General features: G+C 37.4%; 1 protein-coding gene across 1 annotated transcript; it reads right to left on the bottom strand.

Moving 5' to 3' along the window:
• Positions 1-55,926: 55,926 nt before the first annotated feature.
• LOC128692277 (kin of IRRE-like protein 1) lies at positions 55,927-113,200 on the bottom strand. Its single transcript, XM_070096228.1, has 8 exons — positions 113,157-113,200; positions 112,853-112,989; positions 109,388-109,542; positions 107,599-107,676; positions 79,194-79,326; positions 78,714-78,716; positions 72,798-72,948; positions 55,927-56,086 (listed from the first exon to the last, which is right to left on the bottom strand). The coding sequence occupies exons 1-8, from the start codon at positions 113,198-113,200 to the stop codon at positions 55,927-55,929; spliced, it is 861 nt and encodes a 286-aa protein (XP_069952329.1).
• Positions 113,201-144,179: the final 30,979 nt, after the last annotated feature.

Consider the following 144,179-nt stretch of genomic DNA (forward strand, 5'->3'; position numbering starts at 1 on the left):
GTGTGTGTGTGTGTGTGTGTGTGTGTGTGTGTGTGTGTGTGTGTGTGTGTGTGTGTGTGTGTGTGTGTGTGTGTGTATGTGTACGTGTGTTTGCGTCTTTGCGTGCGTGCATCTGATAACAACAGTAATAACAGTACAACTTTCCACCAGCGGCTAACCTGTCAGTCTGCTATTTTATTTGCATGCTTACTGACTGTTTGCCTGTTACCTTACTCACCTGACTACCAGCTAGCATGCAACCTTACCCACCTGATAACATGTCTTCTTGTTTACCCGCAACTGCGCTGAAAACTCTTGCATATGTGCTTGAATCTTCAACTATACAGTAACACAAGAACACTGGTATGTCTACTGGCGCGTGTGAAGCAAGTCCTTCCTTATGAAACAAAAACGTAATCATCCTGAACATTTCAATTTCGTCAAGAGTAATTAGAGAGCATATAAATCAAATAGTTTCTTAGTTTTATTGCAAACTTTTAGCTCAATAGGAAAAAGTTTGGCTCACAACCGAAAGGCCCCTAATTCAATCCCCCGACAAATCGAGGCGTACACACAAGTCTCCTTTCACCAGCCGTCCATGTTCACCTACAAGAAAATTGGTATCTAGAAGTTAGTTGGCTGCAGTGAGTTGCATCCTAGGGAAAGCTAAGGGAAGGATCTCCATGACAGTAATCGTTTTTATGGTGTAATTACCACAAGAGTCTTTTCCTTCTTCTGTCTTGGTTTGACAATAGTGCCATCCTGTGTTTCAGAACCATCCATTTTGAATACTACTTGTGATTCATTCATCAAATTATGCTTATCAAGGTGGTTTTATTTTTATCTATAATTATTTATTCTAGATAAGTAAGAGACTTCTGGAACATTTAGTTATGTATCTGTATGTGTGTGTGTGTGTGTGTGTGTGTGTGTGTGTGTGTGTGTGTGTGTGTGTACTCACCTATTTGCACTCACCTATTTGTGGTTGCAGGGGTCGAGTCTTAGCTCCTGGCCCCGCCTCTTCACCGGTTGCTACTGTGTGTGTGTGTGTGTGTGTGTGTGTGTGTGTGTGTGTGTGTGTGTGTGTGTGTGTGTGCGTGTGTGTGTGTGTGTGTGTGTGTGTGTCTGTCTGTTTGTCTGTGTGTGAGTGTGTGCGCGATCGTTTGAATCAGGACAATTCCCAAGAGCAGAGTACTTTAGAGAAAGTCCTGCAGGAGACATCAGCTCCATAATGATTCTGGTACATATCCCACAACACACAAACTACCTATTATTACGAATACAAAAACCTCCTCCAATACTAATGATGTATTCCAAGCTTCTATATATGTTAAAGTCAAAATTGTTTCAGGTACTTTTATATTAGTACATAAGAACAACTTTCAGAATGCAAATTGCCACCGTCACTTGTATGTCACATTATAGGTCAATAAATTTCACTATTGTATTACCACACTGGAATATCATGTCCAAGGTGTCAAAAATTTCTCCTAAATTTTTATATTTTGTTTTATTTCATGCATCCTATTCTTTTTCTTTAATATTTCCCTTCTCCTTATATTCTCTTTTCATATCTATGTGTTTTACTATATTAATAATATTTCCTGTTTTTGAAACGGAAAAACACTCTCGTGATTAACGCTTCCACGTCAGAAATGAGCATTAGGTTTCTCTGTATTATTATTATTATTATTATTATTATTATTATTATTATTATTATTATTATTATTATTATTATTATTATTATTATGTACCCATGAATGGGTACTTATAAGAGATTTCCCAATATTTTTTTTTTCTCTTTCACTTCCTCCAAGGATCCGAGAGCGAGTGTTTCAATCGGCATCAAAGTTTCAACACTTATTTGTCGAAACGACGACCAAATTCTTTGAATAATTCGCTTATTTATGTGTTCTATGGTCAAATTTGTTGAACCCATTCCTAGTTTCGTGGAATAGCTAGGATAGCTTCCAACTATCCTCAGTGGCATAGCTTGGACGACGGCCTATAGTGAAATTCAAATGTGTAGGTGCAGATTTCATCCTTTTTATGTGCAAAATAGTATAAAATTTTGTCAGCGGTGTGGGGACGTTGCCAGGGGTGTGGCGATGTTGTGAGGAGTGTGGGGAAGTTGTGAGGAGTGTGGGGAGGTTGTGAGGGGTTTAGAGATGTTATGAGGCGTGTGGGTAGGTTGTGAGGGGAATGGGGATGTTGTGAGGAGTGTGGGTAGGTTGTGAGGGGTGTGGAAATGTTGTGAGAAGTGTGGAGAAGTTGTGAGAGGTTTAGAAATGTTATAAGGGGTGTGGGGAGGTTGTGAGGGGTATGGGGATGTTGTGAGGAGTGTGGGGAGGTTGTGAGGGGACTGGGAATTTTGTGAGGAGTGTGGGGATTTTATGAGGGCACTTAATTGTTTAAAAGCTGGTCAGTCTTATAAAAAATTTTGGATTAATTTTCACCTGTGTACGTCTCATTTTGCTTTATTGATAAGAAATTGGACCATTTGAAATACTGCTCTCCATGCGAAAATTTCTGATCGTCACATCCAATTAGATTCGACTATTCAACGCTTATAAGTTGATAATGCAACATCTAAGCGGTTTCAAGCCTAATGTGCTGGGTGTTTATTAAAACTGGTTTCTTGAGATGACAAAGGTTTACCTCTTCAGTTTAGCTTCAAATCTCGTGTTTCTTAACGGGTTTGAATCAGATTTGTACTGTGTGTGTGTGTCTTAATGTACCATTTTTACTGAAGGAATCTGAATATTAGTCACCATATAATTACCCGTGAATTACGTGGTCTAACTTGCTTTTAAATTTTCAGCACAAATATTTAACTACATTACTATCATCTGCTGCACTCTGCATCATTCCAGTCATGTGTTTTGAGTAGCAGGGGACCTGGGTTATGCCATACTAGGATATCTTTATCGAATCGCACAGCGATCGATATTCATCTGGTTGTTAATAATAATAATAATAATATTAATAATAATAATAATAATAATAATAATAATAATAATAATAATAATAATAATAATAATATAATAATAATAATAATACTAATAATAATAATAATAATAATAATAATAATAATAATAATAATAATTATATTATTATTATTATTATTATTATTATTATTATTATTATTATTATTATTATTATTATTATTATTATACTTCTCACGACGCTGGGTTCTAGAAATGAGAGAATATAATATAGTATAATAGTACCTTACTTGAGGGGACTGACGAAATTGGTTTCTGTTGACTTGATAAAGCTAAATTAATTTTCTTTAGTATTACTTGTCTTCATGTATGTGTACGACATTATTTTCTTCTTAAATCTTGATCTTAATTCGCGTGGATAATTTAGCTGAACGAGCGGTGGAGGTTTGGTTTCCTGTTACTTAACGAGTCTTTCGCGTTGATGAACGATCGTTTTCCTCTATTAAATGAGTTAACATGTATTATGTGTATGTGTATTCAGCAATATTAATACTGCCTCTTGCCATACCACCTAAGTCCTGTAGCCCCCAGTTAATACACAAAAATCCAGAAACAGATCCAAGGAAAATATAAAAAAGAAAGGCAAACAGCATCAATCTTAAAACTGCATCAGAACACAAAGACACACATTTAAGCTTAAGAATCGTTATTAACAGTCTCTCCCGGGATGAAACCTAGTTGCTGATTGTCTCTCTCTTAATAGCAACTGTCAACAAGGCTTCCATCCACCCTTGCTTGTAATAAAACAGATGTATTTAGCGATTTCTAGTTACTGTTATAATATTTGTTGTGAAAATACTCGTAGGCATTAATTAACTCTGTACACAATCTCCTTGGAGCATCAGTGTTAATGTGTTTTGATCTTATAAAATATGTACAAACGCTCGGTTGGTAACGCGATCTCTTCTCACACTGAGTGCCCGTGGTTCAGTCTCCGGCATGGGTGGAAATATTGGCCATGTTTAACTACACCTGCTGTCCCTGTTCACCTAGCAGTAAGTAGGTACCTAACTGTCAGTCGACTGGTGTGGGTCGCATCCTGCAGGACAAGATTGTAGGACTCTAATGGGAGTACGATAGTCAGTCCTTCATAACGCTCTTACTTTCTTGGGTTAATCTGGGTTAATCTCCGGATTAAAAAAAACGATCAGATCTTATTTTATCTTAAATAACAAAAAAGGCACAATACCGTGACTGGAACGATACACAAATAGCCCGCACATGGTCCAAGTCGGACCGAAACGTCGTCGTAAGCTTCTCTCTTTTATGTGCGAGTTATTTGTGCTTATCTTATCTTGATTGTATGATCCATACTTTAACCTCTGATATACTTAATGTTAAAATAATGACTGTCTATTCACATAAATATACCACTCATTCGTGGTACCATTATAATACCATTCAGTAGTGGTACAGTTGTAATACCGCTCAGTGGTGGTACAGTTGTAATACCACTCAGTCGTGATAATATGATAATGCCACTCAGTGTGGGTACCATTGTAATACCACTCAGTGGTGGTACAATTGTAATACCACTCAGTGGTGGTACCATTGTAATACCACTCAGTGGTGGTACGATAGTAATACCACTCAGTGGTGGTAAAATTGCAATACCACTCAGTGGTGGTACCATTGTAATACCACTCAGTGGTGGTACCATTATAATACCACTCAGTGGTGGTCCCATTGAAATACCACTCTGATGTTACCACTGTAAAACCACTCAGTGGTGGTAACATTATATCACTCAGTGGTAGTACCATTGTAATACCACTCAGTGGTAGTACTATGATACTACCAGTCAGTGGTGGTACTTTGACAATACCAGTCAGTGGTGGTACCATAAAAATACCACTCAGTGGGGGTACCCTGGTGGTACCATGAGAATGCCACTCAGTTGTGGTACCATGATAATACCATTCAGTGGTGGTACCATGATAATACCAGTCAGTGGTGGTACTACTGTAATACCACAAGACAGGTATCCCCGAAGTGGAACCTTCAAGTGGATACATATATTTTTGTTCCTTATTTTTTCATTTTATCCTCTAAATCAAACTTTTAGTTTATATTTCTCTCATAACTAAGAGAGCGCCTTTTCCGATCGAATTCAAGTGTACGATAACTATGACCAAATTCTTGGAATGGGCACGTTCCGCGTGACCAAAGTTATTGACCCCACTCCCAGCATCCCGGAATCGCTCCGATAACTTCTAAAACTCTCAGCAGCGTAGCTTCAAACAATAAATAAAAAAAGGTTCCTCCTAATTCATCGACGGCGAAGAGAAAAATTCAAGTGTGTAGGCGCATTTTTGGCCATTTTATGTGTAAAATAGTGTACAATTTTTATTCCCGTTGAATTACTGAATGGGGTTCAATGTATTTCAAGTTACCTCTTCTGAATAAATAGCAAAAAGGCACAATACCGTGACTGGAACGATACACAAATAACCCGCACATAAAGAGAGGAGCTTACGACGACGTTTCGGTCCAGCTTGGACCATTTACAAAGTCACACTAACGAGAAGTAGAGCATGAAGGGTATATATAGGCAGGACGAGGTAGTGGTAGTAGTACTACTACTAGTAGTAGTAGAAGTAGTAGTAGTAGTAGTAGTGGTAGTAGTAGTGGTGGAGATGGAAGGAAGTGGTAATGGGGAAGTAAGGAGGAAGAGCCAGTGAAATACAAAGAAAGGGGAGCACTGCATGGGAGCTAGGTGCCCACAGAGGGAGAGCAAGAACACAGAGGTGGGGGAAGGAGAAATACTGAAATAAATAAAGAAGGAACAGAAACACAAGACAGAAGAAAGAAAGACAACCCAGAAGAGAAAAAAAGAAAGAATGTAATAAAGTTGGTAGAATTACCGACAATATGTAAAGTAAAAGGACACAAGTGCAACTAATGTGACATTTATTGTGGCAACGTTTCGCTCTCCAGGAGCTTTATCAAGCCATTACAAACAATACATGGACACAGAGGGTATATAAAGGCTCAGAGTGAGGTGAATACTAGTGAGGTACCATTTCGATGTTCACTAGTGGTAGTAGTAGTAGTAGTAGTAGTGGTAGTGACAAAAGTTATACAATATGGTAGAGCAATTAATTCGTACATGAGTAAAAGGATATAAAAGCTATTACTTGGGTAACATAAAAATAGGTTGGACAAATATAAACTGGAATGAGGCAGCTTGTTTCAGTGTTCACTCTCTGTGCTTTGTGTAGTATAACAGGAGAGACTATATGATGGCAGGGTTTACTGTTTTCAGGAGGATTCTTGCTAAGACTTCGGAGATGGTGAAGCTGCCGTTGTTTTGTTTAATTGTATTCGAAACAGCGATCAGTGCTGATTCAAGGCACTTGCGTGTGCGGAAATTAGTTTCTTTTATCACTAATTGGGCGTCTCTGAATTTCATAAGATGATTGGTGGAATTTCTGTGTTGTACACAGGAGAAAACATATAAGGGACTAAAATTAAGTAATGGTAAGCAAAGTTAAATGGGCAGATGGTAGGAATTATAATATAAACTTATAATATAAAAATACAATTTGAAATGGTACTTGCAATTGCACTAGAGTCTGCTATAGGTTGTTGACAAGATCAAGATTATACCTAGATTTAAATTGACAAAATAAAATTCACAATTAAAGTATCAAAAGAATAATAGTAAAAAAATAACAATGGTAATGTCTTGATTATAATATGATAGTAAGAGGGTAGACAGGTACACAGGTACAAGGGATAATATAAAGGTTGGGGTTGAATATAAAAACTTGAAAATTTGGCTACAAAATGTTATGAGAAGTATAAAATAATGTTTAATGTACAAAATTAAAATTGACTGGTAGTAAATATGGTGTTTAATAAAATTTTAGTAAGTAATAATGATTACAAAAAAGTGAAAAAGTAATGTTTATTTCATTCAATATTGCACTGGTAGTTATACTTGAGGTTATATGGCAGTACAAGGTATTTAAGAGTAATCTAGGATAGTAAATGTGGTATTAAAACAGGTAAAGGTAATTAGACAAGTAATGGTTATTAAATGTCAAAATTGTTAAGAGTAAATTGAAATTTTAGTAAAAATGATATTTATTAATTTTAGTAAGTAATATCAATTGATAGTATTTAAAAAAAAATATGAGGTAGTAATATGGACAGAGAAAGTATCAATTCAGCTAATGTTTAAGCGAACAATAGTAAATAACAAAATCACATAAGGTGACCTATGCTAACTAGTAAAATCACAAAATGAGGTAGTTGATTATTTAATTACTAAGAGATTGTACAATGAAATTTGAACAATAATGGAGCAAAACGTACACTACACTACGTAGGCTTTTTAGTTGGACATTGTTTAGTTATTCTCTGTAAGATTGGTATCCCTGAGAAATCGTGATAGATCATTCTCGTTCGTGATTGTGTACAGTTGACCTACATTTGTTTTCCTAACTAGAATTTTTCCATCCCGTGTGAAGCATTGGTGTATTGTGTCATTATTCTCTCGCTTAAGTTTTCTGACTCTATACAGGAGGTTTTGACGTTTTTTGGTAAGACACTCGTTTATATATACCTCTTTCTTTACTTTAATAGATGCAATAATTAAGTCTTTTTTTCTGTCATGTGAGTGGAATCTAAGCATAACACTTTTTCTACCATGGGATCCTAGTAACCTGGCTTCTTTTATTTCTGACTCTGGTACAATAACACTTGTTTGGTCCTTTATGATCTGCAGAGTAATTTCTTTACTGTTTGTTTGGTTCATATCACTGAGAGACTACTTGGTAGGCTGAATCCGGGGAAGAGAGGGGAGGATGGGCTGGTGGCAGCCATGTTTATTTTTTTTACTATTATTCTTTTGATACTTTAATTGTGAATTTTATTTTGTCAATTTAAATCTAGGTATAATCTTGATCTTGTCAACAACCTATAGCAGACTCTAGTGCAATTGCAAGTACCATTTCAAATTGTATTTTTATATTATAAGTTTATATTATAATTCCTACCATCTGCCCATTTAACTTTGCTTACCATTACTTAATTTTAGTCCCTTATATGTTTTCTCCTGTGTACAACACCGAAATTCCACCAATCATCTTATGAAATTCAGAGACGCCCAATTAGTGATAAAAGAAACTAATTTCCGCACACGCAAGTGCCTTGAATCAGCACTGATCGCTGTTTCGAATACAATTAAACAAAACAACGGCAGCTTCACCATCTCCGAAGTCTTAGCAAGAATCCTCCTGAAAACAGTAAACCCTGCCATCACATAGTCTCTCCTGTTATACTACACAAAGCACAGAGAGTGAACACTGAAACAAGCTGCCTCATTCCAGTTTATATTTGTCCAACCTATTTTTATGTTACCCAAGTAATAGCTTTTATATCCTTTTACTCATGTACGAATTAATTGCTCTACCATATTGTATAACTTTTGTCACTACCACTACTACTACTACTACTACTACTACCACTAGTGAACATCGAAATGGTACCTCACTAGTATTCACCTCACTCTGAGCCTTTATATACCCTCTGTGTCCATGTATTGTTTGTAATGGCTTGATAAAGCTCCTGGAGAGCGAAACGTTGCCACAATAAATGTCACATTAGTTGCACTTGTGTCCTTTTACTTTACAAAAAAGAAAGAAGAAAGGGGAGAGGGAGAAGAAGAAAAATGAGGAATCAGGTTAAATCACGGGTGTTCTGAAGTTTGGAGCATTTTACAATGTAGTGGGAGAGGAAGGCATCTACAGAGACGAAGCCAGGACTAAGATTCATACAAGGAAAGTTGTGTATTAGGGAGAATTCAACCAGACGGCGACTATTAAAGTTGGAAGTATGGAAGACAGTTTTAGCAGAAGACCAGTCAATAGGATGGCTGTGATCTCTGACGTGACAGAAAAGAGCATTGTTAGTGCCGGCAAGCCTAGCACTATTTTTGTGCTCCCTACGTCCCTACTTCCAACTTACTTTAATTGTTAAAAATCTTGAAATCCCTTGAAGGCGATCAATTACTGGAGAACGATTATTCTGATTGACTTCAAACATTCACCGACAGTGGAAGTTTGAAGCTGTTCGGAAGCCGTTTAAAGGAATTCATTTTGAGCTGGATAAATTTAAATTTTCCAATCTTATGAAATAAATCGTTCCCAATATAACAGGCAGAGAATTCCGCTTCAGAGCGGCTTCACACTCTAAACGCTGGAATGCCTTAATAGGAAATATTTTTGTATTGGTTTTGTGCTCTGTGGCTGCTGATTTGCCATGTCGAACATTACAAGCGATGGACTTTTCTATTCTCAGGATATTGGTCCCACTGAAATATCAAGTTAATGCCTTTTCACTTTAGTTTCAAAGCAGGTGTTGCTTAATGGAAGGTCTGAATTAAATGTGGGGTCTGTATGATCCAATTTGCCACTTACACTAAGGGAATTATAATATAAATTTCCATGTGGTGACTTGTGCATGCCTCCTCTGATTCGCTTCAAATATTCAGTGGTGATATTTCCTGCGTTGAAAACTTATGTCCCACTCTGCGCTTATCCAGCCGAGTGCACTGAGGTACAGGGGTCTGGAGTTATGCAATACGCATAACTCCAGAGTTATGCAATACGTTATGCAAACATTATGCAATACACATAATGAGTACCTCCGATGTTATTGTTGTGCTGTTTCCTAGAAAATTCAAAGGTTAAATGATATGCATAAAAAATGGCAGTTTTTTTTATTTTTACAAAGTATGTATTGAAGAAAGAGAAAGTTGTGATAACACACACACACACACACACTATGAAAGACAATGAGAAGTAATCATCTTAAGGTTATATAAAAATATTTATTTTCAGTTATTCTCTATCAAAAGTATTTCCTGTCTTAATTGACATTCACTGTATTTACTGTTTAAATATATTCTGATGAGTATGTCTCTCTTGATGTATACACACTGAAATTAACAGTGCTGGTACACGTGGAGGGATAATCTCAGCTAATATGCACGTATATTTAACTTAATCCCTATACGCTCATGTTTAGGACTAAAATATTTTCGATTTATGGTGAACAAATGAGGCGCAGCCTTAATGACCCTCGTGTGTCGACATGCTTTAAGCCCAATTAACCATCCTAACCAACTATATGATTTAATGCGAACTGTGTGCATTATAGGTCCCACAATGCACGTGGTGTGCACTATATTTCCTATAATGTTAATATGCACTGTATGGCCCATAATATATTATTATTATTATTATTATTATTATTATTATTGCAAACATTTTTTTTTTCAAAAAGCAGCCGCCAGACCCGTATGGGTCATACAGCACACAAGGTATTTCAGTTGTAAAGGAAAGTATTCAAGATGTAAAACTGGCATAATAGTTGGTGCCAAACTTTTATTTATATTTAAAAAAAGTTTTGGAAGTATTATTCTACATCAATGGTAACGCTTTGTTTAAAGAATCCATTTAAAGTAGGTGACAGTACTGTGAACTTCATACAGGAATTCTGCACGCTGACAGATGACAGTCTCTTAATATATGGTTAACTGCTAGTCGTGTGGTAATCCTCAGAGAGAGGTGCAGTGCGTCTTCCCTTAAAGTATTGACGTGTGTGTTGTGTGTGGCTAATTCGTAAACGTGTGAGCAAGATTTCGCACTCCCGGCAGTAATAACAGGAATATAGTCGAGATCCCAGTTGCAGATCAATGGAAAACAATTTGTCCTGTGGCTCAGATTAACTCCTATGTCAGTGATTTCAAAATCTCTATAACAATACTAAAAAGAAATCCATAAAAGATTCGACGGTGGGAGGGAGGCAAGAATAGTGGACCGATTTGCTGAGTATGCTGGTTTCTACGCAGAGCGTCAGTGTGTCTAGGAATCCATCAAAATACGGGATCATTGTGCTTGCTAAAAATCTGACATAACTACAGCTGTATACGGAGTATGACGGGAAGCGGGAGTTGTATTACTGGATTGCTTGTAATGCCCTGTGAGAAACTGAAACAACAACGTATAAAGAAGTGGACAGTGTTGCAATGAGTATGATATCAACGAGTTTGACTGAATTTATAAATGTCCTTCGATTACTCTGACAAAACAGCCGCCCACTGAGAATTTGGAACCGTCATTTTGAACTGACGCATCATGAGAATGCGATTCATGGTATTTAAGGATGAGTGATTGTAAATCTGCAGCATTTATCTAGTCTTCTTGACATATACGTAGGCTTTTTGTACCATATATGTAGGCCTTTTATGGCACATATGTATGCATTTTTTATCATATACGTAGATCTTTTGGCATAGAAGGAGGGGCAAACGCGATTGCTAGGTCTTCCCAAGAAAGAAGAACAGTGATTTGGGGGAACATAAATTATAGTGAATTCAGAGACTAAAGGGTTGCAACAAATTGAGCCGACCATTACTTAAATCGCCCATTACTTGAATGTGTGATTATTCTGATGTTGAAGGTCGTGGAAGTGAACAAAATACTGAAGGCAATGGGTACTGGGTGGATTTTGCAAAGAAGAGATGTTTCCTTTTGTTGAGACTGAGGAATGTACTTGGTCTGTGTAGTTAAGTCTGGACAGATTTGAATATGAAAAGGTATTCACTTTCAGCTCTCCAAGGTAAATGGGACAAGTAGATTGATCCAATGAAGACAGACTGCTTTTAAAGAGATGATGTGGGACTGTCATGAGAGAACCAACGCCTAAAAATTTAGCCATAGGGCATACTGAAATAGGGTAATAATATAAGTGTAAAATAAAATGAGGAATAATAGGGCATCTTTTGAAAGTTATCGTGTTCGTTTTAGTAACAGAAAGCTTGAAATCATGTAATGCTACTCTGTCAGGCATGTGCTTTGTAGTCCGTGATTAAAAATAAGAGGATAAACAATGGCGGCAGTCAAATGAAGATGGTCCTTTGAAGGGCTAGTTGGCTCAAGGAATGCAGGAATCCATAACTCTAGGACCAGTTAGTATCTGGAGAGGAAAGAGGAAAAGCATTTATTTCTTCAGTAATTGTAGCTGTATTTAAAATCTTCGATACTTGGTTAGATCATGGCGTTTGTAAGGGAATGATAGTATTGCTACTAGGTCTCAAAGTGACAAATGTTTATGAATATACGTATGAGGCTGAGATAGAAGTACTGTGAGGCAGTAAACGCGACAGATGGTGAGGAGGTTTGAGCGTCAGCTATGAGAAATTAATAACTGTTGAATACATGAGTGACAGAATGGGAAGGCAGCACTGGGTGTGTAGTACCTTTTATGTAGTTCTCCTCTGTAAGAGGAGATAGATAATGGCCTCATTATCCGACAGATCCTCATTCTCATTTTAATATCGGATTTTGCCTTCCTGATGAGAAACTGGGCACTGGCGAGAATACGAGAGGTGTGATTCTTTGCTGCACTTCCAATCATGTGAAGTCTTTTTGTACAATAATTCGAGGGAAAACAAAAAGTTCTAGGGATGAATTGAGGGAAGAGGGTCAGTGGACAGACACTAGCGTCCTGTCAGTGCTGTAGAAGTAATGTCTTGGCGATATGGGTCATGAAACCGTGGTCACTGATGTGTTTGGAAGATTTCCATTTGCTGGAGTTTCCAGGTTATGATTTTTTTTAGTGTGCAGAGCGTCTGAAGGTTCAGTATGTGAGCATCAATTGCCACTTGGTATTTGGCTTCGAGCCATTCTAGCAAGAATGAATTGTCGTTGCGTTTTGGGTGAAGCCAGTTTCATAATTGCGGTCATTAGGGGTTCATAGATACCAGAGGGCAGGTTTAACACCGTAACTGGTTCGCTCGGTTCGGACAGCAAGTGACTGCCTGAAAATGATTCCGGGTTCTGAGGAGCATTCTTGGCGGTGTTGGAGTCTAAAGAGGGTTTCGTATTCAATTGGGATCCAAGAGAGTGAGAATGTTTCTCAGTTACCATAAGATTAAAAAATGGGGAACAGCTACAAGAATAACCGAAAACAAATCCCATGTCCACCCTCAACCACAGTCATCTCCCTTGCAGCAAGTAATACTCTTGTTGCTATACATCATCAGGATAGCACCTTCAAAACTGAATGAACAACGCTTAGCAAAACAGTCTGATGAAACAAGAGAACAAACTGTGCAATCTTTCCGACATAGAGCATACACCTTCGGTTGCCATTCTCGGATCCAGAGGCAATTTCCAGAAACGTACGTCTGTCGTTTGAGGTCCTGCTAGATGGAAACTCAGTGTCTCACTGGAGGGTCACCTGACACGTCTTAAGATAATCCAATTTCCACTGATTGGAATGCCCTAATCACCACAGCCCTACCAGCGGAACCTACGTTAGAATAGGGCAGACAGTGATTCCATTTCTGTTTGCCTTGGATCTGAATTTCATAAAAAGGGAATATTTCCCCCGAAACCTAAAGGAGGGGGAGGGGGGGGGGAATATTTAGATTGATCTGAGGAAGGAAAGGAAAGGACCAGTTCCAGAGATTACGAGCCTCTTCACGACGACAATGAATTCCCTCACTCCATGGCTCCATATTATGAGTAGCATGCAATGTGTACCCCATAATACAAAAATTGTGTATTGCATGTCCCAAGTTACAAAAAGTATACAATGAACACCCCCACAAAAAGAACAGGATACATTACATGGCCCATAATACAAAAAACATAAAAGTCATCATACACACACATGTAGTACACACTGTACGTGCGATGAAAAAAAAAGTTGAAAAATAAAAAAAAACACTGATAATAGCATGAAGAAAAAGTCTTTCTATTTCCATATTTGACACAATATCAAACCTTTCAGCTTGGGAGCCTTGATGCTGGTAAAGGGGTTTTAACTTAGAGAACTGAAAGTAACCTTGAAATCTGCAAGGCCTTGATACTAGTGACGACAACTAAATTCGTAGAGAAGAGCCAGTACCGTTGTCAGAGATATTTTAAGTACCAAAATAAAGGAATATCACAATGACTTTTAGAATGGAATCATGTGATGCACAGTTCAGATTCCCGGCTAAATGGTTTTATTTTTGACGCCATTTTAAAAACATTTATTCACTTTCTGCAGAATTGGAGTATATCAGTTTTTGGGCTAAACTCACTACCGCTTGATTCTAAAAAACATGCCATTTATTAAATGTTCCTTAAAATGTCATCTAACTTATGGCTAAGTAGCTTTAATTACCTTTGTAGATACAGATACTGAAATATTTAAATTAATTTTTAAACGTAACACAAATTTTGGCTTTTTAAGTTCAGATAAGGAACAAAAAGGCACAATACCGTGACTGGAACAATACACAAATAACCCTATGTGCTGGTTATTTGTGTAAAGTTCACATAATTATCTATAATTTTAACTTCACAAAATTATTGACTGAAGTGTACCTATTTACACACGGTCAGATATTATCTGTTAAAAACAATAATAAAATATTTTAAAAATATCACTGCTGCATTTATTTTGTCACCGTTAATATGTACTGAAATTCAGCTCAGTTATGTCCATATCAGATTGTGCATTGTGACTCTACATCCGACAGTATCATTCCAAATTAAAATAAATACATAGTTGTTTTTCAACATTTTTCACGCATAAAACACAGCAATACTGTTGATATTAAAAAAAAAAATTGAGAATGAAAAAATAAATTAAAAATAAACAGTTTTAGTCGTCTAGGATCTTTCTACTGCCCCTGTGATGTTATATTATTATTTTCATTTAATTATAGCTGATAATGTTATCGTTCTATCAAAAAAAAAAAACTTTTGTTAAACATTTAATTATTTTTGGTAAAAAATACCTTGACTCACACGTAACTAGTTTTATTCTGTAATGGCCTCTTGTTTTTCTTATTGCTATTAGCATTGATTAATAGCTCTAGTGAACCAGTGTTCTTTTTCTCTCCATGGAGTTCACAGCCAAAATTTTAAACAAGATTTGAAGAAAAATTGAAATGAAGATCAAGCGCCAGGAGACAGGATGTAAAATCAGTAAAATATGCTGCACACATTCACCATTACATGAGCATCCGAAAATGAATGTAGCTGGGAATGTGAAGTGTCCATCACATGAATCCATACACATGAAGGACTAAACTAACGAAAAGTCTCTTTCACATTTAGTTCCTCTATTTGGAACCAATATCTTAAGAACTGAGGTCTAGCTCACGGACTTTGTACGAGAGGTTGGTAATTCTCCGTGAATAATGAGAAAATCTTACTTAAAAATCTGATTTCCCAGGCACTGTGTGACCCATACTGGTACACAGCATTCCTCAGGTGCTGTGTTAACTTCAAACGGGTTTAGCATATCCTACAGATTCTGTATGACCAGGACGGGTTTATCATTCCCCAGGCGTTATTTGACCCAAATGGGTTTAGCACATTCTCCAAATGCTATATGGCCCAAACAGGTTTAGCACATCACAGAGGTTCTGCACGACATTTACGGGTTCCGCACATCTTCTTAACAATAATAATCACAATAAAATGGTAACCATCTAAACACAGTAGTTGTACTGGATGTTCTGACAAAATCTTTATGAAAAAAGTGTAATAGCCATCAGGTCTGGAAAAACTAGAAATATATATAATAATTTAGTTAGTTAAAGATTAGCCGGTATTCTCCCGGCCCGGGCCTTGTCCAAGTGGTGGCCCGGCCTTGGCTCCCTCTTAGGGAGTGTCTGAGACCTAAGTCTCCCATGGGAGGAGGCACAAGTACCTCCTCATCTTTGGGACCAACTGTCCCCAGGCCTAGCCACAAGCTAGGCCTCTCTGGTCTGCCATCCCCGCCCCAAGGGGGCTAATGGGAATGACAGTCTTATGAGCTAAAGGCTCGGGCTCAGGCACCTACCCTACCCTAGAAGGGCTGGGCATGGTGTCGATCTATAATAATTATTATTATTATTATTATTATTATTATTATTATTATTATTATTATTATTCAAGATAATAATGATAATAATAAATTATTATTATTATTATTATTATTATTATTATTATTACTACTACTACTGCTACTACTAGTAGTAGTAGTATAATTATTAATTATTATTATTATCATTTTTATTATTATTATTAGTATTAGTGTTATTATTGAAAGTTCGAATTAATAACGCTATAGGGTCACACAGCGCATTCGGGAAAGGCAGGCAATCCGGTATGATTCAAGAGAAAAGCAGTCAGGAACAATTAGGTAGATTATGAGCCCCTCACAAGCGACAACCAACTTCCAGGAACGCGAGTATAATTACGGTTGTATGAATGGCTATTTAGCTCTTATCTCCGTATGATTCATAATTCCATAGCACTTTACTCAGTAAAATACTATTTATATCTTATGTATAGATTTGTTTGGAGCATCATAATATATATATATATATATATATATATATATATATATATATATATATATATATATATATATATATATATATATATATATATATATATATATCGTGCCGAATATGTAAGACTGGTCAATTAGCAAGAACTTCCTGAAATTTTCTCTTATACCTTTAAAGATATATATTTTTCATTAATGTTAATGTAAAAATTTTTAATTTTGCACCAAAAGAATCTTTGAAAACTTACCTAACCTTATTATAACAAGCGCAATTTTTTTAGCCTAACCCAACTAAATATATTTTAAATACTTTTACAATAATTTAGTACTAAACAAACACAATCAAATATATTTTTTTCGTTAGGTTCAGCATGATTTTGGCGAAATTATTGCATACACAAATTTTCACTTGTCCTATATGGCAAGATAAGCGTTGCTATTTAAGCCAAGACGGCAAGTTCTGCCTATTCGGCACGACATATATATATATATATATATATATATATATATATATATATATATATATATATATATATATATATATATATATACATATAGATATATATCGTGACGAATATGTAAAATCTGCGATCTTGCCATAGAAGACAAGCGATAATTTGTGTATGCAATAATTTGTAAAAATCATTCTGAACCCAAGGAAAAAAATATATTTCACTCTGTTTGTTTAGTGTTAAATTATTGTAAACGTAACTAAAATATATTTAATGGGATTAAGCTAAAATAAATTGCGCTTGTTATAATGAGGTTAAGTAAGATTCTTTTGGTGCCAAATTATAATTTTTTACGTTAGCATTAATGAAAAAAAATATCTTTAAACGTATAAGAATTTTTTTTTAGAAAGGACTTAATTTTATATGAGGTCTTGCTAATTGACCAGTTTTACCTATTAGGCACGACATATATATATATATATATATATATATATATATATATATATATATATATATATATATATATATATATATATATATATATATATATATTTATTTATTTATTTACAATTTGAGCATACATACAGAGGTACAAAAAAATACAGATAAGAGCAGCATGCCAAAGCCACTTATACTATGCATAGCATTTCGGGCTGGCTTAAAATTAACTAAGCAATGATGAAATCAGTGATAATACATTATTGTAAACAGATAACTATAAAGCACAAATGAGTATTACAAAGACAGGTCATATGGTTGCATATATCGTGCTGCATAGGGAAATTGATCAATTAGCAAGAACTTTCTCTTATACGTTTAAAGATATATATATTTTTTCATTTATGTTAATGTTAAAATTAATAATTTTGTACCAGAAGAACCTTAGAAAACTTACCTAACCTAATTATAACAAACGCAATTTAATTTAGCCTAATCCAACTAAATATATTTCAGATTAGTTTACATTAATTTAATAATAAACAATGACAATGAAATATATTTTTTCGTTAGGTTAAGAATGATTTTTGTGAAATTAATGCAAATACAAATTTTCGCTTGCCTTATTTGGCAAAAGCAGTCTTGTTATTTAAGCCAAAATCGCAAGTTTCACCTATTCGGCACGATATATATATATATATATATATATATATATATATATATATATATATATATATATATATATATATATATATATATATATATATATATATATATATATATATATTTTCAACAAGTTGGCCGTCTCTCACCGAGGCAGGGTGACCCAAAAAAGAAAGAAAATCCCCAAAAAGAAAATGCTTTCATCATCATTCAACACTTTCACCACACTCACACATAATCACTGTTTTTGCAGAGGTGTTCAGAATACAACAGTTTAGAAGCATACACATATAAAGATACACAACATATCCCTCCAAACTGCCAATATCCCAAACCCCTCCTTTAAAGTGCAGGCATTGTACTTCCCATTTCCAGGACTCAAGTCCGACTATATGAAAATAACCGGTTTCCCTGAATCCCTTCACTAAATATTACCCTGCTCACACTCCAACAGATCGTCAGGTCCCAAGTACCATTCGTCTCCATTCACTCCTATCTAACACGCTCACGCACGCTTGCTGGAAGTCCAAGCCCCTTGCCCACAAAACCTCCTTTACCCCCTCTCTCCAACCCTTTCGAGGACGACCCCTACCTCGCCTTCCTTCCCCTATAGATTTATATGCTTTCCATGTCATTGTACTTTGAACCATTCTCTCTAAATGACCAAACCACCTCAACAACCCCTCTTCTGCCCTCGTACTAATACTTTTATTAACTCCACACCTTTTCCTAATTTCCACACTCCGAATTTTCTGCATAATATTTACACCACACATTGCCCTTAGACAGGACATCTCCACTGCCTCCAACCTTAAACCACAGGACCACTCAACCCTACAAGGATAGCGCAGCCAGCACACAGCTAGCTGTTGGGCCGCCATCTGAGGGCATACGGAGGTGTGTTGTTATTGGTCAATACCACTCGTTCGTGGTTACAATAATATACAAATACTGCTCGTGAGGCTAGTACACCAAACAAGGATGAGAATGAAATTAGCTAAGCTCCCACACCTCCGTATGCCCTCCGATGGCGGCCCAACAGCTAGCTTTGTGCTGGCTGCGCCATTCTTGTAGAGTTGGGTGGTCCTGTGGTTTAAAGCGTCATATGGTTCTCGCTTACCTTGAGGCAGGCCAGTACAACATGGGTTCGAATCCTTGGCTAGCGCAGTGTTGTTATATATATATATATATATATATATATATATATATATATATATATATATATATATATATATAGATATATATATATATATGGCTAAAGTATCGGTATGGTGGGTATCCGTTCTTTTTATGGCATCAGTATCGGTTAATAACAGCCGATAACTGCTTAAACTTTTTAAAATATTAATGTAACATATCTGCTTAAAAATATCATTAACATTTAATCTCATGATTGTGAGGGATTCTCGTACACTAACACACACACACAGACACACGCACACACGGACACACACGCACACACACTCCTGGTCTAGGAGCTGTGAATCGACTCCTGCAACCTCAAATAGGTGAGCACGCACACACATATATATACACACACACATAGGATAATAGAGACACACAGACATACACACAAGTGCCTTTAACAACCAGTAACTAACATAACAGGCCAAATAATGAGTAAAAACATTATCATCTCAAAGTTAAGTTAAGTTATTTAGTATTTAACCTTCCTGTGGTATTTAATATCCATTGTGCAAGAAGTACTCATTAATATATTAAACACAGTCATCATAATTTTAAGCATAAAAAAATTAGGAAAAGTATCGGAACCGGCCGTATCCCACCGAGGCAGGGTGACCCACCGAGGCGGGGTGACCCACCGAGGCAGGGTGACCCACCGAGGCGGGGTGACCCACCGAGGCGGGGTGACCCACCGAGGCGGGGTGACCCACCGAGGCGGGGTGACCCACCGAGGCGGGGTGACCCACCGAGGCGGGGTGACCCACCGAGGCGGGGTGACCCACCGAGGCGGGGTGACCCACCGAGGCAGGGTGACGCACTGAGGCAGGGTGACCCACCGAGGAAGGGTAAACCACCGAGGCGGGGTGACCCACCGAGGCGGGGTGACCCACCGAGGCAGGGTGACCCACCGAGGCAGGGTAAACCACCGAGGCAGGGTGACCCACCGAGGCAGGGTGACCCACCGAGGCAGGGTGACCCACCGAGGCAGGGTGACCCACCGAGGCAGGGTGACCCACCGAGGCAGGGTGACCCACCGAGGCAGGATGACCCACCGAGGCAGGGTGACTCACCGAGGCAGGGTGACCCACCGAGGCAGGGTGACCCACCGAGGCAGGGTGACCCACCGAGGCAGGGTGACCCACCGAGGCAGGGTGACCCACTGAGGCAGGGTGACTCACCGAGGCAGGGTGACCCACCGAGGCAGGGTGACCCACCGAGGCAGGGTGACCCACCGAGGCAGGGTGACCCACTGAGGCAGGGTGACCCACCGAGGCAGGGTGACCCACCGAGGCAGGATGACCCACCAAGGCAGGGTGACTCACCGAGGCAGGGTGACCCACCGAGGCAGGGTGACCCACCGAGGCAGGGTGACCCACCGAGGCAGGGTGACCCACTGAGGCAGGGTGACTCACCGAGGCAGGGTGACCCACCGAGGCAGGGTGACCCACTGAGGCAGGGTGGCTCACCGAGGCAGGGTGACCCACCGAGGCAGGGTGAGCCACTGAGGCAGGGTGACTCACCGAGGCAGGGTGACCCACCGAGGCAGGGTGACCCACTGAGGCAGGGTGACTCACCGAGGCAGGGTGACCCACTGAGGCAGGGTGACCCACTGAGGCAGGGTGACTCACCGAGGCAGGGTGACCCACCGAGGCAGGGTGACCCACTGAGGCAGGGTGACTCACCGAGGCAGGGTGACCCACCGAGGCAGGGTGACCCACTGAGGCAGGGTGACTCACCGAGGCAGGGTAAACCTACAAAGAAAAAACAAAGTTTTTTTTTTTTTTAAATTTAGTAATTCATACAGGACAAGGGGTTACTAGCCCTTTGCTTCCGGCATTTTAGTCGCCTCTTACGACGCGCATGGCTTCTGGAGGAAGAATTCTTTTCTACGTCTCCATGGAGGTAAGAAGAAATAAATAAGAACAATGACTATTAAGAAAACAGTACAAAACTCAGGTATGTGTGTAAATATATAGATGCGTGTACATACCTGTGTAGTGTGACCTAAGTGTAAGCAGAAGTAACAAGATATACTTGTAATCCCTCAACATGTAAAACAATTACAGGTTTCCGTTTTACACTCACTTGGCAGGACGGTAGTACCTCCCTGGGCGGTTGCTGTCTACCAACCTACTACCTAGGATATATATATATATATATATATATATATATATATATATATATATATATATATATATATATATATATATATATATATATATATATATATTTATTTATATATATATATATATATATGTATATATATATATCGTGTCGAATAGGTAAAATTGGTCAGTTATCAATAATTCATTAAAAATTAAGTCCTTTCTAAATTTTTCTCTTATACGTTTAAAGATATTTTTTTTCATTTATGTTAGTGTAAAAATTAATAATTTTGTACCAACACAACCTTAAGAAACTTACCTAACCTTATTATAACAAGCTCAATTTAATTTAGCCTAATCCAACTAAATATATTTTAGATACGTTTTTAATAGTTTAATAATAAACAAAGACATTGAAATATATGTTTTCGTTTGGTTCAGAATGATTTTTGCGAAATTATTGCATACACAAATTTTTGCTTGCCTTATTCGGCAAGAAGAGTGTTGCTATTTAAGCCAAAATCACAAGTTTTAACTGTTCGGCACGGCATATTTATACACACACACACCCTCTGTTAGTGTTTTACAGAGGCAAGACAGTGATGGAATGAGTGATGGTGCAAGTGTTTCATCTTTTCGGGTCGCCTTCCCTGGATGGGACACGGCCGGTGTGCTAAAATAAATATGCATGAGTGTAGATATTTCACAAAAATTCATATGGAAGATTTATTTCCAAGGAATTGGAGCTACCATAACTTTGCATAGAAACTGATTACCTGCCTTTCCTCCAAGGACTGTAGCAATTTCAAATATCTTTTAAAATAATCATAATGACGATGATAACAACATTGCTAATAATAATAATAATAATAATAATAATAATAATAATAATAATAATAATAATAATAATAATAATAATATTAATAATAATAATAATAAACATAGTTTCGTGAGTGTGCGTGACACGATATTTTTCAAATAAAAATCGTTGAAGTGTTAATGATGGGACATTTTGGTTAATATTTATATAAGCGAAATGTGACAAAGAAAATAAAAAAATATTAACTAGGGTGATAGTAATAACCAGAGAAGGAAATGCAGGAATAGTAAGGGCGAAAGTATAGCCAGGGACGGAGTAGAAATCACGGAGGGAAAAAGAGCCGGGTTGAGAGAAGGAAGAAAGGAGTGAGGAAGAACTAGGTAGGGAGGAGGAAGAAAGGAGGGAGGAAGAAAGGAGGGAGGAAGAACTAGGTAGGGAGGAGGAAGAACTAGGTAGGGAGGAGGAAGAAAGGAGGGAGGAAGAACTAGATAGGGAGAAGGAAGAAAGGAGGGAGGAAGAACTAGGTAGGGAGAGGGAAGAGGAACCAGGGAAGAGGGAACCAGCTGTGAAGAGGAACCAGGGAGGAAATAGAAACCAGGGAGAAAGTAGGAACCAATGAGAGAAGACTATCCACGGGAAAAGAAAGGGACCAGAGAGGGAGGATGAACTAGGGAAAGAATAGAAACCAGGGAGGAAGGGCGATAAGGACACGTCAATTTGGTGAGTGGAACAGTGATAAGACACATGCTGGCTGAGGTGACGACTAGACGTGTATGTAAACCAGACAGGATAGTGGTGGTGGTGGTGGTGGTGATTGTTGTTGCAGTTGTGGTAATTATGATAGTGGTGGTTGCAGTTGTGGTAATTGTTATGACAGTGGTGGTTGCAGGTGAGGTAATTTTTGTGATGATGGTGGTTGCAGTTGTGGTAATTGTTGTGGTGGTGGGTGCAGTTTTGATATTTGTGATAGTGGTGGTTGCAGTTGTGGAAATTATCGTGATGGTGGTGGGTGCAGTTGCGGTAATTGTTGTGATGATGGTGGTTGCAGCTGTTGTAAATATGATAGTGGTGGTTGTAGTTGTGGTAACTGTTGTGATAGTGGTGGCTGCATTTATGGTAAATGTTGTAATGGTGTTGGTTGCAGTTGTGGTAATTGTTGAGATGATGGTGGTTGCGGTTGTGGTAATTGTTGTGATGGCGGTGACTGCAGCTGTGGTAATTGTGATTGTTGTGGTTGCAGGTGTGGTGACTATTGTGATGGTGGTGGCTGCAGTTGTGGTAATTGTGATGGTGGTAGTTACAGGTGTAGTAACTGTTATGACAGCGGTAGCAGTCGTGGTAATTGTTGTGATGGTGGTTACAGTTGAGGAAATTGTTGTAACGGGGGTGGTTGCAGTCATAGGAATTTTAATTGTGGTGATGAAAGTGGTGACTGCAATTGTTGTAATGGCGGTGGCTACAATTACATGAATGGTAATTGTGGTAGCAGAAATGGTAGCAGAAGTCGTTGTAATTGTGGTAGAGGAAGCTGTGGCTTAGTTGTGATAATTGTTGTGATGGTGGTGACATATTCATTGGTATTTGTAGTAGTTTGAGGTGCAATTGTGATAACAATTGTTGAGATTGTGGTGGTTGGAATTGTGGTACTTGTTGTGATGGTTGTGACTGCAATTGTGGGAGTGATGATGGGTGCAGTTGTAAGAATGGTAATTGTGGTAACGAAAGTGGTAGATGCGACAGTAATTATGGTAGTTGTAGTAGTGGTTACAGTAGTGGTTGGGGTAATAGTGGTGATGTTTGTAATAGTTATAGAAGTATTGGACACAGTGTTTTTGTGGCAATTTTTGTGGCTATTGCAATTGTGGTATTTCCTGTTATGGTAATTGAAGTGGTTGTGGGAGCTACAGTTGTAGTAATTTTGGTAATGGTGGGGGAAATTGTGGTAGTGGTGGTAGCTGTATCTTACATGTTATAATTTTTGGGGTGGTAACTGGGGTAGTGGTGGTAATTGAAGTAATAGTGATCGTTATTGTAATTTTGTAAACAGCTGATGTCGTGATGATGGTACATGGGTGGTTATGGTAAATGTTGAAGTGGTGGTAGAAATTGTTGTGGTAGCAATTTTGGTTATATTATTGGCAGAAATAACTGTCGTGATGATTATATTTTTTAGATATTTGGTGCTAATTACTTTGGAGATAATTTTCGAGAAATTTTCATTGAGATTTTGGTGATAATAGTTGTTGTGACGGTAGTGATGACAGTGATGGTGGTGGCGGCAGCAGTGATGGTGGTGGAGGTGGTAATGATAATTGTGGTAATGACTGTGGTAGAGTTTGATATGTTGTTAATGGTGATCGTTGAGAAGAGTTACTGAGATGTTGATGGTGATGAAGGTGTGGTGATGCTAGATTTGCCAGTTGTGGTGAGAGGTGTAGTTCAATTCCAGTGGTATTGATTGTAGCTCCCGGGATGAAAATCATATTAATTATAGTGGCAATTATGACGATGGTAGTTATTGTCGTGGTTGTTGTGGTGGTAGGACCTCCAGGTATTCCTCGGTGGTGGACGGTGCTGTAGGAAACTAACAGTATCAGTGCTTCACTCTAACCTCCACAACTACCACACTCTCCTGATGGCGGTGTTGTTGATGAGAGTGGTTGTCGCAACGGTTGTTGTGGTAGTGGTGGGGTGTGTGGTCGTAATGGTGGTGGTGGTCGCGTCGGTACAACCCTTTACCATCTTCCCATCCACTACTATTACACTCTCCTGTGACAATAGAAACCGAGGTCATTGTTAATTTTTTATTTAAAGAAAATCATAATTTGTTGCGGTAAACACAAATACACTATGAATAGGATATCACTAATTATTAAAGTTGTATATACAAATAAAAATACAAAAAAAATTATATTTGTATTTTATTTGTATCTGGAAAGAAACTTGTGTACTTATATCTAATTTAAATTCTATTTTTTTTTTTTGCAATTCCTGTATTTATTTCAAGTATAGTTCAAATACAGTACCATAATAGGTTTGCCTATCTAAAATCTGATCATCTCTAAATTGATCTAGTTTTAATCCAAGTTGGCAACACTGCCTTGAAAAGAGAACTATTATTGAACCTGTCATTAACCTGACTACCTTTTGTTGATATGTAGTCAACTGCTCTCAATTAGATTTTATCCTTCCATTAAGACAGAATGTCTAGGCCTTTATGTTTTGAGCTCAGACAGCCTGAAGGTGACCTTAATCAATGTACAGTATACTTCTGACACTGTCACAAGAGTGGTGTTACTTCAGTAGAAAGTACAATCAATTTATGGACCCAAAGTTTGTTTACGTTACCCACGGAACTCTTAATAGGGTATGTATGTTCTGATCCACACTGAAGCTATATTCCAGAATTGTTTGCTGTAATAAATTTTATGATATGAAATTACTTCATGATATTTTAATAAGATAATTTAATATTGGGATTGACTATAGAAAATATAGAAACTTAATACTAAAAAAATATTCCTCAAGCTAAGAACTGAGTTCACTGCTTGAAATGTTCACTAGTTTTTAAAATTATAGGTATATTGCCAAGCTTACCAAAAGTAACAATGCTATCCTCAGTACCAGCATCCTTACACGTATTACGAAATACAGTAATTGCTGGTTTTATACAGTAGTGGAAGCAGCGTAACCCATATCGTAAGGTAATCAGACTCTAGCTTCTCGTTCCAAATTGCTCTTACACTTTTTCTAAATACTTATTCTTTCCACTACTTACTTGGAAATGTAGAAAATATAGTAATAATATATATAGAGCAGTTTAATGCAAGTAATATTAATATGCAGCGCAGTTTAATGGAAGTTAAGGGGCAAGACAGCAGAACTGGCTTCCTGACTCACGAAATCGTGATTACACGATTGCAAACAAACTACGGTACGGGTGGGGCTCCAACCTATGGCAAGTAAGTCGTAAGTGTGTAAGCCACTGGGCCAGCTGGAGTTTTACGACTCACTTGCCATGGGTTCTAACCCTACCCGTACAGTAGTTTGAATTCTATTTGTCGATATTTACTATGATACGAAACAAATTTGCAAATAACTCTGCTATACCTGTCACAATCACAGTTGCAAACACATTACGTCATTGGGGGTCATAGAAAGCAGCTCGTCAGTCAGTGCTACCCAGCCGTCACAAGCATTAACTCCTGCAGCAGAATCCCAGGTTTACAAGTACCTGCCTCGCTCCTGCTTAGCACAATCAAATGATTCACTATAATTCTGGCCATCAGTTTACAATACTATACATAACAGTGTTTGCTTGTTAGCATGACTCACGAAAACGTAATGACACGATTGCAAAACAAACCATAGCACGGGCGGAGATAGAACCCGCGATCAAAGAGTCTCAAAACTCCAGACCGTTTTTTTAAACGTATGCACTTAATTGCTTCATATTATAAATTTCTTTTAAGTTTAGTCATATAAATGGAAAAAAATGAGCATATTTTATATATGATAAGTCCTGATGCTTCCTATCCTGGCAAAAAAATACAGTGATATACTAAACGTAAATTACATTCAATATTATTTATGCTCCACCATAGTGGCACAGCAACAACGGGTCACCTAACGATAAGAGGCTGTGTCAGGGCTCTATAGTGACGAATATTGCAACAACTTTATGGGCTGAAATTGTTTTAATAATATTAGAGATTTATAAGTCTTCCAACAATTCTAGTAAACCAGAGCTGACTATTGCTGTCTAGCAGTTTTTTATGTAAGTTAGCATGAATATTTACATATTTTGAGGAAGTGAAAAATTATAAACAACTAGTAACAAAGCTATATAGTGTTAGAAACATTTTTTTGAACTGCCTTAAGTAAACTTCATCATTTTCTTCTCATTATAGTTTTCATAGACGAAAAATATAAAAAAAAAAAACATTATAAATTTGCATTTGAATTGTTTTATATTTTAAGGTTGTCATTTAATTTGCATTGGAAGCATTTGACGCTTTGTGTTTGTATTTTATTTGCATTTGTACCTTTACTATTTGTATTTCATTTCTAGTTCAAAGTTTCACCAAAATATTTTTAATTTAATTGGATTTTTTTCTGGATTGCTCTATTTTTTTTTTTTTTTTTTTTTTTTTTGTAGTTGTACCTGCTAACTCTGTATCAGAGTCCACAGTACTTTACCACGGAGCTAAACCCGCGATAAGTATGGGCGCTTAGCCGAAGCTAAGCGATGTTTCCCATACCCCACTGCATGTGGCAGGATTCGATGAAATAACTTTCAAAACGAGCTTGGTGCCCGGGGGTATGGGGAAACATCGCTTAGCTTCGTGGTAAAGTACAGTGGACTCTGTTACAGAGTTAGCAGGTTCGAGTCCTGCTGTGGACGTAGAGACAATGTTTGTAAATAATTTAGCCTATTTGCGAATTGTTAAGTGTATATATATATATATATATATATATATATATATATATATATATATATATATATATATATATATATATATATATATATATATATATATATATATATATATATGCAAAACAACCACTCTGAAAGAATAGAGAAATTCCAAGCACTTTAGTGACTACTCACATTATCAAGGAACTATGAAAGTAAAGCATCCAAGGAAGCTATATAAGGGGTCTGGCCAACACCTCACTATCAGATCCCACAACGGTTAAACACCTGACGCGCGCCGACCCAACTGGATGTTGGGTCGGCGCGTCAGGTGTTTAACCGTTGTGGGATCTGATAGTGAGGTGTTGGCCAGACCCCTTATATAGCTTCCTTGGATGCTTTACTTTCATAGTTCCTTGATAATGTGAGTAGTCACGAAAGTGCTTGGAATTTCTCTATAATTCAGAGTGGTTGGTTTGCATATTCTGAAATCACCTGTTTACTGTGATCTTATTGCCTATATATATATATATATATATGTCGTGCCGAATAGTCAGAACTTGCGATCTTGGCTTAAAAAGCAACGCTCATCTTGCCATATAGGACAAGTGAAAATTTGTGTATGCAATAATTTCGCCAAAATCATTCTGAACCTAAAGAAAAAAATATATTTCACTGGGTTTGATTAGTATTAAATTATTGTAAAAGTATTTAAAATATATTTAGCTGGGTTAGGCTAAAATAAATTGCTCTTGTTATAATAAGGTTAGGTAAGTTTTCTAAGATTCTTTTGGTGCAAAATTAAAAATTTTTACATTAACATTAATGAAAAAAATATATCTTTAAAAGTATAAGATAAAATATCAGAAAGGACTTAATTTTAAATGAGTTCTTGCTAATTGACCAGTTTTACATATTCGGCACGATATATATATATATATATATATATATATATATATATATATATATATATATATATATATATATATATATATATATATATATATATATATATATATGCAAGGAATTCGCGAGAGCAGGCGAAAGCCTTCTCCCTGTAAGCTGGCTGCCTTGGATCAAACGTGTAGCGCAAGCTATACGCCAAGGTATTGTCCAGTGTGGGTAGATTGGTAAAGCACTGCGTACCTTGTCCTAAGGTTCGTAGGTTCGAGTCTCCTTCAGCCAGAGTACTTCCGGCAGTTTCACAGACACATAAATAAAGATCAGACCAAATGTAAAGTATATGACCAGCTTCATACTCACTAATTGAACACTATGTGCTTAATTGTCCGCTTATTGAGGAATATAGAGATAGTATAATAACGTAAGTGACATATTAAGATATTTTATTAATAAAAATAAGATACCAGATGAAAGTAAAATGTAGATATAAATTCAGATGTATTCCTGTTAACCCTTTTTGTCCCTAGTTCCTAGGCCTTTTGTGTATCCATATATTCTTGCGGTACCGTCCACAGGATAAATATGGAGTGCACAATAAAATAGCCTCTTCGGTGGCAAAATCTTAAATCTGTGAATTACCATGATTTTAACATACTCCATCATTACCTTAACTCACCTTCCATCCTGCTCCTTTACCATAATAAAGGATTGCCTTAGGCCTGGGTATTCTCCTCTTCTGTATTCAAATTTGACCCTTTTTTCAGGTTCTGAGTTTTTGTCCACGTTCACTTCCAAAAAAGTAATTCAGACATCAGTTATGTGTTGTCACTAACTCTCAGAGGCATTTCAAATTCAATGCCTCCTTTATTAGAGTCATTTAGGGTGAATACAATGACCGACCAAGCTGATTCATCACTGCCTCTATTTGGTTGTCTCCTCGACGTGTTAGACAGTGAATTTTTCCGCGTACAACAACATAGGATTATGTTTCCGGTCCTTTGTGTGGCTGCGTGTTTTCCTAGCCTTTTTACTCGTGGTTGGTCTCCCAAGATAAGAAGTTTTGCATCGGCAGTGCTGACTCTTCAAGCTTCCTCCACTATAATGTCCATCACCCCACAGTTATCATATTTCTGTCCTGATGGCTCCCTGGTTATTGGTGGGTCGTACATCTCTGCTGTTATCACCTTGAGTTTCATTGTTCAGACCATCCCTATGTGATCGTTTGACCTCTCTCCGTATATTTCAATCATCTTCACAAAACTGAACTGCTTCCTGATACCACTACATCCACACCTCTGTTTTATATGGGCATTCTCATGACTGTGTGTGTATGTACGTGTGTGTGTGTGTGTGTGTGTGTGTGTGTGTGTGTGTGTGTGTGTGTGGGTGGGTTTGTTCCATCACTTTATTGTTTATATAAATTTTGTAAAACTTTAAAAAACAAATAAACCTTAGCTGCAGGATTAATGATTAATTCGGCAAATGCACTGCATCGCGTAGGCGTGCGAGGGAGCGCGCGCGCGCGAGAGAGAGAGAGAGAGAGAGAGAGAGTGGGGAAGCTGCATGAGAGAGAGAGTGGAAGCTGCATGAGAGAGAGTAGAAGCTGCATGAGAGTGGAAGCTGCATGAGAGAGTGGAAGCTGCATGAGAGTGGAAGCTGCATGAGAGTGGAAGCTGCATGAGAGTGGAAGCTGCATGAGAGAGAGTAGAAGCTGCATGAGAGTAGAAGCTGCATGAAAGAGAGTGGAAGCTGCATGAGAGAGAGAGTGGAAGCTGCATGAGAGAGAGAGAGGAAGCTGCATGAGAGAGAGTGGAAGCTGCATGAGAGTGGAAGCTGCATGAGAGAGAGTAGAAGCTGCATGAGAGTGGAAGCTGCATGAGAGAGAGTGGAAGCTGCATGAGAGAGAGAGAGGAAGCTGCATGAGAGAGAGAGAGGAAGCTGCATGAGAGAGAGTGGAAGCTGCATGAGAGAGAGTGGATGCTGCATGAGAGAGAGAGTGGAAGCTGCATGAGAGAGAGTGGAAGCTGCATGAGAGAGAGTAGAAGTTGCGTGAGAGTGGAAGCTGCATGAGAGAGAGTGGAAGCTGAATGAGAGAGAGAGAGGAAGCTGCATGAGAGAGAGTGGAAGCTGCATGAGAGAGAGAGTGGAAGCTGCATGAGAGAGAGTGGAAGCTTCATGAGAGTGAAAGCTGCATAAGAGAGAGAGTGGAAGCTGCATGAGAGAGAGAGAGAGAGAGGAAACTGCATGAGAGAGAGAGAGAGAGAGGAAGCTGCATGAGAGAGTGGAAGCTGCATGAGAGAGAGAGAGGAAGCTGCATGAGAGAGAGTGGAAGCTGCATGAGAGAGAGTAGAAGCTGCGTAAGAGAGAGTGGAAGCTGCTTGAGAGTGGAAGCTGCATGAGAGAGAGAGGAAGCTGCATGAGAGAGAGAGTGGAAGCTGCATGAGAGAGAGTGGAAGCTGCATAAGAGAGAGTGGAAGCTGCATGAGAGAGAGAGAGAGAGAGGAAGCTTCATGAGAGAGAGTGGAAGCTGCATGAGAGTAGAAGCTGCATGAGCGAGAGAGAGGAAGCTGCAGGAGAGAGAGAGAGGAAGCTGCATGAGAGAGAGAGAGAGAGAGAGGAAGCTGCATGAGAGAGAGAGAGGAAGCTGCATGAGAGAGAGAGAGGAAGCTGCATGAGAGAGAGAGAGGAAGCTGCATGAGAGAGAGAGAGGAAGCTGCATGAGAGAGAGAGAGGAAGCTGCATGAGAGAGAGAGAGGAAGCTGTATGAGAGAGAGAGAGGAAGCTGCATGAGAGAGAGAGAGGAAGCTGCATGAGAGAGAGAGAGGAAGCTGCATGAGAGAGAGAGAGGAAGCTGCATGAGAGAGAGAGAGGAAGCTGCATGAGAGAGAGAGAGGAAGCTGCATGAGAGAGAGAGAGGAAGCTGCATGAGAGAGAGAGAGGAAGCTGCATGAGAGAGAGAGGAAGCTGCATGAGAGAGAGAGAGGAAGCCGCATGAGAGAGAGAGAGAGGAAGCTGCATGAGAGAGAGAGAGGAAGCTGCATGAGAGAGAGAGAGGAAGCTGCATGAGAGAGAGAGAGGAAGCTGCATGAGAGAGAGAGAGGAAGCTGCATGAGAGAGAGAGAGGAAGCTGCATGAGAGAGAGAGAGGAAGCTGCATGAGAGAGAGAGAGGAAGCTGCATGAGAGAGAGAGAGAGGAAGCTGCATGAGAGAGAGAGAGGAAGCTGCATGAGAGAGAGAGAGGAAGCTGCATGAGAGAGAGAGAGGAAGCTGCATGAGAGAGAGAGAGGAAGCTGCATGAGAGAGAGAGAGGAAGCTGCATGAGAGAGAGAGAGGAAGCTGCATGAGAGAGAGAGAGGAAGCTGCATGAGAGAGAGAGAGGAAGCTGCATGAGAGAGAGAGAGGAAGCTGCATGAGAGAGAGAGAGGAAGCTGCATGAGAGAGAGAGAGGAAGCTGCATGAGAGAGAGAGAGAAAGCTGCATGAGAGAGAGAGAGGAAGCTGCATGAGAGAGAGAGAGGAAGCTGATGAGAGAGAGAGAAGCTGCATGAGAGAGAGAGAGGAAGCTGCATGAGAGAGAGAGAGGAAGCTGCATGAGAGAGAGAGAGGAAGCTGCATGAGAGAGAGAGAGGAAGCTGCATGAGAGAGAGAGAGGAAGCTGCATGAGAGAGAGAGAGGAAGCTGCATGAGAGAGAGAGAGGAAGCTGCATGAGAGAGAGAGAGGAAGCTGCATGAGAGAGAGAGAGGAAGCTGCATGAGAGAGAGAGAGGAAGCTGCATGAGAGAGAGAGAGGAAGCTGCATGAGAGAGAGAGAGGAAGCTGCATGAGAGTGGAAGAAGTTTCACGAACAATGCTTTGATGCTTATCACATTTTTTTTTTTCAGTTTCCTAAGTCAGATACATTGCTTTTAAGGGAAGTCAAAAGCAGATCACTCGTACATTATACATGTAGTACTGATACAGGCAGTGCATTAGTTAGTAAGAGTGAAAGGTGTGAGTGTGGCTTTTATTTATCTAAAGAAGCTCCAAACAACATATGCATATATGTATAAAATAGGATCATACCTTTTTTTACAACGTAATATTCCTGTACCTTAATCGAATGAACTTTTGCCTAAAAGGAAAGAAATGACCTTTCATTTCAATATCTTTTTAGAAAACGTCACAACTAAATGAAAAAAAAAGAGTAACGAAGACAAATAACTTGAATGCATATTGCATGCAATATTAACAATAAATAAAAAAGCTTACAGCATCATTACCATGTTTGTACATATATTACTCCCTATTGCTTAGAATAAACCAAAGTTGCAGTTTGTTTTTGTTTCTGCAGGCAATATTCAGTTCCTGCATAACTTTGATTACACGTTCAGCACACGGACGGTTCCTGTTTCCAGTGATTTTTTAATGAGTTCAGGGTTTTTTTGTAAGGTTTCAATATTTCTGACAAATTCCCTCCACTGAAGGTTGCATACTATACAACCTTGTGCGCAGGGAAACAGGATGCTTGACTTAAGAAATCGGATTTTTTAAGATTAAGATTAAGGTTATTTTGACATGATACATGGTTGGACGGATGAATATAATAGTTGGGTGTGCATGCCAAAAGCCCCATTGTATGCAGAGCATATCGGGCAAACTTAAAGATTAACTTAAGATTAAGAAGGCAATAATGGTTCATATGGTCATTAGATGAGTTACAGTAAGTACAAGAGAATTGAATATTGTATTAGGTAATGCTTCATGGCTTTATAAATATTACTTTATAAATATTACAGTATTACAATGGAACAAGTTAAAACAATTTACAATATGATGTATTACAGCTTAGTACTATTAAAAACAATGAAATCTGGTATTACAATGGAACAATTTGTAAACAATTTACATTATGATGTATTACAATTTAGTACTATTTAAAATAATGAAATTTAGACATCCTGATGTAGAAGAAGTAGTAAGTGGTTGAGTATTCATCAGCACAATGTGAGTAGTCTTTGAATAACTGGTAGTGATTAGGTACGGTTTGTCTGGTTAATTTTGTGTGATGAGGTGATTTCTTAGTAGGGCCTTAAACTGATTTGCAGATAGAGGTCCTTTAGTGCGTTCTGCAATGAATTCCAGATCTTTGGGCCTTTTAAGTGCATAGCATTTTTACATAGGGAGAGATGGATACGAGCGATATCGAAGAGTGATTTGTGTCGCGTATTATGGTTGTGTGTTCTGTCAGACTTATCAAGGAGGAGTTTGAGAGGAGGGTTTATATTTGAGTATAGTGTTCTGTATATGTAGTAGGCACAATAATAAGTGTGGATGTTTTGCATATTAAGCAAGTTAAGTCTCTTGAAAAGAAGTGGAGTGTGTTGTCTAATGCAGGAGTTAGTAATCAGTCGCACTGCAGCTTTTTGTTGGGTTCTTAAAGGCTTAAAGTAGTAGCAGTACTAGAAATGATAGCAGTAGTACTAGCAGTAATAGTAGTAATAAAATTAGTAGTTACAGTACAAGTAGCAGTATAAATAAAAGTAGTAGTGACAGCTGTAGTTGTAGAAGAAATAGCGGTGGTAGTAGTAATACTAACTGGGGTTGTGGTGGTGGTAGAAATTGCAGAAGTAGTAGTAGTAGTAATGGAAGTGGTAGTAGCAGTGGCGGTAGTAGTAGTGGAAGTGGTAGTAGCAGTGGATATAGTAGTAGCAGTGTTGGTAGCAGTAGTGGTAGTAGCAGTAGTAGTATTGGTGGTAGCACTGTTGAAAGTATTATTGATAGAAGTAATGGTAGTAGAGGTAGTGGTAGTAGTAGTAGTAGTTGAAGTAGTATTAGTCGAAGTAGCAATAATAGTAGTAGTAGTAGTAGAAGTAGTATTAATAGCAGTAATAGTAGTAATAGTGGTGGTGGTAGTTGTAGAAATAGTAGTAGTAGTAGTAGTAGCAATACAAGCAGTATTAGTAGTACATGCAGTAATAGTAGTAGAAATAGCAGTAGTATAAGTAGCAGCAGAAACAGTAGTAGATGAAATAGTAGTAGAAGTAGAATTAGTAATAGTAGAAGAAGCGGTAGTAGCAGTGGTGGTAGTATTAGTAGAATTTGTTGAAATAGAAGTAATTCAGTTGTGGTAGTAGCAATGGTAGTAGTAGTAGTAGTAGTAGTAGTAGTAGTAGTAGTAGTAGTAGTAGTGGAAGTAGTAGTAGTAGTAGTAGTAGTAGTAGTAGTAGTAGTGGTAGTAGTAGTAGTAGTAGTAGTAGTAGTAGTAGTGGTAGTAGTAGTAGTAGTAGTAGTAGTAGTAGTGGTAGTAGTAGTAGTAGTAGTAGTAGTGGTAGTAGTAGTAGTAGTAGTAGTAGTAGTAGTAGTAGTGGTAGTAGTAGTAGTAGTAGTAGTGGTAGTAGTAGTAGTAGTAATAGTAGTAGTAGTAGTAGTAGTAGTAGTAGTAGTAGTAGTAGTGGTAATAGAAGTAATACTGATAGAGGTATTGGGAGTAGTAGATGAAGTAGTAGCGGTAGTAGAAGCAGTGGTAGTAGTAGTAGTAGTAGTAGTGGTAGTGGAAGTAGTAGTAGTTGTAGCAATATTAATAGTAGTAGTAGTAGTAGTAAAAATAGCGGTGGTGGTGGTGGTGGTGGTGGTGGTTGAAGTTATAGAAATAGAAGTAGTAGTAGAAATGGAAGTTGTTCAGTAGTATTGGTAGAAGTAGTGTTAGTAGTATTAATAGTCGTAGGCATAGTGTCAGCAGTAGTAGTAGTAGTAGTAGTCTTAGTATTAGTAGTACTATTAGTACTACTACTAATGCTTCTACCACTAGGTAGCAATATTAGTAGTAGCACTAGTAGCTGTAGTAGTAATTGACAGTATCAGTAGTAGTGGTTGTAGTAGTATTATTGGGGGCAATAGTAAATAGTATTATTGATAGTTGTAATAGTCTTAGTGGTAGTAGTATCACTAGTATTAGTGGTGGTGGTATTAGCAGTAGTATTGTAGTAGTAGTAGTAGTAGTAGTAGTAATAGTAGTAGTAGGAGCACTAGTAATAGTAGTAGTGCTAGTAGTAAATGGAGTAGTAGGAGTAGTGGTTGTAGTGGAAGTGGTAATAGTAATAGTTGTAGTAGTAGCAGTGGTAGCAGTAGTTGTGGTGTTAGTAGCAGTAATAGTACTAGTACTGGCAGTGGCAGTGGTAGTAGTAGTAGTAGCAGTAGTAGCAGTGATAGTACTAGTACTGGTAGTGGTAGTGGTAGTAGTAGTAGTACTAGTATTAGTGGTAGTAATAGTAGTAGTAGTAGTGGTGGTAGTAGTATCACTAGTATTAGTGGTGGTGGTATTAGCAGTAGTGGTAGTAGTAGTAGGAATAGTAGTAATAGTGGTAATAGCATTAGTAGGGGTAATAAAAGAAATAGTAAGATTGGTAGAAGTAGTATTACTAGAAGTAGCAGTAGTAGTAGTAGCAGCACTATTAGTAGTAGTAGTAGTAGTAGTAGTAGTAGTAGTAGTAGTAGCAGAAGTAATAGTAGCAGTAGTAGTAGTAGCAGTTGTAGTAGTAGCCGAGGTAGTAGTAGTAGTAGCAGTAGTAGTATAATATTTTTCTTTTTCCTTAATTTTTCTTTTCCTAACTTCTGGTTCTGATTTAGCTCATAACTTGGGAGAGCCATGTCCCATCGACTCTAAGTCCGTGATATTGTTGGCACGGAATTTTAAGGATTCAGTTGATGTTGCAAATTCACTGGGTGTTTGCTGAAGTTTCCCATTAATCGCCTGTATCTCCTAACTTCATTGAATACAAATTCCTCCTACATAGTTGAACTATATTATTGCCAAGCTTGAACTTACATCAGCATTGTCAGTTTCAGCTAAGACAGCTGAACCCGATGATATACGTGTTCTCATACTTCAGTATTTACCCTCTTTTGCATTAGACACGTTATTATCGTTCATCAATCACGTTTCATCTACTGGACAGGTACCAGTACAGTAGAAATCTGATGCCATCCTTCCAGGTATGTCCGGCAATGATTTCCTGTCATTATTGATCCATATTCTTTACTTGCTTTATTTGTAAATTAAAGAATGTATAGTTAACAGGAGACTAGAATGATACTTGAATACACACAGATGCATATTCCCACACTATTTTAAACACAGTACATGCAGTTCCACTGTAGATTCTCTAATCCAACTCGATAGTTTTTTCGACTTATGACGGTAACACAGATAACTCATCTTTTCGCAGATCCATTCTTGTAGCGTACGATGCCCACTCACTTTTTGACTTTTATGAGAGATTGACTCTTTACTGTTGAGATGAGTGACAGTTATTCTTCAGATTTTGTTCAAGTAAATAGCTTTGCACATGTTTCTTGGCGAAGCTTAGTTTTTATTAGCTATTTATGGTCTAGCTTCGGTATTATCTCACTGAATTTGGTCCTCTTTATTTGTGTATAACTTTGTAATTGCATTTGCTGTAACATATATTCAGAAAGTTTTCACAGTATATATCACAAATGCAATTCTGACAAGATTTTATGAAGAAAGTTATGAACAGCAGGCAACTGACACACTGACCAGGAGAGGTTGTCACCACCATCCATAACACATCCACCAGGTCAGATTGTCACCACCATCCATAACACACTCACCAGGACAGTGGATCACCACCAAACCTAGCCTAATACTCACCAGTATACGGCGTCACCGCCACTCATGACATAGTAAGAGCACCAGCAGGCACCACCACAGCGCCCACACATCAGCTAGAAGTGTAACGCAGCCTGCAGTATGCACAGCTGCAGATTCTTCACCTGAGTGGAACGAAATGTAGAAACATTAAAATATTTCTATATATAAGATCGTCAAGATATGTACAGTATATATTACGAAAAGTAAAGTCACCTATGTTTGTGTATCAAACTGTTATTTAAACTACTCAGTGAGAAATCAAATCCCAGATGGTATCTCAAATAAGAAAAAAAAAGTTGCGTGACTATTTCGAATTCATTTGGGATTCTCTTCAGTCAGAGATCGAAATATTTATAGCCAGTTTTCCTTGTTTTCAAAGAGGCCTGAATAAAAATTTTGTCCTTTTAAAAATATTTAAAATTTAAATATCATTAATGTGAAAATAATATTTGCCCCTTAATAATTACACACTTCATTTCTTGCAAAACCCTCTAACCAAGGCGCCTAAAAACTTACTAATATTTAAGCTACCTGATACACACCATCATTAAGTTGGTGCTAATTTTGTTGACATAAGAAACTTAATGATAGTTTTAACGAGAAACCCTCGGCATGGAAGAGGTATTCATAGACAGTATTAAATACCAAGACATACTCATTTGTGGTATTCCATACCAAGGGGTATTCAAAGATGGTATTTCTTACCAAGAGGTATTAACTGATGGTATTTCAATAACAAGAGTTATTCAGTGATGGTACTTCAATACCAAGAAATATTAAAAAATGGGTTTTTAACACCAACAAATATGTAAAAATTACACAAATGCAACACTGAGATATATTTTATGGAAAAATTTCTGGTCACTGAGAGCTTTGCTAATCAGAAGTGGACTGACAAAACTACCAGTCAGCGCAAGGGTTTCGAAGTACCCAAGTGCAGCTCTTGCGTCTTAAATATCAAACTGAAGATAGTGATGAGCCTCCGAAGAAGTAGATCAGCAGAAGATTCCAGTGACTATCTAGAAAGCAGTACCTAAGTTACGTCAGTAAAATTAGGAATCATTGAAAGGGTATCTTTACGTTTTGCCGGATGTTTTTTTTTCATTTTCCGCCAACGTTTCAGTTTTGTTTCCATAATAATACGAGGCTTCATCAGATTGGCTTCAAATTTTCATTGCTGATGTACTGTAACATGGATTCACAACGTCCACTAGGGTTCACCACGTCCACTTGGATTCACCACGTCCACTAGGATTCACCACGTCCACTAGGAATCACCACGTCCGCTTGGATTCACCACGTCCACTAGGATTCACCACGTCCACTAGGATTTACCGCGTCCCTAGGATTCACCACGTCCACTAGTATTCACCACGAACTCCAGAACTCGACCAAGTGCATTAGGACTCATCATGTACACCGGTACGTACCATACACAACATTAACCTAGTATAACTATCCTTACGTACACCAGGACTCAAAACGTACACCAAGACACCACTTGCACCAAGCTCACCATGTGCACAAAATCTAACTATATTCAACATGATACTGCTTGCAGTGATAACGTGCACCAGGTTCACCATTCAGTACGTGCACTACGACTCACCTTGTGTACTTGGACTCAGTACGTACACCAGTACTTGTAGATGAATGGTTCAGAGAACCGACAAGTTGATAAATTAGACACATATGCAACACTTGGGTATCTTTATTGAGGAAACGTTTCGCCACACAGGAGGAGTTTGAGGTAATCGGTCCCTCAGCCTTGAGTCGATGTGGTCAGTCCATCAGTCTTGAAAATAATACAGCATATGTGCGACGAAGTAGCTGCTATGCCGTAGGCAGGAGAGGTGCAGCTGTCGTAGGTGGTGTCACATTTATCCAATGTGGAAGTAGGTCGTGCCCAAGGGTTAGGCAAGTGAAGAATTCCCTGTATTAAGATCCCAAGATGTTGCTGTGTCAGACAGGAATGTAGATGAATGGTTCAGAGAACCAACAAGTTGATAAATTAGACACATGTACAACACTTGGGTAAGTTTATTGAGGAAACGTTTCGCCACACAGTGGCTTCATCAGTCCATACAAAGGAGAACGTTGAAGAACAGGAGGTCATGCCTAACCCTTAGGCACCACCTACTTCCACATTGGATAAATGTGACACCACCTACGACCGCTGCACCTCTCCTGTCTACGGTATATAAGCTACTTCTTCAAACAAATGCTGTATTAATTTCAAGATTGATGGATTGACCACATCGATTCAAGGCTGAGGGACTGATTACCTCAAACTCCTCCTGTACTTCAGCGCTCTCCTTTGCATGGACTGATGAAGCCACTGTGTGGCGAAACGTTTCCTCAATAAAGATACCCAAGTGTTGCACATGTGTCACACCATTACTTACCACATGCACAAAAACTTCTCACGCTCACCAGAACTAATCGTTCCTTAAGTGTGTATGACTCAGAACTGCCTATGTCCATCAAGATTCAGCATGTGCTTTACTGCTTAAAACATACACCAGGACTTACACTTCACCAGGAGCATCATAACTCGGAGATTTAAGACACATGTGCAACAGCTGGGTATCTTTATTGATGAAACGTTTCGCCTACACGGTAGGTTTCTTCAGTCAAATACAGAGAGAGCAGTGGTAGTGAAATAAAGACGATGTAATCAGTAGATCAAAGTATTTGAGGTAGTGCCTCAGCCTGGAGAAGAGCTCAGTTCCATGGTCTGGAATAGTGTGAAACTTCACATCGTTCCAGACGTTTCATCAACAAAAATACCCAACTGCTGCACATGTGTCTTAATCTCAAACTTGTATGAATTTTATATCATTTTCAACATAGCATCATAACTCACCACATACAAAAGGACTCAACAAACACCAGGACTCCCACCGTGCACAACGATTCACCACGTGCTCAAACTTTCTACAGGACTCACCACGTGCACAACGACTTACCAAGTACACTATGACGATTGACGTCAAAAGGATTCCTCACTTCTTCACAAGGTTACCACATGCATCAAGACTCACCTGGATTACACAAGAAGTGCAGTGGGACTCGCTACGTTCATTAAAACTGATCAATTAGACTGTGGCGTGCGTCAAATATGTTACACGCTATTAGACGTTCGTCACTCAACCGCTGGTATGTTCTCTTGACCAGCGAACTGGTAATTCAGAGAATAGCGGTTGTGGGGGCCCTGGTACTGTATTCATTGTTCAGTTCAACAAATAGGTGAAAGCACGTTTCTCCAGCCTGGCTGGTTGAGCAGACTCTGGTCGAATCAACTGGTTGTTTTGAGTTGCTCTTGGTTGGCTCATCTTTATACTGATAAAGTAATACTTTTAACACTGTAAATATTGTAAATGAATGGTCGAGTACATATGTAAGGAAATCTACCCTTACTGTTTTTGCCTTGACACTGTGTTGACTTGTTGATCGCTATATTGTTGACTTTCTTTATGATCAGGTACTACAGGCCTTGAATTACTGCCTACTAACCAAGACTCAGCACGGGCGTCAGGATTCACACGTGCAGCATGACTTTCCACGTAGAGTAGGACTCATAATATGCACCAGGACTCACATTGTGCACCTGGACTCACCACGAAAACCACGCACACGTGTACCAGAATGCATCTTTCAATTACCACGTGCACCTGGACTCAATACCTGAAGTAACACTGACCACGAGTTACGGGATTCAGATTTCTCAATAGACAATGTGACTCACCATGCGCACTGCAATTAACTATTCTCCATTAATATTTTGGAAATTTATTTATTTTAAAATAATTAAACTATGCCTTTTAATAATTTGTAATATTATCTTCAATTGAATGTATGGAAGAGTGGGTAATTGCCACATTGATTCTGAAAAAGGCGCCTCAGTGTTGATATTAAAGCCTAGATATGTCTGGGTCGCAGCACTATCCCTTCAACCTTAAATCATGCTAAAAGATGACCTTAATACAGTTCAGTAACATCAAATCATTAAAGGAATTGACAAGTTGTCGAAGAAAAAATAATATACCATTTTCTGTACTATAAATTGGCACATACACAGCACAAAACGAATACGAACCTACCATTGTGAATCACCAGCGTTGAAACATTATAGCTAATCAGAAGAGGGATTGTCTGGGTATCTCAGAGAGTATAGAATCTCAAAATACATCGGCCCTTTAATTTTTAAATCATTAAGTAGATGCATTTTCAAGTTTCAGGCGACGAAGGATTGAAGCCGATCAGATGAAACATACAAAAAAAAATATTCCATAAATATCAGTATCTGGACATTTCCAATTTATTTTAATAATTGGCAAAGTGGCACCAACACAACACAAAATCCAAAACCTTTTCTGTAAGATACATCACAGTTGAAAGTATGAAGAGACGACCAAAAGTAACATTGTCAGAAACTGTACATGTAATGCTACATTTTATTGTGGCAACGTTTCGCTCTCCAGGAGCCTTGTCAAGCGGTTACAAACAGTACAGGGAAACACAGGGTATATGTTGATATTAGAGTGAGATGTAAATGCCTAATAAAATAACTGCATACGGCTAACTATCCCATGTTGTTAGTAATAGTAGTAGTGGTGGTGGTAGTAGAAATAGTAGTAGTACTAGTGGTAGTAGTAGTAGTAGTAGTAGTAGTAGTAGTAGTAGTAGTAGAACGTGGAGGTTCAATCCCCTCGTGTGGTACCCTCTTCTCCCCTGCCTCCCCAGACTTCTCCCCAAGTCCCGTTCCAGCCTCCTCCTGTTCCACCACAGAACTCTTCTGTGCCCGCCGACACAGAAGAGTCATGGACGGTTTTAATGTTCTGAGAATTCTTACTATCACTTCAAAGATGACAAAGCTTCCTTTATTCTGTTTAATTGTGTAAGAAATAACGATTAAGGATGATTCAAGGAATTTACGTCTGTGGAAATTGGGTTCTTTATTTACGAGGCGGATGCCGTTAAATTTTATCAGGTGGTTGGTGGAATTCCGGTATTGTATGCACGTGCTGTTCACGTTATTGTTCCTGCATGTGTACAACACTAGAATTCCGACAACCACTTCGTAAAATTTAACGACGCTTTTCTTGTAATTAACAAACTCAGTCTCCACAAACACAAGTGCCTTTAATCCTTCTTAATCGCCATTTCAAACACAATTAAGCAGAATAAAGGCAGGTTCGTCATCTCTGAAGTGTTAGCAAGAATTTTCCTCAAAACAATAAAACCCGCTATCACATAGCCACTACTACTGCTGGTACTATCTCTGTTACTACTGCTACTGCTACTACTAGTAGTAGTACCACTACTATTACTACTACTACTACTACTACTACTACTACTACTACTGCTTCCTACATCATCGGCCAGTTAGCCTACTGCAGTGCTAATAATATGCTGCTATATCTCATTCTAATATCTATATATACACCTCCTAATATCTATATATAAGTCCCTGGAGAGCGAAACTCTGCTTTAGTAATGTAGCATTAGATGCACATGTGTCCTTTTACTTAATATACTATTGGTAATTCTACCAGCATTATTACATTATTTGAAACCGTATTGACACTATTTTCTTAATTTAATTGCAAAATTTAAGCTTATAATACTCAAAATCAATGTGACTCTTTGAGTAAATAAAGCAAGTCAACGGTAAAAATGTGAATGAGATCAGATGATGCATAAGCAAACAATTACACAATCCAACAATTGTGAATTCATAAATTACGTTAGAAAATATCCAGAATTTTGTCTCCGAAGCCTAAAATCAAAGGTGTCATTCTTTTCGTATGATGCATCATCTATTAATTATGGAAGCCTTTTAGATAAGGCATATTCACTTACTTCATGGAAAAAATACCAAACTAGAGAAAAAAAATACAAATGGAACCGATCAGAAGAGGTTTTCACAAATTATCGCAAAGAAGTCTTAATTGGGAATGGGCTTTAGAAACTGATGAGAGGGAACATGCCAATAGTTCCATGAACAGTCAGTCTCCTTAGTTATAGATCAATTGTTAGTAATTTACAGCTGATCAGGGAAAGTCGTAGTGGTCCAGTTACCTACCTTCGTGGAACCCCACTGGTCACGCTCGCCGATTCTCGCATCCACTCAGGGAGAATAATTCCATGTTTCCTTTATTTAAGTATTCATACAGCTTCTGTAGTACGTTCTTACCTGTTATTCCTGCATGCTTCTCTATATACAGTTCACCCACCCCTTTTCTGTCCAGTTTTCGTTACCCCGTCATAGATCTCTAGCAGATTTGTGAAACAGGATTTACCTTCCCTAAATCCATTCTGGCTGTTTATGAATCTACTCTTTACCAGACGCTCAAATACAGTTCTTTGAGGGTCTTCTCCACAAACCTATTTACTATGCTTAATGTTATCTGTCTCTTCCTCCCTTTTTTAAATATCAGGATTATATTTGCTGTTTTCCTGACCTGTAGCAGCTTCTTTGTTTTAACTGACTTGTTGAAGATCGCTGCTAGAGGTTCTCACGGTTCTTTTTCTCCCATACTCAGAATCCAAGAAGAGATGTTTTATAATCCCATTGCCTTCGAGGAATCTAGCTCACTCAATAGTTCCTTCACCTTTCCTCTCGCTGCGTGTATATATGCCCAGTGTTCGGTGCACTCTCCCTCTGGCTCTAGTAATGCTTCTGATTCCAGTGACGATACTCTTTAAATCTTTTGCTCAACTTCTCGCGGACTTGGTTTTCGATATTATGTCTTTATAAAACTGTCGTTCAATTTTATCTTCTTAGTATTCATTTCCTGCTCTACTGCTCGCTTCCCTATGCTCAGACAGTTTTTATTTTCTTTATTTCTTCCACACTCATGCGCATTTAGCTCGTCTCCCAGTAACACTGGATAAACCTGCTCCTCACTACTTCTGCTTCTGGGTATGAATTTCTCCTCTGTCTCCTATTAACTTTCCACCTACTGCAAATACTCAATTATATCAGTCACTGTCTTTCCATCTAGCTCCCTTTCCTACGGCACTTACCTTAGGTGTTGCTTCATACCTACACAGTCTCCTTTTTCAAGGTTAGGTTTGTCGTACAGTTCATGATCTGTGTTTCTCCCTACATTCTTTTCTACATGTTATTCAAACCTCAATACTGCGTGGCCGCTAGTACAAAGAGGTCTCTCATATACATTGTCTCCTACCTCAGAGTCGCTTAGGGTGAACACATAGTCCATCCTTTCCAGTGTAATACTTTCTTCCTCTCCCTAAATCCCTCCCTCCCTCCCTCTCCCTCTCTCTCCATCTCCCTCTCTCTCCCTCTCCCTCTATCTGTCTCTCTTTCCCCCCTAGTTGTGTCCCTGGCATGCTGACTTGGGAAGTTTTCCATCACCACCTCCAACAACTTTGCTTTCCATGTTTCTGGTCCTCTATGTGGCTCCAGACTTTTCCAGTCTATTCCCTTATAGTTGTAGTCCCCCGTGAGGGTCCTTTTTGTCTCCTCCTCTGTCGCGTCTACTATCGCCTTGTTATCATATTCCAATCTTGGTCTTTTGCTATTTAGTGATTGGTTGTACATTAGTGCTGTTACTATGCTGAGTCCCCCACTTCTAAGTGTCCTTATTATGAAGCCATAAGAAACCGCTCCGTTTATTTCAGTCATCTCTTCAAAAATCCATTGGCTCCTGACTAGCAATGCTACTCCACCTTCTCTGTTCCCTTTGACATTTTTCAGTATTTGAAATCCTTGAAGAATCGCATCTCTTATAACTTCTTTGATCTTGGTCTCTATTATTGCTACAATACTTGAGGGTACCTTCATTCTCCACTCTTCCCATTCATATCTCTTATTTATTATCCCATCTGCACTTGTATACCACAGTGTCAGTTTCTGTAAGGAAACTGAAAGTATGTGGATCTAGTTGAGGACAAATAGGAAGCGTGCCTGTCTCGCGCTCATCAGTCGGAGGATCTAACCTCTACCACGTCTTGAGCTGAATGACCCACATGGGTTTAGCATTTAACATAATTAAAATTAAATTTCACCTATGGCTTTGAAATTCATGTTAATCTAGTTCTTTCCCATGTGTCAGGGAAGGAGTGGGTAAAGAATGGGTGGAGGATGGAGTGAGTTAGTTATAAGGATGGAGCTTCCACTGGCAGGGGGGTGAGACTGTGTGTGTGGGTAAATTGTGCTAAGAGAAGTGGAGGGTATTAATTAAGAATGAAAGTGTAGTACTGGAAGGATGAGAAAGGTTTGGTATGGATGTCGCAGGGAAAATAGTGTTTGTCTAAAAGAGTTGTTTTACAGGACACACACAGTAAACCATAGCATTTCAAAAACACAAAAGAGCAAATAAATTAAAATTAATATTAATAATATTAATAATATTAATAAGATTAATATTTGTTGTAGGTTTTACATAAAAAAAATATTTCCTAAAAGGGCTAAAGGGATTGTGTAAAAATTTACATTGAAGGGGTTTAAAATGTTTACACAGTCTTTTCAATTTTTCATGTTGATAGTCCAATTTCTTAGTGGTCTCGTGCACTGAAGCACAAGAGACTGGAATTATCGAATACTGGGATACCTTAGTCAGATCGTTCAGAGACCTAAATACATCGTTATTATTATTATTATTATTATTATTATTATTATTATTATTATTATTAATCATTCTAAATCATGGTTTCCTGAGTGACCTACCTCAGGAAGACCAATTAACCAGACATTGAAGTGAGCGAGTCATCTACGAGAAAATGATGCTCATCACCCTTTTCTGTTTGGGCAGGTCAGATATCACTATTACGTTCTTTTTAATGGCTATGCAAGAGATAGTCGCTTTTTCCTTTCTATCTGGCGATAAAGAAGAAACAAGAAAATATGTGATAGATGTTATAAAATATTATCCTCCTTGTGTATGATCAAGACACAATAAGGCGTGAATAATGAAGGATATTGATAAGAATACTTCATGAATAATTAGGGAAAATGCACGATATTCTTCTGTTAGAGTATTACAAGCAAACATGGTGATAGGATTAATAGCTTATTGCTACAGTATGAAAGGATAGATGAATACAACTGGAGGTATGATTTGTAACAGTCAGTTAGATTCTGGAAACACTAAGAAAAGCTTCGAAATTACTACAGGAGGTCCAGTAATCTAACAATTTACTAACAATTTTCAAGGATGGATTCGTTGACGGTGATAAAGGCTCATGATCTATGGAATAAAAACTCACTTTATCTCTTCAATTCCTTGGATATTACTTTAAGAACTCCTCATCTTATTTCTTAAACTTTTGTTTTTGGATACAGTACAAATTTTGAAGTATAAAATGTGGAACACGCATGATGGGCTTCGCCTCACACCATCAACACCAAACGAATACATTTAATCTGTTTGTTTGTTTTTTTAGAACGAATTATAATGTGTTATGATGAGAGCCTCGCTGGCTTTGCCCTTCACAGAGTCTCCAGAAAAAAAATAACTGAAAAATTTATAGTTTACCATGGAACAAAATTTGATGTTTTTTGTTAGTACGTGAACGAATATTAGAAAGTTTTGTGAAATTCGATTCATGGGTTGCGCTAAACCCCTTTTACCAAGGGACTCTGGATGATTTATGCATGTGGACTTGTGTACAATGTCATAAATGTTGAAAAATTGTTTTTGTAAGCTGGCCATTATTGGTGATAGACGACTGCTGTTGTGTATGCTGTGCAAGAATAATAATCTGGAAATGAGTCTAAACAGCATTTCGGTTCATCCAGAATGATGTGGATTTTAGATTTTCAGATTATTCCGAGGAAGCGGCTATTTGAGTACGACGACTGTTATTAACCGAAAGAATACTTTCATGAAAGTTAAGACACATGTGCAACATCTGGAAATCTTTATTGTAGACGTTTCGCTATCCAGTGGCTTTATCAATACAGATTCTAGGACATAATAGGAAGACAGTAGAACTATATACAAAAGATGAGGTAATCAGTCCCTCAGCCTTGGAGTTAGTGTTCACAGCATCGTGGTGGAGGAGAATCTGAAGCAAAGGCAAGAAGACTGGCGGTTATATAGGCGTCAGTGGAAGGGACGGGCAGCAGACGAGGGCATTGTCACTGGTAGGCGGGATTCCCCAGTGGAAGTTGGTCCTTCCCAAAGAGATGGGTTAGTTGCAGCAGCCGTGAAGAAGCTCTTGTAGATGTCCTCTGAACCAAGATTCCATGATGTTGCAGTGTCTGACAAGTTGTGCAAGATAACCGCCAGTCTTCTTGCCTTTGCTTCAGATTCTCCTCCACCACGATGCTGTGAACACTAACTCCAAGGCTGAGGGACTGATTACCTCATCTTTTGTATATAGTTCTACTGTCTTTCTATTATGTCCTAGAATCTGTATTGATAAAGCCACTGGATGGCGAAATGTCTACAATAAAAATTTCCAGATGTTGCACATGTGTCTTAACTTTCATATTGTCGGTATTTTATATCTTTCTTGCACAGAATACTTTCATATTGTGTTAATTTTTCCAGTGTGCAACTGTTCAACGTATCCTGATTTGACAACATATATTTACTTAGGCGATTTTTCCGCCTTTACTCTTTAAACGCTCTACTTGATATCTAGAAAACATCTTTTGTGAGCAGGTTCAGATTTTGAAGACTTGTATATCTCACTTATTTTGGAAGGAGCAAATTAACACCTCTGCTAATTTTACAGAGTATCTTAGAGAAGAAATCGGATTATTTTTGGGCCATGTTGATACCAATATGCTAGCTTTATGTAAAGAAAATATGTGGTTTTAATTTTCATGTGATAACTTGAGAATGCTTCTTCGGAATGATTTCAAACTACTGATATATCTGATAGAAAAATGGAAATTAAAAATAGATTTTTGCTGTGAAGACACAAATTTGTCAGTGTTACTGATATACTTATATTTTGTTAATTCTGGTTATGACTTGATATATGGAGAATGGATTTGCTCGGCTTGAAAGTTTCAATACTGATGTATTTTTGCTAAAAATAAGGTTTAAAATGTTTAATTGCATAAATACAAGTTAAACGATTTGGATATTGATTTCTGTGCATGTCCTGAGAACGTCTCCTTCTTATTAGTTTCTAACTCTTAAAACTGCTAAACTATTCTTAATAAAAGGGTTTGATTAGTTTTGAGTTGCACATGTGCTAAATTACAAATTTTAACAAATATGTAATTGTCTGTGGGATACTCTGAAAATTCTTTCTGCACTGTAGTACTGAAGTTGTCAATTTAGAACAGTAAGTGAGACATGATAGCTAAAAGAATAACATCGTCAAAAGGTTTACGAGGTACAACTTATCGCAGTCACAGACTCGAAATATACGATAAATCAGATGAAAAAGGTTGGAAACATCCGTAGAATTTAGAATTAAGGAATATCACCCGCGAATTGTTGCTTAGAGAAGTGATTAGAAGTATTTTCTTCTCTAGAATTCCCGTGTGATAATTTGAGAAAGTGTATTCTGATATTTTTAAAGCTTTCAACAGTAGCGTATTTTGTTTAGAGATTGGTGTGGAGGATTATTGGACTGTGTAGGACTGTGTTTTATAAATTAAATAGTATTATCTTCAATGTGATAATTTTTAGTATGATTCTACTGAGTGGCTCCAAACTTAAAATACTGTTATATCAAACCTGAGGAAAAAATCATATAATTGCATACTGTGTCAGTAGAGAATTGCTATCTTCACATAACTAAAAAAATTTAAATAATTATCTCTTGAGTTATTCTTATAGATGATACATGTATTTCACCTTAAGGGGTCATACAACGTTGCGGTGGTGCTCGTGATAACTTGATAGGGGTTAGAGGTTAGCAAAATAAAAGTGCAAAATTAAATAGCTGGTGTCATAGGATGGTGTTCTTTAGAAAGTTAAAGAGTGAATCTGAATTAAAGGTGGGAATTCATAGAGAAGGCATGTTAGGGTAAGTGCGTCTGGACGTTGATGTTAAAATTGCTATTTTCACTTAACTAATAGAAAAGACACTGACGTGTTATATGGCTGCCCCCGCAGAGAAGCATCAGGCGTCTCTCTCTGAGGCGTTTGTGCAAGATTCACAAAAGTGCGAATATTGAATACCAAATACAACAGTGATAGAAAGAAGATTTTCATGTGATCGTACCTGGACCAACGCTGATGCCAGGGATGTCAAATATATTGAGAAGTTATTGGAAAATAGTCAGATAAATGGGCCGCCTGTGGGATAGTTGATCGCGAATATCAGATTGAACAGCCGAGTTTATGTATTTGTTACCTTGAATGTTAATGTGTCCAGGGACTCAGTGTTTGCTATAAATGAAGCATAAACAAATTTTTACACAAAGTGCGATGGTATGTGGTGTTAAATTTTTGGAGACGTTGTAATGACCTTAGGGTGTCTGCAACAGCGCTGGCAGCGAGTTTTAAGTATAACAGCAATGAGAAAATTCTGGTTGACTCTAGTAAACGAACCTTAATTTTTCTGGAAAAACAGTAGCTTATTAAACTCCATCTGGGAATTTGCAAAAATGATGAACATAGCATTAGAATGTAACTAAAAATATTCGTAGGGAGACAGTATAAGTTTATATAACGCGTGTAACTCTTTAGTCACGAAAGATACGAAGAAGGAACCAAGAGAAAGTGAAAATTATGATAAGGTTAGATTCGGTTAGGTAGAGTTTCTTAGGAAACAGGACACATGTTTCCTGCCCCGGGTCTTAGTCATATGATGACTAGCAGCAGGAGTTTTTGGTCATTTGGCCTAGGCCATCCGCTGGTTTATCGGTCCACCCCTTTTAAAAATTAAGATTATAATAACCACCATTGGGGAATAGTTCAAGGGATGACTGTATAGGGTAGTAAATTTAGAGATGTTGCCGGAGGTCGAACATAGAGATTAAATTTATGCTATAAATTTGATAGACATAGCTATTATTATTCATGGCATGAATCACCGACAAGTTGATGCTGGATGTCTTATTAATCAACTAGACAGTATTGTATACACATGATAAACTTTAGCTTGGCACTTAGTATAGATACAAGCTCGCGAAGCGAGATGGAAGCATTGATACGTTCGTTATTCTGTAACATGAAATTGAGTGGAAACTTCGACAGGACCGGCTTCAATTTTGTCAGCAGTAGTAAGAAGCCATGGTCAAATATTTAACTGCCTTCTAATTTTCCTATTTTCCCAGAATGGGCTCATGAAGAAATGGTAACTGCAGTAGGCACTCACATTTGACAGTTCATATAACGCGTTGTGCATGTGCTCTTGCAGCTTATAGGGTTGAAAACCCTTCTATAATGCAGATATATTGGTAGTAGCTCTATCAAACATATTCCAAACTAACTGCATTCTCACAATACAGAACGCCAGATGACACATATCACAATGTTTGCACAGATCAGGGAGACGGCGAACGAAATTACAGAGAGACTGGAGATGATGAAGCTTATTTGTAGGGTGTTCGAAACGAGACCAGGAAGAGCGTAATGACGTGTACCAAGTGTCCAATCTTCGCATTCAAATTACCACTGGAATCTGTTATAAGAAGAGGAAATACTAAGAACTGGGAGAATGATCACAGCCATGGAGATCATTTAATATACTCGAAGTTGAACTAAATTCTAACATGACGTATGATGAGCATATAGAGATTTATTCAATGGGAGAGTACAGTATGGGAGGTTGTGTGTGTGCGTGTAGGATTGCTGGAGTTCAAGATATGTAAAGGGGGAAAGGTACTAAAAGACTGATCTCTGTGAGAATCACAGTGTAGCCCAGAGCAGATGACTGGACTTACTGAAAACGCCTTACACATGGGGTGATGTTAATATGAATGCTGTTAATATTCATATCAGGTAAAGACAGAGGTTTGAGGTCTAGAGAGGTACCTTCTGTCGTTCCTGTGACAGCTCACCATGATTCAAAATATGGATATAAAATCTAAAAATGTCTACCGTAAACACATAAACTTTAATAGCAGCTAAATTTTGGGAATTCAACTTCCTGGGAAAGAAAAATAGTGTCCAAAATATATTTATGTTGATATATCATTTATCTTCTTGTATAGCTGAAGGCTTTATGGACATTCTCCTGCTCATAAACACTCATATAGACAACAAGAAGAAATTTATATTCCACGTAATAACGTAGTGAGGATACAATATATGATTGAGAATCCGGACAGAGTCAATAGTAGAAAACCTTGAAAAATTGCTATTATTATTATTATTAATGATAACTCTCGAGATGATCATTCTTAGCAGTGGAAAGCTGGGAGTATCTATCAGGTGCCGTCCACAACCAATCACTCCTCGTTTACTTCGACCATTTTTTGGCGTGGTACTCAAGGTCAATTGCCTGATGCATCCCATATTTATGATTTGAGTTTTCTGTAATTTTAAATTAGGTTAACTCAATAAAGGTTAGACTGACTTAGGTTCGGTGAATTCAGGTCAACCTAGGCTGGACTGAGGGAGAGTACAGTGGCCCGTGGCCAGGTGGCATAAACTCTCCCTTCATACGCTAAGTGTCCGGGTTTGATCCCAGGGAAGGTTGAAACATTGGGCGTGTTTCCTTACACCGGTTGTCTATAATCACCCATCAGTAAAAAATGGGTACCTGGGTGTTAACTGACTGGTGTGGGTCACATCCTAGGACAAAAGTGACTTAATTTGCCCGAAATGCTCTGCATAACATGCGGCTTTCTATATAGCAGTATGTCATTGATGTTAGCTAGGCCTGTATACCTTGTACATGTACTTGTAGAAATAAAGATATTATTATTATTATTAGAGAGAGAGAGAGAGAGAGAGAGAGAGAGAGAGAGAGAGAGATCTGCCATTTCAGCAGAGCCTTCAACACAGGATGGATGTGGGTGGTCTTACTGTTATGTACAAGGCCAATACTTGAATTCACTTCGAGGTCAACGAGAAGCAAGCTTCTGTACCACAAGACGGGCAGAAAGCAGCAACTTCACTCTGGCTGTACCCTTCTCCAGAACATCACTTCATCTGAGATCATTTATCCCCAGGATGACTCGAGTATGGAACACATTCGTACAGCACATCTGTGCTGTACTGCACTGTGCTCCAACTTCATCCTGTTCCCTACTTTTATGTTTCATAACAATAAAAATACTTGTATGTTTCATAATAATAAAAATTACTTCTATGTTTCATAACAATAAAAATGCTTTCAAATCAGATGATGTAGGTAATAGCATTCAGCTTGCCAATAAAGTTGGGAATCCTTAACCTGTAAATAGCTTGTCAATAAAGCTAGGGATCCTTAACCTAACCTTGTCAAACCCTTTGTAAACAGAGAGAGAGAGAGAGAGAGAGAGAGAGAGAGAGAGAGAGAGAGAGAGAGAGAGAGAGAGAGAGAGAGAGAGAGAGAGAGAGAGAGAGAGAGAGAGAAAGAGAGAGACAGAAAGAGAGAGAAAAATAGAGAAAGAGAGAAAGAGGTGAAGAATCTACAGGCACAACTGAAAACTGGCCGCCCCTCTGCTCTAAGCTCGAGCCTCTAACTGGAATGCTCTTTTTCAAGGTGGTGTTGGCAACCAATTGAGTGTGTTCACCGAACATATCCCTAACTGGCAGTACGCGATGAAATCTACAGATCCGCCTTGGTTCGGTTTTCGCTATTGAGAGGCTGCTACTACTAAGTACAAAGGTTGGAGAAGGTATAGGAGGCATCCCATTATCTATAACAGGATCCTGAATAGGCAAGACTATTGGCAAATGGAAAATGTCCAAAAGTGGGCCATCTCTAGATGGGGGGACTGACACAAAAAGAAAACTTGCATCAGCTAGAGTGGGCTCCAAAACCTTATGATCCGTAGTCAAAGACCGATAAAGTTATCCACCTGATGAAATTATTCAACCTCTAAATCAGCAGGATGGAACCGTCTCTACTAGCAATTAGGAGAAAGCTGACTTCTTTGCGAGCACTTTGCTGCCAAGATGAAAGTTTCTGATCCAGCAAGGGAACTTTCTTTTGCTAGCCTCAATAACTGTGTCAAAGTTGTCGGAAATGACAATAAGGAAGGATGAAGTGCATCTTCTTAAACTGCTGGACCAAGAAAAGGCTGAGGGGTCCTGATAAGATGAGCGCAAGATTGATGAATAGATGTGCCGACCAACTAGCTTCACCTCTAACCTGCATCTTTCAACAATACCTAACAGTGTAAATGACCTCCATTGTGGAAGAGACAATGTAGTTCCTGTTAACAAAAAAGAAGAGCAGTGCGGATATCATCATCGACAAACCAGTGTCACTCCTGTCAAGATTCTTTAGATAATAATCTCACGGCAGTTGACAGCGTTTTTCGACTATCACTTGCTTCTTTGTGTCCGTCAGTATGGCTTCAGAAAAAGGACATTTTGCTGCCGATCTGCTGATAAACCTCTCCTTAATAGGACCAGTCACTGGATGAATTCAAGGTCAATATATAGTAGCATGGATATTGCTGGTACTCTCAATTGAGTATGGCACCAGGGACTCTTGACAAGACTGCAAGTACTAGCAGTCGCCGGCTCTGCACTGTACCTCCTCAGTGATTACCCTAAAGGTAGATCTCTAAGCTTAGTTCTCAACTGGACAGAGTCAACAAAACAATTTATTGCTGCAAGTATTCCACCGGTAAGTGTACTTGAGCCATTGTTATGGAATGTCTAATTCAACAATCTACATCTCATTTCAGAATCACATTCATATGCAAAAGATTGTACTCTGACATTTATTAATCCAAATGAGGAAATGCCATCTCCTCTCAGCTGCATCACTCACCAGTTTACAGCTATATCAGCCTGGGTAAAACGATGGCAGGTCACATTTGCTCCTGAGAAAACACAAATAATGATAGTCACAAGGCACCATGATGGTAATGCTGGAGCAGTACTAGGAATGAAATGGGAGAGTGTTGGTATCCGAAGAAGAAGCTGATATCTGTGGGATAAAGTTTGACTCCTAACTGATTATGAAGAACCACACCGTAATTCTTGCATATAAAGCGGCCAGAAAGCTTCCAGAACTCGCATCTGCTTGGCAGCAGAGGTTGCAAGATTCTCTATGAGGCACAAGTACGCTCACACGACTATGCTTCACTTTCTTGGACTGTCTGCCCCCGTCTCATCTGCGACTTTTCTAAAGATTAGAGAAGAGAGCATGACGACTCATCTCTCGCCTGAACCCGGCCTAGAAAATCTGTCATTTCAATAGGGCCTTCAAAATCATTACTGTCAAGGTGCCACACTTGGCTCCACTCCGAGGACAGTGACAAATGAACTTCATAATAAGACTGGCAGCAAACAGCAGCTACACTCTGGCTGTACCCTTCTCACTTCATCTAAGATCATTTATTCCTTGGATGACTCCATTATGGAACATGTTCCTACAGCAGAATGGCATCAACGAAATAAAATCAGCTGACCAAATGAAATCACTGGCCAACAGTTGGCTCAGACTCCATCCTGCTCCCTATTTATATGTATTTTAACAATAAAAAGATTTTAAAATGAGCTGATATATGTAACAGGTAGGAACCCTTAACCTAATCTTCTAAAACCTAGAGAAAGAGAGAGAGAGAGAGAGACTAGTACCCACTACATGCACTAGGTCTCATTACGTGCCCCAGGACTCGTTACGTGAAACAGAACCTATGATGTACACAAAGACTCACAATGTGTACCAGGACTCACAGTTGTACCAGACACCATATTCACCAGAGCTTCCCACATAATCACCAGTTACTACATCATGCACCAAAATTTCTGCAAGATCTTGTGATAAGGTCCCAAGGCGTTCACCAGGAATCATTATGTACACCAGTACTCCCTACATTCGGCAGAACCTCGTATGTGCACCAGGAGTCACCACGTGCACCAGAGTTCACAGCATGCACCAGGTCCTAATTCCTGCACCCCGAATCACCACGACAGTCAGTACTCTCAACGTGAAACAAATAGTCATCTGAATCAGGATTTGTGCACAAGGACTAACAACGTTCACCATTACGCTCTACATGCAAAAGAAATCATCACGTGCACCAGGTCTCACAAAGTGTACCAGGTCTCTCGACGCGCATCAGAACTCACAATATTCACCAGGACTTAGTAAGTGCTCAGGGATTCACAGCATGTACAAGGACTCACCTTTCACCACGTGAATGGGATTCATTATATCAATTAAGAGTTACCTCGTGAACCAGGATTCACTACGTGCACCATGATTCACCATTCACACTGTGCTCCATGATTCACATGTAACAGAAATCATTACATACAACAGGACTTACATGCTCCACTCACTACGTGCACCAAGGCCCCCGTGCACCACTTGCCACCTGCATCAGAGATCACCAAGTTTATTTCTATCCCCCTCGTTCACTAGGACTCAACAACAGCAACAGTACTAGTTACATGCCCCAGGAGTCACCAAGTGACCAGGAATCATCATGTACTCCAGGATTCACCACATGCACGATAACTCAACAAGTGCACCAGAACTTTTCCACATAATGAGACTCACCACGTGCACCAAGACTCATCACGTGATCTCCAAGCTTTATCACGTGTTCCAGGACTCATGATGTGCTTCAGGACTCATCAAGTGATTCATGACTTATCACGTGCACCAGGACCTTTGTGCTTTAAGACTCATTAAGTGTATCTGGAGTCATCAAGAGGACTCACCACATGCTTTTTAAGACTCATCATGTGCTCTAAGACTCACAACATGCACCAAGACACATCACGTGCCCTCCAGGATTCATCACGTGTTCCAGGACTCATCATGTTCTCCTGAACTCACCACATGTACAAGGACTCATCACGTGCTAAGATTCATGACGTGATCTCCAAGTTTCATGATGTGTTCTCCAGGACTCATCACGTGTTCCAAGACACATGTGCATCAGGACTCACCACGTGCATCATGACTCACCATTCACCACATGCACCAACACGGACGCAGCGTCTGCGTACTGCGGGACGCACGTATAGTTTCCACCGTCAATCTTGCCTGCTTGTGTGAGGAACAACTTGGAGGTGGTCCTTGAGGGTGTCTTCTCTATCTCCACACTGACGCCGCCTCTGCCAGGGAGAGACCGTGAGAGATAGTGAGGGAGTGTTATCCTGTGAGAGATAGCGAGGGTAGAGGCAATGAGAGAAGGAAATATTGTGAGAGGGGGAAGATAGTTCTCTATCTTCACACTGACGCTGACCCTATCGGGGTGAGACAGTGATATACCATAATAGAGATAGCAAGAGACTAAAATACTGTGGGAGAGGCTGATGGTTCTCGAGAATGTCTTTTATCTCCACATTGATGCCGTTCCTGCTAGGAAGAGACAATGAGATAGAGTGAGAGACTGTGATTGTGAGAGACTCAAAATGAGATATTATAATACTGACTGTGATAAAGGCATTCAAAGACTGTGAGAGATAGATACAGCAATAGACCATGAAAAACAATAACAGGCAGTGAAAGATAGTGAGAGAATTAGAGAGGGCATCGCTCTTAATTCCAAACTCTAATATTCTTACAGGAAAAGTCAATGAGTGATGAGACGGTGGATATTAGAATAAGAAAATGTAGGAAGTCGTTCACATCATCTGGTCAAATAAATAAGAAATGTTATCACCTGGAGAGCCTCTATCTAGACCAGGTTTTTCTCAGAGAGTCGGCCACTGCTCCCATCGGGGACTGTGAGTGGGTTTTCAAGGCAGAGTGAGGGGCCTTCCACGAGAAAATAGAATTATTTTATTCTGGTATCCTCGCGGTATCTGAAACGTAAGCATACCATAAGGATAAATAGAAAACTAAAATATTTTTGTGCGTAAATGTACACAATAAAAATGGGCATATTATATAATAAAAAGTATTTATATTATTATACAGATTTGCAGCAAAAATAACAGTAACGTATATCTCTTATTCTGATTGCTGTGATAACTTAAGTAAAAAATATATTGCAGCCATATGAAGATGAATGAAATTTAATACAATATCGTAAATCTAGTTTTTTCGTCAATGCCCATGCACTCAGCCCCAGACCCAGACTCGTGGAACTCTGTGTTCATTAAGAACTCCAAGAAACCCTCTCGCGAGCTCTAAGTATGTTATAGAGAAGGAGCATAGAAACAGGTGAGATTTCACAGTCACTAATAAAAACGGATATAGCCCCATTTGATAAACGTGGCAGCAAAGCAATACCTAAGAACTATAGACCAATAGCTTTAACGTCCCACATCACAAAAAATCTTTGAAGAATTCTAAGAAGCACGACTGCAAACCACTTGAACTCCCAACAGTTACACAGTCCAGGGCAACATGGGTTCAGAGCAGGTCACTCATGCCTCTTGCATCTACTGGACCACTATGATATGGTCTTGGAAGCACCGGAAAACAAACAGAATGCAGATGTAGTATACACAGATTTTGAAAAAGCCTTTGACAAGTGCGATTCAGATGTAATACCCACAAAATGAGTGCCAAAGGGATAACTGGCAAAATAGGCAGATGAATCTTTAACTTTCTAACAATCGTACACAAAGAGTAGTGGTAAACAGAGTTAAATCAGAAGCTGCCACAGTGAAGAGATCTGTTTCACAAGGCACAGTACTCGCCCCTATCCTGTTCTTCATCCTCAGATCAGACATAGACAGGGATGTAAACCATAGCGCCGTATCATCCTTTGCAGACGATACTAGGGTCTTGGATCCTTTCCCACTACATTTAAAATGCTCCAAACTTCAGAACACCCGTGACTTAACCTGATTCCTTCTTTTTCCTCCTCTCCCTCTTCCCTTTTCCTCTTTCCTTTTTCTCCTTTAGGTTGTTTTTCTTCTGCCTTGTGTATTTGTTCCTTCTTTCTTTATTTATTTATTTATTTATTTTTCCCCCCTCTGTGTTTTTGCTCTTACCCCTCTGTGAGCACCTAGCTCCCTTGCAGTGCTCCTCTTAGTATTTGCCTGGCTCCTCCTTCTTACTACCTCCCCCACTACTACTACTACCTTCTACCTCCACTATTACCACCTCCTACCTATATATACCCCTCACTCTCTCCTTTTCGTTAGTGTGACTTTGTAAATAGTCCAAGTCGGACCGAAACGTCGTCGTAAGCTCCTCTCTTCTATGTGCGGGTTATTTGTGTATGATACTAGGATCTGCATGAGAGTGTCATCTATTGAGGACACGGCAAATCTCAATGAAGATATAAACCAAGTTTTCCAATGGGCAACGGAGAACAATATGATGTTCAATGAAGACAAATTCCAACTACTCCGTTATGGAAAACTAGAGTACATAATAGCTAAGACTGAGTATACTACAAACTCTAATCACACAATAGAGCGGAAAAGTAATGTGATGGACCTGGGATTGGTAATATTTGAAGATCTCACCTTCAAGGATCACAACAGTGCCCCTATCACATCTGCTAGGAAACTGATAAGATAAATAAAAAGAACTTTCAAAACAAGAGATGCCAAGCTAATGATGATCCTTTTTATATCATCTGTTCTCTCTAGGTTGGAATTCTGCTGTACATTGACATCTCCATTCAAGACAGGTGAAATTACAGTGGTAGAGAATGTGCAGAGAACCATTACTGCACATACAAGTTTCATCAAACAACTTAACTACAGAGAACGCTTGGAAGTGTTTGACTTGTACTCACTGGAGCGCAGGCGATGGAAGATTCTGGAGGTGCTGGTTCCTAATCTGCACAAAGAAATCACTCCCTATAAAAGCAAAAGACTTGGCAGGCGATGCAACATACCCCCAATGAAAAGTAGGGGCTCTATTATTACACTGAGAAAAAACACAGTAAGTGTCCGGGGGCCAAGACTGTTCAACAGCCTCCTACCAGCCATAAGGGGAATTACCAATAGACTCTTCGTTGTCTTCAAGAGGGAGCTGGACAGATACCTAGAGTCAGTACCGGATCAGCCGGGCTGTGGTTCTTACGTTGGACTACACGCGGACAGCAGTAACATCCTCGTTGATCAGGCCCTGATCCACCGGGAGGCCTGGTCGTGGACCCGGCCGCGGGGGCATTGATCCCCGGAATACCCTCCAGGTAGACTTCAGGTGGGATCATAGCTATTCAGTTAGTGGACTGATTGGTCATCTGGTAAATTTTTCTCAGAAACAGTGATTTTGAGAGGTATTTCGATGACAGACGCTCAGTAGATTTCGAGAAGAAACATTAAGCTTGACAAACGTGTTCAGTGAGTAACGTCGATACTAACACTCTCCATGGGAAATGTTAATCTTGACTGTCTTTCTAGAAGAAAGACTTAAATATATTCACTTATCATGAGAAAGGCTGATGTTAAGACAATCACTTTGTATGAAAAACATTGATCTTAACAGACTCTTGCATGAAAAATGCCGATCCTGACAGTCGCTTTCCACGAGAAACACCGATATTACCTGGACAAACAGTTTGTATGAGAAACACTAACTTTGTATGAGAAACACTAACTTTGTATGAGAAAAACTAACTTTGCATGAGAAACACTAACTTTACATGAGAAACACTAACTTTGCATGAGAAACATTAACTTTGCATGAGAAATACTAACTTTGCATGAGAAATATCAACTTTGCATGAGCAACACTAACTTTGCATGAGAAACACTAACTCTGTATGAGAAACACAAAGTTTGTATGAGAAACACTAACTCTGTATGAGAAACACAAAGTTTGTATGAGAAACACTAACCTTGCATGAGAAACGCTACTTTTTATGAAAAACACTGGTCTTGACACTCACTCTCCATGAGAAACTCTGATTATGACACACATACTGCATGAGAAACAAGACACTGACATTTTGCTAGAAAAACACTAATCTTACCTCTTTTTCATGAGAAAGACAACAGGAAAACAAACAGTAGGACTCTCTAAATACAAACAGTAATGCTCCTTTATGCATGAAATTAGCCAAAGAATCCACATTTCATGCGCCAGGCAACTGGACCAGCCTTCCTTTTCCTTGGATCAAACTTGATTAATTCCCACCTCTACCGTTCCCTAGGTGTTCTGTGATTCTTCTAGGTTTAGAGAATTAACAATAACAAACGACAACAAAACAAATAAACAATACATAGAACAAAAGCAACATAAAACAGAAAGATCAATAAAAGAACAAAGCATAAACAAAAACAAGATAAGCAAATGTTAAAAACAAAACAACATAAGCAACAAAAGCAAGCAACATACCAAAAAAAAAATAAATAAAAACAACCAAAACAGCAATACAGCAAGAAGACAAAAAAAAATAAAAAAAAACAGCAAAAAAAAAATAAATAAATAAACAAATAAAACAAAACAAAAAGAATCAACAAAAACTACAACAAAATATCTACGTGGCAGAGCAAAAACCCACAGGAGTCATTCAGAGCTCCGGGAACGAGAGGCAATCAAGTTCCATCTTAGGAATGGGACGACAGGTTCCTTATCAAGGTACCTTCTCTCAAGAGATAGTATAAATACTGCAGGTACTATTACTACTTCTACTACTACTGCTACTACTACTACTACTACTACTACTACTACTACTACTACTACTACTACTACTACTAATAATAATAATAATAATAATAATAATAATAATAATAATAATAATTTTTATTATTAATATGAACTATTATAAAATTATCAATTCGCTTCATTTTAACTATACACAAAATATATTAGAAATGCTTCTATTACAAGACAATTTCATATTTCCTACTTGAAGGTATATTTAATTTCCCAAAATTGAATGTTATAAATAATTCTGGGAACTCGTCTTGTATTTTTGACCAGCCAACATTAAAGAATTTTTGAGAGTTAGAATTCTCATACCATATATTAATTTCAAATGCTCATAAAATCACCTGAGAAATTTCGACTTGCAAGGAAGAATAAATTCAGGTCTTCTTAAAAGGGCTTCAAGTGATTTACTTTTCAGAATGAGAATTATCTTTGACAGTCAGTGCTTGGCTTTCTCCACATTCTGATATTCTTTATGTAGGACAAAGGCTACACGTAATACTCTACATCTGGAATATAAGGCACAAAAGACTTATTCAGTTTTATTATGACGTGTTCGGATCAAGAAATCGAATAATATTCAACCGAATTTTATTTTTATTATTATTATTATTATTAATTATTATTATTATGTTTATTATTATTATTACGTATTATTATTATTATTATTATTATTATTATTATTATTATTATTATTATTATTTTATGATTATTATTTTAATTATTTAAATTATTTATTATTATCATCAGTATTATTGTTAAGAGGAAATGCTGATGTTGTGTAGGAGAGAGAGGCAATTTGATTTCTTGTTCTTGTGTATCATTTTATTTTTGATTTCCATCGCTGAAAATAATTTACAATTTACCATTCATATTAACTACCAGTCAATGTCACCCAGCTGAGTTTGATACTCAGTTGTTGCAACTTGACTCCGAAGCTTTATGTCAAGCAACTTTAAACACTTAGTTATTCATACTTATTTTCATTGTAAAACACCCATTTTTTGTGACATAATAACATAACTTGAACACAGTTTTTGGAGTATCTGAAGATCGGAGCTCACTTGGCAAAAACACTTCAATAAATTTATTATCTGAGATCATGACAGACACTCACTTTTGTAACGCGGATACTAACAGACGTTTTCAGCAAGTAACACTTGTCTTGAAACTTTCAATGAGAAACATTAAAGTTAACGCTTTCCCTGATAAAAGTCAATCTTGATAGATACTTTCATGGAGGAATGCTTATCTTCACAAACTCTTTCCATGAGAAATAATTATTCTGATAGAAGCTTTGTTGTGGAAAATTTGACTTTTACAGACTATTTATATGAGAAACACCAATCTTGACAGTCACCTTCCAAGAGGAAAGTGACTGCTAAGACCAAATGCATTCTTAAAGTTTAGTAGAACTAGACTTCAAGAATGAATATAATCTCGTGAGAAAAGGTATGACATTAATACCTGTACAAGAATATTTCCATAGTCTCTTCTCTTGTTTCAGATGGATACAGCATGGAATCGATGCTCCTGTTTTGGAAGCATGAAATCACTTCATGGAAGGGTGTCCAGCAATGGAATCCTCTCACCGCATTTCTCTTCTGCATAGTTGTTAGGGAAACCACTGTCAGACTGATCAGTGACCTTAAAACATCTGGTTCGTAGATGGTAGCACACTGGCAGGCACAAGGAAGTATTTTTAGCAGATGTTGTTCAGGGGATGCAACGGGGACAGGATACTGGACTCATCCTTTATCCATACAAATGTGAAATCATCTCATCCAGTCAGCAAGTGATCGATGCAGAGATCAATACTACCAGGTACGTCAGCACGGTTGTCACAAATATTGTCTTACTTGGAGTATTTCTTGTTACTGATGTCATTGACCCAGTTCTCCAGAAAAAACTGGACGATTTTTGGAGGATGAAACAGGAAACAGCGAATTGGCAATCTTGACACCCACAATGCCTTGTACCTCCTTACAAAGTGTTTGCGTTTGCCCAGGCTAACGTATTTCCTAAGATGTGCACCCTCATATGACAACCCAATGTAACATGAATATGACAGTTTCCTGAGGTTATTCACAAAAGTACCCAACTTTGCTCTAGAAGACGGACAGTGGATCAAGTTATACTTCCAGTCAGACTAGGAGGTATTGGTGTCCGCAAGACATCACAGATTACACACCCTACTTTCCTGTTTTCATATGTGGCATCCTGTAAACTTGTATCAGTGATTTTTTTCCTGAACACCTTGTGTTCAATGTTGGGGTTCGTAACCAAAAGTTCATTGATGGCGCCAGTCTCTGGAATATCTAACTTACTCCACAACCTGACGTGCTCCCACCAATAACTTCTGTCATACTAGGATGGCCCAATAGTGGAGAATATAGCCTCAACAGTGCTGGAGAGTCTGTCGGGAAAGGATAGAGCTTGCCTCCCGGCAGCGAGAGCTTCTCATGCAAGTGATTTCTTCCTGGCTGTCCCCAATTCATTCCTTGGTAAACGTGTTGACGCACAGACCATCCACATTAGTGTTGCCATTCACCTTGCCGCCCCTATCCTCGCCGAACACAAGTGTATCTGCTGCATTGAATCGCCAGAACTACTCAGGTACCTTGCCTTGTTTTACATAGATCCGAGGGAGAGACTGCAAGGCATGAAGAGGTTAATAACATCAAGAGGATCCTTTCTACATCGGCACGCCCAGTAATAATGGAACCACCCTAACTACGCAGATCCGATGGCACCAAAAGCGTCCAGATAGAATTATCTTGCATGCCTGGACAGACAGCAATTAGGTAGTATGAGACTATACGCGTGCATCAGCATTTACTGTTTTCAGTATTCAATATAACAAGAAGGAAGGGCAGTTGCCAGCTTCAGGGAGTCCCACAAGTATAGAACATATGGTGATTCTGCTGTCCATTACATGCTTGTTCCCATAAACTCGGACACCTTTGACCACTAGGAAAATAATACATCTTAGTTCCTTAAAGAGCTAGGCAAAATACTGAACAGGCCAACCAAGGATACCAAAGCAACTAGATTTCTGTTATTGCGACTCGGTCCTAGGTATGCGTCCCAGATCTGAGGAGCTGGGCGAGTGTTTTGGAATGTAATTATGGACAAAGATGTAGCTATATATACTTATATTGTCATCTCTGTACCATCGTTTTGTCATTGAGACTTGGATAATATATCACGCAACAAATTATACTTACAGGGGTAATTGAAAATACATGGCGTGATAATATAAGTTATATATTACTATGTAACTTTTAGCAAGATTACGTTGGGTTGAAAAATGAGAAATTAACAAAAAAAAAATTACCTAACTTTTGTTGATTCTTATCTGGGAAGTAGACGAGCCCAGTATTAATAAATCATTAAACGATTTCACCATTGAAAAGAAAAAAAAATGTATATTTAAAGGTCACTACAATACCAGCTTCACCAAGAGCTAAGTTAACATATTAAAATGAGACACAACTATTATAATAAAGTACAACATGTGTGTAACAGATAAATTCTTTAGGATATGCCTGGCTCATTTTATAAAAAATTAACTCAATTACTTTTTCCAGGAGTGAGCTTCTAAAAGTGTATTTTGGTCTATTATACTGATTATCATTTTGTTCTGTTAAACGTAGGATTATTTTTTTTTCTCTGGCAACTTTATTGTCTCATTATTCCTCCATTTAGGTTTATGAAGAAAAATGATATTAGTATATGTTGATCCAGCTTTCTCTACATGGTATTAATCAAAGATTTCATTTTAACTTCTCTCAAGGGAGGTTCCTTGATGCTGGTGAGGGGATCTTGATTTAGGGAATTGGATCAGTGCTCCAGTTCCATGAATTGAGCCTGAATACCTTCCATCCCTTCCCCCCACAGGCGCTGTATAATCCCTACGAGTTTAGCGCTCCCCCATGGTTATAATAATAATAATAATAATAATAATAATAATAATAATAATAATAATAATAATAATTTAATTTCAACTAAGATATCAAAAGTCTCCATACTCTGACAGTCTACTGATAGCAGCAGTTGGGTGAGATGTCTGTTTTGCGGATAACGGACATAGTATCGAGTCAAAACTCCTTCATGCGGGTTTAGCGTCTCACAAAAATAAATTTAAAAATACACGTAGGTCACTAGAATGTGTATTCACTTGTATAGGGAGGATATTCTTGGGAAGCTTTGGGAAGGAGTCGTTTTGATAAGGACCTGCCTTGTATGGGCTAGTAGGCCTTCTGCAGTGTTCCTCCGTTCTTATGTTCTTATACATACTAAAAATAATATTTACGCCATTCCAGGGCAGAGGTGCGATAAAGATGGAAAACAGTTCCTATTCCGAGGAAATGGAGCCATCTTTATTTTCCTCGGATCAAGCTTCCGTTCCCCAGAATGGATCTCGTGGAACTTAAAAATGTTATTGAACTTGCTCTAAAATTTTAGAGAATTTTTACTGATATATAATTAGAGTACATAATATAAAGATAAATCGAAATGTTTGCCGACATAGTGTGTAATACTAAGAAATAAAATGTATACAGATATCCTCTCCACATTTTATTTTTAAGAGAGAATTTTGTATTGGACGTGAGGGAGTTCACCTTGTGTTTACCCTCACCTCTCCCTCCTGCCTTTCCTCAAAATATGTATTTCTGAATGATTTGTACATTTTAACCTGAAGCAAGTTTTGAATATGCATTTTGAGCTGCGGTCTCTGGACTCTGCCCATCACTTATTCATGTGGATATTCAGGCATTATTTTTTCACTCTATTACCTTTGTCCGAATCATTTTTATTGCATAACAGTTGTTTTCCTATACCAGTGTTACTGTTTTTTGCATCATAGTTGGGTTGTTGTTGTATCAATGTTGCTTCTTTTTATCACAGCTGGCGTATTGCAGCTCTGTGTCTTTGTGGTATCACAGTTGCGTTATTGTATCACTGTATTGTTAGTGCATCATCGTTGCTTTTTTATTTCACCGTTGCTTATTGTATCGCAGCAGCTTTATTGTGTCTCTGTCGCACTATTGTATCACAGTTACTTTATTGTATTACAGGTGTTTTTTGTACATTATATTTCTGTTGCTTTAGTCTAACACATTTACTTTATGGTTTCAATTCCTTTATTTATTGTATAACCAATACTTTATTTGCATTAATGGTTTTGAAAACCTGACAAGTTGATGATTAAGACACTTTTGCAATATTTAGAATTATTATAATCAAAACTAAGCGCTAAACCACCAGGGTCATACAGCGCTGCGCAACATTTAATTAAGAATCATTCATCCAGAATAAAGATTCCCATATGTTGCACTAGTCTCACTTATCAATTCTTTACTGTATTCTCAGTTACTTTATTAAATCACCGTTGTTTTATTGTATAACTATTTCTACCATTGATTTTATTATCATTACATATTTCCAAGATGGGTACTTATTTTTTTCTTCCTCTATAACACGAGGAAGCCTCATTCGATCGATTTTCAATTTTCTTCGCTGGTGTACGGCAGCTCAGACAGGATTTTTTGAACACATGGCATGCATAGGTGCTTGTAACCAATGTAGTAAAACCCATTCCAAGAATATACAAATGGCTCTGATAACTTCCAAAACACTCAACTGCTTGGCTTAAAACGTTTGAAATAGATACCTCCTAATTTGACGATAGCATAGAGAGAAACTGAAATGTGCAGTTGCACATCTGCCAATTTTATGTGTAAACTTGTGCTAACTTACCTACGCTTGAACTTTAAATATATATGAGTTTACGTCTTCTGAATTGCATCAATATTTAATGAATGATACACCTTACGGAATTGCAGTACGAATTGCATGCAAGGAAATATGTCAGTAAACAGTAATAATTTATAAAATTTGGAAGCCTTGGAAATGGTGCAATAACTGGAGAATGCCCCTCTGATCGGCTTCAAATTTTCAGCCCTGGTGGATTTTCTAGATAGCAAGTTTCGTAATGTAACTCGGTTGAATTAGTTAAAAAAAATAGTGATAATGGTTTCCATTCTATAATTAAAGAATTCCTTGTCGTATCGGCTTCAAATTATTAAAGCTGATTTATTTCATGAAACGGATGACACCATATAAGTTTAGAATGCCTGAGTAAACAAAAAATAAATTGTTAGATTCAGAGCAATTACTTAGGAATACCTTTGGTGATAGGCTTCTAACTCACATTGCTGATGGGTATTATTAAAAGCGAGCCTGGTATTTATTTTAATGTCAACTTTATAATTTCCATTTTTATATATAAATTGATCTTCGTATGTTAACTAAAGAATGCCTCTTGTAGTCAATTTTTTAAACTCTTAAGCACTGATGTATGCTAATTGGAAGCATTTTTTGTGTCTGTGCCATTTTACCAATTTTACACGAAGAAAAAAATATTTCAAATTGGAATTTCCTGAGAAGCACAATTACAAGTTTTCTTCTAAGACTGTTCAAAATTTTAAAAATAATGTAACACTACAGAAAGAAAATTGAGAAATATTGGAAACTCTCGTGTTCAATAGCATTATTAATTTTCACCAGTTTAGTGAGCACTTCAGTACTGCCTGGGTTAACACACTGCACGGTACATTGTTCTTGTTTTCAAGTGTTCTCCTTTAAGGCTCTTGTTTATAAATGCAGATCAACTTTTTCAATCGTCTTCGAATTTTCAACCACTGAGAACTATTATTAGGTGAAGCTTCGTTGCGCAACTGACAAGAGCAGATACTTGTCCTCCGCTCAATATTATGTAGACTATTCACGAGACTGGTTACCAAGAAATAACTCTAGAATGCCTTAATTGGTCGGCTTTTAATTGGGATACACTCGTGTATCCAAATTAAAAGAAGGCTACACAAATAACCCGCACATAAAAGAGAGAAGCTTACGACGACGTTTCGATCCGACTTGGACCATTTACAAGGTCACACCGAAACGTCGTCGTAAGCTTTTCTCTTTTATGTGCGGGTTATTTGTGTATCGTTCCAGTCACGGTATTGTGCCTTTTTTTGTTATTTAAAAGAAGGCTATTTTGATTATGCAAGGGCCATTTTGACTCCATTAATAAAAAATTTTATATAATGTTTTTGCATTAAATAACCGAAGAATGCGTTCTGAAGGAGATTTCACTGAATCTAGTGAAGTGCTCATGATGCAAGTAATTGGACTTTTACTCCCCTTTGATCGAATCTGAATGCCTTTCATTCGTCAGTCTCTAAATTATCCCTATGGATTTAGTGCTCCCCTTTGATTAAAATAAATAATTTCTGACTTGAAACAGTTTTTAATTTTAAGCTAATGCATCTTATGAAATGACCTGGAAAAAGAGCAGATGCATGCACCGAGGCTGGTAACAGTGCTAAAGGGAATGAACTGTGAGGAGAAACTGGATTCTAGCGACATTGGAAGACAGGAAAACCAGGCAAGACATAATAACAATGACATCTATATTGTTCAAAGGAATTGATGGAGTGATAAGGGATAAGCTGTTTGAGAGGCGAGAAACACTGACTCGAGGATACAGCTGACAGTTTAGGCACAGATATGCCGTAGGGATTACAGGAAGTATTTCTTCAGTCTCAGAATGGTCGGGAAGTGGAATGATCTTGACGAATAGGTGGTCGATGCACGCTCCAAGCATAGCAGATAATATAGGGCCCAAAAGGATAGGAGGGAGTGAATCAGTCATGCGGTAATTTGGGTGGTCTGGCCTGAAACAAAGAGTCGAGCCTGCAACCAAAAATAGGTGAGTACAAATAGGTGAGCATACATACTCAGAGAGCAAAGATGCGGGGCCAGGAGCTATGACTCGACGACTGCAACCACAACTAGGTGAGTACACACACACACACACATATCTAGTAGCAATCAATGAAGAGGCTAGGCCAGAAGCTACGACTCGACCCCTGCAACCACAAATAGGTGAGTACATACACTCACGCCAGGAGCTGTGAATCGATCCTGCAAGCACTAACTCGTGAGTTCACACACAAACACACTAATCTTCATTGTTTCTGTTTGTCGTGAAGAACATGTTTTCTCAGATAAAAAAGAAATCGGTGAGCTTAAGGCTGATAATCCGTTTCTATGTTTGCAATTAGTAACAAAAAACAGAAGGAATTTTGAAAAAAAAAAAATTTACATTTCGCATGAACTTAAGCGACTGTTAGTGTTTTAAATGACAAGAAACTGAATGTAATATTTGTGAGCAAAACAAAGTTAAAAGAGATGAGAATAAAGTCAGGTAAATCTAAGAGAAACTAGTGATAAAGATGCAATAACAGCGATGTTCAATAAGCAATTAAGGAAAGAAATATAATTTTTTATTTCAATAGTTGTGTTTCAGAAAAAAGTGTGACATGAAAAAGGGATTATAATTAGTGGTGATGCGCCTAAAGGTGAGAGGAGCTTATTGAAGGGAGAGGGAGAGGGAGAGAGAGAGAGAGAGAGAGAGAGAGAGAGAGAGAGAGAGAGTGAGAGAGAGAGAGACAGAGAGAGAGAGAGAGGAGGGAGGGATAGGGAGGGAGGGATAGAGTGAAACAGAGAGAGTATCTGCAGTAAGTTAAGATTATTAAATTAAGGTTTTAACCAAGCGGCATAATAAATATTTGGGATTTAATGTTGGAGAGAGTGTTTTAGAGGGCACAGGAGGAAGTTCTGCAGTACCAAGGTTTTACGACTTTCTGAAATCTTGAAGTGAACTGTTTTTAAAATGTTTTAAGAGGGGAAACAATTTTTAAGAATATGATATAAATATATACACAATTTCTCATGCACAATTTGCAACAAAGTTATCGGTTAAGGTACGTTAAGACACGTTAGGTTAGGATGTCCTCTGTTCACAAAATAATAAGCAATTATAAAATATGTATAGGGCAAGGAGGAATAACATCTTGTAGGAGTGAGGAAGAGCCAGTTGTGAGTGTGGGGGAAGTTCGTGAGGCAGTAGGTAAAATGAAAGGGGGTAAGGCAGCCGGGATTGATGGGATAAAGATAGAAATGTTAAAAGCAGGTGGGGATATAGTTTTGGAGTGGTTGGTGCAATTATTTAATAAATGTATGGAAGAGGGTAAGGTACCTAGGGATTGGCAGAGAGCATGCATAGTTCCTTTGTATAAAGGCAAAGGGGATAAAAGAGAGTGCAAAAATTATAGGGGGATAAGTCTGTTGAGTGTACCTGGTAAAGTGTATGGTAGAGTTATAATTGAAAGAATTAAGAGTAAGACGGAGAATAGGATAGCAGATGAACAAGGAGGCTTTAGGAAAGGTAGGGGGTGTGTGGACCAGGTGTTTACAGTGAAACATATAAGTGAACAGTATTTAGATAAGGCTAAAGAGGTCTTTGTGGCATTTATGGATTTGGAAAAGGCGTATGACAGGGTGGATAGGGGGGCAATGTGGCAGATGTTGCAAGTGTATGGTGTAGGAGGTAGGTTACTGAAAGCAGTGAAGAGTTTTTACGAGGATAGTGAGGCTCAAGTTAGAATATGTAGGAAAGAGGGAAATTTTTTCCCAGTAAAAGTAGGCCTTAGACAAGGATGTGTGATGTCACCGTGGTTGTTTAATATATTTATAGATGGGGTTGTAAGAGAAGTAAATGCGAGGGTCTTGGCAAGAGGCGTGGAGTTAAAAGATAAAGAATCACACACAAAGTGGGAGTTGTCACAGCTGCTCTTTGCTGATGACACTGTGCTCTTGGGAGATTCTGAAGAGAAGCTGCAGAGATTGGTGGATGAATTTGGTAGGGTGTGCAAAAGAAGAAAATTAAAGGTGAATACAGGAAGAGTAAGGTTATGAGGATAACAAAAAGATTAGGTGATGAAAGATTGAATATCAGATTGGAGGGAGAGAGTATGGAGGAGGTGAACGTATTCAGATATTTGGGAGTGGACGTGTTAGCGGATGGGTCTATGAAAGATGAGGTGAATCATAGAATTGATGAGGGAAAAAGAGTGAGTGGTGCACTTAGGAGTCTGTGGAGACAAAGAAGTTTGTCCTTGGAGGCAAAGAGGGGAATGTATGAGAGTATAGTTTTACCAACGCTCTTATATGGGTGTGAAGCGTGGGTGATGAATGTTGCAGCGAGGAGAAGGCTGGAGGCAGTGGAGATGTCATGTCTGAGGGCAATGTGTGGTGTGAATATAATGCAGAGAATTCGTAGTTTGGAAGTTAGGAGGAGGTGCGGGATTACCAAAACTGTTGTCCAGAGGGCTGAGGAAGGGTTGTTGAGGTGGTTCGGACATGTAGAGAGAATGGAGCGAAACAGAATGACTTCAAGAGTGTATCAGTCTGTAGTGGAAGGAAGGCGGGGTAGGGGTCGGCCTTGGAAATGTTGGAGGGAGGGGGTAAAGGAGGTTTTGTGTGCGAGGGGCTTGGACTTCCAGCAGGCATGCGTGAGCGTCTTTGATAGGAGTGAATGGAGACAAATGGTTTTTAATACTTGACGTGCTGTTGGAGTGTGAGCAAAGTAACATTTATGAAGGGATTCAGGGAAACCGGCAGGCCGGACTTGAGTCCTGGAGATGGGAAGTACAGTGCCTGCACTCTGAAGGAGGGGTGTTAATGTTGCAGTTTAAAAACTGTAGTGTAAAGCACCCTTCTGGCAAGACAGTGATGGAGTGAATGATGGTGAAAGTTTTTCTTTTTCGGGCCACCCTGCCTTGGTGGGAATCGGCCAGTGTGATAATAAAAAAAAAAAAATTGAAAAAAACAATTATAAAATATGAATTATAAGAATCATAATCAATTATAAAATACGAATTATAAAATACTATGCACCAATGCTCTCGCATAGCAAGAACATTCTTATACTATGCAGAACATTCTTATACTATGCATCAATGTTCTTGCTATGCGAGAGCATAGCAAGAATATTGATGCATAGTATAAGAATTTAGATGAACATATTTTTTGACAAGCTATTAATTTTTATTGTAATTGCTAGAGTAAGAGTAAATAGTAGAATGAGAGTAAGAGGAAGGTTGAGTTAAAGGGATTTGGTGCTACACTTTCTGAGTGTCACATGTGATTATCTTCAACTCTTCCATGCTTCAGGGATGAAACTAATCGCTTGACGTCGCTACATCTGAGTGGCTTCAAGCTTAATGTTCGTGTGTATTTTCGGATATTGGTCTTATTGGTCCCTGTGAAAGATTTGACCTAAACGAAAGAGGGATTTTGAAAAAGAAAGTTGATTCTTACGGTGTCGTAAGAATCAACTTTCTTTTTCACTTTCTACTCATCTGATTTAAATTTATTCTATTTCCTAATTTATTATTTACATTGAAGAAATTTGGATATTAGTTTCATATAGGGAAATGTGAATGCCTTTTCTCATTAGCGCCAAATCTTCAAAGTACGTATATACTTTACTGCAGTATCAACTTATGCCACACTCTGCACTATTCCAATCGTATGCATTGAAGCAGAGTGGGCTGAGGTTATGAAATGCAGGGATACCTTTCTCAGATCGCGCAGCGACCGAAATACTTCATTTACTAGGAAGGCACTAAACCAACAATGGCCAAACAGTACTTGTATAATGGAAAGCAACAGGGTTTCATCTAGGGAAGATGAGGTTCGGTCCCATTCCTTGGATCAAGAGCCCATCACCGGTATCAAGGGATCTTTCTTGATTTATATATTTGGATGTAGGAAGGGAATATCTTTTTGTGTAGTGTGATCGTGAAAATAATAATATTCCGCTTACCAGTAACATATTTTTTATCCAACATATTTATTATAATATATTCAACATTAATTGATTTAAATCAACACTATTCATGACATATTTTTAAGTTGCCACTTTCATGATAAATTATTAGTGGCATTGTCAATAATATCATTACAGTTAATAATCTATATATTATATAGATACCAGTGTAACAACTAATATGACGGATCGTAGAAGGTGTGTACCCTGTGTCCTTCCATATTCATAATTACCCACAACTCCCTGTGTGAGAGGTAGTTGCTATCAAGACCTTGTAAAGCCAGGACTTCGGTTGAGCAGACGCATATATCTGTTATTAAATCGATACCAGAGCAAAGGACGCTTATTATTTGAGTCCATTACATTCCCCATCACACCCACAACAGCATATCCATTATTTACTTACAACTATCACGTCTTATTAACATTTCACTCACAACATATTTTTAAAGATGTAATAGATGTAATAATATGATTGATTACGTTCATGATAACTCAAATGCAAGCACACTCACCTAGGAGAGTCGTAGTCGAGGGAATGAGTATCACGGAACCAGGCGACGGCGCCTACATTGTCAGAATGGGTGTTGACGATGCAAGTGAGTCGGATGGTCGACCCCTTCTGTATGTATACCTCAGCTGGGCCCTCAATCCTTGCCTGCTGCACTATAACACATAAAAGCACAAACTTCATTGATAAATTTAAAAGATGAATGAAAAACTAGAAGAAATACAAAAGAAATAACATAACTTTTTTTTTCAATATTCTCATGTCTTTGCGATAATTGTGATATATTAGTGCATCTCTTGACACGTCTTCCCAGAGTAAATATCAAAACTTACTGTAAATATTCCTCTTGTTTTCCGTTACTAAGAAGGATCATAATTAAAATGAAAATTCAGTTTCCTTTACTATATGAGAAAGGACACGTAAAACCCAATCAAATTTGCATTAATTATAAAAAAGTACATCCTAGTTCAGTCTATTTGGGAATCCCAATACCATCGTAAACCTTGAAAATACTGATAACAAACTGTAACTTTCGGGAAAGATGCATAAGTATTATAAGAAACATATCAAAAGTTCACTTGAATGGGACTTGGAATGATAAGTTTCTTGCTGTCATCATGTTGAAGAGTTGTTTACCCTTTAGGTCACTTGGTGGTTGAGCGGCGACACAGTTGAAAAGAGCGGAGTGATGGGCATTGAAATCTGCAAGGACTGTAGGGACATTCCTACTAACTGAAAATTCGCCTTGTGCTAAATCAGGCTGTTAAAATGACGTTCAACATGACAGCTGCATTTTTTCTTCATATCTCTGCATTCAGACATGATTGAAATGCAATGAAACCTCTAAACATAGGCTCTCAGATACAGCAACCCATTAAAAATATTTATTACAAGATTAAAAACATAAGCATCTTCATGTAATGTATATTATATTTGTTCCAGATGCATTGCTAAAGAATTATTGCAATATATACTATGCTTGTGTACACTGTTTCTCACTTCATATAATGGATATCCGTTGTGTATTGTACAAGAAAATGAGTTCGACTGACTTTGTAAATGTTGGACATTTACACATAAATCCTATGACTCATGTGTTGACGAGTATCAAGCGAGATGAGAGGCTTCAAGAGACACTGGAGAATACGCATACTCCAAAGGTTATGTTGTTTGCTGCAAAAAACTACACACGTGAAAACACGATTACAGCTGGAAAGAGATAATCATCAGCTAGTCTAGTACAAAAGAACGAAACCCCACGATGTGGTCAGGTGTTCCTCCAATAGATATTAATTGTGACTGTATATTCTGTGAATTAACTATAACTGTGGACAATAAAATCCCAATGTTCTAAGCAAAGTAGTAACTCTAGAATTACAAACGACTGTTTTGAATTATGCCAGAGATAAATACGATGAATGGGGAAATAACGTTGCAGAGAGCATTCAAAATGGTTTTGATTTAGTGGCAGCTGAGGCAAAATATCATTGCACTGGTGCATAAGCATTTACCCGAAATATAGACCAAAAGGAGAAATGCGTTGACAGTCCAAGTGATAAAGTACGAGAAGATGCATTCAAGAAGTTCTGCACATTCTTTAATGATAATGTGTTGCACGTTGTGTCATAACTCTTCGAATACATAGACACTTCATTAGATGGTCGAGAAGAATATTTAAGCGAGTATTTCAAGCAAATGCTTCAGGATTATTATGGTAAAGATATAAGAATAATAAGCAACACTGGAAAGCCGTCATCAGTTTTCGTGACTACACACAAACGAATGTGTGAGAAACAGATTACCAGTAAGGTAATGGATGAAGATAGTGAAACAGAAAGAATCACTGATAAAGCTACCTCAGTCATCCTTGAAGATATGACGTTGAAAGTCTATGATACATGTGAATACAGTTCTCTGGCAGACACATAAAATCAAGATACTTTGATATTTGATTCTCTGAACCGCTTCATGCACAATTTAGTGAGTCGAAAGGGAAAAATTCCATGGTTGTTAATGAGAATATACAGAAAGAGCACATTCCATAATTTCATCATGTAGATGGAACTCCTTCATATTACTATTGCTACTTGAAACAACAGTGTATATAGACAGCAAGTATACCTCGCGTGAACTGATAAACATTATGAGCAACATGAGCTTTGCACATAATTATAAAGAGGTTCAGCGGTTTGAAATTGCTTTCATATCCATTGGTGAAGCCTCATATGTCTTAGGAGGTTTTACTAAGGTTCTGTTTAAAAATGTGTGTGTTACTGGTCACGATTCTTTCCATCCTATGGGTAGCAACACTTGTGTATCCCCCGATGGAACTGTGACTAGGCCACAGATACGCCGCACGTCACACCACCATTACTTGAAGAAGTTAGCAAGTTTGGACGTATTCCAGTACAGACGTACAGCAAATGTGTCGACTCCGTAACGTTTCTAGACTTTTTCAAGGTTGTTGACTCTTTTGAATCATTCCAACCACCTTCGTGGAATGACATGTATGAGGAAACCTGAATAGAAACATCTACTTCATAAATTTTGACCCTACTAATATAATTACTAGTTATAATGCAATATGCTATGCATACACTCACACACACACACACAGTGTGACAAGCATGACCTGCGACTATGCCCAGTTACATAAAGGCTGTAGAAACAATGACTACTACTCAAAATTTAGACAGAGCTGTGATGTGTCTAGGTGGATTCCAACTCAGAAGCATTAGGCAAGCAGGGCTATGGAAATGAGTTTACCCAATAGAGAAGTAAGTTACATATTAACCGGTCCTTTTTTTCAAGTGGACTTCAAGCTCACATTTTTACCTTATTAAAGAAACCTGGCTGCATGGACAACATAGACAATGTTTACTTAGGTAGCCTTTGCAGAGCTTTTCCTAGCCTGTAGCAAAATACCATTGATACAACTGATGAGAAATGCGTCAAACAGATAAGTCAGATGATTTCACAACTTCTAGACCAAGTTGCAAATCACAGCAGACCTGGGATGCTCATGGTACAGTATATCCGATAAGTGGTCCTCCTGTAACACTTCACACCTGATGAAAGAACAGGAGACTGGAGAGTGTATGTGTGTGAGGAATATGATTCCTCATTTTCACGTTCTTGGGCATTTATCTTATGACAAATCTGCCCAGTTGTATCTACAACAAATGGAAGCAATCAGAGCAAACTTTTTGGGTATATAAATAGACACTATTTACAATAAAGGCTACTTCGTCATTAATCGTCTAGATAATTCTGAGGTGGAAAATTCATCGACAAGATCATCTAATGTTTAAAGATTCGGATGCCTAAAACGTCTGGAGACATGACTCATTCTTGAAAGGATATCACTGACAGTGAATTAACAAAGGGTCCATGCACTTCCTCAACGTGTTCATATGTATGATGCAATGGAGACGTTCACAAGGGTTCCCACTCTTAACTGAGAACAACATAAACACCTGCGCTCAAGTATACAGTCAAAGGACAACAGGAATCGTCTCTTCTTTGTTCAGTGGCTGAAAGCACATACACCATTTCTTCGATTTAACCCAGACAGCCTGGTACCTTTGACAGATGGCATTGTTGCAGATACATCTGTGAACTGTGATGATACTGTCGAAATTGGTGTTACAGAAATGTCACCCGGACGAAAACCGTTCACAGATTTTGCACTACACAGTGACAACAAAGTAATGATCATTGGTGCCAACACTAATATAAACCCTAAGTGTGTTTCTGCTTATGGGTGACATATTTGTACAGCAGGATGAAGCAGACGCAGACATACTGTCTCAACAGCTTTTGCTAGACAGAGTCAGAAGATCTACCTGTTGTTGTTAGGACAGACACTGACTCACAGGTCATGATGGAGGCTAGAGACACAACTATCGATATGTACTCGTTAGGTAGCAACAGTCTCCACTAACACTGAACAGCTTACGTCAAATTCAGGATGCCACTGGAGACGCCATATCTGGCTGAGATACAATATCTACAATTTATCGTCAGGGAAACGCAAAGATTTTAACATTGTACAAAAGAAATGATTGTCACATGCTAGACATGCTCACAAAACCCGGAAGCACTCATGATGAGTTGCAACACGAAGGAAAAAAAAGACTCATTCGTAAAGTGTGTGGCGATAGCACCTACAAAACACTCGATAAGTATCTCTTTGTTGCATACAAACGGACAATCCAGCGAGACTTTTATTTTAACATTTAATCTAGCTAAGTAACATTCGTATTGCACGTATTTTACGGTTCAACAATGTAGGGATAATTCTAATATCACAGGATTAATATACAAGAGGAAACAGAACTTCACGTTGCCTCTTACAGCCTTCTCAACATTGGTTCATGTTGATGCGAAGCTGAGAGTCGTGACATGGTATGTGGGTGGAGAAATTTGTACTGTTTTCCTCCTTAGTGTGCAGTAAATACAAGTCAAAGGTGCCATAACAGCAAACCATCATTGTCTGATGCTTCTGATAAAGAAACTGCTCCTACATTAGTGGATATGGATAATGATATCCATAACTGCGATGCACCAGAATACTGAAACTTTGTATCTTTAAATTAATTTATTAAGGATATAGTTGCATAAAGAACATTATGAAGGCGTTTAATTGAAAGTCACTAAGTCACACATTATGTTTGTTTGATTAGGTTTACAAGCCATATGAACCACCTTATTATTTTTCATTGAATTGTTGTATTAACAATTTCACTAGATTGCTTGTAAGGTAAAATCTATGTTAGATACTCTCATTGCATTACTGCCATGTAGGAATGCAAAGATATGAAAAAGCTAGATGGATTTCGGTAGCTGCGCGATCCCAGAAAGGTATCCCTATATTTCACAAACCCATTCTCCTCTACCTCAATGTAAGCTCAAGGAATATAAAAGATGGTCATAAAATTTCATTGCAGTAAAATATAAAAATATGTATGTGTGTCAATATGTTTGTTTGTGTGTGTGTGTGTTTCTGCGCGTATGTCGACTTTTACATGTATGTCAGTATATATCTGAGTTTCTTATAGACCGATGATCTGGTATTTTAACACCAAAATAATGAAACAAAGAATATTATTATTATTATTATTATTATTATTATTATTATTAGTAGTAGTAGTAGTAGTAGTAGTAACAGTAGTAATAGAAGTAGTAGTGGAATAAGTAGTAGTAGTAATAGTAGTAGTAGTAGCAGCAGCAGTAGTAAAAGTAGCAGGAGTAGGAGTAATTATAATAGTAGTGGTGGTAGTAGTATTAGTAGTAGTGGCGATAGTAGTAAGAGCAGCAGCAGCAGCGGTAGAAGTAGTAGGAGTAGGAATAATAATAATAGTAGTAGTAGCATTATTATTATAAGTGTTTTACAGTTTTTAATACTAATAACATTTAAAGAAATAAATTATTTTCCATAGAAATTCCAAGCAATGTAAAGGTCAGACATGCATGAGGAGGCTAAAAAGAGTGTGCAACTATGTATTATCTGGTTTATGTATATAAACCGGTATAAAAAAAAACATAGACAATGCAATTTCCTCTGGGTAGACTGAAATTTTATTCATGGCCGAGCTATTAAATGCATAATTAACTCTATTCTGATATTGTCATGTAAAACATTTTACATAAAATATTTAATTCCTTGTTATTAGTTGTAATAATACCTTTTTTGTTTACACTTATAATTCCACAAATGTTATTGTTGAAGCGTTGTTATATTATTTCCGTTCGTTTTACCATTTACAGTTGTTTTTGTCAACAAACACGATGGTATAATAAAGTACAACACTGTACGATACTCTCAGGTTTATTTTATCTTATAGTTCTGATCATAATATTAATAGAATTCTCTAATCATTTAAGAATACCGTCCGACAGAATATGGTTTAAAAACTACCTGCTAAAACCCAGATTCATGTTATTGTTGTGATCTGAGGCAGCGGATGTCAGGGGATCTGCCCAAATGACTGTCATTTACTAGGTTACGTGATTTCCAAGAATGTGACGTGAATTTTACTGTTGATCGGCAGAGAGGGTGGGATGCAAATCTCTCTCCCATTCCCTATCTTCTTTTTGCAAGAATAAAGAAGACCCTTCAGATCACTGTCATTCATAGGTAGAATGGTAGGAGCTAGGGTGATGATGTTCATCATGCTAGTTGCCAGGATGATGAGAAAAATTTCTCCTCCGATCCATCACTTTAATAAACAGGAACATTCCCTTATTACCCTTCACATCCATCAGAATGGGTATGATCTTTCCTTCCTATCTTCCACACTGAGTAGGATAGGTAGGAACCTTAACTCCTTACCTGCGTCCCCCATCATCATGTTTTCCTTCTGCACCCAGCAGACTGGGAAAAACTCTCTCTACTTACCTTCCACACCGAGAACGATGGGCAGGGATACTTTAGGGCTGGTGGAGACCTGACACTCGTACACACCAGCATCCCTGAAGGTGACGGGGATAATCTCCAGGTCCCACTGCTCCGTGTCTGGTGGGTGGTATACCTGGCGGTATGCAGGTCACGAAAAAATTAATAAAACAAATAAGGTTACCTGAACGTGTGTGTGTGTGTGTGTGTGTGTGTGTGTGTGTGTGTGTGTGTGTGTGTGTGTGTGTGTGTGTGTGTGTGTGTGTGTGTGTGTGTGTGTGTGTGTGTGTGTTTGTGTGTGTGTGTGTGTGTGTGTGTGTGTGTGTGTGTGTTTGTGTGTGTGTGTGTGTGTGTGTGTGTGCATGTGTGTGTTTGTGTGTGTGTGTGTGAGTGTACTCACCTTCTTGTATTCACCTAGTTGTGGTTGCAAGGGTCGAATCAAAACTCCTGGCTCCGCCTCTTCACTGGCCGCTACTAGGTCACACTTCCTGCTCCATGAGCTTTATCATACCTCTTCTTAAAGCTATGTATAGATTCTGCCTTCACTACATCTCTTCCCAGACTATTCTGCTTCCTGACAACTCTGTGATGAATGGTTTGAAAAACCGACAAGTTGAAGATTGAGACACTTATGCAGCATATGGGAATCTTTATTCAGGAAACGTTTCGCCACACAGTGGCTTCATCAGTCCAATACAAAGAGGAAGGCGTAAGGAGAGGAGGAGTATGAGGTAATCAGTCCCTCAGCCTGGAGTCGATGTGTTCAGTCCATTCTACAAGATTGATGGACTGAACACATCGACTCCAGACAACTCTGTGACAGAAGAAATACTTCCTAACATCCCTGTGATTCATCTAAGTCTTCAACTTCCAATTGTGATCCCTTGTTGCTGTGTCCCATTTCTGGAACATCCTGTCTATGTCCACCTTGTCATTATCATATCCCCTCTATCTCTCCTGTCCTCCAGTGTCGTCGGGTCGATTTCCCTTAACCTTTCCTCGTAGGACATACCCCTTAGCTCCGGGACTAGTCTTGTTGCAAGCCTTTGCACATTCTCTAGCTTCCTTACATGCTTGGCTAGGTGTGGATTCCAAACTGGTGCTGCATACTCCAATATGGATCTAACGTACACAGTACACAGGGTCCTGAACGGTTCCTTACTAAGATGTCGCCATGCAGTTCCTAGGTTTGCTAGGCGCCCGTATGCTGCAGCAAATATTTGGTTGATGTGCGCCTCCGGAAATGTGCTCGGTGTTATACTCACCCCAAGATTCTTTTCCTTGAGTGAGGTTTGTAGTCTCTGGCCCCCTAGACTGTACTCCGCGTACGGTCTTCTTTGCCCTTTCCCAATCATGATTTTGCATTTGGTGGGGTTGAACTCCAGGAGCCAGTGCTGGACCACGCCTGCAGCCTGTCCAGATCGCCCAGATCTCTCTGTAGTTTTCCCTGGTCCTTGTCCGACTGAACTCTTCTCATCAACTTCACATCATCTGCAAACAGGGGCACTTCGGAGTCTATTCCTTCCGTCATGTCGTTCACAAATACCAGAAACAGCACCGGTCCCAAGACTGACCCCTATGGTGCCCACTCTGACACCTCGGCACTCACCATGACTTGCTGTTGTCTTCCTGACAGAAATTCCCTGATCCATTGTAGTGCCTTCCCTGTTATCCCTGTCTGGTCCTCCAGCTTTTGCACTAATCACTTGTGTGGAACTGTGTCAAACGCCTTCTTACAATCCAAGAAAATGCAGTCTACCCACCTCTCTCCCTCTCTTGCCTTACTGCTGTCTCCTTGTTATAGAACGCCAATAGGTTTGTGACACAGGATTTCCCGTCCTTAAACCTGTGCTGGCTGTCGTATATAAGCTCGTTCCTTTCTAGGTGCTCCACCACTCTTCTGATAATCTCCACGACTTTGGGACTACATTTGCTGCCTTCCATACCTCAGGTAGTCGCCCTGTTTCGATAGATGTGTTGAAGATTGTTGTTAGTGGTATACATAGCGCCTGTGCTCCCTCTCTCACAAAACCCATGGAAAGACGTCATTCGGCCCCATCGCCTTTGAGGTATCTAGCTCGCTTAGCAGCCTCTTCACTTCTTCCTTGGTTGTATGTATTGTGTCCAACACAAGGCATACAATGTCTTTGTCTTTCTGGAGTCCCTTCTGTCTCCACTGTGAAGACTTCTTTGAATCTCATGTTGAGATCCTCACATACTTCGCAGTCGTGTATGTGTGTGTGTGTGTGTGTGTGTGTGTGTGTGTGTGTGTGTGTGTGTGTGTGTGTGTGTGTGTGTGTGTGTGTGTGCGTGTATGTTTTCAAAGAATACTAGTTACTTCATCTTGCATGCAGTTAACCTTGTAGCTGAGATGTGAACCCATGTTAGAAATACGTGGCCTTTTCCAGAAATAACAAAGTGCTCACAACTTAAAAAAAAGAAATGATGAGGGAAAACTCAGCAAACTGTAATGCGTACAAAAACGCCTATCCTATTCAGATACAAGTTTATATATATCTACCAACCATTCTAATTTCCTCTCTTCTAAATGGATAAAAAACAGACTCAGCCATCTCTTGGGGAAAAGAGAGGTAATTAAAAGTGAATCAAAAGTGGTGAGAGTCGCCTTATTGAACATTATATTAAATTTAAGAGAGAATACTCAAAAAAAGAAATAAGAAAAGCCAAAAGAGAATATGAAATTAAGGTTGTGCGGGATTAAGGATTAATCCCAAGAGTTTTTTCCAGTAATATATGAATGAGATTAGGGAACAATGTCTCACATAAAAGTAATTCAGGTCTATTGTGTACCACCAGCATGTGTACCATTTGTAACACTTATTTCCACTGTTTTTAAACAGGAGGAAAGTTACAAAATTCCAAAAATCAATAATTATGATGATCAAGGCGAAAATAAATTATGCAATATTAAATGTTGAGTTGTTTTCCAAGTGTTCTAAAGATAAATAAGGATATTATTATTATTTTTATTATAATCAAGGGGGAAGCGCTAAACCCGTAGGATTATACAGCGCCTGTGGGGAAGGGATGGAAGGTATTCAGGCTTAATACAAGGAACTGGAGCACAGATCCACTTCTCTAGATTAAGAGCCTCTCACCAGCATCAAGGAACCTTCCTTGAGGGGTAGTTAGAAGGAACTTTTCAAACCCTTAACCGATCTCTTTGAATGATCACTAAAAACGGGTAGGATTTTTCAAACTATTTCCTTACAACTAAAATTAAAATATTTTGACTAAAAATCCTTTATCTTAGAATTCGAAGACCTAATCTCTTACATTTTATTGTATTGATCAATTATTTTTAAAAAATATGTGAAATATCAGCACCAGATAAATGGAAACTGAAAAAAGTTCTACCTAATTCCAAAACTGGAGACAGTTCCTTAGCTTCAGACTCTAAGCCAATCAGTCTAACCTATAGTGGGAAGACGTTAATGGAATCAGTAACTGTTGATGCAGTTCGAAGCCACCTTGAAAGATATAATTTGATCAACTAATCTCAGCACGGTTTCACAAAGGAGCGTTTCTGCCTTACGAATTTACTAAGTAATTTCACTAAGGTACTCCAAGAGTTAAACGACGATAAAGAATACAAAATTGTGTATATGGATTCCAATAAGACTTAACAAAGTCCACAGAGGAGACTGATTAAGAAAGTAGCTGCACGTGGAAAAAGATAAATTATTTCTTGGGTCGAAGCATGGCTCATTGACAGAAAACAGAAATTTTGCATTAATGGGCAGAAATCAGAAGAGAGACCTATTACGAGCGGTGTGCCACTGGGGCTAATTAGTAGGGGGACCTTTGTTTTTCACACTCTATATAATTGGCATTAATTCAATTTGTGGTTGTAGAAGTGGCAGATACAGTTCAGTGCACACAAGTGTAAGGTTCTAATCCTGAGAAAATGAAATAATTATGGCCTTTTATGCTAAACAATGTAGATTTTAGTCAAAATGAATGTGAGAAAGAGCTAGCAGTTCTATCTGAGTGTTTGGAATAAATGTTATAGAATTCTTGGCTTCAAATAAAGAATTATCAAAAATAGAAGCAAAGAGAATATATTTCATTGTATTTTAAGTTAAACCTCATTAGACTATGCTGCTCTGTTACAAAATGGACTTAAATTAGTACTGGATAATACATAGAAAATGATGGAAAAGTTGATTGCATGTATTAGAAACCTTTATTACAAAAAATAGGCCGAAGGGACTGACTGAACTTGCACTCTTTGGAAAGATATACCATTAATGTAGATACGATTGAAGCGTTCAAATAAAAAACAGGAATGAATAAATGGAAAAAAAAATTGTGTCTTGAAAATATCTAACCAAGACAAGACTATTAGCAATGGATTCAAGTTAGAGAATTTTTTATTTATTAAGGAGATTGGGAAGTACTAGTTTGGCAGAAGAGTTGTAGACGAGTGGAACAAACTCGTAGCTTCAAATATACTATTGGATGAAGATGTACATGAGTGGAAGTGGATGAGTGAGTCTGACCTGCCTAGCATGGCAAGTAGGCATAATGCTGTGTACGTTCGATCTTTCGTTTCTGTTCTGTCTGTCTGTCTGTCTGTCTGTCTCTCTCTCTCTCTCTCTCTCTCTCTCTCTCTCTCTCTCCCTTCCTCCATATCTCAGGCTGAAGTGGGGTATTAGCCCACATGATATATCTAATATCACAGGTATATCATAGATGTCGAGTCTAGGTTGACATACCAAACCATACCACGATTTCGTGAGTCAAGTTAGGTTGACATCTTAAGTTTTAGAGCGATGTACCCCTAAACTATCGATATCCAGTAAAGTTGGATCGGTTGGCATATGGAATACTTTCATTATTTTACTGCATCATATATGCCACTATATTCGTTGTTTCATAGTTTTACAAAGATATTTGGGCGAGTTCAGTCCGGAAGCCTGCCAACGACGCTGCTACCTAGGTGCGGGTCGCATCAGATCAAGTCATGTATGTAGTGTAGGCCGAGATAAAACGAAGGAAATCACGTGATACTTGGGGAACGTTTGCTGATATTTGGGCACGTGATGTATGCATTTAATGGGAGGTTACGACTGGCTCAGAGAAAAAGATAGGTTCAGGTCGGAATTTACGTGGGTTACGCACGAGAGTCCTGGCGTATGGAATGTCACTGGAGGGCTAGCAGTATAGAAATCTTTATTATTTTATTTAAGCTCCATGGCTTTAGTGCAGTAATCTGAGTTACGACTCACATGACGCTCAGCTTCAGGTCGAAACTGAACGATGGACAAGTGTAAGTACCCCAGGCAATTTTCCCCAAGTTGTTATAATGTCCATCACCTAGGGTAGTGAGCAAATAGATTGAACATATATTTTTGTAGAAGCTTTTCAAGTTTTAAATTTATCTTTAGTGCACTCAGAATACGTGTAATAAAACCCAAGCAAGTACCATGTGCTCACTTTCTTCCAACAGTAAACTCCTTTCAGTAGTATAAGTTATGTGAAAGGCGCCTTATATAGATGAAATCCATCGACGTATATGTGTAATGCAAGGAATGTATTTACGTATAGTAGACTTAAATATGAAGGATTCCATACCCATGTGACGTATTACTGCTGGGCATACACAAGCCTTACAAGGGATAAGCCTGTAAACATAGCCTCTACTTACATAATTACGGTAACCCTAGTGAGTCATCAGCTAGGTTATTAACCTGACAAAGGGGTTGTATTCATCACATGGTTGATTCAGTCCCCCGGAACAATCACGTCATCTAGAGACCACATAAGAATAAGCTCTTCTAATTTTATTTATGAACCCTCCTCTTCCAGCATGAGGTATAATGTTTATATATAAATATTCGTGTGTAGTTGGACGTCATCTATGTCTAGTTCGTCAAATGTAAAGAAATACTGATTTATTCTCGATTATATTCAGTATAAATCGAGGTGCAGAGGTATTCAAAAAATAATGTTTCCACATGAACATATTGCAAACAAAATAACTCTTGTATATCAGTGGTATATAATACCGACAGCATCTGGGTATCCTTACCTGTAGTCATTTCGTCATCCATTGGCTTTATCAATACAATACAATACAATACATGGACATAATCTGATGATTGTAGAAATATATACTGAAGACAGTGAAAGATGAGATAATCAGTCCCTCAGCCTAGGAGCAGGTGATGAGCATTATAGTGCTGAGGAATGTATAGGACAAGCAGGAAGATTGGTTCTTATATACCGGAGTCAAATGAGGTGCAGCAGACGAAGACATTATCATTGGTGGGCGGGATTCCCGAGAGGAAGAATAGGTTGTGGTGATGTCCTCTGTACCATGATTCCATGATGTTGCGGTATCTGACAAGTTGTATATCAGTGGTATACAGTGTACACAAGATGAAGAATTAATCATTTGCAACGTCTGGGCATCTATTCTTGTAGTTGTTTTGCCATGCCGTGGCTTTATCAGTACAATACAACACAATGACATAATCTGATGATCGCAGAAATATACACAGACGACAGTGGATGGCGAGGTAATGAGTACCTCAGCCTATGACCAAGTGATGAACACCGTAGTCTCGAAGGATTTTTGACCAGAAGAACAACAGAGCTATAAATTTGAGCTTTTCAATTCATTAATAATTAGAGTTGCATCCTTTCTTGTATCAAGTGTTTCATAGGAAGCATCATGGACAGCAATCACACTTTCAAGCTTGAATTCAGTGACATTCACTACAGTGGCCTTAGAATTGCATTCAGTATCAGAATGATGATGCCATATTCTTATGAGCCAACAGATTAATCGATACATTTTGAATATAAGGAGAAATATATGGCATACAACCAGGTTTTCCTGAAACTTAATCCAAATGTTCTCTCATAACAGATAAAATTTTGCCAAATCAACATAGCCAGAACGTTTGCAGGATTGTTATCATAGGCAAGTGATAATGAATTCGAAAAGGTAAACTCTGTAGAGCACTAGATTCATCTCTTACAACGATTCGTTCAAGAAAGTCGTCCAATTTTTTTAACTAAATTAGAGATTTATTGTAGATGGCCATTAATAAATCCACCTTTGCTCAAACCACGTTCCAATTCCTTCATGCTAGAAAAGCAGAACAATGTGCAGGGCAATATTCGTGATATTCAGTATAAAGGTTTAAGTTACTCCATGCTGTAAACTCATTCTGCCTATTGAATTTGCTCTTCTGATTAGGATTGCTCTCTACGAGCAGTTTTTGTTATGACGTTTTTGAACGATTTAACGATAGGTCACACAAGTATGTAAGTAAGAAGGTTTTGATATGACTAGGACCTGCCTAGCGTCGGTTACTAAGGCTGATAAATGATATACTTGAGCAACACTTGAGGATATTTATTTGGAATTTTTTTCTACAGCCCTTGGTTTTATTAGTTCAATATAGAGAAGAAGGGTGGAAGATGAGGAATTTGAGGTAATCCGTCCCTCAGCTTTAAGTTCATGTGTTCAGCTAGATATTGAGATGCATGAAGACATGTCACCGCAGTCGTGAGCCATATATAAAGGCAACACTGTTGTAAGTCAGTTATTTCCGTCGTTCTCAAGGAGTTTAAGAGCCCTGACAGTGATTTCCTCATTAATCAACATTCAAATATCGTGTGGGCAAGTACCACGACAAGAGTAATAGCCAGGAACGTGGAGATCTTAATTTTATGGCACCAGACATAACTATCAAGAACACTGTTTCAATCACATCACATCGTAATACTTCGCAAGGTAAAAAGAAAATGGGTACTTCCTAGGAATCAAGTAAAGTAAATTATGACCACATGGAAAGCGCCCGAGGAAGATGGTTGTTTGGTAGTGCATCCAACTTGTGATCTAAGTCATGCAGTAACTTAGAATTGTGTTTGCCACAACAGTGAAATAAATGAAGAGGTGGTAACTCAGTTATTGTTTCAAAAGAACGCGATTGACGAAAGTTAGAGCAGAATAAAAGTTGAAGACTTAAAAATCATAGCTCACAATTTGAAAAGGAAAGTTAACACACACAGAACAGTGAATATTTAAAATAATGATGGAAAGGAACTGATATTGAGGCAACACTAGATGTTATGCAAATATAAGAGGAAGGAATACTGACGAAAAAAACGGATAAGTCCAAAAGCTTATCACTTAAAAAAGAGGCAAAAATATAAAAGATATTTAAGTAAAATTCTATTACAAGCTTACAATTTAGATCTATAATATTTTTTTTAATAGTTGATAATAGTAATACGGACAATAGTTACTTAATGAGGCACTGAGACAACTTTTCACCACCAGGGACTTTGTCAAGTTTCTAGTGCGCGAAACGTGGCCTTAATAAATGTTTCATTAAGTTTCGTCAGTCCACTTATCGAACTATAGAAAAACTGCTGATATATATTAGCAGTTTCTGCAATTTTCCTATCTGCTGTTTGCTATTTTGTGCTTCTTAACCCACTGTTAAAGAATTATCCTTTTTAGGTACAATCACCTTCCGTGTATAATTTGTGCATCATTAATTTTTTATATGCTAATAATTTCTCCCTGACTACTACTTTCACTTTATTCCACCAAACAAATTTCTTTCCTCGTGCATCTAAACATTTAAGTTGCTCACTAACATTCATTCTTAAATCCACATCACACATAGTTAACATTATCCTTTACACCTTTCTAAAGTTAGCTCATCATTTTTCTGATAAATGGTTATGCCTCTCATTATTCATTCGAAATAGTATTTAATTTAATAAATAAGTCAATAAATCATCTACTTATACACTATAGACTAAGTAAATTACTACAGTTTTTACATACTATTAAAATTATTATTATTATTATTATTATTATTATTATTATTATTGTTATTATTATTTGTTTTCATTAAAGGTACTGACATTAATACTTTTAAATTAAAAGTAAATCGACTGCACAAGGGTCATTAACAAGGTATTTAACCTGTGCACTAGCAGTCAAGGATACTTTAACCCCCAAAACAGAAACTGAACTCTTAGCATATATAAAATGAGAAACAAACACGTCTCAGTATAATAAATGCCATGAGGTTTAACACCCATGCTTACATTCTTACTTCCTTGTGTTAAATAGATGTCATTTTTAAACAATTTATATTTGTAATTTATTCAAGTGCATTGAGCAGCTCCTTTACCAAGATAATCCAGTAATGAAATCCCAAACGAGAAGTGAAAGAGAAAAAAGAAGGATTACCGGGAAGAATAGTGAAGATGCACATGAACGGGACTCCCAACCCTCTTGGTCATGCAAACAACCAGAAGAGAAATAATAACCATCACAGTTCTCCTCAGAAAATATATATGAAAACACCTAGAAACTCAGGGAATTTCTGGACGAAAATACATTTATGATTTTTTTTTTCAACAAGAAAACTGTTACACACCAAGAAAAAATTATAGACGAGGGAGGAGTATTAAGAACAGAAAAGAGAGATGACTCACATAAAGCAAACCTCACTGGGACGAGTTGTAAAAATGTTTCTGAGAACTGCAGTTGAGTCCACGTGAATCAACATTTCTCTAATGCAGCACTGTGGTGTGAGGGTAATACCACCAGTCTTCATGTTCACCCATTGATGAGCTTAGAAAACTTGACCGAGAACTATCCTCTTACAAGGCCCATCACATTTCAGAAAATGAGAGGAGTTATGAATACGTTCAAAGGTAAAGAAAAAATAAATATAATGTCTCCCAGTGAAATGCCTGCAATCGTTGGTAAATATATTTAATGCAGTTCTTGCAACATGCTCTTTCCCAGAAATTTCCAAAGCAACAAAGGTAATTTACATACATAAACTACATAAAAATCTTCAAGACTGGCTCTCAAACTTCCAAACTGCACCAGCAAATGCAAGGAGCAGAAAATATGAACTTATGCAACAGGAATGGTAACACTTTGTTTACAGCATAAAGAGATCACCCCTTCTCAGTCTAGCTTGGAAAGGAATGACTTATATATCTAAATATATATTGGTAGCTGTGAACCACTAATGGTATCCCGTATTGCATAACTCCAGCTCCCTATATCTCAATGCAAGTGATAGAAATAGTAAAGAGTGAGGCACGTTTTTAATGCAGTTAAATGTTAACATCAATGATCCGAATGTATAAATGTATATATTCATTGCAACTGAATGTATACATTTATATAATAAAAAAAATGGCAAATTAGGATCTACAAAACTCAACACTAATTCAGACCTTCTAATAAAAATCACCAACACTGAAAACTTAAAATTAACCTGAAGAATTCTCTACATATCTTGCAGATATCAATTTCAAAAAATTCACCAGAACTTGAGTGTCAAGCCGCTCAGAAGTTGCATTAACAAGAAACTGGCATTGACGTTTTAAAGCTAATCAGACGAGACATTCACAATTTATCCCACGAGGTTGAGGCAGAGAAGAAGAGATCTCTTAAAGATATTCCATAAATACTATAATTGGGAATGACTTATATAAAGTTAACCAGAGGGCACCTCCTCATTGTAATTGTTCCATGAACCTTCATCTAGCTATAGTTCAGCAGGGTTGAAAATTTGATGTGTAATCGAAATGTTCTGAAATTATACACGAAGATGTAGTTGCAGGTAGTTATTAAACGGCATGAACACAGTATATAAAAATGTGTCAGGTCTGCAATAAACCCTTACCAAAATATATAGTTAAAGGGCTCACCCTGCTCTTGAAATGACGAGTTTTCAGTATTTCTTACTGTTTTTCATTTTCTCATGTATATTCTATTTAAATTCTTTGCACTTCTATACGAAGAAAAGATGTATTTTTATCAATTAAAATGACTAATTGGCTCCTAGACAACCCAATTCAATATGAATATATTTTCCATCAAGAGTCACCTGCGCTTAGTATTTGTAAACGATCAGAAGAAGCGTTCTCTGGTTCATGCAGTAAAATAAATAATAAAATTGAGTAATTATATTTTAAAATAATAAAAATGGGTAATTAAAATTTACAAAGTTTGAAGTGAAGGTCAAACTTTCTCTTAATAAAGGCAAAGAACATGGAAAGTTTTTGAAGGTAATCAGAAAAGACATTCTCCATGAACTGCTCTAAATCCAGCTATGTAAAGTGTAGTATCAACGCAGACTAATCTTATGGAAATCATTCTTATTGAATGCACGAGCATTAAAATTATGAAGATGATCAGAGAAGGTATTGTTTTGCTATTGCGCTGAAATAAATATAACAATATATTTAATAAAACTAGCAAATTAAAACCAATTCTGCCCAATAACAACGCGATCTCTGCTGTTAACACAAGACATCCAGAAGAAACATTCTCCAATTATCGTGCAAATTCCGTCGATTCCAAGTATTAACGCCAAATTAGCACCAGACAAGCTTAATCAGCTATTAGATAACTGAAACCGTTCAAAAGAGGCATTCTCGATTATATTTACCGTGATTTAACTGGAAAAATTCACGCTATTTTACATATAAAATTGGCACAAGTACATATACAACCTTCGGTTTCACTCTTCATCCTCGACTAAGTAGGATGTACCTTCTCATGGAATGTTTATAGCCATGTAAGAGAGGCTTCTGAGAGTTAACCAATACTACGAAAACTAGAATGTGCTAAATAACATTGATCATAGAGCACCTGCTCAATAGTTGCATGAAGCCTTCTGCCTGTAAGATGATTTGACGATTTAGGTTGAAAGTTATAGATTAAGGCTTTTTGAAGTTATATATGACAGAACAGAGAAGGACTGGAATTATTGCTCATCTATTTCCTCTTGAAAAAACCAGAATGAACTCATAAATAAATTGACCAATACACACAGGGATGAAAATTTGATCAAGTGTCCTTCACCAGCATCAAGAAACACCCAGCATCCAGCATCAAGACTCCCTAGCATGAAGGAGCTAATTTCCAGCATCAAGACATTCACTCCCAGCATCAAGGCACTCTTTCCCTGCATCTATAACATCCCTTTCCAGCATCAAGGTAACCCATCACATATTAGAACAAATTTAGAAATTGCTTCTGAAGAACAATTGAAACTGATTTATTTCATAAGCGAAAATTATAATGAGAGTGAGTACCCATTCACTGAAGATGAATATGAGTGTGAGCATGAGTATAAAAAGGAGTATGAGTATGAGGATGAATTTCCATCCTCTTCCCTGAAGAGAACAGCATAAATTTAGCATCCTTAGAACTTTAAAGCAAGTTTCTGATAAACTCTATTTAACAATAAATAATAATATTTACTCTGACGGTGCTTCCTTCCCAATTCTTACTGTACCTGTTCCTTATCACAACAGCTAAATATATTTAGACCAGTCTGTGTGACTAGATTCCTTTGTACATTTAAAATAATAATAGTAAATTGACTATACTGCAGAACTAGACACCAACATTAACCTCATCCTCATGGTTAAATGAACGATAAAAGTGTGCAGAATTGTTTGTAACCTTCACTGCAAGCTTCTGCTAGTTTTACTATATTTCTAGCAAACATAAATGTTAACCTACAAGAGCTAGATGAAATGAATACTGAAAACCTACTGAGTTAGATATTAGGATATATATCAATATAATACCGTGTGTTCTCTACCAAGATCTTAGAAGTGCAGCTCAAGAAATTTCTCTAGGTACACCACTGGGAGTTCTTAGTCCAATGATCTTTAAAGTCTTAATTAATGGTCTCTTAAAACCTCTACTTACCTCACATAAATATATACGTGTAGCTATAAGGTAAGGTGATGAAATCATGATTATATAAAAGGTTATAAGAAAATGAGTATCATTGTTAATGAAGACTGATATATTGATATGCAGGTGAAATGCCCCATCCATTTCTCATCATCAGCTACGTTTAATCTTACAGGAATCTCAGTGTTCATGTACCCTTCAATAAATCCACCATATCTCCAAAAAATAAAAAATACAAAGATGAGTTAATTGTTCTCAGAGCTCTTTCTGGCTATAACCTATTCTATGGTGCCACTGTACGAATAATGAGAATGATGTACCTAGTTTATATTCGCTTTTTAATTGGTTGTACAGCGCCTACGTCAAATATTAGCTTAAGAAAAATCTTTTTGGTTGTTGCACTTGCGAAATGAAGCTCTCAGAATTATTATTGGTATTCCATATATCAGTGATAGGTTAACTGAGGTTAACACGAGGTGATGGTAAGAAGCGAACCAGACACTTAACATAAATTTTCTTCAGTGTCGAAAAAAAAGAACACGAATCTAAATGAATTGTTTGAACATGCATCCTGCACGAACAGTATTTTTGGTGATAACAAGAGCATTTCACCCCTCCGTGAAAGTTATTTCTATTTAATACCACATCTTATGGACCTACCCCAATACGTTCATTACTAATAATCCCTTCCTCAAATCATTTGCACAGATATAAAGGAAATTATATACACTAATGGATTTAAGCAGTAGTCTACCGGCAGGACTTTATCTGCTCTATTTGCTGCTTCCCTAAAAAAAATTATAGCAGTTATGTTGATTTAAGCATAAGAATTGCTAAATAGGGTTTTTCTCTCTATACTGAATAGTTTGACATCTCACTGGAGATAAAGTTAACTTACTAAACTAAGTTTCATGTCTTGATTATTTCTGATTCTGTCATGACTGAAGACACTCGGCTCACATAATGACAAACAATATGCTAATTGGAGAACTCTGATATAGATTTAAAAAATAATCAGGGAAAAAGGACTTAATGTAAACATTAATGTAAGCACACTGATTATCTCTTACACGATAATATTGATAATTTAGGCAGAGAAAAAGTCGAGCATAACTTGAATATATCTATGTAAACAATTAGCAATGATATAATGAGATAAGTATTTTAAATAATAAATCTAAATATCACAGGAATACAGTTTGAAACTTGAGCACATGTATGACTCACTATAACATTTACGTTGATAATCACATTTACAAAGCAACTTGATATTTAAACACACTGGCAGGTATTGTAGTGCAAAAGTATAGGTACTTCTAACAGTTTGGAATATACACCCATCATCTAACTCAGTACAAAGTATGAGGTTAATCTCATAATGATTCACATGAACACTGTGCTTGATTGTTCACTTATGCTAGAATATAAACAGTAAAATATTTTATGTGATATATCGTGTACGTTATGGAACATAAGATACCAGACATTTTAAGTAAATGCTCTAAATTTTTTTGCAACAAATTGAAAATAAAGTGTAAATGTATATCACTATGTACACATATTAACTCTTTTGGGACCTAGTTCCTATGCATTTTGTGTATCCATTTATTCTTGCGTTACCGTCCACAGGATGTACATAATGGTGCACAATAAACGTGTCGCTACTGTGTCATTATCTAATTCATAGATCTCTCTCTCTCTCCCCCCCCCCCTCTCTCTCTCTCTCTCTCTCTCTCTCTCTCTCCCTCTTTTTGCGAAAAATTATCTCAAATTGAATTGGCTTCTACGTGAAATACCAACACATGTTTGCGGAAAAATAATTTAGCTTCAGAGGTCACAATTCCACACAACTCACATTTAATATCAAATTCGATGCTGAAAAACTTTATTTTGTCATTAGTTTCACACTATTTTTCTAGAGCTATATTTTACCACTGCAGTTTACCTTTAGTAATATCTTCTGGACTAATAACACTAGGACTCAGATAGTAGAATATTTCTTGATCATACGAAAAGCATTAAAGAAACTTAGATATTGTTTACAATACTTTAACATTATCTGGGAGTGTCTGATACTGTTGTTTTATAAAACTGATCAAAAAGTTAAAGCATTGAACCCGGAGGCTTTACTTCACTTCAGGAGGCAAACATGAATCTAACATTTTTTTTTTCATAACTATGATTCAGCTTTAGAGAAAGATATTGTTTCAAATTGCAGGTGAGTGGATCAATAGCATGAGACAGGAAGGCAATATCCATCTGTTCCCTTATGTTATAATCAAAAGTGTCAGATCTTCCAGTATTTAATAGTACATGATTCGTTATTGCTCATTCATTTAAAATGGCTAGAAAATGGCTAAAAATTCGAACTCTTCTGCTATTTTTTTTTTCAGCTGTCGGCCAGATGCCAGATTTTGCAGGCTATATGTAGTTAAAAATGGCTAGATTTTACCGAAAAAATGGCTAATCTGGTTGTCTGATTTTTATGTTGTTCGGGTATGTATATTGTTACCAAGATTATAACAATTCCATTGATGAGACATTAGAAACTCTAGGGGAAAATATTAAAAAGAATGTATACGTGATATCTATTGTATTCCTCTTTATAAAGCGTGATGTTTGTATAAGTGATGAACTCCCTCATTTCTTGTGCTCTTTCTCTAAGAGGCCTGGTCTCAGACCGGATCGAAGGGGTGTTGACTCCCAACACCCTCTCCAGGTGCAGATACACTGTATCTACCGCTAAATAATGATCTATTTCTCGCTCCTCAACATACAGGTACATCTAGTAGTCTACTCATCAATCTTTCATCTAATAATTAATAGTCTAACAGCTATCATTAGGTCCCAGATCGAATGTTGTATGCTAGATTTTATATATATATATATATATATATATATATATATATATATATATATATATATATATATATATATATATATATATATATATATATATATGCAATAAGATCACAGTAAACAGGTGATTTCAGAATATGCAAAACAACCACTCTGAAAGAATAGATCAATTCCAAGCGCTTTCGTGACTACTCACATTATCAAGGAACTATGAAAGTAAAGCATCCAAGGAAGCTATATAAGGGGTCTGGCCGGCACCTCACTATCAGATCCCACAACGGTTAAACACCTGACGCGCGCCGACCCAACTTGGATAGGTCCTTGGCATAACTCACCCCGCAAACTATTCTACCCAAGAAATAAGAAATTTTAAAGATTATTTGTCCAGTTTATTATTAAATTCTTCCCAAATTCTATTAATTATAAATGGATCTAATTTATATAAACCAAAGGAAATATTCATATTATTGTCAAAACTGCTTTTTATGAAACAAGATTCAATTATATTCCTGTCGACCATGGACTTGCTTGATACTACTTTCTCAACTTTTTGAAAATCAATTGGATGGTTAAAATCTCTTACATGAATAAATAGAGCATTGGAATCTTGTCCAGTTCTAATGCTATATTTATGTTGCTTTAATCTTAGTTCGAGATTTTTACCAGTTTGACCGTAATAAACTTTATCGCAAATTTTACAAGGAATCTTATAGACACATCCATCAGCATTTTGAGGGGAATTCTTTATCAAAAGTTTTTTACTGTATCAAGATTTTTGAATACAACTTTAATATTAAAAGTCTTAAGAAGAGAAGGCATATCAACCAAGTTTTCATGGTAAGGGAGAACCAACATATTTTTAGTTGAATAAGGCTGGTTGTCCCTTTTTGGATTGTAAAAAGTATTTCCAGCAACTTTAAAAGATTTATCAATTACATTTCTTGGGTATTTTAAATCATTACCTATTTCATAAATTTTGGATATTTCCTCATCTATGAACTCAGGACTACAAATTCGTAAAGCTCTCAAAAACATTGATGAGAAAACAGACAGTTTGACTCTATCTTGATGCGAGGAATAATAGTGGACATAGGAACAGTTATTTGTAGGTTTTCTGTAAATTTTAAATTTGAATTCATTATTACCCTTAATAATTAAAACATCTAGAAAAGGCAATGAGTTATTTTCTTCAAACTCAACAGTAAAGTTTATAGAATGGGCTAAGCTATTTAATTTTCCTAGGAAATGGTGAATATCTACATTTTTGGGCATAAGACACAAAATATCATCAACATATCTGAACCATTTAGCTCTATTAGGGAGGATTGTGTTAAGTAACCTTGTTTCAAAAAATTCCATGTATAGGTTACTAAGAACAGGTGAAAGAGGATTTCCCATTGCCATACCAAACTTCTGAGTGTAAAACTTATCATTAAATACAAATCTTGCATCAACAATGCAAAGTTTAATAAGTTTAATGATAGTAGAAACTGACAATGGTAAATCATAGTTAACGAGTTCTTCAGATAAGAAACTTAATAAATCATCAACAGGAACTTTCGTAAACAAGGAAGTTGACTTACTTAAATGATTTTAACATGGTTAGTTTTGATGTTACTTCCTTGTTTACGAAAGTTCCTGTTGATGATTTATTAAGTTTCTTATCTGAAGAACTCGTTAACTATGATTTACCATTGCCAGTTTCTACTATCATTAAACTTATTAAACTTTGCATTGTTGATGCAAAATTTGTATTTAATGATAAGTTTTACACTCAGAAGTTTGGTATGGCAATGGGAAATCCTCTTTCACCTGTTCTTAGTAACCTATACATGGAATTTTTTGAAACAAGGTTACTTAACACAATCCTCCCTAGTAGAGCTAAATGGTTCAGATATGTTGATGATATTTTGTGTCTTATGCCCAAAGATGTAGATATACACCATTTCCTAGGAAAATTAAATAGCTTAGCCCATTCTATAAACTTTACTGTTGAGTTTGAAGAAAATAACTCATTGCCTTTTCTAGATGTTTTAATTATTAAGGGTAATAATGAATTCAAATTTAAAATTTACAGAAAACCTACAAATAACTGTTCCTATGTCCACTATTATTCCTCGCATCAAGATAGAGTCAAACTGTCTGTTTTCTCATCAGTGTTTTTGAGAGCTTTACGAATTTGTAGTCCTGAGTTCATAGATGAGGAAATATCCAAAATTTATGAAATAGGTAATGATTTAAAATACCCAAGAAATGTAATTGATAAATCTTTTAAAGTTGCTAGAAATACTTTTTACAATCCAAAAAGGGACAACCAGCCTTATTCAATTAAAAATATGTTGGTTCTCCCTTACCATGAAAACTTGGTTGATATGCCTTCTCTTCTTAAGACTTTTAATATTAAAGTTTTATTCAAAAATCTTGATACAGTAAAAAAACTTTTGATAAAGAATTCCCCTCAAAATGCTGATGGATGTGTCTATAAGATTCCTTGTAAAATTTGCGATAAAGTTTATTACGGTCAAACTGGTAAAAATCTCGAACTAAGATTAAAACAACATAAATATAGCATTAGAACTGGACAAGATTTCAATGCTCTATTTATTCATGTAAGAGATTTTAACCATCCAATTGATTTTCAAAAAGTTGAGAAAGTAGTATCAAGCAAGTCCATGGTCCACAGGAACATAATTGAATCTTGTTTCATAAAAAGCAGTTTTGACAATAATATGAATATTTCCTTTGGTTTATATAAATTAGATCCATTTATAATTAATAGAATTTGGGAAGAATTTAATAATAAACTGGACAAATAATCTTTAAAATTTCTTATTTCTTGGGTAGAATAGTTTGTGGGGTGAGTTGTGCCAAGGACCTATCCAAGTTGGGTCGGCGCGCGTCAGGTGTTTAACCGTTGTGGGATCTGATAGTGAGGTGCCGGCCAGACCCCTTATATAGCATCCTTGGATGCTTTACTTTCATAGTTCCTTGATAATGTGAGTAGTCACGAATGCGCTTGGAATTTCTCTATTCTTTCAGAGTGGTTGTTTTGCATATATATATATATATATATATATATATATATATATATATATATATATATATATATATATATATATATATATATATATATATATATATATATATATATATATAATGTATATATATATATATATATTATATATATATATTATATATGTAATATATATTATATATATATATATATATATATATATATATATAATGTATATATATATATATATATATATATATATATATATATATATATATATATATATATATATATATATATATATATATATATATATATATATATATATATTATTTATTTTATTATCACACTGGCCGATTCCCACCAAGGCAGGGTGGCCCGTAAAAGAAAAACTTTTACCATCACTCACTCCATCACTGTCTTGCCAGAAGGGTGCTTTACACTACATTTTTTAAACTGCAACATTAACACCCCTGCTTCAGAGTACAGGCACTGTACTTCCCATCTCCAGGACTCAAGTCCAGCCTGCCGGTTTCCCTGAATCCCTTCATAAATGTTACTTTGCTCACACTCCAACAGCACGTCAAGTATTAAAAACCATTTGTCTCCATTCACTCCTATCAAACACGCTCACGCATGCCCGCTGGAAGTCCAAGCCCCTCGCACACAAAACCTCCTTTACCCCCTCCCTCCAAGCTTTCCTAGGCCGACCCCTACCCCGCCTTCCTTCCACTACAGACTGATACACTCTTGAAGTCATTCTGTTTCGCTACATGTCCGAACCACCTCAACAACCCTTCCTCAGCCCTCTGGACAACAGTTTTGACAATCACGCACTTCCACCTAACTTCCAAACTACGAATTCTCTGCATTATATTCATACCACACATTGCCCTCAGACATGACATCTCCACTGCCTTCAGCCTTCTCCTCGCAGCAACATTCATCATCACCCATGCTTCACACCCATATAAGAGCGTTGGTAAACCTATACTCTCATATATTCCCCTCTTTGCCTCCAAGGACAAAGTTCTTTGTCTCCACAGACTCCTAAGTGCATCTTTCATAGACCCATCCGCTGACACGTCCACTCCCAAATATCTGAATACATTCACCTCCTCCATACTCTCTCCCTCCAATTTGATATCCAATCTTTCATCACCTAATCTTTTTGTTATCCTAACCTTATTCTTTCCTGTATTCACATTTAATTTTCTTCTTTTGCACACCCTATCAAATTCATCCACCAATCTCTGCAACTTCTCTTCAGAATCTCCCAAGAGCACAGTGTCATCAACAAAGAGCAACTGTGACAACTCCCACTTTATGTGTGATTCTTTATCTTTTAACTCCACGCCTCTTGCCAAGACCCTCGCATTTACTTCTCTTACAACCCCATCTATAAATTTATAAAACAACCACGGTGACATCACACATCCTTGTCTAAGGCCTACTTTTACTGGGAAATAATTTCCCTCTTTCCTACATACTCTAACTTGAGCCTCACTATCCTCGTAAAAACTCTTCACTGCTTTCAGTAACCTACCTCCTATACCATACACCTGCAACATCTGCCACATTGCCCCCCTATCCACCCTGTCATACGCCTTTTCCAAATCCATATATATATATATATATATATATATATATATATATATATATATATATATATATATATATATATATATATATATATATATATATATATGAATGCTTTAAAAATAAAAATGCATGTAGGAAAGTTACTTTAATAAGCGACTAACTATCACAACACTCCTCATTTACAGCTTTGATGTAGAATTACATCATCGTCATCTTCCGCACCAGACCTCAGTCGCCAAATAACATCAATATCTCTCTTGATCACCTTCAAGGTTATCACTGTCAGCAATGTGTTTCTGAGGCTAACCGAAATAAAAATATGTCTGAAAACAAGCTCTGTCTATTAACACTAACTAAAAAATTTTTTTTCTCTGAACACAAAATCCGAGTAGCAAAGAGATATTTTTCCATATATCTCTTTTATATGTCTTTGTCCTCTTTAGCAATTTAATCCTCTGATATTCCTTCTTCATCTCCTGGTCATTATCAGCATAATGATTAACAGTTTAAATGCCTGACCCGCCTATGATAATGTCAACATAATTACACATAATTATACAACTATTTATATACTATTTTATAATTATCATCAATATACGACTACACAGGTTGTTGTTCAGAGAATATTTCCTTATTATAAAAATAGAGGCAATTATAATGTTAATTATATCCATATACTTAATGGATACAAGAATGTGAAATACTATGAAACATCGTAACTAGCGATTCCTTAAAGCAGACTTACGAGGATTACTTACCAGAATGATTTGCTAAGATATACCTTGAAACATGAATAAGCATATTTCTTCTAACCTTTGAAACCTCCCGCCCTGGAACTATATGTTGACCTCGCAGTTATATCACAGTAGTGACATCAATAGACACTTCATTTCCTCATGGCCATGAGAGTCACACCTCCCTCTCACTACCCATGGCTGTGCCTAGTGTCAACAACTAGGCCCCGTCCTTTCCCATAACGTAACGACTACGTACCTGTGGCTCCTCGCTGCCACTCTATATGTGCATTTGTTGAATAAAGAAGAAAACTACAAGAGGTCTGTCTCTTAGCCCTTGATGGCAGCGGTACTCAACCAACCCTCAAGGGAAGTCCCTTAACAGCAGCCAGACCGCTGTCACAGTGAAACAGCCACTATATGTCAAGCTAGGCAGACTCATTTATTATCCCGTTCATAGGACGCCATCAAAGATGGTACACTATTACTACAATTTTCACGTTTGTCAGAGAACCCTTGGAATCAAAATTGGGGCGATTTCTTCAGCTTGACAGAATTTAATGATTTCAAATTCTTCTTCACTTCGACGCCACGTCTGTGTTGCAAACGTGACTCGTGGGACCTCAGAGAATTCTGTATCTCTCATCCTACACCACCTACCAGACTTGTGACCATCACTATCCACCTGCAGCCCTAGTCAACGACGTTTATAGTTTGGAAAACGAGTTTTGACGTTTGCGGGTGAGTATTGTGGTAGTGAGCCTTGCGTGGCCTCACGCTGGCCTCACCACACACATCCACACACAATGCTCGTTATCGTTCTGTTCAGTCTACCGGACCCTTGCACTTATAATAGCCAGATATTCATCAGCCAGCAGTGTACAAGAACTGATTGCGCACGGCGAATTTCGGCGTTTGAAGAAGAGTAGTGCAGTAATGAGCCTTTTGCAGACCCTAGCTGTCCTCACCACACACGCCCATACACACGTGTTATCGTTATCGTACAGTTCACTCTTCAAGACCCTTACATGGCTTTATTGGGTACAATATTATTATAAACAAAATTAACCACTAAATCCGCAAGGTTGCAGGTACAGCTTTTACAAAGAATCATATATCATTGTCATCTAGCACCCTCATAGCTGTTAAGGTGTTTGTGCTCTACGTATGCGATGGAGGTCACGTGTTAGTCAGACGTAATCACACAGAATCAGGGTGTAGTTATAGAATGATCCATGCACACTGATTTCGTTAACGTTAGTGAGGGGATCTTTAGGGAATTGGATCTATGCTCCAGTTCCCTGAATTAAGCCTGTGTACCTTCCACATATCCCCCACAGGCGCTGTATAACCCTACAAGTTTAGCGCTTCCCCCTTGATTATAATAACTGATTTCGTGAAAGGATAAATGCCCATGTTTATGCTGACAATAGAGATTTAAAATTGGAGAAGTACACTTCGCATATTCTCCTCGTTCAGTACTCTCTTCGTTGGGGATAAGTTGCAGGTACTGTTCTTCCAGTGGAACTCCCTGATGAACCTTGTACCATCTATGTCGGGGTAAAAGACGACTTAGCACTCACAAACTAATCAAACAAAAATCCCCATATTTGGCAAAGTTTTGAATAATGTCTGTGAGACAGTCGCACTGGAAGGTGAACCTGTTGAACTGATCTCAGTTATAACCAATCATATTTCCCAGGAAATGGGAACAAGGCCCATAAGTGCAAATTAGTTTTTGCATTTACAACGTGGCTATGACCAGTGATAGGACTAATCAGGAATTAAATTTCCCACGTAATGATCCTTTTATCACTGTACTTGAGAAATTGGCATCTTGTGATCGATTGCAGAAAATTCAGCGATAATAATCCCCGATCAGTTTCTGTTGCACTTGCTCAATTATTGTTTGCAGAATAAGGAAAAGAGCATGATATTTTCGACTGTTGATCTGTTAAGTACTCTGGCAAACTTAGTTCATGAATAAAGTAAGGAAATGGCAGCATTCTCGACCCCAACAGATCACTATCAACCCCACCTTATGATTACTAGGTTATGGTCAAGCACATTTACGTTCCAAAGACTAATGACCACGATATTCCATCGCTCCTTAGGTGTAACTCTAATGGAATACCGGAACCATTTGTTCATAATGGTTCAAGACATATCACCACATCTCATAAAACTTGAAAAAGTATCGAGTGAATTAGCGGAGGCAAAATTCAAGGTAAAGTTACATAAGTTCCTACATACATGTGGTATGTAGGGAGTCAGGAGTGAATTGCTAGAGATTAAACTGTCTGTCCTTCAGGAGTTTCCTAGTCCAATGTTTGTAAATGCAGTATGCTCCTTCATTGGTCTAATTAGATTTTACAAACCATTCATGGCTTATTTCTTTAATGTTCTGCTCCATTTACTCATCTTCTAAAGAATAATATCTAATATAAATGGAATGGCAATCACAAAAGAGAGTTCTTAATCCTCAAAAGAAAATTAACATCAGCGCATGTTCAAGAGTTCCTTTACTTTACCATAGAAACCTCTTTGCTAACTGAAGCCAGCCAAGTTGTCGATAAGATGCAGTCACACGAGAGGAAAAGCAAGAATTACTCCTTTGAGCTCTAGGTCATTTTACAAACAGTACTTGTACCTCATCAAGATTTATACAAATCATGTGCATTTCCATGTTTTCTAATAACGGGTTTTCAGGAAAGCATGCTGAAAGGTCACTAACATTCAGTGGCTACATCCCTGCAATTCATGACGTTCTAGGTAAACAAAATATAGTCACTATTAAATGAGGTATAAAGCATTTGGCATCACAGATACCGCCTTCTCCGTTGAGAATCTGGAAAGAAGCAAACTGGAATTCCCGAATTGATCACATGTGAATAAGTTCATATATAAAGAGGATATCAACCTCTGCGTCAAATCGCCTGTGTCAGTAAGGGATTTAATGAATTATCAAGGATTATCAAGACAATTATCAAGACAAGATTTCGCTCACCCAGATAACATCGTAGTGTTAGACAAGTTAGAATGAAACTTGCTTGCATTGAATACCAAATGAGAAGCCAATTTACAAAAAAAAATTCATCCAGCTTATAACATATAAATAACTGTTCACCTGATGACAATTTTCTGACTTTGGAGAGAGAAAATATATATTTTCTTGTCGATAACCTCTCATGTTCTTGTGGACTCACTCCAATAGCTTATAAAAATACCGAGACAGTAGCTATTGCATTCAGAAACTGAATAATTCTCCATCACACTAGTTCTCGAATTCTGTCAATTAAAATGGTTTTGAATTTATAAATGAAACATTAGAGGATCTTTACCCAAAATTCAGTGTATGCCAGGGTTCTCTGACAGCACGGCACCCAGCGAGTAACGGTTTCTCTGAACCTATCAAGTGGAAAATCTTCTAAACATTAGACTATCAGCCTTAACTGTGTTACTTCGGATAATGAGATTTCAGATGTGCGGTTACTAAATTCTACCCTTATCAGCATTATAAGAAATATGCCACAATTCGCAATGTATGAGCATGACAAGCGTCTACCAATATATGATATTCTGCTTTATCCTATTTAGTTGACCTGTAACCCGGATGATCTCTTGTATTATATATATATATATATATATATATATATATATATATATATATATATATATATATATATATATATATATATATATATATATATATATATATATATATATATATATATATATATATATATATATATATATATATATAAATATATATGTATGAAAAACAACCACATTGAAAGAATAGAGAAATTCCAAGCGCTTTCGTGACTACTCACATTATCAAGGAACTATGAAACTAAAGCATCCAAGGAAGCTATATAAGGGGTCTGGCCAACACCTCACTATCAGATCCCACAACGGTTAAACACCTGACGCGCAACCTTGTTTCAAAAAATTTTTCCATGTATAGGTTACTAAGAACAGGTGAAAGAGGATTTCCCATTGCCACACCAAACTTCTGAGAGTAAAACTTATCATTAAATACAAATTTTGCATCAACAATGCAAAGTTTAATAAGTTTAATGATAGTAGCAACTGGCAATGGTAAATCATTAAACTTATTAAACTTTGCATTGTTGATGCAAAATTTGTATTTAATGATAAGTTTTACACTCAGAAGTTTGGTATGGCAATGGGAAATCCTCTTTCACCTGTTCTTAGTAACCTATACATGGAACTTTTTGAAACAAGGTTGCTTAACCCAATCCTCCCTAATAGAGCTAAATGGTTCAGATATGTTGATGATATTTTATGTCTTATGCCCAAAAATGTAGATATACACCATTTCCTTGGAAAATTAAATAGCTTAGCCCATTCTATAAACTTTACTATTGAGTTTGAAGAAAATAACTCATTGCCTTTTCTAGATGTTTTAATTATTAAGGGTAATAATGAATTCAAATTTAAAATTTACAGATAACCTACAAATAACTGTTCCTCTGTCCACTATTATTCCTCGCATCAAGATAGAGTCAAACTGTCTGTTTTCTCATCAGTGTTTTTGAGAGCTTTACGAATTTGTAGTCTTGAGTTCATAGATGAGGAAATATCCAAAATTTATGAAATAGGTAATGATTTAAAATACCCAAGAAATGTAATTGATAAATCTTTTAAAGTTGCTAGAAATACTTTTTACAATCCAAAAAGGGACAACCAGCCTAATTCAACTAAAAATATGTTGGTTCTCCCTTACTATGAAAACTTGGTTGATATGCCTTCTCTTCTTAAGACTTTTAATATTAAAGTTTTATTCAAAAATCTTGATACAGTAAAAAAACTTTTGATAAAGAATTCCCCCCAAAATGCTGATGGATGTGTCTATAAGATTCCTTGTAAAATTTGCGATAAAGTTTATTACGGTCAAACTGGTAAAAATCTCGAACTAAGATTAAAACAACATAAATATAGCATTAGAACTGGACAAGATTCCAATGCTCTATTTATTCATGTAAAAGATTTTAACCATCCAATTGATTTTCAAAAAGTTGAGAAAGTAGTATCAAGCAAGTCCATGGTCGACAGGAATATAATTGAATCTTGTTTCATAAAAAGCAGTTTTGACAATAATATGAATATTTCCTTTGGTTTATATAAATTAGATCCATTTATAATTAATAGAATTTGGGAAGAATTTAATAATACACTGGACAAATAATAATTTTTAAATTTTCTTGGGTAGAATAGTTTGTGGGTGAGTTTTGCAAAGGACCTATCCAGTTGGGTCGGCGCGCGTCAGGTGTTTAACCGTTGTGGGATCTGATAGTGAGGTGTTGGCCAGACCCCTTATATAGCTTCCTTGGATGCTTTACTTTCATAGTTCCTTGATAATGTGAGTAGTCACGAAAGCGCTTGGAATTTCTCTATTCTTTCAGAGTGGTTGTTTTGCATATTCTGAAATCACCTGTTTACTGTGATCTTATTGCACACACACACACACACACACATATATATATATATATATATATATATATATATATATATATATATATATATATATATATATATATATATATATATATATATATATATATATATATATATATATATATATATATATATATATATATATATATATATATATATATATATATATATATATATATATATATATATATATATATATATATATATATATATATATACGTATATATATATATTTTCAACAAGTCGGCCGTCTCCCACCGAGGCAGGGTGACCCAAAAAAGAAAGAAAATCCCCAAAAAGAAAATGCTTTCATCATCATTCAACACTTTCACCACACTCACACATAATCACTGTTTTTGCAGAGGTGCTCAGAATACAACAGTTTAGAAGCATATACGTATAAAGATACACAACATATCCCTCCAAACTGCCAATATTCCAAACCCCTCCTTTAAAGTGCAGGCATTGTACCCCCCATTTCCAGGACTCAAGTCCGACTATATGAAAATAACCGGGTTCCCTGAATCCCTTCACTAAATATTACCCTGCTCACACTCCAACAGATCGTCAGGTCCCAAGTACCATTCGTCTCCATTCACTCCTATCTAACACGCTCACGCACGCTTGCTGGAAGTCCAAGCCCCTTGCCCACAAAACCTCCTTTACCCCCTCTCTCCAACCCTTTCGAGGACGACCCCTACCTCGCCTTCCTTCCCCTATAGATTTATATGCTTTCCATGTCATTCTACTTTGAACCATTCTCTCTAAATGACCAAACCACCTCAACAACCCCTCTTCTGCCCTCTGACTAATACTTTTATTAACTCACACCTTTTCCTAATTTCCACACTCCGAATTTTCTGCATAATATTTACACCACACATTGACCTTAGATTCATTTATAATTAATAAAATTTGGTTAGAGTTTAATAATACATTGGGCAAATAATAAACCTTATTTCTTGGGTAGAATGATTTGTTGGTGGGTTGTCGTGAGGACCTGTTTAGTTGGACCAGCGGACCTACTGCAATGTTCCTCTTTTCTTATGAGTCCGGTATTGTCCCGCGTCAGGTGTTCTTTGTTGTGAGAGTTGACTGTGAGGTGTGGTCTAAGCCCTTTTATTGCCTTCCTTTGATGTATTACTTTCATAGTTCCTTGACAATGTGAGTAGTCACGAAAGCGCTTGGAATTTCACTACTCTTTCACAGTGGTTGTTTTGCATAATTTAAAATCACCTGTTTGCTGTGATCTTATTGCATATATATATATATATATATATATATATATATATATATATATATATATATATATATATATATATATATATATATATATATATAATATGGTTCAGAGGGCGTCTCAGAACCTTCTTAACTACTACTGGCCCGTCCGTCGGGTATGACCTACTTCCACCGTGAAATCCTGCCTACCAGTGACAGTTTTCGTCTGCTGCGCGTCCCTCACCTGACGCCATTATATAAACGTCAATCTTCATGCCTGTGCTTCAGATTCTTCGTGACTACGTTACTCGTAACAATATCCAAGGCTGAGTAACAGATTACCTCATATTTTATATATATTTCTACTGTCTTCCAATTATATTCTTGAATTTTTATTGATAAAGCCACTGGATGGTGAAACGTCTACAATAAAGATTCCCAAATGTTGCACATGTGTCTAATTCTCCAAGATATACTTATAGAAATGGTAGACTATGTACACTGAACACTGACTGAGGGTTACCTCGATGAACGTCTTTGAAGCATGACTTAGACTAAAGTATAGCTTGAACCATGAAAGACTAAGGTATACCTTTAAGAAAGTGAGGTATACCTTTAAACAACCCTTAGGCTAAGACATACCTTGAAGTAAAACTGAAACAGTAAAGTATACCTAAAAGCATGAAACTAAACTAAGGTATTCTTTGAGCATGATTAACATTAAAGTATACAGTATAGAATGACTTTTAGAGTGAGGCATACCTTAAAGCGATTGTCAGTGGTGTAGGTGAAGATTCCTAGGGTCAGAATGTGAAGATCCCGCTGTCTGATCCACGACACCTGTCACAGATAACCTAACTTATGAAACACATGGGTATTTTAAGTAATTGTAATAAAAATACGCTGCTACTACTACTACTACTACGACTACTGCTGCTATTACTACTACAACTACTATTACTACGATTACTACTACTATTACTACTACTACTACCGCTACTACTACGATTACTACTACTGTTACTACTACTACTGTTACTACTACTACTACTACCACTACTACTACTAATATTACTACTACTATTAATACTGCTATTATCACTACTACGCTACAACTACAACTACTTGTCCTACAACTACTACACTATAACTATACTATTACTACTACCTTTCCTAATATTACTACTATTACTACCACTACTACTACTTATAATAATAAGTAATAATCATCATTACAATAATAATAAAGTGATAATGATAATACTAATAATAATAAGTAATGATAATTACAATAATAGTAAAATAATGATAATACTACTATTCATAATAAGTATTAATAATAATAATAATAATAATAATAATAATAATAATAATAATAATAATAATAATAATAATAATAATAATAATAATAATAAAGTGAATTCTGGTAAAGAGAAACTTGATGAGAGAGAACATTTCTAAGAGACGAAACACTGAAGGTCACGCAGGAAGGAATATGATGAATAAATGTATAATGAAATCTAGAAGGGAATACGTTAAGAGGTGAGATAAATAACATTTGAGATGAGAGGAAAGAGGTGGAGGGAGGAAGAAGGAGAAGTGCTCAAGTTTGTCGAAGAAATAGTTTGTTCAGTTGGATTAATGCATCAGTGAAGAGTACTGCCAATTTTTTCTTGTGGGTGTGAGGCATGGTCTTTGAACGTTTAATCGGGGGATGTAAATATTATGTAGGGTAAAAGGAATAAAAAAAATTGACGCTTTGGTGTAATAATTCAGAAAGCAGAATAAACATAGCTGACACAGTTTTGTTATTCAGAAGGAAAGAATAAAATAAACAATACAGAAGGTGTAAAGAGCTGGGCTTGATAGAAAGAAATGATGGGAACGTCACGGGAATGGATGAAAAGAGAAAGTAAAAGATGTCAGAAGTACGGGCCCCATCATGCAATATTCCAATGAGTGTTAAATATAGGAAGGGATTCAGGTATACTGGTGGACGCGTGGGTCGTTGATTTTTGAAGATGGGAAGTATTGTTGTAATAATGATACACAATACCAACAAGTTTAATTTTCCATGTCGAAATGACCATCTTAAAATGTCTTATTTAAGACTGAGGGAGTGATCCTCTCATATTTACGTCTTCGCAGCTTCTGTTGTCTCTAGTACCTGATTCACTTTTATGTCCGACTGAAAGAAGCCTGTTGAGAGGGTGAAATGTTTCGACAATAAAACTACTCAGCTGTTGGAAAGGTGGAAAGGGCATTGCCAGCAGTGTGAAAGTTAAAAGGGAATGTTACGAGTTACTGAGCTTGACTTTTGTGCAATAATTAAAAGCTGCTAGAAAGTGAGTAGAACAGAATGAGTTTTCTTGATGAAATTACCTTGTATTATGAAAAAATCTTTGTTAAAATTATTATTATTATTATTGTTATTATTGTTATTATTATTATTTATACAATACAATAATAACAAGACATAACAGAAATAAATATTTTGTGAAATGAATCATTCAATTTAGAACCACTGCTTTAATATCTAGCATCTACTCACATCTTTGTTGCCGAGGTGAAGAACGCGACAGGGAAGTGTGGCCTTGTGGCCCACTACAGCTGTCACGTTGCTGGGAGAGACGTCACCAAAGTAGGCAGTGTGTGTGTTAGGTTGACCCCAGGTGATTTCTGGCTCACTGTGTTCACTCTCCCCACCTGCAATGTAAGCACACCTTGTGTTACATGTATGTTAGGCCGATCCCAAGTGATCTCTCTGGCTCACTGTGTTCACTCTCCCCGCTGAACGTGAACATACCTTGTGCTGTCTGTGAATTTTACTGACCCTTGGTGATCTCTGGCTCACTGTATTCACTTTCCCGCCTGCAATATAATCTCACCTTATGTTTCTGTGTGTGATGGGGGAGGACCCCTTTATGGGTGTGAATACTAATTGTCCCTTGTGGGATTCCGCTTGTTACGTCTGCCCATCCTGGTTATCTTTCCTAACCATCACTCTTTGTCCTCAATAATGTAGATACGTTGTCATCCATGTAGTACCTAAAAAATTTATAAATCTTTGGTGCAATACAACTTCGAATGCCTTTTTGTTTATCATGGAAAGCAGAAATTTCCTTATTATTCTCTTCCCTGCTTTGTTTATTTAACCTATAATAGAACTCCATTAACATCATTAGGCAGGACTTTCACTATAAATCTTTTATTATGATCTAACCGTTCCCGCGGTGCGTCACTTTTTTTCCTCTGATTCTCTTTTCAGTGTCTTGAACACAGCTTGCCAAGGATTCCAGTCACTAGTTACGAGCTTCGTATCTATAATATTGCTTGAATAAGAGTTTTTACATTCACTATGTTTTGTCTGTTTTGCATTTCCCTCCTAACAGCCAGTGACCACCTTCAGATTTTTGTTATTAGTTTACACAATGCTTCTTCCGTGGAATTACATTATCAAGTCCCGCTACATTTTATTTAGCCGGCTTAGTTACAGTTATTTTAAAATTTGTCTATTATGTAAGAATTTATTTTATTCTCTGTTGGTTTACCTTATATCTTCGTCTCGTTGGTGCTTTCATGAAAAACACAGTAATAACTTTGTTTGAATCGTCTGCTCAGGCCTTCATAGGTCTTGCCTAATTTATTCACGTTTTAGACTGCTTTGGTTTCTTTCACTATTCCCAACATTAAATTTTGGAATTCCAATTAGAAAAGTATGGTAGGCTATACCAACCAATAAAAACGTATGTTAAAAAAAAAAAAACAGCTGTAACACATCTGAACATCTTTGCATCACTCGTATCGAGTGATACAAAGATTACTTTATTTCTCAGACTCAATAAACTCAATTCCTTCCTTAACCTAATTACTTACTCCTTTAAGATCATATTGCTTCTGATGTGACTGTCTTGCAGCGTCAAATTTCATTTAACCTTTGTCGCTACAACAAACTCAAAGTTTTTTTTCCCTTTTCACTTACATACGCATACCTGTCACCACTGCAATGTTCTCAGCTTTCTATTATCCTCCCCTTTCTTTATTTTTCACTGTTTTGGCTCTTTTGTGCCATTCAGCTCTTTCTCTTCGGGTTAGGTGGACCGAATAATCTCTGTTCTGTACGTTGCTACTTCTCGTCCTTGGTATGAATTTCTCCTTGGCATCCAAGTGTTTTTCAGAAATGTACACCACTATCTTGATCACTGAATATCCATTCATTTCTCCTTCACTGATTTTACGATAAGAAATTTCTAATATTTTCAATGTTGTCATCGTACATCTGCCTTTGTCTCCTGCTGTGTAATAACTTCTACTGTTGATAAATTAGACACATGCGCAACACTTGCGTATCTTTATTATGGAAACATTTCGCCATACAGTGGCTTCATCAGTCTAATAAAAAGAAGAATGGTGAAGATCAGCCCATTAATCAATATGAGAGACTGACTACCTCAAACTCCTTCTGAGCTTCAACATACTTCTTTGTATTTGACTGACGAAGCCACTGTGTTGTGAAACGTTTCCATGATACAGATACCCAAGTGTTGCACGTGTACGTAATTTATCAACTCGTCGGTTCTCTGAACCATTTATCTACACCTACTGCTGTTCTATATTAGGTTCCTTTACCATGACTGACTGCTGTGTAGTTTTAGCACACATCACTATATTCTGCCCAGCTCCTTGAATTTCCAAGTGGTCAATACGATCGTTCCTCCATATGTTTTTTAGCTTGTTCCATTCTCGTTACCTTGTACCCCGATAGAAATGTATTGACTAAACTATTTGTTTAGGATTTATATATATATATATATATATATATATATATATATATATATATATATATATATATATATATATATATATATATATATATATATATATATATCGTGCCGAATATGTAAAACTGGTCAATTAGCAAGAACTCATTTAAAATTAAGTCCTTTCTAAAATTTTCTCTTATACGTTTAAAGATGTTTTTTTCATTAATGTTAATGTAAAAAAAAATTAATTTTGCACCAAAAGGAACTTAGAAAACTTACCTAACCTTATCATAACAAGATTATTATTATAATCAAAAAGAAGCGCTAAGCCACAAGGGCTATACAGCAATATTATATTATAACAAGAACAATTTATTTTAGCCTAACCCAACTAAATATATTTTAGATTTGTTTCCAATAATTTTATACTAAACAAACACAGTGAAATATATTTTTTCGTTAGGTTCAGAATGATTTTGGCGAAAATATTACATTCACAAATTTTCATTTGTTCTATATAGCAAGATGAGCGTTGCTATTTAAGCCAAGATCGCAAGTTCTGCCTATTCGGCACGACATATATATATATATATATATATATATATATATATATATATATATATATATATATATATATATATATATATATATATATATATATGTCGTGCCGAATATGTAAAACTGGTTAATTAGCAAGAACTCATTTAAAATTAAGCCCTTTCTAAAATTTTCTCTTATACGTTTAAATTTATATTTTTTTCATTAATGTTTATGTAAAAAATTTTAATTTTACACCAAAAGAAACTTAGAAAACTTACCTAACCTTTTTATAACAAGAAAAATTTATTTTAGCCTAATCCAACTATATATATTTTAGATTTGTTTACAATAATTTAATACTAAACAAACACAGTGAAATATATTTTTTTCGTTAGGTTCAGAATGATTTTGGCGAAATTATTGCATACACAAATTTTCACTTGTCCTATATGGCAAGATGAGCGTTGCTATTTAAGTCAAGATCGCAAGTTCTGCCTATTCGGCACGATATATATATATATATATATATATATATATATATATATATATATATATATATATATATATATATATATATATATATTACATACATATATATAAATATATATTATATACATATATATGTATTATGTTATTTTTTTCTTTTTAGGTGTCTTGATGGATACAGGTGAACATGCTTACTAATGGCGTAATCCATTCAGATCACTTCAGACATTCTTTCAGATCAGATAATGTTACATTCTTGTCGTCGTAATCATTGATTGCTGTTGTCGTCGTTCGTTGTTGTTCGTTGTCGCTGTCATTGTTGTTGTTCGTGTTGTTGTTATTGTTGTTGCTACTGTAGATGCACCTGATTAATGAGGAAAAATTAAGTCCAATCCAGAGAAACAGAGGAAAGCTTCACCTCCATCAAGACACCTCCTCCTCTGAAGGGTCTTAAGATATAATCTTCCTCATTAATTTCACATCTGAAGTCTATGATGTATTAGAATCACTTTTGACTGGTCATTTAAGTACTTTAAGATAAGAAGAGGATACAATGCAGATCCTCGGGGTCTCATTATCCGCGAGTTATCTCATACTTCCTTTCTTTTCTTTCCCTTCTGTCTTCCACTCCCATAGAACTTGCCTATCCAGATGAGCACATTCCATGCAACAACTGCCAGCTGTTCCATTTTGTATGGCAGCTTCCTAAGTGACACTTTTTCAGTCCTTCTCTCTCCTGCTTTATTTCCATAAAATTTTAGGAGATTCTTGAGACTGGGTTTCCTATCTCTGGACCCGTGATGATTGTTTCATATTCACCAATTGATTTTTAGGCGCTCTTATATTCTCTTCTAATATTTTCCAGTACATTAACCGGTATGTCAGCCAAAAGAATAAAAGTTATAGAACTATTGCTGGAACAAATTATAACTCTTCAACATTGTCTTGTATGGAACCGATACACTAATGACTAATATTCAACAAATTTAAATATACAGTGAAGAACATGCTAAGCTTAAATAAAATTCAGCTTTAATCAGTCACACTTGAGAGACTCCACGCAACTGCGTCTTGCCTACATGTAAACATAAAGAAAAAACAAATTGAAAAAAGCAAACTTTTATTTGGCTAACATGTCGCTGTGTAATGCGTTGTCATGTCATCAAAACTCTACACAGAGCAAACTAGGTCCACTGCAAATGTTGCTAGAACTTGAGTCCATTTTCATGCAAACTATACATGACGACTCAACAAAACAGAGGTTCTTGTCATTGTGTTCTGGAAGCTCCATTTGTTAAGCATAAGCTCTCAGGTGCTGCAAAACATCACAACAACGCTATATCATAATTATCGAAATTACCTTTACCCTTCCTGAGAGTAATCGCTGAGGCATAGCTACTGAGAAACCTGGATCACGAGGCATCACATTAAGATGCTAATTATGCAAGATTGCGAGGATGGTGTTATTGCTTTTCCGGAACTGGGCTGCTACAATGTTGTGGTAATTTGGGTCAAGGTTGATGGGTTTAAAAGCGTTGGTGCTGGATATTGGGGCCTGTAATGGTTAGTTGAGATGGTGATAGTGTGGTGGTGGCTGCAGTGATGATGGCAGCTGCTTGAGGTAAAGGTGAGTGTTTATAGTGTTGGAAGTGCAGGTGATGGTAATGGTGGTACCATTGATGGTGATGTTATAAATAATAGGGATGATGGTGATGTCATAAGCAGTAGCCACTTTATTTGATGGTGAGAAGTATCGAGGTTAGTGGTGGAGCTCGTGGTGAAAGCTTTTAAGAGGAAGTGGTGATGAAAGGTTTAATAGTATATATGGCGATGAAAGTATTAGTGGAGGAGTTGACAGTAAAAGCAATGGCGGAGTGGGTTGTGAAAGTATTTGTAGTGGAGGTGGTGGCAACAGTATTAGTGGTACAGGTGAACGTAATAGTGGTGTAGGTTGTGTTGATAATATCAGTGGTGTAAGTGGCGGTAAAAATTTTTGATGTGATTAATGGTAGAGATGAGGCAAAACATTGGTGGTAGTTTGTGTTGTGTTGCTGGTGGTAACAAATGTGCTTGTGTTAGATGGTGCAGGTAGCAGTTAAAGTACTGGAAATGGCAGATGTTACGGGTGACAGTGAAAGTATTGTTAGTCTGTACTTGTGCAAGTAGTGTAAGTATCTTTGATGGTGCAGATGGTGTTGGTGGCGGAGATGGCGGTTATGTTCCGACGATGAAAAATGTAATATTAAAGCAATTAGTCTGGATGAGGTTAAGGGAATAAAGCGGCTGGACAAAATAACATGAACACATGCTGATTGAACTGTCGAACTGTCGAACTGTCGAATGACTGAATAATAAATTACAATGTGTTCCAGGTACCTTTTAACATAAATTAAAAAATATATATCGTTAAACGTAAAAGAGAAATTTTTAGAAAGGACTTAATTTGAGATGAGTTCTTGTTAATTGACCAGTTTTATCTATTCGGCACGACATATACATGTATATATATATATATATATATATATATATATATATATATATATATATATATATATATATATATATATATATATATAAAACAACCACTGTGAAAGAATAGAGAAATTCCAAGCGCTTTCGTGACTACTCACATTATCAAGGAATAATTGTTCCTTGATAATGTGAGTAGTCACGAAAGTTCTTTGAATTTCTCTATTCTTTCACAGTGGTTGTTTTGCATATTCTGAAATCACCTGTTTACTGTGATCTTATTGCATATATATATATATATATATATATATATATATATATATATATATATATATATATATATATATATATATATATATATATATATATAATTTTGTGATAAATTTAGGTAACGTTATGAGGTGGTTTAGTTAATGTTTCGGGTTGGTATAGGAAATATGAGATGATTTACGTGGTGTTACGGTTGATTTACTTAGTGTTTTGAGATGATTTAGGCAAAGTTATTGTTGTATTAATGTTGATATAATTATCGACAATATGTTATGTAAAAGGACACAAGTGCAACTAATGTGACATTTTATTGTGGCAACGCCTGTAGCAAGACAGTGATAGAGTGAATGATGATGAAAGTGCTTCTTCTTGTTCATGTACTCCTGGGAAACAGCGGATGTCTTCAAATAATAATAATAATAATAATAATAATAATAATAATAATAATAATAATAATAATAATAATAACAATAATAATAATAATAATAATAATAATAATAATAATAATAATAATAATAATAATCATAAATAATTTTCTCTGGCTCTGGGAGGCTGTAGTGTAAGTGCTAGAAATTTAAAGTGAAAACGTGATCCGAAAGTAAAATTAATAATTTCCAGACCAAAAATAATTTTATAATTCTTGAAGAGGGCAGCTGGAGTCTCACGTACTGCCTGGAGCAGGAATGTAATATTGCATATTTGCATTTCTGAATTATAAGCTGAATATAAAGGAAAATCGTTTTTTTAATTATTTTTTTAGAGCATTGGTGCTATAATTAACATTTTTATTTTTACACAGGCTTAATTGTGCGACATTTTGAGTCCGCTGCTGTAACAAGAAAATAAAGGTAGTTAGAGATTAGGTTAAAATGTTTCGTTCATTTTAATGTGTGATGATGTTAGTAATCACAATTACTTTACGATGATTTTTTGGGGGGTTTAAAATATTCATAGTTTATCCTCCATGTATATAACTTCATTAAGTTAGTGGTGATGCTGAATCACTGATATCCAGCACTGGTACGCTAGTGGTTGTTTGATCACTGATATCCAGCACTGGTACGCTAGTGGTTGTTTGATCACTGATATCCAGCACTGGTACGCTAGTGGTTGTTTGATCACTGATACCCAGCACTGGTACGCTAGTGGTTGTTTGATCACTGATACCCAACACTGGTACGCTAGTGGTTGTTTGATCACTGATATCCAGCACTGGTACGCTAGTGGTTGTTTGATCACTGATACCCAGCACTGGTACGCTAGTGGTTGTTTGATCACTGATACCCAGCATTGGTACGCTAGTGGTTGTTTGATCACTGATACCCAGCACTGGTACGCTAGTGGTTGTTTGATCACTGATACCCAGCACTGGTACGCTAGTGGTTGTTTGATCACTGATACCCAGCACTGGTACGCTAGTGGTTGTTTGATCGCTGATACCCAACATTGGTACGCTAGTGGTTGTTTGATCACTGATACCCAGCACTGGTACGCTAGTGGTTGTTTGATCACTGATACCCAGAACTGGTACGCTAGTGGTTGTTTGATCACTGATACCCAGCACTGGTACGCTAGTGGTTGTTTGATCACTGATACCCAGAACTGGTACGCTAGTGGTTGTTTGATCACTGATACCCAGCACTGGTACGCTAGTGGTTGTTTGATCACTGATACCCAACACTGGAACGCTAGTGGTTGTTTGATCACTGATACCCAGCACTGGTACGCTAGTGGTTGTTTGATCACTGATACCCAGCACTGGTACGCTAGTGGTTGTTTGATCACTGATACCCAGCAATGGTACGCTAGTGGTTGTTTGATCACTGATACCCAGCACTGGTACGCTAGTGGTTGTTTGATCGCTGATACCCAACATTGGTACGCTAGTGGTTGTTTGATCACTGATACCCAGAACTGGTACGTTAGTGGTTGTTTGATCGCTGATACCCAGCACTGGTACGCTAGTGGTTGTTTGATCGCTGATACCCAGCACTGGTACGCTAGAAGTTGTTTGATCACTGATACCCAGCGGGACTTTTTTCCTGATAAACAAAACGTCACCAACATTCACGAAAGAAGGCATTAACCAGCCAAATCTTACACTGCCGATGTTTGGGTCGATGCGACTTTTCCTAATTCGGAGAATGGTAAAATTTGCTTCACGATCGTAGGACACACTGTAATTATCATTTTCCTTTATAACTGGATGAAAACTTCGGTACTCCAGTAGATGAGTAACCGTAGATATGTAGCACCGTTATCCCCTGACGTAATCTAGTGATCACACCCGCGGCTTTAATCAGACAGATCTGTGGTTCTACCTGACAATTGACCATCTAGTATATAATTTGATCCTTTTGTTACGGCTGTGTCGAATGTACTATCCAATTTTCTCCGAGAGCTTAAAGAATGTTGTACCTGCGGAGAATGAAATCATCCAGCGTTTCACACAGTTTTATTCAGAACCCTAGTGACTGAACGATTACAGCGTTGAACCTTCTGCTCGCATGCACCTCGGTTAAACACCCCGTCTATTTTTGTGTTTATTCGTTTACAGGCGTTCATTTTTAATCCAGATGATGTTTAGCCATGGATATATAGCATCGGTAAACCAGCGTTTACTAAATTACTGATACCCAGCACTGATAAACCAAAAGTTACTTAATCATTGATACCCAACACTGGTAAACCAGCAGTTACTTAATCATTGATACCCAGCACTAGAAAATCAGCAGGTACTTAATCATTGATACCCAACACTGGTAAACCAGCAGTTACTTAATCATTGATACCCAGCACTAGAAAATCAGCAGGTACTTAATCATTGGTACCCAACACTGGTAAACCAGCAGTTACTTAATCATTGATACCCAGCACTAGAAAATCAGCAGGTACTTAATCATTGATATCTAGCACAGGTAAACCAACAGTTACCTAATCACTAATAGCCAGCACCGATTAATCAATGGTTGCTTAATCACAGATACCCGGCACCGGTTAGCCACTGGTTTCCTGATCATTTTCTCCCTACAATTCATCGCCTTACGAAAACCCACATGAAGAGACACTGTTCCTGTTTGCTGACGACCTAAACACCACCAATTGTGTAATTAACGAAGGAGTTAAACCAGGCTTTGAAATTAATAATGTTTCAAGTTACGGAACAAATCATACTTTTTCTTACTAAAGTTCCAAGAACTGAGTTTGCTGCTGCATCAAGTTTGCGTGAATATGTTAGTTGCACGTATACCATACATACGTGAAGAACAAAAATACCGTGACAATACACAGATAACCAGCACATAAGAGAAAGAAACTGATGACGATATTTCGGTCCTACTCTGACCATTTACAAAGTCACTCTGTGACTATGTAAATGGTCCAAATCGGACAAAAATATCATCGCCATCTTCTCTTTCTTATGCGCTGATTATTTATTATTATTATTAAAGATTAGCCGGTATTTTCCCGGCCCGGGCCTTTTCCAAGTGGTGGCCCGGCCTTGGCTCCCTCTTTAGGGAGTGTCTGAGACCGAAGTCTCCCATGGGAGGAGGCACAAGTACCTCCTCATCTTTGGGACCAACTCTCCCCAGGCCTAGCCACAAGCTAGGCCTCTCTGGTCTGCCATCCCCGCCCCAAAGGAGCAAATGGGAATGACAGTCTTATGAGCTAAAAGCTCGGACTCAGGCACCTACCCTACCCTAGAAGGGTTAGGCATGGTGTCGATGATGCGCTGATTATTTGTATACATTACATAAACAATCGTATTTCATTAAAAATCAAGTTTTTTTTGCGTGCGAATGTGTGTATATTCTAGTGATATTAGTAATGTGAGAAATGAACTTAAATAAAAGATGAATGCAAGTTTGAATTTTGATGGCTTCGAGAGAAAGTGTCGGGCCGGGGGGGGGGGGGCGGCACTCTGATCAAATCTTATTAGAATGACGAAGATGACATTGTAGTTTGCTCAGTTGACGAGTAAATTATTATTAAGGAGCCAGTGAAAATTTAAATTTCTAATTTGATAATCCTTTTATTAATCATATTTTCTTAATAAAACTTTAAATATTTTTTAATTTCTTTATAGAACATTAAATGTTTAAGTTATCAATCATTAACTATAATATTCTTGAATGAACAAAATCACATTAGAGCTGACATAGAAAAGAACATAAGGGTAATATTTTATACTGAAATAACCAGAAGTGAATTGTAATGTGAATGATTTGGTACGATATTACGCACACATTCGTTACTTGGCCTGGCAGCCCGAAGCTGGTTTTATGGCAATACTGTAGCGACAAGTTTATAGGTTAGGTTAAGTTCGGTTTGAAAAGGTTACTTAAACCTATAAAAACATATGTAACGGCAAACATGAAAGCTGAAAATTAAAGGATCGCGGCACACCTGTTAACGTGTTATATCTATGTTTGGGCTTATATAAAGAAGAATATATTACACGTACTAAGTTAACTTAACAGCCTCTGAAGGGTTTCGACAGTTTTCCTACTCAGCTAGCCCGGCCATAGCTCAGCTTGGCTGGTGTGTACCTAATCATCCAAGCTGTTGCTGCTGGCGGCCTGCTGACCTGCATATCTATCAGACTGGTTGATCCGGCACTTCGCGGAAGTATTTTTCTACACTTTCTCCGCAAGTGTTTCTGGTATCTTCTGGTGAAGTATTGACTAGTTGGGACTCACGGATATTGACACATTGTTTTCTTCCATACCATTCGCTGCAGTATGTTATTATGGCAGTGTGCAGATTTGGGATCAGATCTTTAAGTACCATCTATTTATAAATTATCATGTATCTTTCTCTCCTCCGCTCCAGCGAGTACATGCTTAGTATTTTGAAGCTTTCCCAGTAATTTATTTGCTTAATTGGTTTTATCTAATACCTCACTTGTCCTGAATGGAGCCATCAACACTGAGCAGTACTCTCAGCAGGAGAGCACAAGTGATTCGAAAATTGCCACCATTGGCATTATTTTCCTTGTTTTATAACAAATTATTATCCATCCAATCATTTTCCTGTTGGAGTTACTCATTCTTTCCAGTTGGAATTTGTAACCAGTTATTGACAAGATATCTTCCACTGCTCACTGAAAGATTACTGAGGAGATTTTTATTTTCATTTTGATATAAATCATCAGTGATGATACGAAACTGTCTCGTGTTTTTATCTGAGTCTGCTATGAATATCAGACAGTAAATATGCAAAGACCGTGCCTTGTAGTATTATACTTTTTACATTTCTAATGATACTTTTGGCTTGTTTACTATTTCTCTTTTGTGTTATATTTGTCAGAAAGTCTAATATTTATTTTTCTACGTTTTCCTAATGCCTGTCGCCCTCATTTGATGCGCAGTCACTCCAATGATCGCATTTGTCAAATGCTTTTGCAAAATCCATAAATACGACATCGGCATTTAGGCATCCATCCATTACATCCGTGATCCTCTCATAATGTTTTAGTAAAAGGATACAAGGAGCTTTATCAAGCTCCTGGAGAGCGAAACGTTGCCACAATAAATGTCACATTAGTTGCACTTGTGTCCTTTTACTTTACAAATTGTCGGTAATTCTACCAACTTTATTGCATAATGTTTTAGTAGATGTGATGAGCAGGATCGTCCCGATCTATATTTAAGTTGACTTGGATTGTGCAAGTAATGCTATTTCATGAAGTCTTTAATTTGATGTGTCATCACTCAAATACTTTTATGAAGTGTGACGTTAAGGCCACTGGTCTGTAACAGTCTTTGTTTAGCACTGTACTGCCTCCTTTAAGTCAAGGTGCCATGTCTGAATTTTAGCCTCGGAGATTTAGCCAATTAAATATAAATTTAGAAATATGATTTTAAAAAGAATAGCAAGTTGAAAAAGTGACGTAAGCAAAACGACAGAAATAACTCTAAACCCTCCGTTTAGCGAGTTGTTATAATTATTTTTCATAACGGTTTGAAGGGACTCGAATCTCAGTTGCTGGGTTAAGCACCTTTCGACCTTTCCTCTCACCAAATTATTTATACTCTGTCCCCATTTTCCAACTCACATTCCCCTGACTGTCTTCCCACTTCTCTCGTCAAAGAGAAGAGCGACACCCATGCTAACCATCCTAGTGAGTACTAAAATACACCTTACTAGGCCGGCGTGGTACAGTGGATGACGTGCTGGCCTACTGGTTTTAGGAATGTCTTACCATTAGTTGAAACCGTTAGTTTAGTAAACCGTTTAAAAATGTATCATTACAATCTCGGAAGTCATAATATATTATATTTATAATATCAAAAGAATTATCATTAATAATAGCAATAATAATTATAATTAATATTATTATTATGGTTATTATTATAATAGGGAAGCTCATACACCGCAGGTATGGAAGGGATGGCAGGAAATAAAATTTTATCCATAGGGAGGAACTGCCCCAGTTTCCTGGATCAAGAATTTATCAATAACCAATATAAGCAAGAGAATGTTAAGCTACTCTCATCTTACCAGAATTACAATTTAAATCATATTGCTCATTTATTTCACACATATTACACATATAATACCATTCGCTAAATCGTAATGATTGTGGAGAAGAAGATAATTGTTGAAGAAGACAGGACACGATACCTGGTGAGGCAGTAGTGGCTTTAGGATTTCTGCACCACCGGTCGAATCCTGATCACTTCCTGAGTTTATTATAGATATATTTTTAAATTATATTAACTGTGCTCGAAACATTTTTAAAAAAATAGATGTTCCATCTTTTCTAAGCTTTCCCCTTCCTCTTCCTTGGATCACATTTTATTAACGCGAATTTCCCAGGCGCTGTATGAACCCTACGGGTTTACCTTGTCTACAACAAAAACAACAATAACTTCCATCAACAATAAAAACAACCAGCAACAACTACAACCACCATCACCAACATCACCAACCACCAATAACAACTACAACCATCACAAACAACAACTACAACCACCATCACCAACATCAACCACCAACAACAGCTACAGCCATCACAAACAACAACTACAACCACCATCACCAACATTACCAACCACCAACAACAGCTACAACCATCACAAACATCAACTACAACCACCATCACCAACATCACAAATCACCAACAGCTACAACCATCACAAACAACAACTACAACCACCATCACCAACATCACAAATCACCAACAGCTACAACCATCACAAACAACAACTACAACCACCATCACCAACATTACCAACCACCAACAATAACTACAACCATCAACAACATCACCAACCATCAACAACAACTACAACCATCACAAACAACAACTACAACCACCATCACCAACATTACCAACCACCAACAACAACTACAACCATCACAAACAACAACTACAACCACCATCACCAACATCACCAACCACCAACAACAACTACAACCATCACAAACAACAACTACAACCACCATCACCAACATCACCAACCACCAACAACATCTACAACCATCACAAACAACAACTACAACCACCATCACCAACATCACCAACCACCAACAACAACTACAACCATCACAAACAACAACTACAACCACCATCACCAACATCACCAACAACCAACAACAACTACAACCATCACAAACAACAACTACAACCACCATCACCAACATCACCAACCACCTCTTTCATAAGTCAATACTTGCTCTCGTACTTTTATGACAACCTTAATATATTCCAGAATATTTCTGAATAAGAACAGTGGTGAAATAAAAAAAATGATGGGTCGCTCGCTGCCTGTGTAATGATAGACGATGCAGTCATGTCCGAGTTTCTGCTTTCTGATGCAAGTGTTTTATTATAAATCTTTAAGATCAAAGTCTCTTAACTTTGCATTTTCCTTTAAAATTTTAGCCTCCACTGCCTACGACTCTCGATGGATTACGACAATTTTGCGCTATACAGACTTTTGGTAAGTGTAGAAATATTTAATGTTTGAACTTATTGTTTGCGTACGTCATTCTGTTGTTTTCTATACTTCAGTCAGTTTACACATGCCATTCTACTGTTTACAGCCGTCAGTCCATTGTTTACATTCAGCAGTCTCTTATTTTTCACCTATTAGCATGTTTATACTTTCTATTGTTAACACCAAAAAGTCTATTAATTACACTTTATTATTCACACTGGTCAGCCTATCGTTTGCATTCATAACTTTTTTATATGTGTCAGTCTATTGTTTACACTCGTCTATTTCTTTACAAAGATGAATCTGTTATTTAAACATACTGGCTAATTTTGTAATCTATTAGTTTAATTTTAACTAGTATGACTCTGTTGTTTACTAACTTCAGACTGTTTACATGAGTCAGACTGACTCGCCATGGGTTTGAATCCCATCCTTTCTGGGTGATGTTTCCAAATACATCATTACTTTGCCTCTTACCCCTCTGAGCACTGTAATGCCCCGTTTACCCTGGAAGAGCTTTCATGAACGCAGTGTCGAGGTATCGACGCACAGCGGCATGAATAGATCCTTGTTCACTCTCTCTACATTCAATTCTTCAGTCGTATCTGGTCACAGTATTTCAGACTTTCAGTTATGGGGGCTTTATCTAAAAATGTGATAAAAGTGAGATATTTGTCTGATTTCATTTATTTTTTATTTAAGTTAAAAAGATGGTCAAAAGTCTATACTAGAATTCCATGAAGTCTGCAACTATCCTCTATTTCCGTAAAATGAGTACATATGGACGCAACCCCATTCATTACAGAAACATTACCTTTTCCCACCTTTATCTGTGTATAATTAGAGAGAAAAGAAAATGAACGGGGCACTTGGAAACCCGCAACAGTCTCTCAACCAATGTTTGTTACAGTGGGATCGTTCTGCTTCTGACCCTCTACTCCGTCTAGATATTTATCTTTGCAAAGCTTTTGCTGACTCTAACCCCAGGCAAATAATTTTGGTCTTAGGCCCTCCCCTGATCTTTTTTTTCAGGGCTTTATGACTGCAAATGAAGTAGCAATAAAGAATACTTGGCCACAGTGCTAGCATATTAAAGGGATCACACTGATGTATACAGCAACGTAAATAAAATTACTTAAGATTACATGATATAAATTACCTCCAGTGGCTACTTTAGACGACATGGTGAAGCAAAATACGATTAAATGGCAGCTAAAAGTGAAACGTAACACGCTAACCAGTTAGCTATCAAAACTAAAAAAAAACTATACCATTATAACAATCAGTCATTCTGATATTTGGCTCTGATCACACACACAGTTAACATAATCATATCATATACCCAGGAAGAACTGCCTTTCCTAGAACCTGATAGACTTAAAATCAAGCAAATCCATTCTAGTGAGAGCCTCAGTCACTCGGAATAACTCTACAAAATACATCAAAAACTTCACAACTTATCTCTCCAACAACGTCCACCGTGCATTGACCAAGTACTGCTGAATTCCAGTCAGAACACCGATGTAACCTCACGTGGGGTAGTAACTCTCGTGATCAGGCTTGGAGGTAGTGTAATTATAATTTAAACTGCATGAGAATAATTAAAAATAAAATAATTATAAATGTAAATGAGCTTTTGTATCAAAAGGTTATTGTAATTGATAATTGCCAAACTTATACCTGCTTAAATTACCTAAGAAACGGAGTACTAATGACAAAATAAATATACATGTAAAAATGGTACATAACTGCAAATTATGATGTAATTCCCGTTGTTTGGATCACGTCGAGTGAGTCACGGTGAGTTATGTTTGCGAGTGGTGAATGTGACTAGTAGGTATCAAGACTTGTTTACGATTGGATGGATTGTTACGTGGGATAAAACAAAAATTATATTTGTGGTGTGTCAAAAGTGTAATTTTTTTTATGTTTTTAATGAATAACATTTTGAAAGTGGTGTGAGACGTTAGGGGTAACGTTTATTTTTGAAAACAGGAAGTCATTGGTTATAAATTCTCGAATGGATAAGCATTCATGAGTTTCATGAACAATTCTGACTCAGTAACGTCTTTGGATGAGGTATAAATTGAATGAGGAATAACTGTTTTTTCTCATATTTCACAAGAATAAATGATCATGGAAGAAGTGAGAGGAAAGATGGGGTAATGGAACTGAGATTACTACACTGCCAATATTAGCATTCCCTCTACTTGTTTCAATATTATATGTTTCTCCACCGTTATGTTAGTGATATTGCTTGACAACATGACTTATTTCTGAATATCAGCAATGTAAAGGTGAATGGGGAAGGCCAGTAATGCAATTGTATGTCGCTGCAGTGCAGTATGTTAGTTCGGTCAATTGGAATGTGTATATGAGAAAGTTTTGCTTCTCCTTTTACATCGTCAGATCTTTATTATTGGCAAGATGGAGCTGGAAACAATAGTGTATTTAATATAATAAGAATGGAAACTTCATTGGAAGTATCATTATCACAGCACCAACTGAAGAAGTTTAGTCTTTATCAACAAGATTCAAGTAGTTAGAGAAGCGTATAGAGGTTACTGAAGGAAGATTAGGAATTTTTTTAAGGCTTCCTCAAACCTCATCACACACGTAAAACGTTATAATGAAAAAAGGTATGTTGAGTATATAAAAGAGAAGCAAGATGATGCACAGAAGAAAATAACTGAAAAAGTAATTGAAAGTGACAGCAGTACACAGAAACAATCATATACGTTGTCATATTTCAAGAGTAAGACTGAAAAGTTAATGAAGCTCAGCCGAAATGATTTGCAATAAAGATCCTTAATAAAACAAACTACTGGATTGTATTGCATATGCAAGAAAGATGGAGGCTGCAGTGAATGAAAAATTCCAAGATCTCTGCCGAGTTTATTTATTATTACATCGTTGGACCAATCGCAAGATGTCATTCAATGGCGCAACAATTCACTTTATAAACAAGAACTGGGAGCTGAAGTCAAGAGTCTTTGCTAGTGAAATGTTGGAAGAGATACATACTGCCTCCCAGCATAACAAACACATATAAGGAGTTAGTTGTTCGTTATCATAGGTAAAGAAACTTACAGCAGAAAATGCCTCATCAATAATTAATTCTTTAATGAGTGTCTCATTAGTTTTTGTGTAGCTGAACCTGGAGATGTAACTTAACAGGCTCAGGGAGATGCAAATACCATTGAGGAAGAAATGGATGTGGAGGGTGTTTTAAATTTTTTTGACATAACAACGTATAAGTTGCTGGGCTGACACTCAACAACTTTGCATAAAAGATGGTGTCACTAATCCAGAGGTCAATATTTTTTTCAATTTACAGCAATTCAAAAAAATTCGTATCTTTTTAATTCAATCCGTAGGTCAACATCTTGTGCACCATTTCTCCTAGAGAAAGGTATTTTTTACACTCTTCCATGAACATGTAAACAATGCTGAAGATTTGCTGAATGGTAGGGAGAAAATAACAAGAAAGTATTTTTATTGAAGATCGCAGTATTAAGAGAGGTTGTGACAGTAAATCAATTTAAAGAGGCAATGAAACGAGTGGAAGAAATAAGTGGATCAGTAATATTAGGACTATCGCAATGCGTACAGCAGTTATTAAATGCTGGCCTGTCCTTCTGTAAAACATTGGCCAAGTCTTGCATGAAGCAGTGACACGAAGACTTTAAACATTTTGGAGATAACTAATAAAGAGGCAGAAGCTTTTTTTTTTTTTTTTTTTTCTTATCCCGACTTCAGTTGGATTGGTTTCCTTCAGAGGAAAAAAAACAGGATACTTGTGGCGAGCAAATCTGAGAATAATGAAACTGGGTGTGAAATGATCCGAAAGAGTGAGTCATCTCATCTTATGCCAAATCCACCTAAAGGGCCCCACCCTTGTTTACTTCATACCCTCTTCAGCACTCTATAATCATTCTCCGGCTGGTAGTCAAACTATTAGATGTACATAATGGGTCCAGAGGCTGAGCCTGAGAGTTCTGACAGCTGAACAAGTTACTGTGACAATTAATTATTTACATGTTTAGCTGGAGGTAAACAGAAATCCCCCACTAGAGAACTAGAACAAATTTTGAAAAAGGACTGTGCGGTAGATCCTTAGACCTATTGGAGTATTTTTCCACAATCAGAATATTTAGCATAGCAAGAAGTCTTTATACTTGCAGTAGGAAGCAGCTAGGACCTGCAACCTTCCCTGACTAACAAGTACAACTGAGACATTTCTGAGTACCTTGAATCTTAATGAGAATTAATATAATTTATTTTAGTTGTTGTCAACCATTAAAGTCAACATTATTTTCATTAAAAAAGTATTATTTTCATTAATTTGCACGTTGAGAAATAACTAAATATTTTACAACGATTTATTTCAACAATTCCTCTAATTTTAGTCAGCTGTAAGGTGCAGTTTCCGTGTTTTAATCGTAATATAAAAGAACTATTTAGAAAATAGAAGAGTTATAATAAATCACATTAAATTGTGCTGTTTGATTGTAAATGTTTAATAACTTCAGCTGTTATCATCAGATATGATTCTGAAAAGGCCACATACGCTCCCACACATTCCCATACGTTTTCATTTTTATAAATGCTTCCTGCATATAAGAAACTGAAGAGTAGTCACCTCCACTTGGTGGGTTCTGGGATTATTGGATAACTATTAATCAGTGGTGCAAAATATCCGAGGCCAGCTCAGGTTAAATATTCCCAGGCAGGACAAAAAAAATCCTATATGGGATGAAAATTGGTCAAACCTCATTTCGCAGGCAATTTATGATTCATGAGAAATTAGTATTCTCCCATGAATAAAACACAATTCTAAGATCTAACCACTAAAATACAGTATCAATGTGCTTCATATTTTTTCCTGTAGGACAACAAGAGAGAATCTATACACAATTAACCCGCACATAGATGAGAGGAGCTCCTCTCTTCTATGTGCAGGTTATTTGCGTATCGTTCCAGTCACGGTATTGTGCCTTTTTTTTGTTAATTAAGAGAGACTCTCTCTGTCTTCACTAAGGGACCAGTTATATTTCTCTTCAACTGCAGTTTATCTTCTTAAACTAGATGACATTCGTCATCAAAGAATATTTTTCGGTCACCATGGGACCACCAAGAAACTTAATAGCTAACGTATCTTATTATTTTATCCATTTTATTGATCTTAAACCTAATAAGATTTTTACAGACTGTCATATTCACGTTTTTATCGTTTCCCTCTCCATTTCGTCGCTTCAGTCTACATTTGCAAGCAATTGTAAAGTCCGTTTTTCTACTTAGTGTGTCTGTATTTTTTTCTAAATATTCTCGTCTATCGTGGATAGTTACTTCCAGCTGTATAAATCTGCCCCTCCACTCTTCCGTTTCCGAGGACTCAGTGTCAATCTAGAACACTCAGTATATCATGGATTCTTTTTGTAGACTTCAGGGAGTACCATGTTGTAACGTATTTTTAAGTCTGTTTTTTGTTTAATTAGGAATGAGAGATTGAGGAGTGTTGCCGCAGGAGATGTATTTCATTGACAGATGAAATGTCTAGACCCATTATTGTAATAACTTATATTATTTTCTATATATTCACCTCGGTGTATATTGATGATGATATATATATATATATATATATATATATATATATATATATATATATATATATATATATATATATATATATATATATATATATATATTCAACAAGTCGTCCGTCTCCCACCGAGGCAGGGTGACTCCAAATAAAAAAAGAAAATACCCAAAACGAAAATACTTTCATCATCATTCAACACTTTCACCTCACTCACACATAATCACTGTTTTTGCAGAGGTGCTCAGAATACAACAGTTTAGAAGCATATACGTATAAAGATACACAACATATCCCTCCAAACCTCCAATATTCCAAACTCCTCCTTTAAAGTGCGGGCATTGTACTTCCCATTTCCAAGACTCAAGTCCGGCTATATAAAAATAACCGGTTTCCCTGAATCCCTTCACTAAATATTACCCTGCTTATACTCCAACAAGTCGTCAGGTCCCAAATACCATTCGTCTCCATTCACTCCTAACACGCTCCTATATATATATATATATATATATATATATATATATATATATATATATATATATATATATATATATATATATATATATATATATTTCAACAAGTCGGCCGTCTCCCACCGAGGCTGGGTGACCCAAAAAAAACAAAGAAAATCCCCAAAAAGAAAATACTTTCATCATCATTCAATACTTTCACCACACTCGTACATTATCACTGTTTTTGCAGAGGTGCTGAGAATACAACAGTTTAGAAGCATACACATATAAAGATACACAACATATCTCTCCAAACTGCCAATATCCCAATCCCCTCCTTTAAAGTGCAGGCACTGTACTTCCCATTTCCAGGACTCAAGTATATATATATATATATATATATATATATATATATATATATATATATATATATATATATATATATATATATATATATATATATATTGAGGTGTGGACCTTCTGCATGACATCTGGTGCAAATTATATACATAACGTGCAGGAAGCAGGGCTGAAGAGCCAAACGCAGCCTTACTCCCTCCTCACTCAGAAAGTAGGCAATATGCAGCCTACTGGGGAGGCCGATCTAAGTTACTCTGTTTCCTTTAACATTACCTAACAAGCTAACATCTTTTTTTACACAATGTTAATTTTGGCATTTAAAATTTCCGTGTTGTCTTGTGTCTGCATACTATGTCCAAATTGTGGACTCTCGTTTTAACAACGTTGACGTAGATGTTATGAGGATTCATTTCACTTTGAACTTCATTCAGTCTATCCATAATACATACCTACTCTTTCACTAACACACGTCTTTTATTATGTCAATGTGAACTTGGTGTCAGTACTAGTTCATGTGTGAATTTACTGCGTTCTGTTTCAGGACAGCGTCTCTGGAGTACTAATGAAAATGAATAGTTCGATTTATTTGTTCTGCATGGACAGTGTATGTTCCTTAGTGAACTATATTATACGTCTTGGTATTATAATAAATCTTTATTTCTACAATTATAGGTACATGGTATACAGGCTTTCCTGAGTTTCAGAAAGTCGTTCGATTCTGCATACTAAGTAAAGGTTGGACTTTTTATTTGCCGAGCTTTGTAGTCGTCAGCGTATTCTAGGAATGAGTGAACTTTGCCTCTTGATTACCTAGTAGGTGCCTGCACTGTATTTGGTTTACTATACCACAGACCTCAACATTTATGGTGTTTCATACACAAACATTTTTATAATATAGTGTAATTAAGTTTTCTATAAATCATTTACGCATAACTAATTTGCTACATAAGAGTGAACAGCTTGAATCATCGACCCAAAAAGTGCATTTGTCACCAATATCAGGGGAATTTGAGCTGGCATACATGATAGAGTGGGAACTAATAAATGGTGTGTGTGTGTGTGTGTGTGTGTGTGCATTTTTCAGTTGGTAAAACGTGCTTAAAAGTTGCATTGATTCATTTTAAAACAAATTAAAATTACTCAGAAACTCCAGTTTTAGGTTATGGAAGAAGTTGTGAGTACAGTTGTTGTAAAGTTTAACAAATAACAAATTATAATTACAAATAGGTAATTAATCTTTACACAAAGTATACGGAAAAATAAGAATGAATTAGGAAGGTAGACAGCAGCACGGCGAAATTCACTACTTGGGCCCTGATGGTCGCCGTTTCAATCACTATCTTTATATTTTCTTGCTTTTTCCTCTTACGTGATATAATTTTATTACACCTGTATCTGATGTATGTTTTTGCGTCAGTATGATGAAAGAAATTAAATTAATAATCAGTAATTTATAAACAATAACCATATTCATGTTTATTATATTACCTGCTTTATTAATTTACATATAATGGTTTATAAGATTAGATTTTCCATTTATTTATGATAATTTAATTGTGGGATCTTTTGTGCCAAGTGTTGTTCAGCATTTAATTTATTTACTTAGGACAATTTTTATGTGGCATTATTTCCGTGAAGAATATATGTTTACACACAATGTAAAGCACTAAATTTTTTATTATTGTCTAGCAGGTCTTGATGGAGAGAAAAGTTTGTCAAGTTACACCAGACATCACCAGATATTTTCATTGTTGATTCACTCACAATCTGCTTTAAAATCAATTTCGACTTAACCTAGTAAATCGCAAGACTCAATATTTCAAGTGAAATATTTCAGACGATTTGAGTGAAATTATAATCACACGCATAGTGCGCTTTATGTGCACTATGTGTGTGATTATAATTTCACTTTAGTGCTCTTCATGTTTATGAAATAACCAAACTGATTTTGTGTCTTCAGATTCAGTCATCTTCGATGCTGTAGGTTAAGTATTTTCTTACTGTGCTACCCACTTTGTTTCCATCAGTATATTCCCAGACCTGTTTCAGACATGTTCCAAATATGCTCCAGACATTTTCCTATATCCTCAATTTAAACCTGGATTCACTTATACCATTAATGTTTCTTCCTGAACTTTCACTAAGCTGAGAAGTGTTAGAATCAAGCTGTTATTGAACATTATAAAATACAATGTTTAAAGTATAAGACTTCACTATCGTCAGCAAATATGAGAATGTGAAACATCTATAAAAATAGTGAACAATAATATATTATGTTGCTGCTGTCTAATAAAAATCCCTTAAAGCAGTTTTACATAAAATTACACTACATCAACATACATGAATGGTATAGCAAAATGAAAGAAGGTAAAGCAATAAGAATAGGAACAGTAACACACAAGAGCAGTACAGCAACACATACAAACAGTTCAGTCGTGTGTGTGTGTGTGTGTGTGTGTGTGTGTGTGTGTGTGTGTGTGTGTGTGGTCATGAATGCTTTCTTTCATAAGGTCAGAAGACCTGAAGTAAAATCTTGGAAACATATTTAAATAAATATTTATTTCTGGCAATTCTGCCTTTCATAAGAAAACTTAACATCATCTTTGCTTAAGCCAATACAAGTTTCCCTCGAGTGTCACTTCTTTACATCTTCACACTTCTCATTAAGAATTCTTCAAAATACTGTACATAATTCTCCACATTTATATTCAAGAACTTTATTTCCGTTTTATTCCCCATGTAATATAATTTTGTTTTAACAGAATTGAGACAAAATACAGATATGTACTGTATATGCGAATTAATGAAATCGTGTGTGCGATTGCCGTAGAGTTTGGATTGTGACATACTACACTTGCGCGCTGTGATTATCACGCGCGCGTGCGTCGTCAGGAACTGAAATAATCTGGAGAGTGAAGTAGTGGAAGCAAGTTCCATAAATAGCTTTAGGAAGAGGTATGAAAAATATCATGGAGCAGGGAGAGAGTGAATTAGTATCGACCAGTGAAGAGGCGGGGCCAGTAGCTATGAATCGACCCCTGCAGCCACATATAGGTGAGTACACACACCTGACTATGACCTCACCTAACTATGACCACATTTGACTATGACCTCACGTAAGTATGACCACACCTAACTATGACCTCACCTGACTATAACCCCACCTCACTGTGACCACATCTCACTATGACCTCAGCTGACTATGACCTAAACTAACTATCACCTCACCTGACTGACCACACCTGGGGAAGTGAGGAAGGATGTTCATCTGAGGGGACACAGATGAACTTCTGGAGACACGGAACTATGAATCACCTAGGAATACACCTAACTATGACCTTACTATGACCACACCTGACCATGAGCTCCCCTTACTATGACCACACCTGATTAGGGCCACACCTGACTATGACCATGTCTAACTATGTCCGCACCTGACTATGACCACACCACATCTATAATCACTCCTGACTATGATCACTCCTTACTGCGACCACTCATGACAGTGACCACATCTGACTAGACCACCCTGGGGAAGTGAAGAAGGGAGTTCATCTGAGTGACACAGATGGAACAAGGGGAAACACCATAAAAACTGAAAGTAGGTAGTGTGGAAGGGTTGGCATCCGGGGGCTCAAGGATGGAGACCTGGAAATATGATATCTAAAAGACAAGCAAAGAGAAGGCGTACCTTGGAAAAGTGGAAATGGAAGAATACCTGAGGGGACACGGGTGGAATCCTTGTCACAGGGACGTAAGAGAAGCCCGAAGATGGAGGAGACTGGGAGAGATAGATATGGTAGGGCCTAAGAGGACACAAATCAGTGATGCTCTACCCCTGCAGATACATTTCGGGTCAAATGAGGGAGATAACAGGATTACTGAGTAGTTAACAGGGTGGGATGACAACTGATTTACGTTCATTAGAGGTGGTAACGAGCAGCCAGTGAGATAAGTACGTACAGAGAGTAAACGTAGCTTTTAGGTATCTCCTGAGATCATAAAAAATATTTTCTAACTGATGAGATGAAGAGTTTTTTTTAGTATTAATGCAGAGATATCGAAATAAGATGTGAAAAAGATAATAACAGACTTATTTAATTATTATTTTAGGTTTCTCTTTATCGTTCATAAGGTAAAGTGCAGCCAGTGTGTTTCACTAATCTCGTTTTGACTTCTTAGATTTCTCACAAGCATTTTTATTTTAAATATTAATATATAGTCCAAATTCAGGTTACCTTCAAAACGTCTCTAGCAAATAAACCTTCAATGCTACTGAAGAATTTTACAGAAATTACGATAATAATTATTTTCGAATATTTTTAAGCATTTTTTCGTTTATGAAGAGGAGCTTGTGTGTCACATTTGATACAGTTCAAAACAACCGGACATAGTATCAAAAAAATTGTAAAATATTTTTTTTAATAAACTAAGCAGTATATTCAGGTAATGTGCATGATAGAATTGTAATTGAAGAAGAGAATGAGTTTAAAGAACTATGGAGATGCTTTGCTAGTGCTAGTTATTACATTCTATTTGCTTTTCAAGATAAATTTTATTTTAAAATTTGCAGTGTTGCTAGGGCTCTCATCTATCCCTTATCGTTCTTAATCTTTATATTCAGTATTTCAAAACTGTTCCTTTTATTGGGGTATGTCTTCTCTGGCTTCACAATGTAAATGATATCTTTGCTCTTTGGCCACCTAACTCTAGTTTCTTCCTCCCTTTTTCGGTACTCTGAACAATCTTACTTCTTTTATTAACCTCGAAGCCGAATGGGAATCTAATAGCTTCTTTTCCGCGATGTCCCGATCTTCTCTTCATCTGTAACTTACTCTGAAATTTCCACTCTTCACAGCAGATGATATAGTCCCTATACTTGGAGAGTGTATTTAAGTAGTATTATGAACTACAGGGGAAAGTTATGAGGACAAATACTGCAACATTTAGCAACAGTTATAAGGTAAATAATTGCTAATAATAAGTAATTACAAATAGTTTACACAAACTGTGAGATCTTTATATTTTCATGTTTTTTTTCTCTTACACAAGTGAGGTAATGAAATAAGATTAGTAATCAGTAACGTATGAACACTAACAATGTTCATATTTATTACATTTCTTGCTTTATTAATTTACCTGAACTAACATGTACAACAGTACTCCAGCCTAGAGAAATCAAGTGACTTAAAGAGACTCATCCCTAGTTTTGAAGGTTTTCATTATTTTTCTAACAGATGTGGTAGAGATATTGTTGTGATCACAGAAAGTGAGATTCTCTGACATTATCACTGCAAGTCCTTCATATTAGTTTCTCGCTCTATTAAGTAGTTAGAAGTGGTTTTTATACTCCGATTCAATTTTTATTTCCTCAAATTTTCCATACCGGAGAAATTGAAATTTGCCCTCACTGAACTTCATAGTTTTTTTTTGGGGGGGAGGGGGGGCCATTTGAAGATTTTGTTAATGTCCTTTTGGAGATTTACAGTGTCCTCAATGAATGACACTGTCTTGCAAATTCTGGAAGACATGAAGACATGTCAGATATGAGGAAGAGGAAAAGGATGGTAGCGAGTACTATACCTTGTGGAACAGAGCTTTTCACTGTAGCCGCCTCAGATTTTACTCTGTTTACTATTATTCTCTGTATTCTATTGGTTAGGAAGTTATAGATCCAACTGTCCACCTTTACTGTTATTTCTTTATCACTCATTTTGTGTGCTATTACACCATGATCGCACTTTTCGAAGGCTTTCTCAAGGTCTGTGTATAATACATCTACATTATGTTTGTCTTCCACCGCATCCAAGATCATGCCATAATAGTGCAGCAGTTGAAAGGCAGGAGCGATCTGCTCTAAACCTCTGTTGCCCTGGGTTGACCAATTGTTGGAGGTACAAGTGGTTGGCGATCTTTCTTAAAACACTTTCAAAGATTTTTTACGATGTGGGATATTAGTGCTATCGGTCTGTAATTCTTTGCGACTGCTTTACTGCCACCTGGCAGTAAAATAATTTGTGTGGTGGGGCTATATCCGTTGATTTTAGTGACTGTTGGATGACCCCCGTGTCCAGACTCCCTCTACATACTCTCATGCTAAGAGGAGTTTCTCATCTCCCAAACTCAGCTCTCCCGTGAAATCTAATGTCCTTTTCCATCCCTGTTTCTAGTATAGAAAATTTTAACGCCTTCCGTAATAGCATGACGAAAATCAAGATATATATCTTGCTTTTCATCATACCCCTTTTTTCACTGATATTTCTGAGTTGTCTCCTTTTCATGCTCCTTTGTCATCTCTAATACTTTGACGAAACTGGGTGCTTCTTTTCTGCGGGAATTAAAAAAGTATAACAGAATGAAGTGTTGCTGCTATCAGCTGTGAGGACACCAGCAATACTTAGTTTTGTTACTATCTACTCTTCTTCTAGCCTTCAAAGACGCCATCATATTTAGGTGAGAGGTCACCTCCTACACTCTACCATGTGCCCAGGAGTTCCCCTCAGGTATTCTCCCATTCCCACCATTCGACTTCTCTCTTCATAATGTTTCCGTGGGTCCCCGGATGTCAACTTTCCACACTCCTTACTTACCCAGGTTCTGCACATTGTTGTTTCCCAAGTTAGGTGTGGTCATAGTTATATGAAGTATAGTAAGGTGAGGTCATAGTCAAACGGTGAGGTGCTGTCATAGCTGAGTGTGGTCACAGTTACGTTAGATCATAGTAAGGTTGTCATAGTGGGGCGTGGTCATAGTAAAGTGTAGTCATTAGGTGATGTCATTATTGGGTGAGGTTGAAGCCATAGATGACATCATAGTGAGGTGTAATCATAGTTAGGTGTGGTCACAGTCAGGTGTTGTCATAGTTATATGAGGTCACATTCAGGCGTCGAAATAGTTAGGTGAGGTCATAGTCAGATGTTGTCATATGGTGAGGGGTCCACCCCGACACTCTACCTTCTTCGGGTTTCCCTCAGGTCCATGTGTCCAGGAGTTTACCCGTGTCCCCTCAGGTATTCTCCCTTTCCCACTTTTCCAAGGTACGCCCTTTTTTTTCTTTCTCTTAAGGCTTATCTTTTGGATCATGTTTCCAGGTCTTAATCCGTGGGCCCCCGGAGGTCAACCCTTCCACACTCCCCACTTCCCCAGGTTCTGCACGATGTTGATTCCCAGGGTGTAGACATAGTCAGGTGTGTGGTCATAATTAGGTGAGGTCATAGTCAGATGTGGTCATAGTTAGGTGAGGTCATAGTCAGGTGTGGTCATAGTCAGGTATGGTCATAGTCAGGTATGGTCATAGTCAGGTGTGGTCATAGTCGTATGTGTGTGTGTGTGTGTGTGTGTGTGAACGCTCGTGTTTGCTTCCCCTAGTTCCATGTCTCCAGAAGTCTATCTGTGGGCCCCTCAGATGAACTCCCTTCCTCACTTTCCCAGGTTCTGCGGTTGTGGCCCCTCCCCAGTGACCTTGCTGGATGGACTTAGTCTTGTCTAACTGGTCGACTGCCGAGACTGTCCAGGTGGGCGGAATTACAGGAGGGGACACACAGAAATCTGCGTCCTGTAATTACACCCACCAAGACAGCCGCGAACAGTAGACCAACTAGATGAGACCAAGCTGGTACCCAACTCGGCCACCAAGGTGAGGTTACTCAGTGAAGATCTCGGACTTCTATTTATGTTTCATAACGTGTTAAGGTTAATTTCCACTGTTTTCACTTAAGTAGCCGCATAAATGTTTGTTTGAACGTTTTATTGTCAGTATGCTAATCTATTTATTGTCACGAAGAAGTCTACAACATAAAAGTTATCAGCTTTCAGTGTACAACTAAGTTTATCAGCTCAGGAGATACCTAAAAGCTACGTTTACACTTAGTACTCATCTCACTGTCATCTCTCTCACCCTGTTAACTACTCCATAATCTTATCTCCCTCATCCTGCTCACTGAACCGATTTATATCTGTAGGGATCAAGACTCAGCCCCTGGCCTTGCCTCCAAGATTACTGTCATCGGTATCACTAATTTATGGTATCTCGGACCTGAAGCTGTCTCCTCCAACCTGAAGATTAACCTGAGATTAAAAAAATGTTTTCTGACATCCCTACGACTCATATGTTATCAGGAAAAATTATTAACTATTATTATTATTAATTACGAGAAAAGTTTGCAACCACTGTCACCCTCAAAGTTAGTTATCACTGAGTTACCAGATCCTGCCACGTGGAGGAAAGTGGTTCGTCTTCAGGATCCCTTCCCTCCTCCCACTCTCTACTATCCAGAGGCTTCCCTCAGCTCTCTGTGTCCCTTTTTTTTCAAAGGCACGCCACTCTTTCTTTTGCCTTCTCTCTGCTTATCTTCTGGATCATGTTTTCAGGCCTCCATCAGTGGGCCACCGGAGGTCAACTCTTCCACTCTCCTCACTTCCATTTTTATGGAGCTTTTCTAGATGGTGTAGTCAGATGTGGTCAAAGTCAGAAGTGGTCGCAGTCAGGAGTGGTTGTAGATGTCATAGTTAGGTGTGGTGATAGTGAGGTATGGTGATAGTGAGGTATGGTGACAGTGAGGTATGGTGATAGTGAGGTGTGTTCATAGTCAGGTGAGGTCATAGGTGTATGTGTGTGTGTTGGCGTTTTCGCTGCTTTCCCTAGTTCCGTGTATCCAGAAATCCATGTGTGTCCCTTCACTTCCCAGTGAAGTGTGGTCAGTGAGGCTTCCCTCAGATCCATTAGGTCATAGTCAAGTGTGGTCGTAGTTAGGTGATCTCACATTCACGTGTCGTCATAGTTGGGAGAGGTCATAGTTGGATGAGGTTATTGTTAGGTGAGTTCACAGTCAGGTGTAATCATAGTCAGGTGTTGAGATATTTAGGTGAGGGGTTCCTCCCCACACTCTACCTTCTCGGGGCTTCCCTCAGGTCCATGTGTCCAGGAGTCTACCTGTGTCCCCTCAGGTATTCTCCCATTCCCACTTTTCCGAGGTACTTCCCTCTTTCACTTGACTTCTCTGTTGAGGCTTATCTTTCGGATCAGGTTTCCAGGTCTCCATCCGTGGGCCCCCGGATGGTAATCCTTCCACACTCCTCACTTCCCCAGGTTCGACACTTTGTTGCTTCCCAAGGTGTGGTCATAGTTAGGTAAGGTCATAGTCAGGTGTGTTCATAGACCTGTGTGTAGTGATTTATATGACAGATTTTCCATTTATTTATCATATAAATTTTGGATCTTTTGTGCCAAGTGTTGCTCAGTCGTTGATATATTCACACAGGACAGCTTTTACGTGGCGTTATTTCCGTGACTAATGTAGATTGTTTACACACTTTGACCAGTACCAAATTTTCTAAATTAGTGTCTGGCAGGTCTTGACGGAGAGAAATGTTTATGAAATTAAACCAGTCATCACCAGATATTTGGTTTTTGATTCACTCACAAACTGTTTTAAAAGCAGTCTAGACTTAACCTAGAAAGTCGTAAAACTCAAGATTTCAGGTGAAACATTTCAGACGATCTGAGCGATTACGTTTTTCTCACGAAGTTTCTGTTAATTACTTTCAAAGTTTGTTATTGTACATAGTGCACATTAGAGCAGCTTCTCATGCTTATGAAATAACCAAACTGATTGTGTGTCTTCAGATTAATCTTAATCTTAATATTTAGATTAAGATTAAATCTTAATCTTCAGATTAATCTTAAACTTTAATCTTCTTCGCTGCTGCAGATTAAGTTTTTTTTCAGACTGTACTAACCACGTTTGGTTTCCATCAGTAAGTTTAGTTAATATACCTATACGTGGCATGTTCCTAAACATGTTCTAAACATGTTCTAAACATTTTCCTGAAAGTGGCGAACTTGTCAGGCTGTAGGATGAAGATTGTGATGGACTTGCCAGGCTGCAGGATCAACAATGTGTTGGATTTGCCAGGTTGCAGGATCAACAATGTGGCAGACTTGCCAGGTTGCAAGATCAGCTGCCAAAATCATTTTTCCATAGTTAATGTTTTTGATGTGTTCTGAGGATAGTGTTATTTTGTATTAATATTATTCTGAGAGACATGAATGCCAATGTGGGAGACACTGCTGTAAAAGGTGGAGTTTAAAAGCATACTTGAACAACATATCAACATACAAGAAGGGTACAGTAATACTCAAAAAATTATACACTAACACGCAAGAACACCACATTAACTTATGAAACTGTACTAGAACAGTATGGAAAACCGCAAAAAAAGAACAGTAACAAACGAGAAAGCAGAGTTACAAGAACAATATAGTGATAATTTAGAGCGGAAGAAAAGTATATAACAATCGTGTGGAATGTAACAGCTTGATTCTGGCAAATGATGCTTTGCATAATGTAACAGACGTTTCATGATCACCATACACACAGTTTTCTAAAATCAACAGATCACAATGTCATCTCAGATCTTGTCTATAAGAGATGATATACCTCAACGAAAAGGTTATAACAATCTATCGAAGATAATAAGAGCGGATCCCAATGAAGATAGTGAAAATAGATGGAGACCAGATGGGAACAGTCACACCATGAGATCAACCGTCTGAATTATGATGCTTCCCAGGTCGAGGCAACACTCTCTTATAGTTTTTCTTACATTTTTATAGAATTAATTCTTTTAAGCTGTCTGAATGTTTTTCTTGTTTCTTCCTTTCATTTTTATGTTATTTAGCTCATAACTCGAAAATACCTCACCCAATGACCTTCAATTTATCAACACTTGTTAACGGTAACTTCCAAAACCTTCAGTGACGGAACTTCAAACTTTTGAAAAAGGTGCCCATGACATTCGACAATGGCGGAGAGTGGTGCTTTGTATTCTTATAATTAATGATAGTATTTTGTATTATAATTATAGACCTTGATTTCTATTTTTATCATAATTATTGATGGTGTTTTGTATTCTTGCTATCATAATTATTGGTGGTACTTCGTATTCTTATAATTATCGGTGGTACCTCGTATTCTTATAATTATTGGTGGTACTTCGTATTCTTATAATTATTGGTGGTACTTCGTATTCTTATAATTATTGGTGGTACTTCATATTCTTATAATTATCGGTGGTACCTCGTATTCTTATAATTATTGTTGGTACTTCGTATTCTTATAATTATTGGTGGTACTTCGTATTCTTATAATTATTGTTGGTACTTCGTATTCTTATAATTATTGGTGGTACTTCGTATTCTTATAATTATTGGTGGTACTTCGTATTCTTATAATTATTGTTGGTACTTCATTTTTTTTTATAATTATTGATTATACTTTGTATTCTTGTTGTAATTATTGATAGTACTTTGTATTATTATAATTATGAATGCTGATTTGTATTTGTGTCATAATTATTGATGGAGCATTGTTGTTTCATTATAATTATTCAAGTTGACATCTTTCCACTGGAGTTCCTGCCACTCCTCAGTTACTCAATAAAGAAATACTTTTGGCAATGTTATCTACTCCGCTTCCTCACCAATAATAGACTGGCGTCTCAGAATAATTATAGTTTGTTGTAGGACAGATCATTACAACAATACATAAACATTTACCACTTGAAAAATATTAAAAATGGATAGATATTCATAAATGGAATGTTATATTTAATTAATATGGACTGCACGATGGTTATTTAAGATACAGTCTACTTAATAAGACCATTATAAGTTTATATGTTAAACACTGAGGTTACATTGAACATAACATAGTGGATAATACCGTTCATGGTGTCAAATATCGTAATATATATATTCACCTAAAGAGGGCTTACCTGTTGATGAATTCGGAGGTCCTTGATACAACTTCCCAAACCAGATCACAGACTTCAACACTTATGGTGTTACATAGACTAACGTTCACTCATAACAGAACATAAAACAGCATCGGAAAAATTATAAGAACACCACATTTTTTATCTACTTATGTTTTCCATAAAACATTTACGCAGCAACACAAATAATATATACAAATTCTGAAGCAAGACAGGCCATGACTTAATTTGGTACAAAAGAGTGGAAAACATTTAGTATTGGCCCAACAAGTCCATTTATCACGCATATCAATAGAAAATACTGTACATGCTCTTGGGAATTTGACGTTGCTTACATGCTAGAGTGGGACGAATGCATTGTGTGTGTGTGTGTACTCACCTAATTGTACTCACCTAATTGTGGTTGCAAGGGTCGAGACTCAGCTCCTGGCCCCGCCTCTTCACTGATCGGTACTGGATTCTCTCTCTCTCTGCTTCCTGAGCTTTGTCATACCTCTTCTTAAAACTATGTATGGTTCCTGCCTCCACTACTTCACTTGCTAGGCTATTCCACTTGCTGACAACTCTATGACTGAAGAAATACTTCCTAACGTCCCTGTGACTCGTCTGAGTCTTCAGCTTCCAGTTGTGACCCCTTGTCCCTGTGTCCCCTCTCTGGAACATCCTATCTCTGTCCACCTTGTCTATTCCCCGCAGTATCTTGTATGTCGTTATCATGTCTCCCGTGACCCTTCTGTCCTCCAGTGTCGTCAGTCCGATTTCCCTTAACCTTTCCTCGTACGACATTCCCTTGATCTCTGGGACTAGCCTTGTTGCAAACCTTTGTACTTTCTCTAACTTCTTGACGTGCTTGACCAGGTGTGGGTTCCAGACTGTGTGTGTGTGTGTGTACAGAATTTATGTTCGGAGGAACATAAATACCTGTATGAGTTCATTTATGATTAGTTGTGGACATTTGAGTGTACTGCATAAAAAAATGGACGAATTTCATCAAAATAGAAATCTAAAAAGCTTTTTGTTGCAGATCGCTTGGTGAGAACAAAGAGATGAGCATACTGACAGAGAAATACACACAATAAAACGTTCAAACAAACATTTACACAGCTACAAAATTGAAAACTAAAGAAATTAACATAAACACACTGTGAAACATAAATAAAAGTCTGAAATTATTACTAAGTAACCTCACCTTGGTGGCCGAGTTGGGTGGCAGCTTGGTATTGTCTGGCTGGTCTACTGTTCCTGGCTGTCTTGGTAGGTGTAATTACAGGACGCAGTATTCTGTGCGTCCCCTCCTGTAATTCCACCCACCTGGACAGTCTCGGCAGTAGACCAGCTAGACAAGACCAAGTTTCCACCCACAAGGTCACTGGTGAGGGGCCACAACCGCTGAACCTGGGAAAGTGAGGAAGGGAGTTCATCTGAAGGGCCTACAGATGGACTTCTGGAAACATGGAACAAGGGGAATCAAACACACGAGCGCGCTCACACACACACACACGACTATGACCTCACCTATGACCACACCTAACTATGAACTCACCTGACTATGACCTACCAAACTATGACCTCACCTAACTATGACCTCACTTGTTTATGACCTCACCTAACTATGACCACAGCCAGCTATGACATCACCTGACTATGACTTCATATACCTATGACCACACCTATGACGTCACCTATGACCACACCTTGGGAAGCAACAAAGTGCAGAACCAGGGGAAGTGGGGAGTGTGGAAGGGTTGACATCCAGGGGCCCACGGATGGAGACCTGGAAACATGATCCAAAAGATAAGCCTCTAGAGAGAAGTCAAGAGAAAGAGGGATGTATCTTGGAAATGTGGGAATGGGAGAATACCTGAGGGGACACAGGTGGACTCCTGGACACATGTACCTGAGGGAAGCCCCAACAAGGTGGCGTGTGGGGGGGGGCCTCACCTAAATATGACAGCACCTGACTTTGACCACACCTCACTATGATCTCACCCAACTATGACCTCACCTATGACCACAATTCACTATGACTACACCTAGCGAAGTTACGAAAGAAGTTCATCAGAGGGGACACAGCTGGACGTCTAGAGACACACACTCACACCTATGACAACAACTATGACTTCACTTAACTATGACCACACCTCACTATAACCACACCTATGACCTCACCTATGATTATACTAACTTTGACCTTACCTATGACCATACATCACTGTGACCTCACCTATCTATGACATCTATAATCCCTCCTGATTATGACCTCTCCTGACTGCGACCACTCCTGACTCTGACCACTCCTGACTTTGACTAGACAATCTAGAAAAGTTCAAGTTAGCCCCCAGCAAGATCACCGGAAGGGGCCAAAAGCCACTAACGTTGGGGAAGCAACAAAACGCCGAGCCTGTGGAAGTGAGGAACACAGAAAAGCTCAAAAAAAAAATGGAAGTGGAGAGCATGAACGGGTTGACATTCAGTTGCCAGGGATGGAGACCTGGAAACATGATCCAGAAGATAAGCAGAGAGGAAGAGGGGCATACCTTTGAAAAGAGGGGACACAGTCGCTAGATGATAGAGAATGGAGGGGAGGGACCCTAAAGACGATCCACTGGCCTCCACTTTGCAGGGTCTCTTAACTCAGGGATAACTACCTCTGAGGCTGGCAGTGGTCTCAAAAATTTTCTCT

The sequence above is a fragment of the Cherax quadricarinatus genome, chromosome 53 (assembly GCF_038502225.1).
Source record: "Cherax quadricarinatus isolate ZL_2023a chromosome 53, ASM3850222v1, whole genome shotgun sequence".
Classification (NCBI taxonomy): domain Eukaryota; kingdom Metazoa; phylum Arthropoda; class Malacostraca; order Decapoda; family Parastacidae; genus Cherax; species Cherax quadricarinatus.

Excerpts from the sequence above, each read along its gene's own strand:
- LOC128692277 (XM_070096228.1), bottom strand. The coding sequence starts at position 113,200 with ATGAGACCCCGAGGATCTGCATTGTATCCTCTTCTTATCTTAAA. Across the intron at positions 112,990-113,156 it reads TATCCTCTTCTTATCTTAAA|GTGCATCTACAGTAGCAACA; the intron begins GTACTTAAATGA and ends CTCATTAATCAG. Across the intron at positions 109,543-112,852 it reads ATTATCTGATCTGAAAGAAT|GTGGGGAGAGTGAACACAGT; the intron begins GTCTGAAGTGAT and ends CTTACATTGCAG.